General features: G+C 39.4%; 12 protein-coding genes across 19 annotated transcripts; 4 read left to right on the top strand and 8 right to left on the bottom strand.

Annotated features, from left to right (window-relative positions):
• Nucleotides 1-8942: 8942 nt before the first annotated feature.
• LOC124864284 (cytochrome c oxidase subunit 6A, mitochondrial-like) lies at nucleotides 8943-10218 on the top strand. Of its 2 annotated transcripts, XM_047359007.1 has the most exons (5): nucleotides 8943-9136; nucleotides 9229-9265; nucleotides 9466-9541; nucleotides 9771-9913; nucleotides 9990-10218. In XM_047359007.1, exons 2-5 carry the CDS (start codon nucleotides 9251-9253, stop codon nucleotides 10077-10079), a joined length of 324 nt encoding a protein of 107 aa, XP_047214963.1. In that variant the 5' UTR covers nucleotides 8943-9136; nucleotides 9229-9250; the 3' UTR covers nucleotides 10080-10218. The 2 variants fall into 2 exon arrangements, with proteins under 2 accessions (XP_047214963.1, XP_047214964.1); XM_047359008.1 differs by lacking the exon at nucleotides 9229-9265 and having other exon boundaries at nucleotides 8977-9136.
• A 1927-nt stretch (nucleotides 10219-12145) lies between these two features.
• LOC124864282 (armadillo repeat-containing protein 5-like) lies at nucleotides 12146-19321 on the bottom strand. The gene is made up of 7 exons (XM_047359004.1): nucleotides 18445-19321; nucleotides 18335-18365; nucleotides 18111-18221; nucleotides 16110-16998; nucleotides 15263-16017; nucleotides 14721-14853; nucleotides 12146-13811 (listed from the first exon to the last, which is right to left on the bottom strand). Exons 1-7 carry the CDS (start codon nucleotides 18823-18825, stop codon nucleotides 12428-12430), a joined length of 3684 nt encoding a protein of 1227 aa, XP_047214960.1. The 5' UTR covers nucleotides 18826-19321; the 3' UTR covers nucleotides 12146-12427.
• Nucleotides 19322-19572: 251 nt separating this feature from the next.
• Nucleotides 19573-22969, top strand: LOC124864283. The gene is made up of 2 exons (XM_047359006.1): nucleotides 19573-19826; nucleotides 21269-22969. Exons 1-2 carry the CDS (start codon nucleotides 19736-19738, stop codon nucleotides 21871-21873), a joined length of 696 nt encoding a protein of 231 aa, XP_047214962.1. The 5' UTR covers nucleotides 19573-19735; the 3' UTR covers nucleotides 21874-22969.
• Nucleotides 22970-24934: 1965 nt separating this feature from the next.
• LOC124865024 (protein ALP1-like) lies at nucleotides 24935-28090 on the bottom strand. The gene is made up of 3 exons (XM_047360008.1): nucleotides 27585-28090; nucleotides 25813-26044; nucleotides 24935-25712 (listed from the first exon to the last, which is right to left on the bottom strand). Exons 1-3 carry the CDS (start codon nucleotides 27888-27890, stop codon nucleotides 24985-24987), a joined length of 1266 nt encoding a protein of 421 aa, XP_047215964.1. The 5' UTR covers nucleotides 27891-28090; the 3' UTR covers nucleotides 24935-24984.
• A 1277-nt stretch (nucleotides 28091-29367) lies between these two features.
• LOC124865025 (elongin-B) lies at nucleotides 29368-33850 on the bottom strand. The gene is made up of 4 exons (XM_047360009.1): nucleotides 33715-33850; nucleotides 32028-32162; nucleotides 30625-30733; nucleotides 29368-30489 (listed from the first exon to the last, which is right to left on the bottom strand). Exons 1-4 carry the CDS (start codon nucleotides 33715-33717, stop codon nucleotides 30377-30379), a joined length of 360 nt encoding a protein of 119 aa, XP_047215965.1. The 5' UTR covers nucleotides 33718-33850; the 3' UTR covers nucleotides 29368-30376.
• A 1606-nt stretch (nucleotides 33851-35456) lies between these two features.
• On the bottom strand, nucleotides 35457-44216 carry LOC124865035. 4 transcript variants are annotated; one of them, XM_047360029.1, is made up of 13 exons: nucleotides 44058-44216; nucleotides 43379-43447; nucleotides 42578-42779; nucleotides 42419-42451; nucleotides 42155-42273; nucleotides 40089-40197; nucleotides 39885-39917; nucleotides 39774-39806; nucleotides 39444-39677; nucleotides 37980-38083; nucleotides 36215-36380; nucleotides 36073-36123; nucleotides 35457-35910 (listed from the first exon to the last, which is right to left on the bottom strand). In XM_047360029.1, the coding sequence occupies exons 1-13, from the start codon at nucleotides 44120-44122 to the stop codon at nucleotides 35902-35904; spliced, it is 1227 nt and encodes a 408-aa protein (XP_047215985.1). In that variant the 5' UTR covers nucleotides 44123-44216; the 3' UTR covers nucleotides 35457-35901. The 4 variants fall into 4 exon arrangements, with proteins under 4 accessions (XP_047215985.1, XP_047215987.1, XP_047215986.1 ...); XM_047360031.1 differs by having other exon boundaries at nucleotides 39444-39573; nucleotides 39774-39802; XM_047360030.1 differs by lacking the exon at nucleotides 43379-43447.
• A 1628-nt stretch (nucleotides 44217-45844) lies between these two features.
• Nucleotides 45845-51106, bottom strand: LOC124864438 (RUS family member 1-like). The gene is made up of 14 exons (XM_047359215.1): nucleotides 50785-51106; nucleotides 50625-50702; nucleotides 50442-50556; nucleotides 50307-50352; nucleotides 50198-50230; nucleotides 50006-50111; nucleotides 48371-48472; nucleotides 47079-47149; nucleotides 46812-46996; nucleotides 46670-46727; nucleotides 46529-46593; nucleotides 46311-46448; nucleotides 46165-46230; nucleotides 45845-46090 (listed from the first exon to the last, which is right to left on the bottom strand). The coding sequence occupies exons 1-14, from the start codon at nucleotides 50932-50934 to the stop codon at nucleotides 46005-46007; spliced, it is 1299 nt and encodes a 432-aa protein (XP_047215171.1). The 5' UTR covers nucleotides 50935-51106; the 3' UTR covers nucleotides 45845-46004.
• Nucleotides 51107-61335: 10229 nt separating this feature from the next.
• Nucleotides 61336-77689, bottom strand: LOC124864179. The gene is made up of 11 exons (XM_047358844.1): nucleotides 77589-77689; nucleotides 75437-75465; nucleotides 75164-75254; nucleotides 72008-72170; nucleotides 71867-71932; nucleotides 69563-69603; nucleotides 66435-68960; nucleotides 66203-66344; nucleotides 65095-65204; nucleotides 64069-64137; nucleotides 61336-62631 (listed from the first exon to the last, which is right to left on the bottom strand). Exons 3-11 carry the CDS (start codon nucleotides 75244-75246, stop codon nucleotides 62340-62342), a joined length of 3492 nt encoding a protein of 1163 aa, XP_047214800.1. The 5' UTR covers nucleotides 75247-75254; nucleotides 75437-75465; nucleotides 77589-77689; the 3' UTR covers nucleotides 61336-62339.
• Nucleotides 77690-78314: 625 nt separating this feature from the next.
• On the bottom strand, nucleotides 78315-86685 carry LOC124863746 (CD2 antigen cytoplasmic tail-binding protein 2-like). Its single transcript, XM_047358212.1, has 7 exons — nucleotides 86608-86685; nucleotides 86249-86327; nucleotides 81504-81633; nucleotides 80070-80227; nucleotides 79402-79984; nucleotides 79233-79318; nucleotides 78315-78899 (listed from the first exon to the last, which is right to left on the bottom strand). The coding sequence occupies exons 2-7, from the start codon at nucleotides 86321-86323 to the stop codon at nucleotides 78789-78791; spliced, it is 1143 nt and encodes a 380-aa protein (XP_047214168.1). The 5' UTR covers nucleotides 86324-86327; nucleotides 86608-86685; the 3' UTR covers nucleotides 78315-78788.
• On the top strand, nucleotides 86241-93591 carry LOC124863747 (sesquipedalian-1-like). Of its 4 annotated transcripts, none has more exons than XM_047358216.1 (4): nucleotides 86241-86377; nucleotides 91040-91128; nucleotides 91220-91517; nucleotides 92939-93591. In XM_047358216.1, exons 2-4 carry the CDS (start codon nucleotides 91048-91050, stop codon nucleotides 93340-93342), a joined length of 783 nt encoding a protein of 260 aa, XP_047214172.1. In that variant the 5' UTR covers nucleotides 86241-86377; nucleotides 91040-91047; the 3' UTR covers nucleotides 93343-93591. The 4 variants fall into 4 exon arrangements, with proteins under 4 accessions (XP_047214172.1, XP_047214170.1, XP_047214171.1 ...); XM_047358214.1 differs by having other exon boundaries at nucleotides 91217-91517; XM_047358215.1 differs by lacking the exon at nucleotides 86241-86377 and adding an exon at nucleotides 87994-88250.
• Nucleotides 93592-103629: 10038 nt separating this feature from the next.
• LOC124864707 (myosin regulatory light chain 2, skeletal muscle) lies at nucleotides 103630-108961 on the top strand. Its single transcript, XM_047359585.1, has 7 exons — nucleotides 103630-103777; nucleotides 104349-104447; nucleotides 106796-106871; nucleotides 106972-107076; nucleotides 107171-107249; nucleotides 107348-107396; nucleotides 108175-108961. Exons 1-7 carry the CDS (start codon nucleotides 103775-103777, stop codon nucleotides 108274-108276), a joined length of 513 nt encoding a protein of 170 aa, XP_047215541.1. The 5' UTR covers nucleotides 103630-103774; the 3' UTR covers nucleotides 108277-108961.
• Nucleotides 108962-115344: 6383 nt separating this feature from the next.
• On the bottom strand, nucleotides 115345-129529 carry LOC124864349 (TBC1 domain family member 10A-like). Its single transcript, XM_047359113.1, has 11 exons — nucleotides 129109-129529; nucleotides 124590-124825; nucleotides 123890-124523; nucleotides 121097-121196; nucleotides 120855-120962; nucleotides 119889-119995; nucleotides 119598-119712; nucleotides 118149-118214; nucleotides 117889-118078; nucleotides 116414-116568; nucleotides 115345-116279 (listed from the first exon to the last, which is right to left on the bottom strand). The coding sequence occupies exons 2-11, from the start codon at nucleotides 124807-124809 to the stop codon at nucleotides 115383-115385; spliced, it is 2592 nt and encodes an 863-aa protein (XP_047215069.1). The 5' UTR covers nucleotides 124810-124825; nucleotides 129109-129529; the 3' UTR covers nucleotides 115345-115382.
• Between the last annotated feature and the right edge of the window lie 3055 nt (nucleotides 129530-132584).

Genomic DNA, 132584 nt, shown 5'->3' with positions numbered 1-132584 from the left:
AGGACAAAAGAAGAAGAATGTTTTAAATGTATATAAGAAACAGAAAAAACAAGACCCGCCACAGGACCTACAAAATGCATCATGGTTCAGATGACCGTCTCTGTATGTCAAGTTGTCAGCTAACAGCCCTTTAGGAATGAACTAGTTGGAAATCCAAAAAAAATGTTTATATGTATTACCAAAAATGTGAACATACTGTTTTTTGTGGCAGACTGTTGTAAAAACAACTAAAAAGAGCCTAAAGATCCCATCTATTATTATTTGTTTTTAGTTATTGAATTGAACTGTTGTGTTAACACAACAGTTACACCCCAGACGTCTCTTTGCCCACCGACATCCTCCAGCTCATTCTGGATCATCCCAAGGTAGTCCCAGGCCAGACGGCGAGTACTGGGTCTTCCCCAGGGGCTCCTTCCAGTAGGACGTGTCCGGAAAACCTTCCAAGGGAAGTGCCCAGGAGGCATCCGGATCAGATGCCAGAACCAGCTCAACTGACTCCTTTCAATGTGGAGAAGCATTGGCTCTACTTCACCCTCTCCCTGGATGACTGAGCTTGTCACCCAATCTCTAAGGCTGAGACCAGCCACCCTACAGAGGAAGCTCATTTTGGCCACTTGGATCTGGTTCTTTTGGTCATGATCCATATCTTATGATCATAGATGAGGGTCGGAACGTAGACGGACTGGTGAAGTGAGAGCATTGCTTTTTAGTTCAGCTCTTTCTTCACCACAGCAGACTGGAGCAGTGCCCCTGTTTCTGCATACGAAGCCCCAGTCCATCTGTCTATCTCCTGTTCCAGCCTACCATGATTCGTGAACAAGACACCAAGATACTTAAACTCCTCCAACTGAGGCAGAAACTGATCAACCCAGAGGGAACGGTCCAAACAACAAACAAACAAAACAAAATTTATCTGAAAATAGGCAGGTGATGGACCGGAAAATAAATGAACAAGTCCCCAAAGTTCAACCCAAAACTTTCGCTCGTTGGAAGATACATAAGTCTGTTAGGACTGGTTTAAAACTTCTACTCCACGCTCATACCATGCTTGAATGAATTCCCTGTACATGCATGCATTTCTCTAACTGTGTAGATCCCAACAGAAATCAGAACTTTAAAGAAGCGTAAAGATGAGTTTGCTGTTAAGAATACGAAGGAGTATTAGCATCACTTAGAGGACCAAAAGGATTTGATGATGATTGATGATTGAAGATGATTTTTGGTGGATTTATCTTCTCTTCAGAACAAAGTCAAAATCTTGAGAATAAAGTGTAACTAATATCTTGAAGATAAGGCAGATGACTGCAACTGCTGTGTTCAAGGCCACAGGATGGTAAAATGGTTAAAGAAAAATAATTTTTTTATTATTTAATCTTATTCTGTAAAGTTCTTTGCTCATTTACACAAGGCATGGCTTTCACAAGTCTTTGCACCATTGTCATTTTGACTTTATTGTTGATATTTGTAACACTTTTTTTTTCATCGTTTTTACTTTCTTTTTAGTCATTTCATCTGCAGTCCTAAAATGGGTAAGCAACAACAGAAAAAACATCCTTCTTTTTTATTTCCGGTCCTGTTTTAAATTCTGTTACCGGTGTTAATGGTTCTAGTTGATCATCACGCATGTTAGAATGAAAAACTAAATAAATGGGACTCTCTTTAGGTTGTTTTTATTGTTAAATGAAAAAAATGGTACAATCAGAGAAAAAACAAGATGCAAAGAAAAAACATGGATACTATAGTTGTAGGAAAAAGCCAGTAGCCCACACATCATTAAAATGTAAATACAAGGCAATTTAATGCAGTTTCCTTAAAAAAAAACTCCAATCTGTGCAGTAAATGGGCTCTCTGAAGTACCAATCGACGTTTTTATAGATTGTAGGGAGGCATTAGACAAAGGTAGTATAGAGAGCCTTTATGGTCCTCTTTATGTTATACTGTGGTAGGTCCTAACAGCCTTTCCTTAATGTGAAGTTTGTGTCTTAAACGTGTGCACAGCAGCACTGAATGGAAAGTATAGAACCACATATTATGATTTACCTCTGAGAGAAGGCAGTTGTTGTCATGCAGCCCCAGGAAAACTTTAGTCACATGTGGACCACCACATCATCTTCCCTGGTGGTACCGAGCACAAGACAATAACACAACCCCTGTTTGAGTCATGACTCCTTCAACCATGATTCACCTCTAAACATTTGTCTGTCTGCGTCTGTCTAAGCTATAAGAGGTGGGTCAGCTTTTTAAACGATGGTGGTGCTGATTCTGCTGGCTCAGTTAAAGTGATATCAGAACTGGAGGCTTTTCCTGGCACAGACCTAGCTTTGAAGCATACCTCACCCATTTTCAATAGGGTTGAGGAAATGCTAAACCAGGACCCTAATGTTGAACTCATTTATCCATAAAAAAACAACCATTCGACCCAAGCTGTGAAACTCAGATGACCAAATGAGTTCAGGAGAAAAACCTTCATGGTCGGATAAGACAGAAATTGTGTATGATAAAAAATAAGTTTGTTGAGGAAAACTGAACCAGATGTGAAGCATGGTAGTGGCAGAATCATGCTGTTAGAGGTACACTGCACATGGATAGAATGATGCAGAAGAAAAACTACCTCCAAGTTCGGCAACTTCACTTTAAATCAGCTGGATGGTTGAAACACATGGACACATTAGAGTTTTCCAGCAGGAGCATTACCCCAAACCCACTTTAGAACTGGTTTGGATTGGATAAAGCCCGCTCTTATTGGACTTTCAGAATGGGCGTCCCAAAGTTATAACCTTAGCCCTACTGAAACATTCAAACAGAAATATACCAGGACCTTGCTAAAGGCAACAAAGGCCTCTTTTTAAGCAATGATGTCATAGTAATTGGCTGTGTTGATTGGAGAAAATACAGAATAAAAATTTTCCCTGGATTTTTACATTCATTTAAGTTGTATGTAGCAAATATATTTCCCTTTTAATACGGAACATCAATAAACTTCTGCTTATTGGGAGTGGATGTAATCCTCTGACTGGAATTGAGGAGGAACGCCACGCATGTAGACTAAAGTTGAAAAGATAGATTCCGCATTGTGTGTAGTGTATTATCTTATTTCTCTATTTCATCTACAGTTCTTGAGCCCTCTACTTCTGCTTCCATAGTCTAATCAACCCCCAACAGCCCAATTACAACTAATTACCCACTCAGAAATCTACGGCCATATTTGCTTTTGGTGTTTATACTGCACAACAAAAGAGTCGCCCAGTCCAAATTCACTTCACCTCCAAAAACACAACAGAATGTTGGTTCAGTCACAAATGACTGCTTTGCGCCGCCCCTAAGCCCGTGCCGTCCCGAGTAGAGAGCCATATTGCCTTTATCAAGGACTGTTTTGGACCTACCAGACTAAATAACCTACTGTTAAACCCATCTTCAATTGTGATTTTAAAATTCAGACAACATGTTTAGAAGTAATTTACAACTTTCAAACGGAAACCAGAACTGTTCTGTAGATTCGTTTCAGCTGAATTTTAAATCTTGAGCAGTTTTTCTCCATATAAACACCTTCACACAGGTTAAATCTTTAGTTTTAATCTCTGTAGATTAGGATAACACCTGTGAGTATTTTATTTCTATTTTTCCTTTCTTAGGCTGGAGCTTTATTACAGCTTTCTCCGTTGAAGATTATATATATAGATGTAACCTGTAGTGGATTTGGCCATCAGAGAATATGCATAAAATGAATTTAGAAGGTTTTCCAGGAACATAATAATAACAATTTTATTTTATTGTTGCTCTTGTTAACAAGAGTGTTAATGGTGCACTCAATTTGTACTTAGAATCTTGCCAAGTGGGAAAAATCAACTGGAACACACCGAGATGTCGGAAAGTTGGTGGTTTCCCATCAGCTCCAGCTTTAAAATCCAAGATGGCCACCTTCAGTATAAAACTAGTGATAACTGCAGTTAGAGTCTTTTGCAATGCACATAATTCAGTTGAACACATTGCTAACGTGTATTGCTAACAATATCCAGCCCAGTCATTAAACACATTGACCATATCCTGCTGGTTGTCCAACTTGCAGTCCAAACACAGTTGGTTAGATGTGAAGAAGCCAGATTTCCTGACTTCTAAGATGAATGGACAACAGCATAAGTCCTGGGGCTTAAATTCTGCTGGCAGCAGATTGATAGCCAGTGTGCAAAAGCATTGTAGAAAAACATTCTTTCACCACAAGTATCTATTTGCTGAATTTATGAATTTACGTTATCTAAACACAACAGGTCCCAGTTAAAATGAGGCTGTGGTAATTTTATTTATTTTAGCTTGAGCACTGAACTGCACTGTTTATCTAAGGTGTTATGCTTTTCTGTATGCAGCTTGGAAAGCTCTTTGGGCCACCTGCAGGGGGCTCCGTGTTTGTGTTCATCTCCATGTAGCATGCAAACTATAAGAAAGACCTAAAGACCTCCAGGGGGAACTGAGCTGGCCCTATAAATCTTAAGCATGGGTTTTGAGTGGAGGGTTACCTAACATTAGTACTACTCAGTCAGCAGCAGCTAGTTATACTGAAGATTTCCACTTGCACGGGTTGGAAACTAAAACTTACCTCGAACAAGTCACATACTGTAAAACGTTGGAGGTGTGCTTAAGTGAAACTTACCATGTCAGACAGTAAATAAACACAGAAGATGATCGGCACTCCATTTGCTCCGTCTGCACGGGACCTGCTCCTGTGATCGACAGTATGTGGAAGTTTCCACTGCAGGGGAACACTGTGCACCATACTCAGCATCACCTGCAGTCTTCATCAAGTCAAGAAATTATTGACCGTGAAATCCTTGTGGTTTGTTCAAGAGTCTGCATGCTAGAGTTACCTCATAAGCCTGTACAAGTCTCAATGACTCCTCTACACAGGTTCAGGCCAAACTGCTTTTACTCCCCTTAGCAGATATGGTACAGTATGTTGCATTGTTTTGTGCGTCTGGAAACAATTTTAGGAGGCAGTAGTCACAGTACCCTCCGATATATTAGCCCCAACAATCAATTTAGATTTTATACTAATACAGAAAGATTTTACATCTTGTCAACAGGACAGTAACTTATCTTGTGCTGTTTTATTTTACAAGGTTGGAGCATATGGATAGATTATTCCTCTCTGCACGATCTGTCTAGATCTCTTTTCAGCTCATCCAACAGGTTTTATACAGGACTTACTGTAGCTCTGAAGACTGGGATGGGGGTGGAAGAATATTGTGTCTGATCAACCCTTTCTGTGTTGATTTGGTAATTTGTTTTGGATAATTATCTTTATTACTTTATTTAAAAAGTTCTGATATTTCAAAGAGTTCATGTTGCCATGCACTCTGACAAAGTTCTGTGAAACAGGCCCACAGCATCACCAATCATTCAGTTTCTAAATTAAGAAAAAAAGAACAGCAAACATTTTTTTAAAGGGAATATTCTTTTTATTATTATTATTATTATAGACTCATTTTCAGCGGGGTTTTACCCGAGTCTGCCTGAAACATCTTGAGACTGTCTGCATAACAAACATCAAAGAAACTGTTGCCCTGGAGATTATAAACTCAATAAACAGCCCAGATCTAAGACACTCAAATATCAAAAGAGTCTCAGCTTTACGAGGGAGAGTCGGGCCAAAACTTCGGGAACTGACAGAGGAGCCCTTCACCTGAGTCCAACATCACACACACTTACTGCCTCGCATACTATCAACAGTTTTCTTTCTCCTGGCATGAAATGCACACAGCCTTAGGTAGGGGTTAAGAGCGAAACTAGTTTGAGTCAGGTTTTATTTGAAAAGCAGTTTGCCCCTATAGAAAGATGGTAACTGTTCACACTGCAGAAGTAAATCTATCTTCCCTTAAACTTGTAGATTCCTCTGTAAGTTTGTCCTATGCACATTGTTGTGTTGAGTCTGTAAGGCTTTCCTCAGCTGTTGCGTGGAAAAGCTGCTCTTTTAGTTTAAACAGAAAACCTGCTAAAGTGTTTTTTTTGTACATGGCTCTTGATCATAGCGCAGCAAAAATGCACAGAAACTTAAATCAGGGCTGATGACACTGCTGATATACCAAGAGGCAATGCTGTAATTTGATTTTGAATGCGATTCATCTTTTAAAAACAAAATAGTCCTCAGTTATCAAACCATCTAAGCCCACAAAGACAGGAGAAAAGGTATCAGTGGTGGCATCATATTGTTATCAGACAGTTGCTGAAATATCAGCCAGTCTAAGGAATGAGGGAAGGTCTGCAGACACAAAGGATGCCTCCTAAACCCATGATACGGCATCATCATCATCACATAGTGGTGTTTGTATTTTGGTTGAACATGTGGTCACATTGTTCTACTGGCTGGCATGTGGGCCAAACAGAAGTCAGAGAAGCATCACCTTGGAACCAGTGGGTACAAGAGGGCAGTTCTTGCACAGTCTTGCAAGGTAATTGCACGATACGACCATCTGGACTCATGCAAACCCCAAACGCAATCCCTAACACACCCCGTCACTTGTTAATGCTTGTGGTTCTTCACCTCCCTAATGGTACTGTGCCCTAAAAACAATGATGCAGCCGACCTAGGATTAGGTACAGGTTAGAGTCTGCAAGCACATTAGAGCATCCGTCTAGCTGCCTGGAACCACAGAAGAGACATTTTTTGCAGAAAGTAATCTTCAGAAACCGCCTAAAAGTAATTATTATTGAAAAGAAATACATTTATTTGAACATAACTGAAGTTTAGGTCTTTTTTTTACCAAAAGCAGCACATTCAAACCCGTGTGAGTCTAGTAGCCAGTTGTAAAACTGAGACGGAAATTCACTTCTGTTTGGGGAAAAAAAAGCCTTTCAGACAACCGGCTGCATGACTGTCTGACTTCACCGCTGGCTCCTGCTTCAGTTTATCCTTGTGCCAGGAGCTGTCCAGACAGAAATGACAAAACGTGGGGAGAACACTGCAAATATATACCCATGAGAAGGGTGGAGAGAACAGAAAAAAACTAAAAGATACCTGAAAAACATATTAGAACACTCAAACCACGAAAGCAAAAGGTTGTTTTGTTTTACTCTAGAAAGATGGGAAAGAAACTTCAATCCTGGATTTGTGCACACAGAGCTGCCAAAATCTAAGCATATACAGTCACTTCAGCGTTAAAAATAAACTCAGAGTTGCTCTGGATTGTTTAAAAACCGAGGCCAGCAGCACATCGGCACTATGAAATGTTTTTTCAGCCAGCAAATAGATCCAGCAGCAGACACCTAATTCAATCCTGTGGTTAAAATAAATAACAGGCTTATTTTGATGCTGAGGTCAAAATAAATGTACATTAATGAATACAGCAAATAATTCTGCAGATTATGAGGGAAAGGCTTTGCATTAATTAGCAAACGATCTTCAGTAGTTTATATTTCAATAATTGTGCTTTTATTAGTCCATTACATGCATTGCTTACATGCACTCAGGTTGCTCTAATGGACCGTTTCTGGCTCAATGTGACACCGCCTCCCACCAACAAACATTTTGCCCTTTATTTAAGGGCAAAACTCTTCCCTTGTTGCTCATGAGTTTGAACCAAGTCGTACACCGGCTGACTGTGAAGGAGTGGACCCATTGAGAGGACAGAGCCGCTCTAAAGAAACAATAAACTCTAAGGACAAGAAAAAAAAGAGCGGTGAACCTGAATAAAGACCTAAGAGGCTGACCTAAGAGACCGGGAGGGATTATTAAAATGGAGGTCAGAAAGATATGAAGGAGCGAGGTGATCGCCTTAAATGTATAGAGCAAAACTTTGAGTTCCAGGCAGTCTCTGATTGGGAGCCAGTGGAGCTGTTGAAGTACAGGTGAAATGTGACTGGTGGGTGATGTTCTGGAGATGACCCGGGCAGCAGCGTTCTGGACCAGCTGGAGTTTATGAGTGGATTTATGGGGGGAGACCAAAGTGGAGACAGTTACAGTAGTCCAGGCGAGATGTGACCAGAGTGTGGACCAGGATTGCAGCGGTGGCAGGAGTGAGAGAAGGGCGGAGGTGACTAATACTACGTAGGTGAAAGTAGGTGGAGCAGGTGATGTTGTTGATGTGGCTTTGAAAAGATAGAGTGCCGTCAAATATTCAAGAGGCATCCCCGGTCGAACGCCACATTTTCACAAACGTAAAAATGTGAAGTTCTGCAAAACTTCTTCAAAAACACTTGAATTGTAACAAGTCGTTATGAATGAACCTTCAGAGACACAAAGACACTAAACCCCAATGCAACATTTTACAATACAGCTTTGGTCAGATGAGAACAAGAGTGAACAAACACTCCAGATGGAAAAGCACCTCATGCCCATTGTTGAGTACAGTGGAGGATCTGTGATGCTGTGGGTCTGTTTATCTTCTAAAGCCCATAGGAACCTTGTTAGATTGCGTGGCAACATATACTCTTTGAAACATCTGGGTGTTTTAAGTAAATATCTGGCGTCCTCTGTCTCTATCCTACAGAAAGCCTGTGGGGTGAACTGAAGAGAGCACAAAAGAGGACAAAGGAGACTGGACATTTTAGAGATGTTGTGGAAAGCTGAATAAAATGTCAACAATTAAATGTTGTGTTTTTGTGACTCTACAGTATTAAGCTACTTTCTTAAGGGCATCGCTATTGTTCTCTTTCAAGCATGTAGGCAAATGCATTACTTAATACAAGTATTTAGGAGGAAAAAAAAAAAAAAAAACATTGACCAGTAAAAGAAGAAATACGCCTCATATTATATATAAACCTTTGACCTACAGACCTCCCTTTTCAGTAAACAACTCTGTGCAGTGACTACAATCCACAGCAGCGGTTCAGATCGAACCAAAATTGAAAGTTATCACACTGCCAGTGTCTCGATTAATGTGAACTCGTGGAGGGTCTCTAACCCAAACCCTTCCTGTTTTCGTCCTTATAAAGCAGCTCCTTCCTTCTTTGCTGTCACCTATCAGCAACGACGTTGCACTTTGCCAAATATAAACTGAGTTTCTTGGCCGGGTGACAGACTGAAATGGGGAGGAGTCCGACACAGTTGGTTCAGCTCAGGACGGACTGAAGGACAAACAAGCAGAAAGGAGCATTTGTAGGAACATTAAAGGAAAAGGAAAACTCTGAGTACAGACCACCTGAAACAGTGAGTAGATACAAGATGTTATCTTTATTATTATCTTTATTTGCTTTTTGTCCTAGTAGGCTCAACTATAGTCCAGTTTTTTTTTTTTGCAGGGGAACAGATATCAGATCTGAAATGTTTACTGACAAGGTTTGTTATGGTTGGTCTGCCATTCGAATTAACTGCTGATTTCTGTTTCTCTTTAGACCAGATCATAAATTTAGGCCATCTTAGGTTACAGTAGACATTTCATTTAGCTGTATAATAGCTGTGTTTAAGTTGTTAAGGTTTTATTTTACCCTACATTACCCAGTGTAAATGATTGAATTTCTCCCCCTCCTGCTCTGCAGATGTCGCTGTCTCCAGCTGCTGTTGCTGCTCACCGGCTGCTCGCTGCTGCGTCACACTCGAGCCACGAGGGAGGAGGTGAGCGTGTCTTTACTGACCTTTTAAACCAAACGCAACCACATGCTTCAACAACTTCCTGAGTAAAGTCTTTGTAAGAGCACCACAAACAGGCTTAGGGTTTGGTTGAAGATGAACTGAAATGGCTGCAGAACTGGCAGCCAGCCTGTAGCACTCTGAATAATCATCATCTCTGGGGAACAGAGAACTGGGTCGTATGACCATACTTGTTGGTTGTTTTCTTCCACAGCAAGAACCTGGAAGATCCTGACAATCGTTCTGGCCATCCCTGGCGTCGGTATCTGCATGGCCAACGCCTACATGAAGGCCCAGGCCCACTCCCATGGCCAGCCAGAATTTGTGCCATATTCACACCTGCGTATCCGCACCAAGGTGATTCTGTAAACGGTTTTTACATTTAGATTTGTTTTTAAAACAGTAAGTTTTATACTAACGTGTATGCTTTCAGAGATTCCCCTGGGGCGATGGAGACCACACTCTGTTCCACAACTCTCATACCAACGCTCTTCCCAAAGGCTACGAGAGCTCAGATCATTGAGATGATCACTATTTATCTCAGCTGCATGCTTTAAGCTGCAGTCTGTGCTGTATCTGCTTTAAATACACTGACCAAAGGGAGACCTGCGCCGCCATCAGCAAAAGCAACAGTAATAAAACAACTTCATGCTGGATTAAAACGACAGCTGCTGCTTTTTTTCTTAATTCATAAGAAAAAATGCGTTTACATATCTTTGTCTCAATCAATAAGAGTGAAGCGTGAAAGCAAAACCTTCTGCATTCCCTCAAGGTCATGTACCAAGTTTAACAAGTCTGCGTCACAGCAGTGGAAGATGCTTACTAAAACTTACAATGAAATCTGAACTAATACGAATTGTGAGAAATGTGGTGCAAATGGGATGATATCTGTTTGTGGATCATGCTGTGGGGTTGTTCTGCTGATATTGGTGCTTGTGCATTGCAAAAATTGTATTTATAATGGAGGACAGTCTTCAAAATCTTCAACTTCACCAGAAATCAACAGCTACATGGTTCTTCGAAGAGGACAGTGAACCCAAACATCCACCACAATGGGTTCTGCTCCATGTCTGGGATAGGTTAGCTTAATGTTAGCCTTCTTTACGGATAAAGAAAGCTATTATCTTCGTCTTCCCAAACCCATGACTTAATTTCTGCACTGCATTCAAAAACCAGACGGAGGTGGTGGGTCAGCGGGTGCTAAGGCGTAGAGTCCCCAGAGGTCACCAGCTTTCTGCAGAGTCAATAACTAAAGGCCTCATATGCCTTCAGATTAGTTTAAGAACAGTGTGCTGAGAACTTCATTGAAACGATGATAATGATGCACTGCTGCTGGACTACAACATATAAAATCTGCAAAAACCGAAGATGTAAGCTTTATTATCAGTTCACTCCAAATGAACTGTTCAAAAAGCACAAAATGCAAACAATGATAGTTGGGATGAATGAATGTATATTGTCGATTACTGATTAATGTGTTTTAACTAGACTCCATGAAGTGAAGATGGCTGGACAAAGCTCTCCTGAGTTCTTGAGCCGGCTTCCATTTTTGTAAACCGTCTTCAACAACCATGCCTCAATGTTTTCAATGGCATCTAAATCAGGGGAACAGGATGGTCCAAAAGAGGGGCATTTTTCTTCGAAAAGAAATCGTTTGTCAGACAGATGTCAACTACAGGGTTGTCCTGTTCAGAGACTGAATCTCCAGATCACAGAGGGACACAGCAACATCTCCACAAAGCCAGATCATAACTTCTCCAGTGAGCTTTCATCGTAATGCCAGTAACGCCAAGTACCATCAGGACCGTCCAAAATGATTTGTTCTGGTGAGAAAATAAAACTTAATTCCATCTTTTAATCTCCCATGTTTGGTGCTTTGCTGTGTGGGAGGAGACGTGGCCCATGAACAGGTTTTTTTGGTCTCTGATTCCTTCTCTTACAGATGCAATCTTATGTTTTTGTGTTGAACTCAGCATCAGTAGCAGTGTTGGATCCTTGGTCTCGGCATCTAAACAATCTGGCAACGTTCAAAGACAAAAAGCCTTTTTGCCTCTGCCATCAGAGGGATGGGGTAGCGTGAATGTTGGACAAAAGACATTAAAGCCAGATTTATGCACAGATGTTGACTTTTAAGGCTAATGGTCTCAAACATTTGATTAGCTGATACACAATCGATTTTTTGGTTAAATTAGGACACCCTCACATTTCCTCCCACTTAAAATGGCTGAAATTACACAAAGGCGTCAGTATTTTGAAGCAGGTTTGAACCGTTTCATTCAAAACATCTGGCCATAACCCGGAGAGCAGACCGCAAGATGCTGAAGGGCTTTGGACAGTTCAGTGTAAAATTCACTTATCACCACACACCAGAAGAGAGGACATGTTTGGCACATGACTGATTTCTTTCATAAAACCTTACTCTTTAGTTAACTTGTGCCACATCTGCATTCCAAATGTTCCCTGGGTGAAATGTAAAGATTTTCACTGCAATTTACCAAAGTTCTTGATATTTAAGGGAAACGGCATCCAATTCAAAGCACTGAATGGATCCTTTATGGGAGGAAAAAACACCAACGACTGACAGCAAAGTCATGTGACAGCATATTTATATAGGACAGCTCAAGGAGTGCAACAAATGTCTTCCATTCAATATCATCTTTATGTACAAAATTAACACCAACGTAATTAATTTTGACATTTTAACAGAATTTTGTCAAACGGACATTCTTCCTCAACTCAAAATTTTTTAAATAATGAGTGCTTCAAAATGATGGAAATAATGCAACACTTCTGTTGGCGGATGACTGGGTTTTGCTTTTTGTTTTAAACTAGTTGTAGTCCAAGTAAGATAATGGCAAGATCTGCCCTTGCTCAGCCTAAAGCCGCTGAGACCAGGCTCAGCAGGTCCTGCTTTAGAGTCTCTGTACAGTCTGCCTCTCTGACTAGTCTGCGAAGGCAATCCGCAGCAACGGAGGATGCAAACGGACGAGGACAGTCCTGGAAACCCAGCAGCAGAGCGAGGCAGGCCCGACCCAGAGCTGGATAGCCGTACCGCTGGGAAAACCAGTACAGCTGGGGAAGCAAAGCAGCCAGGGTGGTTTCTGAGGAAGAACAGGAGCCCCGCTCTGCATCCTTCAGCAGGTTCTTTGGTGCCAACGACTCCTCTTCTAATTGGTCCTCTGACGCGTTGACAGATTTGGAAACAGAAATGACTTTTTTGATTGTGTTCTCATCTAAACCTCTGTTGAGTCCCCTGATAACCTTCTGTATGGTTCCAGTGAAAGTTTCCCTACCTTCAACTTGTTGAAGGAAACTGTTCAGTTGTTCAGACTGTTCTAGTTCAGATGTTAGATTAGCCAGGTTGTCCTCTGCAGGGTCAGTACCTTTCTGGTCCCTATCTTTCTTTTTAGCATCGTCTTGTTTATCAGCTTGCCTGGGTTGACCGGCGTTGGCGCTGGACAGTAGAAATGACACAAAAATATCCTCCAACTCTCTCTGGAGGTCATTCACCAAAAACCTGCATGCCCCAATCATTGTTTCACATAAAGGTGTTTTCTGGAAGCTTTCTGTTGATACCTCCTCTGTCACCTTTTGGAAGACACCTAGTCCACCCAGAACCAGCGAGTCTAAAGTCTGACACTGCCCTCTGGTTCCTTGTTCGTTCCCCCTTTTAGTTTCTGTGTCCAAACTGAAGCGGCATCCATGCAGGTAATGCAGCAGCGGCAGCAACATACCTGTGCTGACATCTTTGATACGAATACCTTCTTCTGCATTACTCTGAGCCTCTCCGAACCCACCTCTCAACAGAGCCCTGAAGTATTCAGATCCAACTCCATCTGCGCCCTCCACCCCAGCCACAGCCTCCCTGTTGGCTGGAATCCGGGTCCCATCATCAAGCAGCAAGACCAGGTCGAAGTTTGAACTCCCATAAGGACATGAGTCAGCGAGGCGAGGCTTTTTCAATGGAGGAGGAGAATCTCTGTCAGCGCCGCTGACTGGAGTTGGGTTTGTGTTCTTTTCTACCAGTCCGGTTTTAACGGCACCCGTCATAGCAGATAAGCATTCAAGCAGGAGTGACAAATACAGAAGATATGGCTGAGAGGTCGCATCTGAACGGGGTGAATTAAACAAGTCAGAGAGAGGCCTTCCACGGTGGTCTTCATCCTCATCGTCATCATATCCGCAGTCAAGAGGTCGCAGCGCTGCGGGGAGACCACCACAATCCAAGAGAAGCTTCCTTAACAGGGATTTGTTGCTGTTGGACAAAGAGAAACTTAACATAACTCATATATAGTGAGATTTTCCTTTAAAAACTGTTTGTAACTTTCATTGGCTGCTTTTTAACATGTGTTTATTTCTGAACCTGAACAGATCCACATAAATTATTTTCTTTTCTTCGTAAAGCCACTTAACTCTAAATTAGAAGGCTCCTCGATTTACTGAAAGAACTGTTCAGTGTTGTTAAGGTCAACATTTTAATTGGATGTTGGACTATTGTTTAAGAAAAAACACCAAAGTCCAACACATTTAGACAGGAAAACAAGGATTTTAGCTCAAAGAGCAATTAGGTGAAAACCTGGCATAAATTAGACAACCAACCGGAGGATGATGATCCCTCAGGTGATCATACTGATTTCATTTCCCATCTATAGGCTTCCTACATGTTAAAAACTCTAAACTCCACACTTTTCTAGGCTTAAATCTCCAGAGTTTTTCATACTATTTTAATAGGCCAATTATGTATGGACGGATATATGGTTTATAAAATAGGATAAGCAATAACACCAGCAAATACTAATACTTTTGAGTATTATTTTTGTTTTTATTTCTTTAAAAAGTTTCATGAAATAAACACATACATCCTGGAAAACTGGAAAATAGCGCTCAGATCCTGTCTGACACTTTCGTAAGCAACTTATTCATTTTCATATTTTTCTAGGAACGTTCTGCAAAATATGCATTTGTGGTCAGAAAAGAACCGGACAGAAAATAGGTGAAAAAGCAGCCAAAATCCAAACAGAAACTGTTGAAGAGCTAAAAAAGGCTCAAGAGCTCCTGATGGAGAATACTATAATATTAGGAAGGACAATCATAACAAATTAAAGGTGGTTTAAAAATTCCAATGTAAAAACAAAACTAAAATGATTAATGTTGTGCTACTCACCTGCTGATGAATGGCAGGGACAGAGCACAGCTCATCTTGTCTGACTCAGAGCCTGACAACATCACATGAGTGAGAACACCAGAACCAAACCCAGACTCACACTGGACCCGCAGATTATTCAGAAGAGCATCACCTACAGAGTCAGCAAGCAGAACGCATAAAGGCCAGTCCATGGTACTTCACTTATTCATACTGGCATCTTTACGTGGTAACTTCCTTTTATATGAAGCAAATGTATTTAATGCATGAAATGTTACTTTCTGTTTAGTTCATTTATGTATAAAACACTGGGTGAGTAGAAAAGGTGCTGAAATATTGATTAGATTATTAAACTAACTCTTTTAGTGGTAACTTCCTAGTAGGAGACAACCAGCAATATATTTAAAACTAATGATTCATAATAATAATAAAAAACACTTATGCAGCAATGAATCGACCAAATTGATCGACTCAGTACTGAAGGTAATGGTCATTAACTGCATTAAGTGCATGGTTTTAACAAGACATGGTTAAAAAGGGCCTCCAGGCTGTGTTCCTCTTACCCAGCTGTTTTACTTTGGCCTTCACTCGATCCGTCTGCTTTTGCCGTCTCTCTGATCCGTCGTCACTCAAGCAGAGACGGTGGCGAATAAGCGCCACGGAACCGGTTCGGACCAGTGCCTGCAAACAGCTTGGGTTGCAGCTCAGTCGGCAAAGCATGCGGAAACACCTGCTGCTGGGGTCCTGGTGTTGGGTGAGGTAGCAGAGCAAGCCGGACACAACGCTGGAGCTCACCAGGGCGGCACTGGGGTCGCTGGCGTGCGAGAAACGGGACAGCAGCAGCAGGATGGGTGACTCTGGTGTCCAGGGTTCGGGGTGATAGGGATGATGGTAAGTGCTGGTTCGGGGTACACCAGGGGGGCTATCGAGTGTAACTTTAGTCAGGGAAGCTGCTGAAGGAGACCGTCTCCTTTTCTGTGAAGAAGAGACTGTTGATGGGGAGACGGGTGTATTATTGGAAGAGCAGACGACGGAGGAAGCAGTCAGGGTTTGGGGAGTGATCCGACTAGAGGAAGGTGGATCGGGGATGCTCCAGGAAGACGATGAGGAGGAGACAGGTGATAGAGGTGAAGCTGCCTTCCTCGAAACAGAGCTGGATGAACAGGAAGTTTTAGGCGAGTGGCTGGAGTCTGGGTTTGGGGAAGAGGTTTGAGGGGATGAAGATGAGGGATTAAGACTCGCCCATTCAGCATCAGCACAGGAGGAATCCAGCAGATCCCCTTCAGACGATATTAATCCCTCAGAAAGCAACCAGGACCTACAGAGAGAGATGACATTCAATCTAAATAACATGGAATACAGATAATATTCACTTTAAAAAAGGCTTTAATATTAGCTTTTTTTCCATACCTGAGACTTAAGAAGCTTGATGAACCTTGTTCCCTCCCAGCTTCCTCCCTCCTGGATCCCTCAGGAGGAGGAAAGTCAAATGACTCCAAACATGAAGAGGACAGAAGCTCATTGTGAGACATGTTAGAGGAGACGCTCACATCCATCTTCTCCATTGTATGTTCCTCTCCTCTGGTGAGCTTCACCAGAAGCGCAACCAGAACAGGGACCAGCCCCAACTCTTGCAGCTGTTCCAAGGCAGATTCATCAAAAACAAAGTCTACACAGGCAAGAATAGCGAACCTGGAAAGTGGATGATTCTGGTGAGAGGACAAAAATTTCATCAGGACCTCCAAACCGCCATTCTCTTTCACCTTGGCCCGATTCACCGCCTCTTTGCAACACAAACACAGAGCCTTGAAGAAGACTCCTGACTTGATTGGGTCCCTTTTAACTTCCTCTGTAAATTTCTGAATGACCCCCAGAGAGCCCACAAGAGGTCGCAGGCAGCCTTGAGAGCACATGTTAGCCAGCGTTTTCAGGGCAAGCTCTTCGAAATGTTCACCAGACTCCCCTGATGCTATGACAGCAAGCTGAGTCAAGACACCAGAACGAGAAATCTCTCTGGCACATTCGACTCCACAGCCCCTAGTCAGCTCATGGAGGGTCCTAAGGGCTGCACGCCTCAGTCCTTGAGGGTATTCTGGGGCAATAAGAGGGGCGAGGGCAGATAACGTCCCTTGGGTGAGCAAGGAGAGGCGGTTTGTTGGTGAGTCTGAGAGGTACAGGAGGGCCCGAGCAGCTGACTGAGCGCATTCAAGTTTGGGACAGGAGTCTGAGGGTGGAGTGACTGTGGGAGATGACGGAGCAGACGACAGGGACACACAAAGGAGGAGAAGAGGAATACCACCTGGAAAACCAAACAACTCATTAAAAGAAGAGTTGGAAACATTTTGAAATGTTATTCAGGTATCCTGGTGTAGATCAGGGATGGGCAAAGGTGCCAACTTTGTTTTATAATATTTTTATGAAGCCAACTCAAGTTATTATGTCTTTGGGTGCAGCTAGTAACTGATGAAAGTGCTCTAATAATGACCGACATAATTAGCAAAAGAAGCAGTGTGTTTTATTGGGCTCTTATTTGACAGATCAACACAAAGGAGGACATAAATGTGAAGGAAAAGGAAAATTATAAATGGGTTCAGATTTTGTTGACTGAACATTTCATACGTTTGGCTTGCAAATGTCTCTGACTGGGAGAGTCTAAAGTAAAAACACCAGACTCCAGCCGTTTTCTAAGATTACTTTTCTTTCAGGACTGCGATGCATTTAGCTCCATCAACTCTGACCAGCTTATTTGCAAAAAGTTCCCGTGTGTTTTCATCTGACCTACTAATTAGGTGACTTTGGTTGCTCTGGATTTTATTTAAGGATATCAAAGAATGTAAATGCACATCGCAATTTTCAGATTGCTATTGTTAAATGTGTATTACCTCATAGAAAAGCTGCACAGTATTAGAAAACCAGGCAACTGAAATAGTACTGGTAAATATCCTGTTATCAGTTGCTATAAATCCATATTGTTCTCACTCCTCTCTTTCACATCTTTGCTCCTAATAGTAAGTCATTTAGCATTTTGGCCACCGTTATCTTTGTTAGATGTGGGCATTTACTGCAGTGAGACGTCAGCCAACAGGCTGCATATTACTTTGGCTAGGAAAGTGTGGACATTTTGATTGTATTCCAACCAGTCCTCTCCAACGCTGACATTGCAATGTCCATATAATTTTGATATATTGTGCAACCTTACCATGTACGGTTTAGCTTATAATTCCCAGATAGAGATTACTTTGTTTTGTTCTATCACATAAACCAAAATAAAACACACTGAATAAAAAATGTTCATGAGGCATAAATACTTTTTCAATGCACTGTATGGTTATATGTGGAATTTCTGGTCCATGTATTATTATTATTACAAATTAAATGCTTTTTAGAGAGACAGAAACATTTCATAATTACCAGCAGAGTGGATGAGTGCAGAGCTCTCTGGATCCATGGCCAAGTTCCCTAAAGCTCTGGCAGCCCGGTTTTGGACCGTATCTAGCGCCACGTTTCTCTTCATTATGTCCACTATGAAAGTTAAGAATAATTTGTTTATATTTATTAAAAACTGATGACTTTAGTGGAATTTGCAGAAGATATAGCAGCAAATCAAATATGATATAGAAATGCTTTTTACTGACCAACAATGTTTATTCCTTCAAGCTTGCGCACCTTAAGTGGAAAAAATTAAAATTTCAATAAGTGCATAAAAAGATTAGATTAGTGGGCTGCTTTGTTAGTGAGATCTCACCTCTACGCGTGTCTCCAGCTCAGTGCAGCAGTTGGCCAGGATGCTGAGAGCCAGGTCCAGAGTTTTCCTGGAGCACTCCGGGTGTTGGAGCAGGTTCAGCAGGATCTTCAGACCACCTTTTGCTCTAAATCTGGCGATGCCAGCCTTGTCGCCCTTGATGTGCTGCGTCCTGATGGCAACTAGGGCTCGCCACTGACACATTTTAGAGCGCTTGTCAGTGTCTCTGCATGAACCTGTCTGATGCTCGGCCCCTCCAGGTGGTCCAGGTTTGCAGAGGTGGGTCAAGCACCAGGTAAGTGAGGACTCTGGTGAAGATGGTTGGCCTGCTTTGGGGCTTACTCTCGGCTGCTTCCCGTCAGCTTTCACGGTTGATGAAGCCATGACTGATGAAACTGGCAGGCCGCGCGTTCACTTATCTTAACTTTGCGATGCTTAGACTGATATCACCGACACCGTGAGGCATCACTGTGCATCGCCAGTGAAGTAATAGGACACAAAAGAGCATCTTTCTTCACTTAGAACGATTAGCGACTTGCCAATTAATCATCAACGCTTTAAAAAACTTTTTGTTTAAACGTCTTAACGTGCTGCACACAAACTACAAATACCAACAAGACAATGGAAAGTTGTATCACCTGACGCCGCACTCCCTGACGGGAAACGGAGTCTCCAATCACAGGTCCGCTCCCTTAAAAAAAGGCCTGCCGCTTGCCAAGGCTTAGAAAGCGCTACTCGACGTAACAAACGTGTATCTGCGCAAGTTATTTATTTTTTTTGCTAATTCAAATGGTGAAAAATGTTCTATTTTAGCATTGCTGTATTACCAGAGGCCGAATATATTTTGTGAAAAAAAGTGTAATCGTCTGCGTTAGCCGCTAACGCCATCTTTAGCCAAACAACAAAACGGGGGCGGTCTCTGAAGGAGAGCAGGGGCCGAAGAGGTGGATCGTTCACAAAATTCAGGGATTTGTAGTTTGAGCTCGGTTTCAAGTCGACCATTCTTACGCACGTTATGCCTCTAAAAACTACATTGTCCATAGCGACACTGAGCAGCAGTTCGAGCGACACAACCAAACACTTTTAGGCATTGTAGTTCGTGATGGGGTTATTAAAGGTTTAAAATAGCTATAAAAGACTACAAATACCAAACTTCCAATGATTGTGATAAAAGCAATCGTTTTCTCGACGCCAGAAAATCCATCGATGTATCTGTAAGGTTGTTAAATTCCGCGATAGATACACCGTTGATGAATACAAACTTTAATGTTATTGCGGTACGTTATATAAAAATATGGAAGTAATCGACGCGATAGTGATAGCTGATGCGGACGGAAAGGACCCGGCTGCGCCCAGCAGTGTGGACAGCGATAAGACAAAAGCAGGTTAGTAACAGAGAGTTTGGACCAGTCATCGCATGATGCGAGGAAGGACTGATGAGTGCGCAACGTACCCCCATTTTAAATGTCACATTAACCTTATATGTTTTTAATATGTGGGAACTTTCTACTTCCAAATGGTATCTTATCAGACTGTACAAAAAAAGGTACATGCAAGAGCTTTCTATTAAGTCAAGAAATTTCACTTTAGATATATTTTGTCACAAGTAGAACAACTCTGCTGGAGTGAGGTTTAAGCTTTTCCTCCCCTGCTCTGCTCAGATAAATCTCCCTCCAAGCATTTCCACACTGCTGTTTGTAACCGTCCATTCTTTTCTTCTAAACATGGAGAAAGACAAAACAGACAAAATTACCAGAATAAAAATAAATAATACAAGATTAAGCACATTTCTTCACACTCACACAGGCATAAGACATCAGGTGACAATAATAAATTGTGTTTCCAACGATAAAATGTTTCAAAACTGACAGTATGGTCGCGACTGTTGCTTTTACTATTTGCTCCACTGTGCAGCGACTGTGGCTCTATGGGAACAGTAGTTGTCTTGCAGACTGAAAGTATTGAGCTTGAGGCCAACGTCCTCCTGCAGCATGTCAGTGTGTCCCTGGGCAAGGCACTTTACCTCATGCTGCTTACTGATCTGTGTATTAGTAGCTTTGAGTGTTTGGTATGACTACAAAAGAGCATTTAAATTCAGTCTGTTTGCATTTGGTTCCATAAAAGCATCAATAAATATTATTAAATCAAAAAATAGGATTATATTCAGTTACCGTGTGCAGTTTAATGATAAAAATCACTATTCTTTATGTAACTGGTGTCCTGAAGAAGCCTGTTTCAAAATGGGTGTTTTTAAGAGCAGTATTTTCATTTGTATGGCTGTGACATGCAGTCACAGCCTGCAGTTGCCTAAAAAAAGAGAAATATCACCCATCCAGGTTTTACTGTGAAACAAAATAAATAAGCATATTTACTACACTACAACTGCATTAAAAAAAACAACTAAATATTGGATGCACATACTCATATATGTACATATTTTATGTTTATTTTATTTCCTCTAAAATGTATATATTTATGTTTAATGTCTGTGCACTGGGAGTGTGTCAAAGTCCTTGTTTATGCACCTAATCATGGCCAGTAAAGCTGATTCTGATTATTTACTAATGCAAGGTGATCAGCTTGATTCATCGACCCAAATACAAACAAACTGGAATCTGCAAGGCTTTTTTCTTTGGTGCATTTGTTGTTTAAACTTCAGTGTATTTTCTAAAATACTGCACTGTAAACTGATATTTACCAAACAGTCAGTGTACATTTCTTAATGAAAAAACCCACTGGATAGTATCTTTATGTAATCAAGCTCAGGGAAAAATGCTCTGCTTGTAATAAACAAAAATAATCTTTTTTTGTTTTTTTTTGTTTGTAGAATTCATCTGGACACTGCAAGCTACCTGGCACCTTGTTAATACCCGACTGGAAATGGATCAGGCGTTTGACCAGCCAGTGTGCAAGAAAAAGAAGCTCTGGGAAGTGGTTGCAGAGAAGGTAAATGCCAAACTGAGGGAGTCAGGGGTCACAGGCATCACTGTTAAGGCCTACGAATGTGATCTGAAGTGGAGAAACATGCTGGCCACGTACAGGAAGAACACCGACAGGGCCAGGCGATTGGGGGTGGCCAGTGTCCACTGGGAGTTCTTCAAAGCCATGCATGACGTGCTGGGCAAGAGCAGGGAGGAGATCGAGGCCCAGCGCCAGGCCAAGCTCAGTGGAACCAGAGTGGGCAAGGCCATAGCCAGCAAGAGGTTCACACCTATCCTTCCTACGCCCCCTGCAACAGCTGCTGCCTGCATCAGCAGGCCCCCGCAGGACATCCTGCAGCTGTACATGGAGCTGCAGGAGAGGAAGCTGAACATGTGGGCTCAACAGAAAGCACTGGAGGAGAGGAAAATAGAAGCCATTAATAACCTGGCCCAGGCCATCTCCAGTCTGGCTCAGACGAACAGCCCACAGACATCAAAGGATGGACTTTAGGCCATTTACCAGGAACTTTCATAATGCATGAATGTTTTCATCTGAAACGTCACTTTTATTGTTACAGTCTGTAGAGGTGCAGCGAACCAACAGAATTCCAACACAGACCTTTTGTTTTGATAATTTTTTAGTCTTTTGGTTCTTTTGTTATTAGACACACAACCCTTTTGTCTCTGAGGACATACCTGACATGTTTCAACGCAGACGTCCGTTTTCATCAGAGGTCAGAGGTGTCACTAGATGGTGTCAAAATCGGATGTCGTTCCAGGTGTAAGAACGCCTGAAGGCCTGTTCGTCCCAGTTCATAGCTGCATGGTCTCGCTTCCTCTCCACTGTCTCCATGATCCAACGCTGATCTCTGTTGTTTTCCAAGTGTATGATTTTGGCTCTTCCCAATCCATAATTTGGTTTTCCTGTTTGAAGTGAGACGCTATCGCTGATTTTAAGTAAACAGACACAAGCATTGCATCATGGAGACAGTGGAGATTAGAAAGCGAGCCCCCGCAGCTATTAACCAGGACGACGGGGTTTCCAGATTTCCTACACCTGGAACGACATCCGATTTTGACACCATCTAGTGACTCATCTGATGAAGCCTCCATCGAAACATGTCTGGTGTGTCCTCAAGAGAAAAAAGCTGTGTGTCAAATAACAAAAGAACCTCAAGCCTATATTGTATACAGACACAATTGACTTTATTGGAATATTTGATAACTTTTTGTCTTATTCATGCATCATCTGTGTCTGCTTACCTTCACTCTTTGTTTAGACAGACAGGAGGATGTTCCTGCAACTGCCTGATAACAGAGTTGTCTCCTTTATTTTTCTACTTGAATACAAAAGTAATGTGGAACTCTGAATACTATGGAACATAAATAACAAGCAAATAATGTGTCCAATCATTTCTGCACCAAAAAAAAAAAGGTGAACATGATTTCTATAAATAATCAGAATGATCCCTGACATATAAGGTCTGTAACACGTGTTTCTTACATTATTGTCTTACAATAACTTCATGTTTGTGGGTCTGCTGCTCCTTCAGATCATGCCAGCATATCCATCTCCACACAATTAAATACTAATGGCTTCAGTATTATTAATGGTATTACATTTTTATTTTAAAGTCATTTTTAATGTGGAGGACAATAATTAACCTTGCAGTAAATCTGCTTACTAACAAAAGAAAATTACCCCCAACAGAGTAGTAAGAATTAAATGTAACTGGACATCTTAAAAAGGCAACCTGACTTTATTTTGCTTGTTATAGGGGAAAATTAAAATAGATAAAGTCTGGTCTGTGAGATCCAACCGATCAGAACCAGGTTCGAGTTGATGTTTGGGTTCTAAAGAGTCTAACACCAGAGTCTGAATAGCAGGCACAGATAGCAAGGGGTTCTGTTCTGGTTTGATCTGTCTTGGGTAACCGGGAAACCGTCACTGTGGGTCAGGGTTCAGACACATTTTGCACATATTTCAACAAAAACAGGATGGAATAATTAGTGCATGAATAGAAAAAACAGATGGAAGGATGTATAGATACACATAAGGATACAACTTTTGAACACCGGGTCAGAGAAAGAAGTGTTATCTGTTGTGGAAAGTGTGATCTCTTCTACCATCATCTGCTGGGGAAGCAGCATCAGAACCAGGGACTTAAAAAAACTCAACAAGCTGATAAAAAAGTCTGGTTCTGTTCTGGGGACTCCTCTGGAACCTCTGGAGATCATTGTGGAAAGACGGATTCTTCATAAAATGAAGAACATTATGGAGAACCCTGAGCAGAGGATGCTCAGGGTTCTCCTCAGGGTTCTCCTCTCATGAGACTGTCCTACAACAACAGTGTCTTCAGTCAGAGGCTTCTTCAGATCTGCTGTAAGACGGAGCGCTACAGGAGATCCTTCCTGCCTACAGCAATCAGCATCTACAACGGTTCTTTGAAGAAACCTTCATAATGAGCTACAACAACATTTAATTTCCCTTTGGGATTAATAAAGTATTTTTGAATTTGAATCTGAGGCAATATAATATAATCAATTTTACTTTTTGTTTTAGAAACTCAATACAATTTTAGACGTTTTAATCAAGGCTGTGGTTTAAAAACATCTCATTATCCCAAATTATTGCCACAGTAAAAAGTGTTATATTTAAATTTAAGATGATTAAATGATTAAAGATTAGTAAAGATTATTAATAATCTTTGTAGATTGGTTAGAAACGGAGATAAAGCTGTTTTATGATGCAGTGCCTTGAACTTTTTACATTTTGTGACGATACAACAGCAAACTTCTACGCATTTTATTGGGATTTTGTAATATATTTTGAAGTGGAAGAAAATAGATACTTGATTTTGTAAAACAAATATACATATATAATGAGCCTCTTTTGCTGTAATACCCTAAAACAAACTCCAGTGGAACCAGTTTCCATGAGAAGTCACCTGATCTGTAAATGGAGTCCAGCTGTGTTTAATTTACCTCACTGTAAATCCAGCTGTTCTGTTTCAGGCCTCAGAGTTTCGTTGGGGAACATTAGAGAACGAACAGCTTCATGAAGACCAAGAACTGCAGCAGAGAGGTCAGGGAAAAAGATGTGGAGTTAAAGCAGGGATGGATTATAAACCAATGACTGTGGTTGTTGACAAAACGCCAAAGTTCAGGGGTTATAAATACTTTTTAAGGCATTCTCATAGATATTTTAGATGGATGGATGGATGGATGAAAGGACACGAGTAAGGAAAGGAGGGAAGGAAGCACAAAGCAAGAAGAAAAGAAGGACTCAAGGAAGGAAGGATATGAGATGAAAGAAACGGACACAAGGAAGGATGGTAGGACACCGAGAAGAAAAAAGGAAGGAATGAATGAAGAACCGGAAGGCAGTGAGGAAGGAAGGAAGAAAAGAGGGACAAAAAGAAGGTCAGAACATTTAGACGTGGGATAGGGAATACGTTCTTGTTCTACACTCATCCAGAGCTGAAAAATGCTGAAATCAAATGTCATATTTTTTCCAGACTTCGTAGGAACCCTGAAAATGTGCTAATTAACAGTGACTCAGACAGCTGGCATTCTGTCAGCATAAATCTTTATTACCTCATGTATTTTTGTCAACACGAAATCACGTTCTTCCAGAATTACCATTCGTCAACAGCAAATCTGCAACTACATCACGTCTCTGTACTCCCTCCTCATCTTCTTCCTGCTCCTCCTCCTCCAGGGTTACAGTACTCTCTGTCTCAGACCCCCCTTGAAGCTCTTGTCCCATCTGCACGAACACATTGTGTAACACACATGCAGTGTAAACGACAGTCCCGGCTCGGTCGTAGTTTCCGATGTCCAGATAGGTGAGCCGCTTAAATCTGACCTTCAGGCTGCTGACCGCCTGATCCAGGATCTGACAGTGTTCCTCCAAGGTTTGGTTAAAGAGTTCCTGGTCTGGTCCGTTGCTGTGTGTGTAAGGGGTTAGAATCTGTGCAGTTAGGGGGTAGCCGGCTCTGGCTACAAGGCAGGAGCCCGGCGGCATCAGTTCAGGGTTCTGTTTGAGTCGGTCTCTCAGTCTTCTGCCTCGATCCACATTAGAGCCTTTACTGACTCTGCAGTGCAGGAACTGACCTCTACAGCTGCACACAAGCTCCAGGTTTAACCAGCAGTCAGGATGGGCTTTCTTCTTCTTTCTCTTCTCCGCAGGTCCTACGCTCTCCAGGGCATGTTTTCCTACAGGTAGACGGATAGGAATCTGTGTGTGTCCCAATACTCCCAGAACCTGAGGAAAACAACGTCCATCATCCTGCTCTTTTTTTACAACCAGACTGGAAAATGGGAAAAGTGCCTCTGCAGCCTCCTCTCCTGGAAACACACAACCCTTAATTATTAAAAATAGTTTCGCTTTGACATCGTCCAAAACGTTTACAGTGAAAAGAAACACATAACAGCAGAAGGAACGCACCAACTGGCCATCTGATTTGCTCCTCCTTGAGGTTGCTGATCCGCTCGCAGAAAGAGAAGAAGATCCTGTGGATATTTCCTTTCTCCAGCTGGAAGCGGCGGGACACGGAGCGGTAGCTGACCCGTTCAGAGAGCAGGGACAGAGACAGGAGGACAGTGTGGGACAAAGACAAGCGAGCCCGTCCAGCCAATCGGGCCATGGATTTGGAGCTTTGAAGCAGCTCTGAGATGCACTGGGAACACAATAAATGTTCCTGTCTTAGTCATTCAGTGGACTCTATGATGCATCACATGAAATTTATCCACAATATATTAGATAAAATGTATATTTCAGTCACACTGGATTACGTCCAGGATCAAAATTATACATACAGGTTAAAATATATTCAAACACTAAGGAAGGGCAATATGGGCTTAAAGTTGTTCCTGAAACCATTAAGACCATTGCCCCCACTAACAGGGTTTCAATACAGATTTGGTGAAATCTGGGAGAGGGGGCCAAGTTCAATTGGCTGAGCCTAAAAGCAATCATGGATCATTAGTTATTATTTACTGGGATGGATTAGTGAACAAACTGAGCTCAGACATGAGAGACGATTAAACATGTAGCATCAGATTAAAACAGTTATAACACAATGAAGATTAATTGCACTTTTACCAAGTAAAAATGCCATTTCCTTTAAATCTTACAATTAAATTCTAAACAATTTAAAATCTTTTCATTTATCTATGCTAAAACCTTCAAATCAAATTTAATAGTATTCTCCGTCTCAATAAACAAATATAGATCCATGGTCTTTGTGGGTGCGGCCCGTGGCGTAGCAGTAGAGCATGCGCCCTTTATACAGAGACCTCAGTCCTAGACGAAGCTGTCTTGGGTTTAACTCCCATCCCAGAGACATATGCTGCATGTCTTCCCCGTCTCTCTACCTCACTCCCTGTCTGCCTTCTTTATTAAAAAAAAAAAAAAAACACAAAGTAAAGGCCACTAGTGCAGCAAAAAAAAAATAGATGAATAAGCTTTAATGGGGGCCTCTGATGGTTTGGGGGCCCTAAGCAGCGGCTTAGTTGGCTCTGCTTGAAACATCCTAACCAATCTCCTTTTGTCTGCGGGTCTTCTTCCAGCACTCAGCAAATTAGAGAATACATCTGAATAACTCTTACTTGCATCGTTGTTTCAAGGGATTATCATGGAATCTGCAGTTGTTTTGAAAAACTAAAACACAAATTTGTGTAAATTCCCCTTTTTCACTGAGTTTCTTGGACATTCCCGTTGCTCCAAGTATTGGTCAATCCAAAAAAGTACTGTCAAACAGATCCTTTTTTAAGATCATAATCACTAAAAAAGGTTAAAGGCTTTGGTCTTGTCAGGTTAAACAGCATTTTAGACCCTTTAATACCACGTATTAAAAGAGTTAAGTGAATTTCTGCATATATATTCAGCCTGTGTGTATACATGAGGCAGAGTAGATTAGACACTGTCAATAATAAATAAGAAAACTCGTGCATAAAATGTTTGTTTTAAAAAATAATTGAGGTGGTTTCCTGTATAATCTTTCTACCATGGAAAAATAGCTTTTTAATGTAAAAACAAATGTCCCAGTTATAATAAAATTAATGCTAATGAGTTGATGAAATCCATTGTTCTAATTTAAAGCTCAACCATTTTAGTAGAACCTGTTAGTGTTTTAGAAAATTACTGTAAAACTGTCCTATTTTTCTTTTTTTTTTTTTTATCTAAAATGCGAACCAGGAGTAACATGTCATAATCACCCTGACTGCTTCACTGTCCGCCTCGGACGCTGTCGCTCCTTCCTCGGTGGGACCAGTTAACGCAGCCGCTGTGGGAAAAGCCTGGGGACCGGGGCTCGGTTTACTCTGCAGTAACTGTACGTAAACATCTGAAGAAGGCTGCGTTTCGACTTTCCCAACCAGGTCAGACTCCAAGATACCCTCCACCACCTGGTCCAGCCGAAGCTCCAGCTCTCCGGCTGACAGAGGCTGCCACTCCCGCTCCATCATGTCCAGAACCGCCCTGCCCGCAGATAAAACATGCTGTCTGAGGTCCATCTGAGCCATTGATCAGTGAAACACATCCGTTTATCCGAACAGCGCAGACGCAACGAAGCGAACCCGAGCGGAACTATGCTAACCACTGAGCTAAAGTTTGATGCCTTCAAGGACTGTCGGACATTTCTTAAGAACCGTTGAGGCGTTAGTAAAACAGGAAGAATCAAAGTACAGCCAATTTAACCTATTAGGCTACTGTTAAGTGCTTCAGAAACACACAAAAAATAGAAATCAAATAAAAAAGTAATTTTAAAACCTATGGTATAACGAACAGATAATTGTGTATATTTTAAAATCGGTTTCAAGCATTACCATCATACCGTATCGGCTTTATTTAAAGAGCACTTTAAACACACACAGAAGCAAAGTGCTGTACACAGAATAACTGAAACAGGGTTCACATATTTAAAAATAACCAATAATAAAATCAAAAGGACCTTTAAATACAAAACAGCCCAGTTTTAAAATAATAAAACAATCATAAAATCAGACAGAATGACGCAAAATGGAAATAGAAAAAAAAAAAATGTAATCATTAAAAACAATTTAAAAACCAACATTTAAGATGGGGGCAAAGGTCAGGGAGAAAAGATGGGCTTTAAGAAGGGATTTTTCTCAGGAGCAGCTGATCAAGTGAGCTGAGGGATGGTGAGGGTGTAGGGATGAAGGTGCTTGGACAGGTAGGACAGGCAAGGCCATCATAAGCAAATAAAATAATTTTAAATGAGTCCTAAGATGTACTGGCAGCCAGTGCAGGATGGCTAAAATAGGGAAAATGTGGTACAACTTTTGTGTGCCAGTTAAGACTCGCAGCAGTATTTTTTACCTTCTGAAGCTGAAAGATACAGAAATCGCTGATTCCTTTATTAAGTGCATTACAGTAATCCAGCCTAGTAGTTAGAGGCATGGGTTACTGTTTCAAAATGCCGCTCAGTAAGAAATGTCTTTACTTTAGCCAGCTGCCTCAAATGGAAAAAAACTGGACTCAACTACTGCTCTGTTTTGATTTTCTAACTTTAGTTCAGCATCCACTTTGACCCCTAGGTTAGTTGGAGTTGACCTGATGTACTAGGCCAGGGAACCATTATCTACATGGGGGATCTCCGTGGAGCTTCCAAAGACCATCACCTCAGTCTTTTTCTCACCAACCACCCAAACTTTTATAACAGAGGGTTGAGAGTTGGGAGTCCTTCATCTTAAGTGGAACATTTTGTTGGATGAGCACTCCTAAATTATACATTTTGGTGCACCTATCCCCTATGTCTGCATTACCTTTATTGTCTATTATTGGCTGCAAGAAGGTTCTGGGTTCAAGTTCTACATGCATTAACTTGACAGTCTAGATAAAGATATGTTAATGTTTTGATCAACTCTGCACCGGTTTGGGGTGACGGGAGCTATGAAGGATTGATTACCCAGTCTGATCATTTTTCAGCTCCGTTTATCCAGTGCTCAATGCAAATCAAAATACCACAGTGCACAGAGGTGAAAAACAATTGTTTTAATGTTACATCAGTTACAAGTGTAACTCTAGTTATGTCCACCTGTTTAACACCCTGAATTTGCAAACATGCTTAAACAAAGCGTTAAACTTTCATTCCACATCTCAGAGGTCAGATTACTCTTTCCTTTAGGTAAAAAAAAACCACTATGATTTCAATTTTCTTTGACCAGGAGTTTCACGTCCATTTAAACAAACATGTTGGCTCTAAACTTAGGGGGAACTAACAGAAACTGCAGCAATGAGTGATTTAATGCATCATTAAAATGTTAAAAACCACAATCTCCAAAATTTCATGGACTACAGTCCGATGTGAGACAGAAATGTTCTTCAGTCCTCCATCAACACATGGGTTCAGTTTCAGTATCTGCTGATGAAAATATTAACTACTGATCGGTCAGAGTAATAAAAACCAGTGGATCTCTTTTTATTTTAGAGTATTGTTCAGAAGTTTTTGAAATACAAACGGTAACTTAGAAATTCATACACTCCCATTTATGAATGCAACACATATCCAGGCAAAAGACAAAAACAAAATATCGATCCTACTTATAGTAAATAAAGAAACACACAAACACAAAAAGCCAAAAAAAAAAAAAAAAAGCCAGCAAAACAAAGACCACAAGCAAGGCAGACCTAACCTTAGTCCAAATAAAGACTAGAATTCATTAAATAAGAGGTCCGTTTCTTGGTTTCAGCCGTCACTAATCCCATGGATGGCTGACAGTGTTGTGACATGTCCATCAGGTTTCTCTGCAGGGTATCTTGTGAAAAATATATGTTTTATTTAACATGCCCTCATTAACTTCAAGACAAATAAACTACTTTAAAGTCCCCTCAAATTTAAGGGAAATCTAATTATTTATGCCTCGCTTGAAAATTGTTGTCAGCATAGGAAAATGTCATTCACCGAGGCATCACTTCCCCACCCTGTCCCCCTACGCCCTCCCTTCGAACCCCTTTCTGTGGACTTCTTGTTTTATGGCTCCGTCCTTCACTGTACTGCCTGCTCGTTGGCTGTGCTTCCAGAATCCTGAGGCTTCATCACATCAGGAAGTTCTGGGGGAGTGGAGAAGGACTCGATCCTCAGCGGCTCAAATGAATCATCTGGCAGACGAACGAAGACGTAAGAAAATCATGAGGATTAATGTCATCAGATGAACCTATAGAGTCTGGGCTCTGAGTGAAAATGAACAAGTATTGTTTCAGATCTGAGAGAGAGAGAGAGAGAGAACATCTTACCGCTGAGACGAAAAGCTAATCCCACTGTGGCTGGAGCCTGAGGTCGGGCTGTTTGATTTGTGAAGCCACAATTTCCAAGAGTCTGACTGTCGTTAAGCAGCACATCGTCCTGGAAGGACATGAGAGCAGACAGAACCTGTAAATTTCCTGGTTGTTACTAACAAAACTATGAACTAATCCAGAGTTAATAAAAACTGCAAAAACTGTCAGGAGGGAAAGCTTTCTCAGAAAGGAAAATGGGTGGAGATTTAAAAAAAACAAACTATCAGCCTATTTATTGATAAATTATTGGCAAATTCAAATATAAATCAACGGCAGTGGTGCATTCTTCAAAGACTTTAAAAGAGAAACTTGACAGACGTTAAATGAAGCTGAAGTTGTGTTTCTTCAAGCTGAACACTTACGGTAAAAACAACCCAGATTGTTCCTTTTTTTTATTTTTAAAACATCTGCATGCTTCCCATTTCTCGTTATTGCTTTCTTGCGAGTTAATAAAACCGGACCTGTCTCTAGACATCTGCTTTTGTAACTGACATCATTGTTTTTTTTCATTTCCACAGCAATATTTGCACCATGGCCACGCACTTTCATCAGTTACTTTAGTAATTAGTAACTAATTAGTAATTAGTAACTATTTGGGAAAATAGCCTATATGCAAACTGAATCGCAACAAAGCATTTACTGAGTGTCAACATTGAAACCCAGGTCAATGCCATAAATATACATATAATTTGTTAGAATTTGAGTGTTTTGGTTCTCATCCTAGTCTTAAATGAGGGTGAAACAAAAAAACTGCATCATTATAAAGGAACAGAACAGCTGTAAAATATTCTGGTCTATCACACTTTTAGTCATACAAAAGTATCAAACTTTTAGCATGAGATTTAATCTGAAAGTTATATGTATGGCTTACTAAAACAGGGACCAGCTTGTTTATTTATATAAATATATCTTGTCAGTTTCAGGGTAATGTCATTGAAGGACACTTACAGTTGAGTCCAAAATGATTCACACCACTTGCAGATTTACATGTAACATTATCCTCATTCATCTGAGAAGTTTGTTTCTGATATGAAATAAGACATCTCTCAAAAGATAACAATAAAAAGGAGCATTAATTTGGGAAAAAATAACTGATTTTTATTTGTATGTTATAAAATTTAATTGGCGTTACAGCAATCAAACCCTTTTTTTAAATGCTGACTAAGTTATCAGATTCGAACCAGGGCTCTGGCTAGACTACTTACTTCTAGTCAGAACAAACATGTTGGTAAAACTAAAAGATTACTTTAAACCCTATTCTGCCAACCTGCTAAGAGTTGCCTATCCATACTGATGGTCAATTGTTTATTATTTCACATCAACAGATGTAAAAAAAAAGTATCTCAGGAAGAATATTTCACCTTGTAAAGCCTTTGATCCTCAGGTGGCCTCTTTAAAATGCCTTCGACAATGCGCTTTAGTTCATAGACTGTGGTGGACTCTTTGGCATCCGTAAAGATGGTTGTCTTGTGGCGTCGGATCATTAAAAACACATCCTAAAATGAAGCAAAGTAAAGCGGAAATGAGACACTTTATGTAAAATTACATGTCTGTTGATCCAGATCAGGAGTTGAGTTGATTTTGATTAAAGAACAGGAATTTCCTTATATGTCATTTATTTACTCTGGAAATTCTCTAAAAATGTTTCAGATTTCAAAAAATGATAAATGGGTAAGATTTAAATTCATTTAGTAAAATTCTCAAGGTTTTAGACTTCTTATTGCTACACCAAGCTGTGTATCCAATGGGAAGATTGAAGACAAATGTTGTTTTTGACAAACACTCAAGTTACTACTTAGAATATACTAAGAATGAAAAGAAACCTGGACAAGATTATTATATAATGAACAGCTACTCATAAAAATACAGGTTATAATCTGAAAAAGTTTTAATTTAGGTGTCAAAAGACAAAATCATTTTTTCAGGCATTTACACCACCTTTGATCAGGGTCAGCTTGGAAAAGAGGTTCTCAGAATCTTTGACCCACAACTGCTCCAATCTGGACCAGATTACTCTACATTGATTAGACATCCTTTAAAAGTCGATCTAAAAATCTGCAAAATATGTTTGTTTTTTGTTTTTTTATGTAATTCAATGCTTCTGTGAGAATGTAGACATCTTAAGTCATTGCTAACTTTAAAACCTCAAAGTCACCCCTTGACCAAATTGTTCTACACTGATCACAGATTGGTATGGTCTGCAAAAGGGTTATGCATTGAAATCTTATTTTGTGCTTCCAAAAAGACAGAAAAATATTTCACAAGTTCCAAACTGTGTTTCAGAGAATCTATAATCAATGGTGAATATTTCAGTCCGGGTTCACATGTCAAAAACTGTACTTTTTGGAATAATTGTTCAGTCTGAAATGATTCGGTTCAGGTATGACAGATTTAAGTAAGTTGAACTGAACCAGAGCAAATCAAAGATTGTCCATAGTTTATTAAATATCCCTATATAAAAGAGGATCGGCGCCTCGGCTAGTTTTACCATGACTAAAGAGTTTAGTTGTTAGCATAAGCAAGTCGTTTATCTAAATGGTAGTCTTATACCATCCTAAACTACCAGTTAATAAAACATATATATTGTTTGGACTCTTCTAGAGTTATATAATCACTCAGAAAAAGATTCTGAGAACCTCTTCAACATAAATAGCCGTTTGGGTTAGCCGAGCAGCTTAGCTTCCCCGTCCTAATTTAGCAGAAACGTTTAAGGTGTCCATCTTGTTTAACTAGACACTATATGTACAACGTGGTTAAACCATCTGTTCATGGGCAGAACAAACTGTCGTTGAGTTTACTTTAAATTAGAGAACTATAAACAGCTCCGTCCTGGTGGTGTGTTGACGTTATTTAGCGGAAGCTAGCCGCTGTTAGCACGGGTTAGCTTAACAAAGACAACAGCTTTTAGATGGAGGCTCAGAGCCAAAAGTGGTTAACGGCCACAGACAAAGCGGGCCGTTAACCACTCCGAGAATGGTTTGATGACAAAAACAAGTACGGTTTAGCGAATTTAACGGGCGTCACACGGAGTCTGTTATCCTCACTCACCATTTCTTGCGGTTGCCTGCACACTAAAAAAAAAAAAAAAAAAAAACTCCACTGCACGACAACCGTGACGTCACAGGCGGGCGCAGCTTCGGGTGTAGTACCACAGTCTACCAGCAGACGGCAGTGTTATTGAAGGTAAAAATATAGGCTCCTTGCTGACGTCATTCCTCCTTAACTAATTGACATCCATATTACTAACATTTTTTTCAAGAACGGGGAGTTGGTTAGAGAAAACCAAGATTTAATTAAAAATAGTTTAGGCAATATCCGATGTTCACACATTCATGTTACACATATCCACAGAATATGTTTTATGAATGAACATTTCTAGTATTCATATTCATTCAGTATTTCAGATACCTACATAGTAGCTGTTGAAAATGATGGTGTATATTAACATTGAATCCAGAAGCCTTAATATATTTTAAGGAAATATTAAGTGATATACCGGGGCAGCTCAATGTAAGGAAAACGTGACATTGCAGTGATATTGTTGAATATTGTAATGGCGAAATTGACTGAGATAAACTCACATCCTTCTGTAGTTTTCTCCTTAATATCATTCAGTGCTCACGACTCTCTGAACTCTGTGATCTTGGTCACTAAGGTCTAGGTGCAGGCAACCAGATTGCTGAGTATAATACTGGTAAGCAGAATTTGAATGCACACCAATACAAATATAACAGGCTACCAAATACTGTATCCACAGTTCTTTGCAACTGCAATATAGCACCATTGCAATGACCATGTATTGTGCAGCTATATGATAAACTTACGCTTAGTAGTACATAATTGTGAAATGGACGGAAATGATAGATGCGTTTCCCATTTTGTTTCATAAATAAAAGTTTAAAAAGTGTGGTGTGCCTCTGTATTCAGGCGCCCTCAGTCAATACTTTTTGAATCGCCTTTTTTTACTAATAGGTTTTGAGTTTTTTGATGTATGTCTCTACCAGCACAACTAGAGACTGAATTTTTTACCAATCTTTTTTGGAAAATGGCTTCAGCTCAGTTAGATTGGATAGGGAGGTTTCCCAAAGAAATATTTAAGCTTTGACAGATTCTCAATTGAATTTAGATCTGGACTTTGACTGGAGACATAATTATGCTTTTATCTAAACTATTACCATGTAATTCTGGCTGTATTTTGACTGGAAGAGGAACTTAAAATCCAGTCTCAAGTCTTTTGCAGCTTTTTTCAGCATTTCCCTGTATTTAACTTCATTCCTCTTCCTATCGAGTTTGACCTTCCTCCCTGTCCCTGCTGAAGAAAAGCATGCCCACAGGTTGACGCTACCACCACCATGCTTCATTACTAGCATGATGAGTTCAGGGTGATATTTAGTGTTAGACCTCCACTGCAGATTGAGTTTGCAGTCTAATTTTGGTTTTATCCAACCAGAGCACCTTTCTCCACATGTTTGGTGTGATTCCTGTGTGGCTTGTGGCAATCTGAAACTACTTTTCAGAAAAAAAAAAAACAACATTTTATCAGAAAACCAAGTGTCCTTTTCCTTCCACTTCACAATTATAAACTTCTATTTGTTGGTCTGTCACATAAAATACCAATAAAATAAACAGACGTTTGTAAATGTAACGCAACAGTATATATCTAGGCACTGTAATAAAGTCATACATCGAAAGGTTGATAACTGGATCTCCCTAATGATGTTTTTATAAGGTGTTACACTATTTCAGTTATTCATATTTAAAATAAAAATGAGAAAAACTTCTGTCAGCTCTTGAATTGGATTTTCCTAATTTTAATAACAGCAGAGCAGTTATCTAATTATATCTCATATGACCACATATTTAGTCCAGATAAGAAAAAAATATTTTGGGCTGTTAGATGAAAAAGTCACAGGATGCTGCATGGAGCTGTGGACTGAGGCACTCTGTGATTTGGGTTTGTGTTCCACAAATGCTACCAGTTTGGAGTCTAGGGAGATGACTTTAGACTCTGCGAAGTGACCTTTAAAACATTCAGTTTGCGGGCATTTTCCCGTACTAATGTCCAGAAATAACATCCAGACAGAAGGGAACGTCTTGGTAGATCCTCAAGTTTTTCATCCACATCTGCAGTTTCTGTCCAGCTAATAAAGTCTCATCCAGATCAATCCATCAGGAATGTGACGACGTTCCACAGGAACCCCATTCCTGTTCCTGGTTTGGAAAAGAGTCCGTGATTCAAATGACCTGAAAACAAAGGTTAGAAAAAGTTAAGTTTGACGCCACAGTTAGAAAACCTTAAATCATTCAATGAATCTTTCAGATTTGGATTTTAAACTTCATTTATGTAAATGAAGATGTGCAAAATAACAATTACATTAAATTAAGAAACTTTAACAAAAAACGTACCAACTTCGATCTAACCACAAAGGCACTGTCTTGGATCTTGGAGTTAACATACTAAGTAAACAGAAAGATAAAAATAAATTGAGATATTATCAAACATTAAATGAAATAAAGGTATAATCAAGCTGAAATGTTCATAACTTACATCCAGTCCTCTGGGGGATTGAATTGGCTCTAGTCCTTTAGAACACAGCAAAGAAAAGGGCCTCTCTTTAGTTGCTAAATGCGGTTTGAAGCAAAGACTAAAAACCTTTGCAGGCAAGTAAAGATCCCAATCAGCTGAATGCTCCTCCGTTAGATCACCGACCATCCTGTTAGGGGCGTAAAAAAGTTAAGATATTAAAAAGTTGGCACAGGTAACCAGAATAATGAACTGCTGAACTGTCTAAGTGTGGAAAAAAGGTTTCAATGGGAAAATCATCAGTGGAAACCAGGCATGAAATTCCAAAATTGAACTCAATGACAAAGGAGAACCCTATAACATCTGTACGGGTATTGGACTCTTTAGAACACCGTGTCATTCCAACACACGTCTAAACGACTGGCATCAACTGGACTGCAGGTTCATCTTTGCTTGCTGAGGCACCACTAATGCCAAGGCTGATATGAGGACGTTTGGAATCATGCTGAGAGGTTTTGGAGCTGCAGGGGTGCTCCTGAGGACCTCTATTGACTCTGTGGTGGTTTCAGCCCTCTTCTATGGTGTAGTATGTTGGAGCAGCACCTTTTCTACAGCTAAGAGGAAGCGGCTGGATAAGCTCACCAGGAAGGTCAGCGGTGTACTATGATGCCACCTCGATCCAGTGCAGGTGGTGGCAGACAGACAGAAGAACTCTGACAAAAATAACGATCTTGGAAAATGTTCCTCACTCCATGAATGAAGCTGTTGCAGAACTGGAGAGCTCCTTCTGTGGCAGACAGCTGCATCCTAGGTGCTCAAAGGAGCATTATCCCAGGTCCTTCCTGCTGTTAGACTTTAGAACCATCACTGCTCCCAACAAAGTCAAAAAGCTGTTTACATCCCTGCGGCTACTTGCAGTTTGTACGCAGTTTGTAAATGTTTTAAATGATCCTATTCAGACATTTCTTTGAATCTGAGTATGTCATTTTTAATAGCTGTATGTTTTTTTTGTTCTTATGCTGTAAATTTGCCCTTACTGTGCTGTCTTATTTCTTATTTGTTGTTTATAAATTTGTACCTTGAGTGAATCTGCATGCTTCTATTTGTCTGTAGCTTTGCTGCTCATTCCCCCAATGAGGGACAATAAATGTATTTTTCCTGTAAACAATGGGACAGGTAATAAAGTCTGGAAATGTATATATTGTATATTTTTCCATATTTATCCAGACTTGAAAATATAGGCAAATCAAAGGCTGTGTAGGAAGTCCAATAATTCCTACACATGCATGAATGTGGTGTGTGCATATGGAGGGGGCGAGAAGACCAACTCTGGCAATGTTGTGGAGATGCACATCAGTCTTGGGGCCTGACCTTTGATAGTGACTCAGTGACCTCCTGTGTTTCCATGTCTCACAGCACTCTGGTGCAGCCAACTGACCATGTGACTGATTAGCACAGATATTAACCCTTAACCCAGTGCCAATGTGCTGGATCTAGAGGCCCAGTTAGAGCAGCTTTGGGAATACTTGCGTCATTTAAGGATAATTCATATTAAGGATAATATGACTGTATGTATGGCTTCAATCTGCGCTAAAGGGGTTGGACACCCAACTGACTGATCTCATACTCTAATCATTGCAACACAGTGACCTAACCTCTGACTTCATGCTGTTTCATTTCATTTCCACCATTCCATCAGGGTGCTTAACGTCTTTTTAATGAACAGTAACCTATGAAGCAGATATCGGCAAACCTATTGTGCAAGTTTCAAAGCACATGTTAAACAGACCTGTCAATCAGCTGGGTTGTGGTCAAATCCACATTGCCGGTCTGCTGATGATAAACCACAAGAGCAATGATGTCCTTTAGGTGATCTTTCAGATCTCGATTAATCTGGTAAAGGTCAAACAAGACATAGATGTGAGAAAACACCTTAATAAACCAATATAATATCAGATTATAGTAAATACCTGCACCACAGATAAACTAGGCCACCTAAAGAATAAAATACAGGCACATATAAGCAATACTCTTATTGAAACGTAATTTAATTAATCTGACGTGAAAAGGGGATCACGAGAGAGAGAGATTAATTACACAGAGTAGCATATTTCAAATAATTTTGATGATGACCAATAAATAAAATCTTTTAACACAAAAATCTCTATTTTATGCCATATTATGGTCTGCACAATCATGGGGGAAGACCACTGACATGACAATGTAGGGTCACTGACTCCCTCCACAAGGAAGGTAAGCCACAAAAGGTCAAGGCTGAAGAATCTGGCTGTATGCAGACATACCAATGAAAAGTTGAGAGGAAGGAAAGAAATTGTAGAAAAAGGTGCAAAAGCAACTGGGATTACTGCCTTCAGGGAATTTTGAAGCAAAGCCTATTCCAAGAGTTTGGGGGAGATTCACAAGAAGTGAACTGCAGCTGGAGTTGGGCTACAGCTGTCACATTTCTTGTTTTTTAGTCACCCTTGAACCAGAGACAACTTCATAGGTGTGTAGGCCAGAAGGAGGAGGACTGGACTCTTTCTCAGTGGTTCAGTCTTCTTTTAAGATGAAAGTTAATTTTGCATTTCATGTTGAAATCAAAGTCCTAGGGTCTTAGGTGCTAGGTGAGCCTGGATGTCTTGTGGGAAAATTTACAGCACTTCATTTCACTTACAGATTTTATTTTCCAGTGGGACGTTGTACCTTTCCACACTCCCAAAAGTACCAACACCTGCTTTAATGACCATGGTATCACTGTGCTTGATTGCTCTGACCTAAACTTCTAGAGAATGTATGGAGTATTGTTAAAAGGAAGCTGAGGGACACCAGACCCAACAGTGCAGACAAGCTGAAATCCACTATTAAAGCAAACTGGGCTTTCTTGAACACCTCAGCAGAACCACAGGTTGCTATGCTGCATTGATTTGGTAATTCATGCAAAAAGAGCCCCGATCATGTGGTGAGTTTATAAATTGTATTCCATTGGTCTCATGTAATATTCAAATTTTCAGAGAAACTGAATTAAAAATAGGTTTTCAATAGCAGCACACCATACTCATTAAAATTAACCAAAAAAAACATGCTTGAAGTAAACTACTGAGTTTTACTTTATGAATTTAATCACCCGAAAGGTACTAACATTTCAAAGATAATCTAATTTATTGAGATGCACATGTACATCTTAAGTCTTTCTTTAATGACTCCTCCTGCTCCATACTGCAGTATCAGCAGTCTGATTACAACATGAACTCACTCTGTGGACTATGTCATGAGGCAACCTGGAGAGGATTCTCAGCGGATACCCGAAGTGTGCGATGATGTCAGCGATGTTCTTCGCCACATCGGAAGGGAGGCAGGACTTCATGGGAACAGCCTCCACCCACCTGGAGTAAAAGTCTGTCAATGTTAAAATGTACCTGTGTCCATTCATCGTCTGGGGCAGCGGCCCCCTGATGTCTAATCCCAGCCACTGCCACGGCTCTTTCACCTGGAACCATAACATGGCACCATGTAGTGTCAGGAGTTACTTTTGTTTGCTTGTATTTTCTGTCCAGCTTTTAAGTAATTATAAATCTGACCATACCTCAATAACATCGTCAGAGTGTTCACAGTCTGCCTGAAGAAATAATAGAGATTTTAAAAAATACTTATAGATAAAAACTTATTTTATTTTGAAATATTTCCAGCTACTTACACTGAAATCTCCATCTGGAGCCCACAGGATATTCTGTTGATCCGTGTGAAAGAAACATTTTCACATCGATAGAAACAAAAAATCACTTAGGTGATAATACAGGAATTATACCCATTATCGTTTCATCAATATTATTAAAGAAGATAAAAATGCATCCCTACACTTGTTAGATAACCAGGCTTTAATACTGCTAACCCTGCCTACCTGTGGTACGCAGTAATTTCCATGAAAGAAATGTGGAAATGAGTCGATCTTCCTCAGCCTCTCATCAACTATGATCCTCCATTTTTCAACATGTTTCTGGTCTTTATCTCTGATTATAAACACAGAAAAGGTCAAGCACATTAAACAGGTAAAAATCCAAATACTCACCAAAGTAAGAAACAGCAGGACAGAAAAACTAATGTAGGAAAAAACAGTGCCACTGATTCACTGAAATTACGCTACAAACAAATTAGAGAAAAAAGGCAAGAAATGAAGTGACCTCTCGGAAGAGACATCAGAAAAAAATCAATTAAAAACTCTTTATTGTCGCCAGAGGGGAATCTTGGCACTACAAGGTGGTCTAGAGCTAAGACAATGCAAGGAAAATATTAAAACACCCGGTATATTAAAGCAGGAAAAGTGTGAACATTCCCAGTGTGTGATTAGTGTCATGCCATGACCTTTGAGTCCAGGGTCAGTCTCTGGGTGAAAGCCCATTGGTGTCTTGTTTACAGCTGATATCAGACTGGTGCCTTCTCTGCCATAATGAGGGCACAGCTCCAGTGTTTTAGCGAGAAAAAGGACCTAAGATGAATGGCAATGCTGAGTCCCGTTTTGTTCCCGCCCTCACCGGTGGTTCAAGACCAAAAAAAAAAGAGCCTAGATGCTAAAATGAGCTTCCTGTTGATTGTCCAGACTTTCCTTACTTAAGGTGAGGAGCTCGAAGTGTAGCCGCTCCTCTTCTGTATCAAAATTGGTCTATCTGTGTGGTCTGCCAAGAAAATATCCCCTACACCTTGACACCACCACCAGCCTAAGTGTTGACACAAGGCAGGATGGATCTATGCTTTTATTGTTGTTTACTCCAAATTCTGACCCTACCATCTGAAATGGAAACTCCTTGGACCAGGCAACATTTTTCCAAGCTATGTTTGTCCACCTTGGTGAGTCTGTGTGAACTCTAGCCTTCATTTCCTGCTCTACGCAGACAGGTGTGACACCTGGTGTGCTTCTCTGCTGTTGCAGTCCATCACTTTTTGGTGCGCCTAACTGTTGCTCTCTTGATACTGTTTTCAGGTCATTTGATGTAAACCTGAGAGCATGAAAATCCCGATACATCAGTAGTTTCTGAAATACCGGTCCAGCAACGTTTTTATTCTTGGTTTGAATTGAGGGAATTTTGGGTTCCCTGTCCGGATTTTCTGAGAAAATAGATGGATGATAAATGTTTTAACACATTACATTTATGGGTTTTTTAAAAATAGTCTAAATGTCTACATTTAGCTAATAGAGCAACGTAAATGTCTACATGATGTTGTTACTTACTGCTTTTAGTTGCCGTCTAGCTGTATGGACACTGTAATAAACAATGACTGAGTCTCATATGTCTGAAGCTGCTGCTGCCACTAATAATATGTACTTTGTTTTTCACCCCATAGATTGTGTGACTGGCTCAGAGACTATCTATTTTGCTGTGTTTCTCTCCCAAAGTGAAGCCACGAACATAGATACTTTTTTTTTCTACATGGAAAGTACTCCTGGACCAGTTCTTCGGTGATTTTAAAGAGTCCGCGCTGTCTTCTTAAACTCCCAGTGAAACACGGTTGCTTACACTGAGCTCTTCAGAACATGCTGTTAAAAGACAGTTGTTCCTTTCCACAGTCGCCACATGCATGCTCAGTATGACAGATTGCTGCAAAATCAACGACTTGATGCAATCAGCTGGGTTTCCTTAAATAGAAAACTTTGTATTATTATATTCTTGTACTTCAACTACTGTATTGTATTATAGGGTATGTACGTAAACCTAACTGACTAAATGACTGCATTCAATTGACAATATATCTGTATATTAAATGGATCTGTTGGTAAGAAGAGATTTGTTGCGAATTGGAAATATATAAATAAACCGAACTGAAATATCTTCTTGTTCTGTCTATCGGAAATATGAGAGAATGACAGCTTATTCTCTCTGTCTTCTGTATGCAAATGAATTAATTCACCTGGAAAGTTGATCCACTATTGATTTATTATAACACTGTTAGAAACATTAAAAAGTGACATACCCTGTATGCTGTTCCTCTCTCTGGTTGAGCTCTTTGATTTTAACACTGCTGTTTGTGGGGACAGGAGGAGATGTTGCAGAAGGAGTGGGCTCTTTCTCTGGGGTTTTAGCAGCAAGAGGCTGAATTCACAAAGAGAATCAAACAAAGGTCAACCAGATGTTAGTTTTAGCTGTCAGTTATTATTATGCAGTTACAGATCACATTTTGAGCAAAACATTTAGTTAGATAGTTGGAGAATTGATTAACTATTTGTTAACATCTCACCCTATGTTTCCTACGTCCTGGGCCATCAGAAGCCTGCGTGTAAAGTTATATAATTAGATTTTTTCAAAACGTAACAGTCTAAAATATATTTATATGAGTCCCTGTTCAATGCAGTTCAACCAGAAGATCTGATCTGACAGACGTTCAGTGCACACAAACCTTGTTTTTCTGCGGTTTGTCATGAGGTGAAAATATCGTGGGAACCGCGTCTTCTCGAAGTGTCACACACTTCCCTGCTCTGTCGATGTACTGTTCCTCGAAGTGATTAATGCACAGCACGGAGAAGCGAGTCGGAGCCCAATCTTTCCACTTCATGTTGGAGAGCCATTTTCTAAGTTTTCTGGGATTGTACAGCGGAAACCTGGAGTAACATGTAGGCCATTAGAACAACCTTAACTGTATAATGGTCCACTATATAAAATGACAGCACATAGTTAGGGAAAATTTGAGTAGATGCTTCCATTTTGATGATGCATAAAAAGCATGAAAAGTCCCCTGAGATGCTGGCCTGGTTAGTTGGATGCAAGTCAGTCACATTACTGCTGATTGAATATATTGTCCTTTCATTCAACATTGCTTGATATTACCTGGTCCCATGTGACTATTGAATAATGTGTAAATGTATTTTTTCTTTAAAAAAAAAGGGGGTAAAACTGTTAATAAAATTTTGGATCACACTTCATTTCATGAGACTTTCCTGTAGGCTGTTAAATAGGTCTTGCTCAATAGTTTCCAGGCTTTCTGAAGGTCTTTCCTTGGATCTTTAGCTGATTTGTCACTTATTTCTGTCCAGCTCCTTCATCTGATCATATTACACAGTGTGAAAATTACAGTTACACAAAATAGAAGTAAACAGTAAAAGTACCAGATCTAAAAAACTGTTTATATGAGATAAACAGCCTGTAAGTCGTCATCTTCAAGAGAAAGGAGAGAGGATACAGCCAAGATTTGACACGGGACCTGATTGATTGATTGATTGTTAGAGATGGTTGGATGAGGGTCATCTTCTCCAATGCACGATGCTTCAAACTACAGACCAAGCAATGCATACCAGAATGAGATTTCAATGCAAAATTAACACTTTATGAGAACATAAATAATATGCAACACGTTTTACATAATAAAGAAATAAATATTTGACGTGGCACTATTATAATTGTGTGAAACATTGTAGGGACACGGTCCAGCAGTGCATTGTGCAGTTAGGTAGGGAAACACTGAGAATGTGAAGCAGTCTGGTTTCTTTCTGTTCTGCTTCAGATGCTTTGCTTTTCAGCTAAATGCCATCTGCTGTACTTAATGTATTCCTGACTCACTCGCTGGTGCTAAAATAAAATTTTTTAGTCTGATAAACTGATTCTGTCGTTTATTTCATGCCTGTTTGTCTGGTTTCGAACTAAAAAGGATTTTCTGGAGACATTAACTACATAACTCAACTAAACTCCTCGTAAACTACAAGAAAACATGCATGTTGTCTTAATTCTACAGATTAAGATAACGTTGGAAAGACTACATTTGGAGCAAATTAATTAATGTTACGAACGATTGTATGTTAATCTTAATGGATTAACTACCTTTAGCAGCTAGCTACATGCTATTTGTTTATTCGTAATAAAACTCTCTTAAACTGAGAACTCACTTAAAGAACTTAACATCCGGGTCAGTTGAGTGGTCGCAGTTGTAGGCACACTTATACCTTCCCATTTATTACAGCATAGAGTTAATATTCAGATAAAACTTATAGTTTTCCTAATGCTAACAAATGAGAAACGAAAAAGTGTAAATTGGCAAGAACGTACACTCGACATCCGGTTTACATTTTCAAAATAAAAGCGATAACCGTCAGCAGCAAAAAGACAAAAAAACAAAATATTTACATATTCCTGAAAAAAACTACGACAAAAATCATGAGGAATTTATACTTTGAATTAAGCAATATCGTAGTTATTGTGTTTCTTGAATTCAGCTGGTTGCCTTTATTGTTGTAGCATTTTGGATGTTGTTAGCTTAACATGAAAACTTTACAGAAGGATGCTGTTGTTTCTTCCTCGTGTTCTATGCCTTGTATAATACTTTAACACTGCCATCTAGAGACTAAAAGATTTATTTTTCGTCTGCGCAGCAAACAAATAATTACACGCACTCTCGTTAATGATTTTTTTAGACCGTTCTTGTGTCGAGGTGGAATTTGCAACTGTAACAACATAAAAAAACAAAAATGTGCCCATACGTTTTATTGCTAATCAAGTTGCATTTCAATTATACAATTTTTTTGAAGTGATAAAACAAGCTTATCATCTAAGCAGAATTGTTTGAACAGTTTTTGGGGTTTTTTGGCGCAGACCCATTTTTTAAGCTTAGTTCAAAAGGTTTCAAGCGTTGGAAATGTGCTTTTAGAAATCAAATGTTAGCCTGTTTTATTTATTCCAAGAACAGTTTTAATGTTTCTCTTTTTTTAAACTATTTAACTGCTGATTCGAGGTGGAATTACAGAATTTGAAGGTCGACCTGCTTCATTACACCATCCACTCTGTGCAGTGCACCAGTACAATTGGCAGTGAAAGAGCCCCACAGCCTGATACTCACACCACTATGCTTGACAGTTGGTACATGTTTTTAAATGTGTTCTTTAGAAAATGTTAGTAGAGGCTAATAAGTTTAAAAGCCTCCTTTTAACTCCTACAAACATGCTTCTTCTGAACAAATAGCTCAAATGCTGTTTGATCTGAGACCAAAACGTTTCTCCAGAAGTCATTTGTTGAGATTGGCAGCATCTAATTTCAGTCAAACTTGGAAGTGTCAGTTTTGGAGTCAAGGACTCCTTGGGACCTTTGGAGATAAGCACCAGTTCCACTGTGGATATACAGGGATAAAGTGGGTTGAGAAAGTAGATGGATGGCTCCTTTCTTGGTCAGCACCTTCTCAGTCTATGGTGATGTCAAACCAGCTTCACCACAATGTTCTTCGCTGGTGTTCCTGCAGCTCCCAGTACATGGTAGGTTTGAGCCATGATGGTTCTTCAGGTCATTCCAGAACATCATGAACAACTGCTTTCATCAGTTTGGATCTTTTTTCAGACTTTGCTAAAGTTGTGACACATCTGAATAATTTCAATCATTCTTACAATAAAGAAGTTAGCTGCCTCTGTCTTTTCAAGTTCAAAGACCTCCAAGAACATTCTAGTTAAAAATTCAGCTGAATGTGTGTAAATATTTGAGACTTTGTGGATTAGAGAAAACCCACCGTGAATTCAAACTTGCGCATCCAGTTTTTTTGTTGTTTTTTTTAAAAATCACAGCTGTTCAGAAAGGTTAAGAAAATTAATTAAAAACCCTACATAAATATGGTACTCATGCACATGATTAGCTGGTTGCCGGGAATTGTACATATGTGTGTGAAGCCATAAAATAAATCACAAATCAATTGTTCAATTTTTAGTTTTTAATAACAAATTACCATTATACAAAAATATTTACCTTCTCCCACACTAATGACTCAAAGCTGTTATATTTTCATTTGGAAAGAATGATAAAACATGTAGAAATACAGCTGTTTAATTAACAAAAAAATAAGCTACAAAAGCAGCTCAGCTGTTTTTTGTTTTCCACTCCACTCTCCACTCATCCCAGTCCAGCAAAGTCCTTTTTGTGTCCCATCCTGCCGCTTTAACACCTAAATATTATAGATCTATTAACAAATCATGCTCATAATAAACCACAAGTTCAAACTTTTCTGTGCAAGCTCACCTTTGAGAAATGGAGAGAAATGTGCATCCAACAGCTTGTGACTCTCATGCACCATTTCCCACAAACCTTAAATTACAGAAAGAAATGCAATGTGAAGTATTTAAACACATTCTAATGCAAATGCAACACAGTAAAAGCTAACTCACGTTGCTGCGTTGGTTTCTGAGATGTTGGTACTGTGGCCGTTGGACAACCCAGCATGTTGCTGATACACACTGCCTGACACACTGCTCTGATTTCATCATGGACTGATGCTTCTGTCCCCAAACAAACACAAATACAATCTGCAAGGAACAAAACAGGATAATAAATTACTGGAAATTTAGTTAAACAAGGATCCATTCTGAGGAAGAAGGTAAAATACCATTTCTGACTCCCAACAGGAAGGGCATGTTGTTTTCTTTTAAAGCCAAATTCAGCTCCTCTGGGCTGCAAAACACACAAAGTGACTAAAAACTAGTCTGAGTTTTTAATGTGTGTGGTCAAGGTTGATATCTGTAGTCACCTCTGTGCAACATCCTGTAACCGAACTCCAAGTTTAATTTGTGAGGTGTTTCCAAACTCTGAAAAACACGTGAAATATTTTTCACACTACAAGAATCAGCTCCAAAAGCAAAAATAAAAACTTTTTTTATTTTTAAACACACGTAGGAATACGGGTTCTCTCTGATTTGCCTCAAGTGGACTCAGGAGTCGTCCGTCCTTCAGGTATTGCTGCCACACGATGGAAAGCCGCGCCTCGTTGAAGGTTTCCATAATGACCGAACGCACAGCCTTGTAGTTGGCGAAGAGGTGAAGGATGGTAAAGAGGAAGAACAGGGTAAGAGTCAGGCTAAAAGGCAAAAAAAAGGTAGTTATTTAACCTTTAAAAAGACACATAACGTGCAAATGTTGGCAGTAACAGCAGCACTTACACTGGATTATCAGTGACAAGAGGAATGAGTAAAAGGCTAACCAGCAGTCCAGCAAGATTCACTAAAGTCTCCTGGAGAAAACACGAGAAAAACAAACAGACTTATTTATAATGTTACTCTATCTATCTATCTATCTATCTATCTATCTATCTATCTATCTATCTATCTATCTATCTATCTATCTATCTATCTATCTATCTATCTATCTATCTATCTATCTATCTATCTATCTATCTATCTATCTATCTATCTATCTATCTATCTATCTATCTATCTATCTATCTATCTATCTATCTATCTATCTATCTATCTATCTATCTATCTATCTATCTATCTATCTATCTATCTATCTATCTATCCTGGAGAAGACTTGAGACTAGGGCAGAATGTTGAAACCATTAATCATTTTTCTTCCACTTCACAATTATGCGCTACTTCGTGTTAAGTAGTACAATAAAGTCCCAATAAAACACTTTGAGGTTTGTGCTTACAACATGATAAAATGTGATTTTATAAATACTTTCACAAGGCACTGTGAAGAAAGTATTTGCAAAGTGATTGAATTTAATATGTTATGTTCATTAACTTTTATTATTACTGTGCATCCAGAAAGTATTCACAGCACTGCACTTTTTCCACGTTTAGTTAGGCACCTCAGCTTAATTTTGAGCCTCATGGCAAAGGCTGTGAATACTTAGGTAAAATCAATTTCTTAGTTTTCCATTTGGAATAAATTTGTAAAAATCTCAACATCTTTCACATTATCATAATGGGGTATTGTGTGTAGAGTTTTGAGGAAACAGAGTAATTTGATACCATTTAGAATAAGGCTGAAACATAACTAAATGTGGAAAAGTACAGCGCTGTGAATACTTTCCAGACGCACTGCAGTTTTTAATTTTGAAATCACATTTGTGAATTCATCATATCAGAACAAATGTAGTCAACAGGACCACTCTTTACACAATGACTGGGAGGAGTGTCACTCATAGTCCTATCTGTCAGTCTGCCCCAGGGCAGCTGTGTCTACAACGTAGCCTACCGCTGTCACGGGGTGGATGACTGATTGTAGTGTAAAGTACTTTGGAGTCCTCGGACTTGATAAAGCCCTATACAAGTGTAGACAATTTTATCTATCTTTATGAAAAAGAATCAAAAGCCCTTCCAGCAATGAGGTCTCCTACCTTCACCTGCATTTATCACCTTCCCCTAAGTAAAAAAAAACTGGTTTGTTGTATGTTTATTTTCATCATATCTGATCATGATTCAGATTTTTCCAAAGCAGAGGTTACCTGACTGCCATCTTTGGCAGAGATATCCGCCATGTTATCCCTGCGAGCCTGATGAACAGTAAGTGCAGCTCTAGTCGCTCCTCCGGCGACGCCAACAATAGACTTGAGAAGACAAGAACAAGCAAACTCAATTCAGGAAGAAAGTTCTGTTTATGACTAATAGATTACACTTTCTCTATCTGTAAGTTCTGCATGTTTATCAGTACCAGCTTTTCATTTTACTTTGATGAGAACAAGTTATTTCTTGTGTCCCATTCATGGCAAAGATTCCAGGATTTAGAAGATTCCCAGTTTTCCCTGCCTAATGTCTTACAAAGTACCCAATCACAATGCATGAACTGTACATTTATTTCCATGTTGTGCTCCAGAAGGAAGTCCCTTTTTAATTTTATTGGTCAAGAAACATAAACGTATCCATAACTGATTCGGTGGGGATTTTTAAATACCTGCTGGGCTCAGGCATCCTGATGCATCCGAAGTAGAGTTACTGGTCTGAGTTAAAGCAGCAAGCTAATGTGGTAAACTAATTTATTTATTTCCCTTTAAAACCCGAGCTAAACTCAAAACCAGATATTATGAATTACACAACATACATGAACTGGAAATGATGAAGGACCACTGAGGGTTCTCTGATGAACTATTTTGTGGAAAAAGCCTCATTAGCCAGCTCCCAATGTCTCCCAGCCTCAAACAGATATAACAAAATAGCTTTAGTAGTACAAACTTCCAATATGAAGCCTATTCCTAGGCTCATAGTATATATTTGTATTTGTACTCGTCGTCTTTCGCTTTATCCGGGACCGGGTCGCAGGGGCAGCAGACTCAGCAGAGACTCCCAGACGTCACCTCCTCCAGCTCCTCCGGGGGGAGCCCAAGGCGTTCCCAGGCCAGCCGAGAGACATAGTCCCTCCAGCGTGTCCTGGGCCGTCCCCTGGGCCTCCTCCCGGTGGGACGTGCCTGGAACACCTCCCGAGGAAGGCGTCCAGGAGGCATCCGGTATAGATGCCCGAGCCACCTCAACTGGCTCCTCTCGATGTGGAGGAGCAGCGGCTCTACTCCGAGCCCCTCCCGAATGGCCGAGCTCCTCACCCTATCTCTAAGGGAGTGCCCGCCCACCTTATGGAGGAAGCACATTTCAGCCGCTTGTATCCGTGATCTCGTTCTTTCAGTCATGACCCAAAGTTCATGGCCATAGGTGAGGGTAGGAATGTAGACCGACCGGTAAATTGAGAGCTTCGCTTTTCAGCTCAGCTCTCTTCACCACAACGGACCGGCACAGAGCCCCCATTACTGCGGCAGCTGCACTGATCCGTCTGTCGATCTCCCGCTCCATTTTTCCCTCACTCGTGAACAAGACCCCGAGATACTTAAACTCCTCCACATGAGGCAGGAACTCCCCTCCAACCTGAAGAGGACAAGCTACATACGCATAACGCATAGTATATATTTTTAAGCCAAAATAATCAGTAATATCTTTCTGGAGAATAAAGAATAATAATAATACATTTTAAAGTGTGGCACAGGCTGAGCAAATCTAACCTGAAGCTTTACTCACTTGGATACCCGCACATCACAGAACAGCAAATTAAATTGATGCTTCACTGGCTTGAAATTAATACTTTTTTTTTTTTTTACCTTGAATATTCCTGCAGTGCAAACTATCAAAGTGAAGCCGGCCGGAAAGTGAGGAGCCAAGATTTCCATGAACATTGCAATGTCGTTAAGAACATCAGCAAAAAGCCTGGAAAGGAATTACAACACGAAACCATCACTACAATGAAATCTGTTATCAAATGGGAGCTTAGGTGCTTTAAGTTGGGTCTATACCTCCACTTTTTAGCCTCAGAGTCCAGTTTACTCCTGGAATGTAGGGAAGAAATTAAGTTAAAGCTCCAAAAACATTTGTTGAGCTGCAAAAGCACAAATCTTAACCTACCCTTTTCTCCAGGCAAAGAGGATTCTTCCCAACATGCCAGTTCCATCTGCAGATAAATGGTTTAATAAGACAGAAAGATAACATGAATAATGAATAATTAATATGACTTCTTAGTAATCTATGTTAAAGTTGCACCTCTTAATAACCAGGTAACTGTGGCTGCAGCTACAGTCGCCTCCTGGTTTCCAACTCCAACGCCTTTAAGGGAAGCCTGAGTGGCCAGAGTCCCAGACAGGGAACTGGAGAAAGCCTGGAATTACAGAAAGCTTCAGTCTGATAGCTCTGGATAATCTATGTGGTTGGAAATATTTACTTTACCTGAAGAGTATCCCAGAACTGGTACTGAAGGTAATCACTACTGACACTTTCTGGGTAGCCTTGAGGCAGAAAGACGCTCTGAAATCAACCGGAAGTCATCAGGATTTCAGTTAAAGTAAACTAAACGTAACAACACAATACATATATATTAGATGTTTACTTTAAAGAGTCCAACAATGTAGTCGCCTCCTGATCCAGCTTCACTCCCATCCCTCCTCCTCTCCAACACTCCATCATTTACTAAATACTTCCAAGCCTGACCACGGCCGTATCTTTCTGTGGCTAAAACCAAACCTGCGTTTTTATCCATGGCAGGTTTATAGGAGAGACCAGTTGGGAGTAGATACTACAATCTGTTAATGACTGGAATATATAACATTTAATGTGATTTCGGGAGGACACAGAGTATTTTTGGTTCATTGTCGACGTGTCATCCTCTCCTGCTTTGAGATCTTTTATGCTATTTCCGTGTTTACATCCGCCGTCTTTTCTCATTGGTGGGTCGGAGCAGGAAGGCGGGGCTTGAAAAAGCAAACTTGGCTGTTTCCTGCAGGAAAAGGAAAATACGTTTTGTGAAATCAGGTTTTATTTCAAGTTTTGTTTCATATGTTCCTGCTCTAATTTTACCCCTTACAATGATGGATTTATCCTTTATTTTTTAAAATTGATTGTGAAAGTAAAACTAAATGAATCTTGAACTAAATAAGCTTTTTAAAAGAAAACAAATGCACAAAATAAAAAGAAATAATGCATTTCTGTATTTTTCACTTCATGTTTTTTTCTTCTTTCATTTAGTTGTAATTATCTTCTGAGCTGAAAAGTTGGCAAAGAGGTTCTTGAGACAAAAAAAAAAAAAAAAACAGTTTGCACTTCCCCAGAAATATTTGCTTCAATCTATTCAAACTATCGCCCCTTCCCCACACACACATCCAGTAGTATTTATTGCCAGAGTTGTACAATTAAAAAATCACTTAAACAGAACCAGTCTGACAACACGAAGTAGGGTAAAAAGATCTTATAAATCAATACAGCTGAAGGACCCAAAAACAACTCCAAAAAGAGATAAGGTGTTGAAGTGGCCTTGTCAAAGTCCAGATGCTGTGACATGACCTTAAATTAGCCAGTCATGCTTTGTTTGATGAGTCTTTTATTCAGTTTTATTTTTCTGTTGACAAAATTCCAAGTAAGTTTATCATTGCTTTGTCCTATGGCGCTTTAAATATGATTTTAATATTATTTATCTTTTATGTTGTTTGTAGCCCTGTTTTAATTTCATAATGAATAAAATATTACTGTATGTTTTATCTCTATCTGTCTGGAGGGTAAACATTTTAGGTGTTTTTAGAATTTAAGAGTTTTAATGTTTTTATTTATTGTCTCTGGTGTTTCCTCATTTATGATTCCATTTCCTCAGTGATGCATTTTCTATGGCATTTTATTATATCTATCTAATGATTATTATTTTATTTACTTACCATAGCATTTATTCCATTTTTGCTGGTTTTGTTCATGGTTGTTTGCATGTTTGTTTCTTCAATTCCAGAACTACATTTGGGAAAAATCAAATAAACGGCACTTAAAACCAGATGTTCTATTTTGGTCTAAGAAAAACCCATGTCTGAAAATATGTCTGTATATAAAACTTCATGAATGTTGCAGATATTAAGGTTTTAGATGTAATTCTGATTTCTTTATCCTATTAAATCAATTAAGTCACACACATAGCATTGCATAACGTCTGTATGTTATAATGTTCCTTTTGAGTTTAAATGAATAAAATATAAAGGAAAACTTTGTTAAGCAAATCCACATTAAGCAAATCCAACTGTTTGTTTGTTCTTTCCTGCAGTCGGCAACACAGTTTAGTCGGACATTACGTCATTCCAACTTCTGAGCCAAATTAAATGCAGCCTAAAGAAAGATCTATCGATGCTTGAATGTTAGGAAGACATGGACTACCAAAAAGATATCAACTCTTATCTGAGGAAAGCAATTGACTTGAAGACTAAAACTAGATTTTCTGAGGACAGCACTGCTGGACCAGGGACGTCTTTAGAGCTGGGTAGAGTAGCCAAAAATTGTACTCAAGTAAAAGTCGCATTACTACAACATATCTTTACTCAGGTAAAAGTAGCCATCCAAAAAGTTACTGAAGTTGGAGAAAAGATGTATTTGGCCAAAAGGCTTCTCAGGTCTTGAGTAACTGATCATAACATCTGATTAAATCTGTGAAAAAATTATGGAATCAGACAAACAAAAATCTAAAATTATGAGCACATTCTGACATTTTAAAGACCAAAATACAAAATAAATGTAACTGGTTACCGAGCACCTCTGAACATCTGTTTTCTGGATATTTCAAGCTGAATGTTCAGTCAATTTCGCCTAAAAACTGACGTCCAAAGCAGCTTTTCACTCACAGTTAGACATCATTGGACATCTTTGTATAATCAACTTGTCACCGTTTACATTTTAGTCACATTAACAGGTTGTTTAGAAGGAAGGCGGTGCCATTTTTCTGTGTTTTTTGACATGATTTTCTTGTGTGGTATGTTTTGCATTATTGGGGACTTCACACTTGTTTTTTTGAGTAGTACTAAAGTAATATTGATAGAACAAAAAAGTTGGAGATAAAATAATAATAACAGATTTTCAGACAGTTTGTCCTGGGAGCAATTCGCAGGAACATTACAGAGAAGGACAGAAGTGTATATTTAGCATTTTTTTACTGATCAAAGAAAGATTGTTACTATGTGACAATGAATGCACTCCACCCAATGCATGCACAGACATATGTAAACACAATGCAGCACTTGACAAAACAGCAGCCAATTTTGTGAACCTTTTCCTCTTCAAGAAAACTGTATTCGAATGTTTAAGTACTTGAAAGATATCAAGGCACAACATGTAGAAAGCTAAATGAAAAAGCGGGACGCTGATGATACTTTCTCTTTCTGTTTTCAGTATCTCCTTCCTGTTTAATATAAATTTCCAAGATGATGAAAGCATCGGAAAATCCCCAAGAATCGCAGCTCACTAAGATTTTACTTCTTTTGTCTCAAATAATCAGATGAAAACTAGCTCTGTTAAAGCTGGTCATGGGAGATTTTAAACAAATAACATAAAAAATGTCAATATAATAAATAAAAATCCATGTGTGAGTTCCAAAACCAGTGAGAGATATAAAATAGTGTGATACATAAAATGTGTACATATTACAACATAGTATATTATGTGGTACAGTTAAGCCTAACATTATTTATGCTCCTGGCAGATTTAGATCTACAGTAATCTTTTAACTTGATCAACATGTTTCTTCTTACTTTAATAGATATAGATGTGTTTAGAAATATGATACTACAATGTACAATAGATTTCAGCAAAAAAAATAAAATTACAATTTCTGCCTTTGCCTTACATTTTATGTAAAAGAATATGTCCAAAATTATTCATACCCATTGCTAAATATGAGAAAATTCATGGTTGTCCATCATTTCAAAAGTCCATGCTAATTTGAAAAATCCTTATTACCACATTTAGCTGGGAATAGCGACTTTCATTAACTCTGAAAATCAGCCAACCATCTTTCAGTGACATTTAGACACCAGTAAAAGTTATTTGGGTAACTTTTCACCTCTAACTGTTTCACATTTAGGAGGAACAAAATGTTTTATCATATTTCATTCTTCTTCTCTCTCTTCATACCTACATCTTTCCAGGCTCTCTTTCACCTGCTCCCTACTCACTAAAGATCACAGTATCATCTGGAAACATCACAAACAATTGGAATATCTTATCTGTGAACCTGTCCATCCGCCCTCCCTGCAGAAAAGATGGAGCTCAGGATTGATGTATTTTCACTCCTACCATGAACGTATATCACACCTACCACACGCCTTACCACTGTCTCACTGCACAACCCTCACATGACTACCTTGTACAGTACTACAGTTCCACTTTTGAAAGTTTATAATCTTCTTTGTCTATACCCACAATCACACAGCGTAGTTCCCACTGACCTTCTCCATCAACACTCTCAAAGCAAAATAGAACATCTGTTGTTCCTCTTTATATCATGAAACCAAATTGCTGCTCACTCATCATGATCTATCCCCTGAATCTCTTAAAATGTTAACCAATAAACATCTTTATTTATTAGCTAATATTTACTTAACTAACTAATAAATACTGTTATTTTAAAAGGACCTATGGTAATTTAAGACCTTTTTCAGAATGAATGTAGAAGGAGGAAGCAGGACCTTTTCTGGAAACAGAAAAACGTCCCATAACATACTATATTTATAAAAGCAACGACTCCAGTATTATACAACTTTTATCGTCATGGTTACCATGTTAGGCAGAGGTTTGAGCCCCTTTTTTGGTATCTAAACAAGAGCGAGTTATGCTGAAACAGTCTACTGTCAGTGTAATAAATGTGCTATTTTTTTAAAACACATTCTTTTATCTTTTACCAGTTCTTAGATTTTAACATTTCCCTCAACGTGTTCATACACACAGTGCTCTGCAAAAATGTTCACACCCCTGAATGTTTTCATATTTATTTCCATTCAGCCCCTTTTTCTCTGGAAATAGAATCCAGTGGAGCCAGCTGCCTTAAGATGTCGACTTATATGTAAGCAAATGTAAATGTCAACGCTGATGTGCAGTGAAGACCTTAGAGGTTTGTTAAAGAACATTAGTAAACAAGCAGAATCATGAAGGTCAAGGACCATGGCAGACAGGTCAGGGAGAGAGTTGTACCGAAGTTTCAAGTGTCACAGAGCTCTGTTCAAACAATCATCTGAAAATTAATTAAGAGTATGGCACAACTGTAAACCTACCATGACATGGCCGCCTGCCTAAACTGGCAGGCCAGGCAAGGTAAGCATTAATCAGAGAAGCAGCCAAGAGGCCCATGGGAACTCTGGAGAAGCTGCACAGATCTACAGCTCTATTGAACAGCCAATAGTGGCAAAAAGAAAATAGTTTTTGAAAGGATCAAGAAGCCCAGCTTAAAGATAGAGACAGAGGCCACACAGGGGATAGAGAAAACATGTGAGGAAGAAGGTGCTGTGGTCAGATGAGACCAAAAATTAACTTTTTGGTCCACATGCAAAATGTATCAGGAAGCTAATACTACACATCAGTCTAAACACACCACCATCACGGTGAAACACAGTGGTGGCGACGTCATGCTGTGGGGATGCTCTACTTTAGCAGGGGCACCAAACCTGTTCAGAGTTGATGAGAAAATGGATGGAGGTAAATACAAGGCAATACTGGTAGAAATTTTGTTAGAGCTGCAAAAGACTTAAGATGGCATTGGAGGTTTACCTTCCAGCAGGACAATGATCCAAAGCGGGCAGCCAGAACTACAATGGAATGGTTTAGGTCAAAGGTATGCATGCCTTAGGATGGCCCAATTGAGATTCTGTGGCCAGACTTGAAAATTGACGTTGACACACAGGAGCCTTTTAGAGAAAAGACTGGGCAAAGTTTCAGACTCAAGGAGTGCAAAGCTATTAGAGGTGTACCACAAAACACTGCAGTTGTAACTCCTTCTACAAAACATTTACTGGTTCTACAAAATCCTGAGTCTTTAGGGCTAAACACGAATGCACATAACCCTTTTCAGAACTTTATTTGTAAAAGTAACATTTCCTTTCCACTTTGCAGTTATGCACTACTTGGCTTAGGTCTTTCATATCATCTGATTCATATTCATCGTAGCAATATCAGTGAGTGCAGTATTGCATTTGTGGAGTACTGTTTCATGCAATGTAACCCAGTATAACCATTTAGCTGGTTATTGGATTTTATGTAGGAGAAGCAGAGTAAAGGGGTTGCATACAAATGCACACTATCTTTTTAAATTTCTATTTTTAGTAAACCATGTGACATTTTCCCTCCACGTCACAACTACGTGTTTGTTTGTGATGGTCTATCCCATAAAATCCCATCAAAATACATTGAAGTTTGTGGTTGTAACGTGACAAAATGAAAGGCAATACAAGTTTTGTTGGTAGGAACAATCAAACATCTTCGAAAGAACTTTTATTGTTTTGAAGAGCACAAGCTTGCGGTTTTCTTCAAAGCAGAGCTGACTCCACCTGACAGTAGAATCTGGTCCATCCGGCTGCAACTGATTAATAAGTGTCCCTCCCATGCTAATGTTTACCTGATAGAACAGCGGTCTATCAAAAGTCGGACTCTTTGTCATAACTGAGTCAACGGGGTGTGAAAGTATCTTATCTCTAGGTTAGAGAGCAGATAAATGACACGAAATCAGGAAAACGTTGCCACTGCACTTTGTAAAGTGAAAAAGGTTGGTGAGAAAGATGGGAAATATTTCATTTGAAACCTTACCGCGGTCGGCCAGGTACACTGTTTCATCTTAAGGTGTTACAAGTACTGACACACCTCTCCCATTGCCTCTGGAATGTGGAACAAGGAGAAAAAGGGCTGTACCTTCACAGCAACTGACATGATTTACAGGAAGTAAGGGAAGACCCAGGGGTGGTAATGCAACATTGTCAGAGGGGGAAATTGTGACAAGTGTACGTGTGGGTGGACGAGAGGCAAGCAAAAGTCTGGGCTGTGAAGAAGGTGTTGACGTGTCTTGCTGAGTTTCAGTCCAGGCTCCCCTTCCTGTCATTCCACTGCTCATACGGCACCGGTTCTCAGAGAGACGAGTCACCCTCCAAGGAGACGTCTGGTTTCACAACACTGATCACGTTCAGTTGTCTGTGAGAGGAAACGTTGCTGAGATTTTTCCCCATTAGAAGGAGGACACTTGAAGCAGCAGTGGTCACCTGTAGGAGGAAATCAGCAATCTTTCTTTATTGATCTGTTTACATTGGACTAACTTGGCTTAAGGAGTGCATTGAAGATACAACCCTTTAAATCTGACCAGGTTTGTGATTTAATTGAAGCTTTAAATGGAAAATCAGTGCTGAATAAAAACAATAGTCTCATTGGAGAATAGGCTTGTGTTCACTGTAGTAAAAGACTACTAGTACTTTTACAGAAGCCACAACATTACTATGTCTCATGACAAATGATTCACGACTGTTTAATATTATACAATTTCAGAGCAGAACTATGGATACATTTTCTTAAAACAAACAAACAAAAAGATCAAGAACACTGTTGCGTTCCTGTGTTCTCTGATCAAAGCACAGATTAGATACTAACTTGGAATTCATGTTTTCACTTTTGCCATGACGACATACCAGCCCAACAGGCTGTGTTGGACAGTAAGAAGGTGCTATCATTCAAGTTTGTCAGCTTGTTTTCTATCTTGTGTCAACCCCCAACTCCCTCAACCTCAAAAGCTCCCATGATCATTTTGAGGAACATGCTTTGGCTTGCAGAACACATTTATTTGCAACTCAAGCACATTGATCCAAGTGAACTGGATACAAAAATGCATCAAAACAGTTTACAAAGATTTTTAGGTGGTTTTTAGTGCATCCAATAGAAATTAGATACGCTAATGATACGTTAAATGATATGTTCTTCATCACCCCTGGTGCAAGTCAAAATACCTAAACTTGTCTTGTTTTGCAGGTATGTCGTTGTACAATGTGGAGAATGGGACAAGGGAAGTCATGCTGCAGCTGAATCCAATACCTGGGTCAGCTGAAGATTGGAATCAGAACTGTGACAATCACCCAAAAACAGAGTTTTACAGGAAACTGGCCGTCTGCAGCATCGTCTGTGGGTGCTCCTGCATCGGATACAAAGCGCTGGAAAATTCACTGAAGGTATTCCTATTTTCTCCTGACGTTCCTGCCAAATGTTTAACATCAGTTGTTGATCGGGTATCCAGATTCAGACTGCTTAGGTTCATTTCTACCTTTTACATCCAGTTTTTGTTGGTTTTATGTTTCACTATCCAGAAGCAAAACTGCATAGAAAGCTCTTCACAATTCTTGGATCCGTTATTAACAATATTATTGGTAATACAAATAAATTTCTAATTTATTTGTATAGCCGTGCATATTAATACATTTTTTAAACTCCATCTCATGTAAATGGTTAATTTTATCTTTATAAATAAAAATATGAAAAGTGTGGCATGAATTTATACTGAGCCTCCACTGCATTAAATCCTAACAGTCGTTTGGATTACGTTTGTTTCATTAGGATTTTATGTGATAAATTGATACAAAGTGGAAGGACAGGGATAGTTTCCAATTTTTTTACCAATAAATATCTATTTATATCAATATCAATTTAAATAGCATCTGCTTCGGGGTATGTTTCTACCAGCTTTACAAATCTAGGTACAAAATCTTTTGCTAATTCTTTTTCGCAAAATTGTTCAAGGTCAGTAAAACTAAGAGAGGAGCATCCGTAAACAGTTCTCAATTGGATCTAGGTTTGGACTAGGCCATTTTAACCTGCAAACATTTGTTGATCTGAACCACACCTCTAGCTGTATGTTTAGGGTGGTTGTCCAGCTGGAAGGTGAACCTCTATCCCAGTCTTTGGTCTTGTGGCCAGGTTTGTTCGTCAGGATTGCTGTGTACTTACATTGATGAGAAAAAGTGTTTGTCCCCTTCATGAATTTTGGAACATGTAAACATTTCAGATCATCAGACAAATTTAAATATTACACGAAGAAAACATAAGTAAACACAAAACGCAGTGATTCAATGAAGGTGTTTTTTGTGAAGGGGGAAAAACTCCAAACGTACAAAACGTTAACCCTCAAATGTGGCTGAATTCCAAAAATTCTGCAAAGCAGAGTGGGCCAACATTTATCCACAGGGGTGCAAAAGACTCATTAAGAGTTATCACAAATACTTCATTGCAGTTGTTGCTGCTAAGCGCGGCTCAGCCAGTTATTTTCACACAGGACCATATACAGGTTAGGATTTTTCTCCTTATAATAGACACCTTCATTGAAACACAGCATTTTCTGATTGTTTGTGTTATCCTTGTATATTTAAATTTGTTTGATCTGAAACATTTATGTGTGACAAACATAAAAAAAATCATGAAGGGGGCAAACAATTTTTCACACCTCTGTGGCTCCATCTCTCTTCCCATCAACCCTAAATAGCTTCCTTGTCCTCTGCTGAAGAAATACGCCCCACAACATGATTCTACCACCACCATGTCTTAACCTGAAGATGGTTTGCCACACATAAAGTTTTGCATGACGCAGGTCAGATGAGACTAAATTGTTCAGAGCACCTTGTTCCACATGTTTCCTACATGGCTTGTGACAAACTGCACGAGACGTCTTGTGGTTTCCTTCTTGCCACTCTTCCACAAAGGATAGATTTGTGATGAGCATAAATAATAGCTGTCCTGTCAACAGATTCTCCCATCCAAGGGATCTTTGCAGCTCCTCCAGAGTTACCCTGGGACTCTTGGCTGCATCCCTTTCAGTTTAGGCAGACATCCACTTGTAAGTAGGTTTTCAGCTGTGCCATATTCTTTCTCTTTCCAGATGGATTAAACAAAGCACAGCTTAAAATATTTATCTGACATGTCTGGTGTTTCATGCTCCTTAAAGATCTCTAGCAGAGGCCTTTGCAGAACGGCTTTATTTAATCCAAGGTAGATCTTAACAATCAGGTTACTTCTGGAGGCAGCTGGTTTTACTGGATTCAATTTAGGGGTATTCAGAGGGCTAAATACAAATCCACACCACATATTCAGAGTTTTCTAAAAATAAATTGAATGCAGTCATTTCACCTCCAGTTATGTACTGCTTTCAGTTGGTCTATTAAATAAAACCCAGGATTGACGGGGTGCCACCATTTTCATAAACCACAGCAGATGAAAGTGAAAATTCCCAGCAGCACTTCCAAATAGTCTTTCTTCAGCTTTTGATTACAAATCCTGTTTTTTTTTTTTCCCCAGGCCGAATACACAAACAGACCAAATGAAGCAAAAAGACACGCGCAGCAGGCGAAAAAGTACGGCATCATCTCCATCGCAACAGGGATTGGGATTCTACTTAGCATTCCTATAATAATATTACTCATCTCATATCTTCTCACACTAAAGGACTGAACTACCTGAGCAGAAAAACAAACAATCCTGTGATGAATGTCTGCTGATTTTGTATTTTATGGAGCAAGGTAACAAAACATAGCTGTGATCACTGATGAGCATCAGACGTTACATGAACCAAATAACTAGCTGTCATTTCCGCAGTATTTACTGGAAAGAACAGATGGCTTTCATGTTTTATACCCTGTAATATTTAACATATGGACAATTTACTTTAGTAAATAAACATAAAATCCAGCATTGCCTTTTAAAATGTGACGCCACAGAGTAAAATGTGGCGCGTATGAAAGGTTTTCAGCCTCTTAAGATTTCCACGTAGTTTGATTATGAACATAGTAAAGCTGAGTAAAGGCTCGCTTGTATATAGCATTACTTCACGTTTTCATATACCAATTATTAAATAATAACTCGGTACATTTAAGTAGTGGAAATCTTAAAGGGTGGAAAGCAAGCTTTCAAAAGCACTTTTATACATACTTGTGTAATAAAACATTCCTTGTTACAGTTTACTACTGAAGTAAATGTACTCATTGTTACTGTGTATATATACTGTCAGAAATACTACAGAATGTAAATCTACAACAGATCAACATTCATCAGGATTGGGCTTCCAGTAATAAAAAAAATGTCAAAGTGGTGATTATGGCAGTGCTTCAAAATGACAACACGAGGCTGTTTGTGTGCCAACATCTTGGCATTATTGCATTGTTACTTTACCTATATTTTTATTAAATGTATACATGTGTTGTACTTTTATACAAAAACATACAAAATATTTTATAATAAAACATGTTTTTAAGTTCGGAGTTGGTCAATGTATTCTGACAACAGCATTAGAAAGCACACATTCAAAGAAGTTTTACAGTTAAGGCAACCTCATTTACAACAACGAAACAGAGAAATGTCTACAGTTATAATGCATATATGTACAAAACAAAACGATCTGGGGGATCAATTACAAACAAGAACTTGGCTGTGGACATGCCCACTTCTCCATGTATTTAATTGGTCAAAAAAGCTAAAAGATGATGATCAAATATTTAATCAGTTTCTGCCCTGAGCCGAGTAAAATGCTTTTTTACAGCGCAGTCCAAGTTGTCGGAAACTCCTTTGATTATACATAAAAAAAGCTATTTACACACACAAATATAAATCTCTTGCTGGCATCTTTAAAAGTTATTTATAGCCTTTAATGGAAAAAAAAAAAAACATAGCTGCCATTATAACTCAGAATGATGCTGCAAGGAGATAAATACCAGCCGTTCGCTGCTTCATTTCAGAACAAGACAAAACAAATCGGACGCTATCTGAATTAGATTTTTTTTAAACAAATGTGTGATATTACCGTACAAATATCAATGAGAGAATTTGTTTTGGATTTTGAGAAATTTCTCCAGAGAAGTTTGACTGTTGAATAAATAAAAGTCTGTTTTATAAGTAATTATCTGTACAAATGCGTGTAAATAACGTCTCCAAGTCGATATTTTTGTACTATGATGTACAGTTCTTCAACTTGCGGACTACAGATGCTATAAATGATATATTTATCTGGAGCTTTCCATGACAAAATTTTAACACGGACTGACACGATATAAGAAAGAAGTGTCAGGATCGCACTCACTGAAAGAGATTTACCTGTTTTTTTAATTTGCGGCCAAACAACTGCTGCTACAGACTCTTTCTTCAGTCATCGTTCTGATCATGGATCAGCCACAAATTCAACTGATCCAGCTTGGAGCACAGAAGGGAGTCCACATCCTGAATGCTGAGGGACGGTTCATCTTTAGGAAAGCCCCCTCGTCTTGGCCTCGATGAGGAAGTAGCTGCTTTCCCAACTCCAACAAGAGGTTTCTTCGGCTTCCTGACCTCACCGACCTCCAGGAACTCCAAAAACCGTTTGACCCGCCTCTGGCCGAACCAGGACTCAGAGCCATTCTTGCGGTTGAGAGGCACCTCGAATATGGTTTCCAGGCGACTGAAAGAACCAAAAACAAACCAGCTGAAGGGATGTTTAAGACCCTAAAAAAGGTGAGTTTTCTTTCTGTAGAGAAGCAGCCGATTTTAAGAACCAGATTTACTCTGGCGCCACCTTCTGGTTGGACGTTTTACTTCTTTCATTAGCCAAAAATCAGCTGCTACTGTTGTGCCTCCAAAGTTTCCATTCTGGCATCATCTTTGCTTAATAAATCATGACAGTCTGGAATAAGTTGTAGGTTTATATAATTTTACAACCTTAAGGAGCTGATTATTATATTTATGTCCCGATACATGAAACTAGGGAACTGACAGAGGATAAAGTATTATCTATACATCAGTGTTAAGAGTAAACTCATCAGGAACTAGTTCAGGAGTTTAGTTCCCAGCATTCAAACTGAATTAATTTGTGGTTATAATCCGGCACCTAAACACTGTCAACTAAGTTTAAAGTACAAAAATGTACCAGTTCTTATTTATCAATCCGCTAAAACAAAATGTAAAAGTTTCAAAGAAGTTTTTCCAATTAAGCTAAATCCTGATTCTGTTTAACTGAATCTCCACTTGTATAAATGAAAGATCTATTTAATGGTCAGAAAGCTCAATTAGAAATAAACTTAAGCTGCAACCTCATTTGTTTCTACTGTTCCTAAAATCTCCACGCAGGCATCAGATTCAGGGACAGTAACAACAGAACCTAGATGTTAAAGACGAGCCTTCAGTTCATATTGTTGCATTTAAAACTAAGGCAGCAGCGTTCTAGCGATGTTTGAAGTCAGGGAGAGGCATGTCATCAACAACAGGGTTCATGTTTCAGGTCAAACAAAAATAAACTGACAGTGTCCAAAAAGACGTTTTCAAATGATGATTTCATTTATTGAGGAATAAGGTGATTAAACCAATCTAACCCTATGTCAAAAAGTAATTACCCCCTACACCTAACAACTGCATTAACTGCCACAAAGCATTTGCAATAACTGACAATATATATTTTTATATTTTGCTTAGAAGCAGGGGGGTAAACGTTCATGTCTATTGGAGGCAGATTAGACTGGCCCCCACCCTGATGGTGCTTTACGCAGATGTCAGCAGAGAGAAAATGTCAGAAAATGTGTGTTACAATTCTGCTTCTGAGCTACGTTTTGTTATTAGATAATACATAAACACACAGACACAAACCCATGACAACGAGCTGCCAGCAGCCCAGAATAGTACCTCAAAGAGCAGATCAAGAGTTATTTAAAACCGATACTCTGGTCTGGTTCTGACTCATCGGTGCAATAAATAAAGCAACTTCTTAGTTCCAAAGTCGACCTGGAAAGGTCTGTGAAGGCGTGATTCAAGTATTGACACTGAATGATTATTCATTTATGAATTAAACTCGCCAGGCTTCTTCAACATGTATACATAAATACAAACAAATATAATTTGGGCTTACCTTTCTGGGGCTTTGTTGAAATTCTTATTGGTGTAAATTTCTTCCAAACTAAACTCCTTCTTTTTCACCCTGATGGGACACGGAAAAAAACCAGAAAAGTTAAGCAATCTAAATACTGATTGAAGCTACAAAAACATTTTTTAAACCAAAGCTCGTCTCAGTGAGCTGTTCATCCAGACCTTTTTTAAAATACCTCGCTGTGGGCTTATATTTGACATGCATACTGACTCCCAAGAGGTCCTTTGTGATTAAAATGTTCGCTTTGTAATATTTTTATATAACACAATATAAGGCTTAATGTTAAGGTAAGGTAAGTTTATTTATATAGCGCTTTTCAGCAACGAGACACTCAAAGCGCTGTACATACAATTACAATACAATCACAAAGCAAATAAACACAGATACAGACACAGCTACAATGCTTCTCATCATTCCACTGAATTCTAACTAGTGAAGCTGAGTCACTGGTACAAAACAGCTTTAATCCACATGTTCAGGTGCTAATGATATATTGCTTTTACTGGTACTGAAGTTGAACTAAGTAATAACAGTCCATTGTAGTCTAACTAAGAAAGCTGGGTCATTGGTGTAAGAGCAGCTAAAGTCCAAATTACTAATAATAATTTGCTTTTGCTGGTAATCCTTCTGAGAAATCTGAAAATCTATGAAAAGTAATGAAATCACACATTTAGGTAAAGTAAGATAGGAGGGAAAAAAAAAAATCATATTTCCATTGCCTATTATTATTTTAGGCAAGAAACACCTAACCCCTGCTGAGGTTTTTTGTACTATTTCAGACTCTATTCTGCTAAGAATAGAGTCTGAAATAGTACAAAAAACCTCAGCAGGGGTTAGGTGTTTCTTGCCTAATATTAAGCACTCGATCTGATGTGAAAACTTCCTGCCATGGTTAAAGCTTTAGGAAAAATAGAGCTGTTTGGTACAAGTTTGCACCACATTAATACCAGAAACAGCCGCGCTGTTTTTCTGTTCAAGTACCACTTAGTGTTGAGAGTTTTCCCCTACCTGATGGGTTTGGGCAGACCCATGGGCGTCAGGTTGGTCTGAGGTTTTGGTAAAGTTTTCCGAATCCTGATGGATGACACCTTTTTTTGTTCTTCGTGTTTCTTGGCAACCTTTGAAGAAAACATCCCATTTATAAGACCCTCATTTCTTCCTTCCATGGGTTAACACGTCTTAATATTCAGGGGAAACTTTTGCTCAACATTTTACGCTGCTGTCGGTGCTCTGGCTGATTTCTTCCAAGCTTGAAATGAATTTCTTGCTCAAGTCCACCTGTAATGGCTCTCAGAAGTTTACACACCCCTGTTAAAATGCCAGGATTTTGTGAGAGAGCATGATAAATTGTTGCAAAACCCAACATTTGACATTAATCCTACACAATTTAACAAAAAAAAAAAAAATGTAAAAGAAAAAAGGAATATTGTCACCCTAAACTAATACTTTACTAAAGCAATTAAAGACAGCCTTCTGGAATTCACACCTAACATATAGTGAATGTTATGAACCTGAAATTAAGTTCAGTTGTTAAAGTAGGATCCTGCTGACATTTATGTCCTTCAGTTAAAGCCAGTTTGCAGAGAGGTTGCAAACAATCAAATGATCTCCTTGTGTTTCTTTCCAACATGTTATCGTATAATGGAACCAAAAACGTTTGGCCACATTAAATGTATAAAAAATAAATAAGTAAAACACTGCACCATAACTGAAAGACCACCAAACCCACCATTAAATGAGCATCATGTTCTGAAGTTGCTTTTCTCAGATGGAAACACTTCTTGACAGGGAGATAAAATCATGAATCAGTCTGACTAGAAGTCACTTTTGACCCAAAAACCTTTCAGCTGTCTGCTGAAAGGTTGAAGATGAAGAGGGATGAAGTATTGGTTGAATGGTCGGCACATTTATTCAACCACGTTTGGAAAGGTTTGCTTAATTACTTTATTTGTTTATGTCACAAGAACCTGACGATTTTAAACGGGTGTGTAAACGTTTGGGAGCCACTGTTCTGACTGGAAATCATTTCACAGTAGCTCCACCTTTAAAAAGGAACCTGGTAAATTCAAGTTTAATAGAAACAACCGTTTTACATTTAGTTAAGAATCATACATACTCTAATTTCAAAGACGGACAGAGCTTTTTCTTCTCTCATCCCAGCATCTTCAGACTCCTGACTGGAGGAGCTGGTGTCTTCGCCATCATCATCCTCTTCGCTCCGTTGCCTCCTCTCTGTCTCGTATGGCGTCGAATTCTCACTTTAAAGAATTCGGAGTTGATATCAGAACAGCGCATCAGAGAATTGTCGTAATAAAATGGGTCACTAGAAACCATAAGAACTTCTTTACCTGCTGCTGGAATCCAAAACAGCAGAATTAGACCCTAAAGCAAAACCTGGAGAATGCCATGTGGTGGAGCATGAAAAAGAGGAAGGGGTTGGCGAGGGAACATGACTGGAAGTACTGGTGTGGGCAGTGGTTCCCCTGCAGTCAGATTTCTTGGAAAGGAAAGCCAGGGGGCTTGAAAGGAAGCAGGAGGCAAGAGCAGTGAGGGAGCTGCAGGGGGAATGAGCGTGGGCAGGTGACAGGTGATGGGTAACGGAGTCGTAGGAGGCAGATCTCCTGGATGGGTACACCTCCTTCCTGAGACAGAGAGGGGCGATCTCCCTCTCCACCTCCACACTGCAAACAGTGTGTCGACGTGCCCGCCTCGGGGACCTCTGAGCGTGGGAACTGAAATGACCATGCTGGCGATGGTAGTGGTGCGATGTGTGTGTCTTGTGGTTTGGTGAATGGGGAGAAGAAATCCAGGGCGAGTCATCAAGATGGAGGATGAGAACGTCAGGGCATGAGTAGCTGCGTAAGAGCCGCCTTGAAAAGTTGTTTTCTGATGAGCGTAAGCGCGTTGCAGTCAGATCTGCATCCTCCACCGTGATAGATCTAGACCCCTCTTCGGTTTTACAAATCCTACTGTGCAAAACCTTGCATCTCCTTTGGTTATCGGATCTTCTTTGCCTAGTGTTAACATGTCTTATGCTCGGTCTAGGACTACAGTTACTGATTTCAGAGACCGCCGTGGAGGCAGAACTCATCCGTTTCTTTTCTGTAACAAGTTTATCTTCTTTGTTCAACTCTCCAGAACAGAGTAAAGGAAGTTGTGTCTTTGATTGAAGAAGTTCGGGATGAGCTTCAAAAGGTGTCATTTCAAAGAATACGCTGCCCACAGAGATTTGACCTCTTCCTCTTTTTGACTGGCTCTCTTTGGTTTTCTCTTCGGTTTTGGCTAAGACTGTGAACTTGACAGCACTCCTCAGGCCTTTCTTCAGTCTCTTGGACGGTTGGCTCGCTCCTCTGGTTGATGCATCTTCTCTATGGTCACTCAGAGTGGAGTTAATGTCTGTGCTCATGGGTTCCAGTCGATCATGTGGTGATGTGGACACCAAAGTGCTCTGCATTCCAGCATTTAAAGTTGTGTGCTTCGGCGATTTACGTTTTAATTGTGTCTTATTTGTATTCCCACACTTGGTTGCGAGCTGCAGTTCCTTCATTTCAGGACGGACAAGGACCACACATAGGCGCTTTTTTACAAGTTGTTCAGCAGCAGGGACAGGCACATCAACATCTAGAACATTATCACTGCTTGCATCAAATTTAGTAAGAACTGTTTTTGTCTGCAGTCTTTTGCATGAAATGCTGGGCTTCACTTTTTTGCACTTTGAGTTATTGTGTGACTCACTGCTGTTTTTATCCAACGAGCAAACCATCTGGTTCTGTTCACTTTTTGCCTTTGGGTTTGCTCTTGTCGACACAACCCGTCTTTTGCTGTCAGGTTTGATGGTTTCGTCCTCATCTTTGATACAATGCATGACTGCAACCCTCTTTCTGGCTGTTCTTGGCCTCTTTATTACATCACCATCTAACTCCATGTTCAGTTTTTTCCTCTTTACAGTGTCTTGGGAGTTCGGCTTCAGCCCCCTCTTTGCTTGTACAAGCTTTGACACTGAACACATCTCAGAGATTTGTTGGCACTCCATCTGCTCTGCATCCAAAGAAGGCTTCAGTGGGCTTTTATTTGCGCTGAGGCTTTGTCGAACTAAGCTGCAACTTTCTGCATTAGCTGCTTCTTCACTGTCATGCTGAAGTTTAATCAGTCGATTTCTGTCTTCAGATTCAGTTTTCACTGGTTCATATCCATTTCCTGTATCTTGTCTGATGAGTGGTTTTACACAGGACAGATCACCTTCACGGTCCTCCACAGCAGTGTAAACATTTGAGTTTGACTCATTTGAGTCACAGACTTTGGCTGAAGGCTGAAACGGGACAGAGGAGCCAGAACGTTTGCCAACTTGTTCAAAAGCAACGCAGGCTAAGGAATCAAATGAACCATGTACCAAATGAACTGCATCAGGTACGTTTTTATCTTTCTCGCTTATTGCACATTCAAAATCCCGTTCAGTCCTGCATACTGAACCATCAAATAGTCTTTTAGCACTTTTTGTTTCTGCAGAGTCAATGAGGCTTTGGTGGCTGGTTTGAATTTGTGCTTCTGAATGATATTTATTGCTTTGCTCTGAATCACCAACATCACCTGCTCCACTGGCCTCAAGCTCCTTATCCATGATCAGTGAAGGACTGTTAGCTCTGAAGAGTTTAACAGGAGTCATGACTATCTCAGTGAAGCTGGCCATCTTTGATTTTAGTGACTGAAAGAATGGGCCGATTACCCATCCCTTTGAGACGGATGTGTCTTCACTACCAGGTAAATCTCCACATGCGTCAATGTCGGGTTTAGTAGCATCAGGGTTTTCCAGCGTAGGTTCATCCTCCAGAGGAAAGACATCAGTCTCATTGTCTGGGCTTTTTGAGTTCTTCAGCCTATGAAATGAAAGAGGAAAAGAAGTGAGCATTTTACAAAAAGCTAAAAATAAGACTGAATTACAGCAGATGTTCATTCAGTAAACTTGTAAAAGCTGAACAAGCTGGTTAGGAGGGCCAGCTATGTCCTGGGCTGCCCACTTGACTCTGTGGAGGTAGTGGGTGAAAGGAGGATCTTAGCCAAGCCCACTGCACCAGACTGTAGAGAAGCTGAGCAGCTCCTTCAGTGGCCGACGGAGACACCCTCGGTGCAGGAAGGAGTGCTACCGCAGGTCCTTCATGCCCACCGCTGTCAGACTGTTCAATTTAACCCGTGTCATAACCTCTGTATTTGCAAATACTTGCAATTATTGTCACTTTGGCACAATCACCTCCACTCCTTATGGTCCATAACTTATTTCCATTATTACTACTTGTTTTTGCACATTTGCCCAGTTCTTTTGTTGCATATTTTCCTAACCATCTGCACCCTAAAAATATTTAGACAATACAGTCCATCTTATCTTAAAAACTAATTTCTTGGTATGACAAAACATTTGACAAAAGAATAAGTAAAGGCATGCAAGCTGGAAAAAAAAAAAAAGGTTGTCCATTAAACTTACTCATGTTGGTGCTCTGCAGTAAAACTGATAGAGAATCCAACCTGCAAATTAAATACACATTTTTAACATTTTGTTTGGTTAGTTGCAACAACAAAAATAACTACACTGGCAGAGATTTGTTACATTATTATATTATGGGCGAGGATATTCCAAGGGTGAATTTATTACACATTATAGTAATTTGTTTTTAATGAGAATGGGCGCACAAGTTTGAATTTATTGAGGATTTATTTATTGACTTTCCTCCACATACAGACTCAAATATATACTTAGACCCCCAGATATATCTTAATTCATGTCCCACACCCAAACACACGTTAAAACCTATTTTATATGGAAAAAGTTGGAGTTTTTCTTCTAGACCAGCAGTTTCCAGTTTATTATGGGCTTGAGCGATGTTTGCTCCTGATCTTCCTAATCAACTTCATTCCTCTGAGGGGGATTGCATGCGTCAGACGGTGAGAAACTGGTTTTGGAATGGATGAACAAAGACAAAATGAAGCTTTTGGGATGGTGCCAGCCTCAACCCAAACGAATATTTATGCACAATGCTTAAAAGCCAGAACTTTGGCACGAACAGTTTAAATAAACTACTAAGAGTTGTCAAATATACAGACAGAAACCCTTTGGAAGCATTTTAATAGCTGCAAACCCATGTAGTTTATGTGTTACTTGCAAAGGGACATTTAACCAAAGATAAGAGGGTGTGTATCTATATATTTGAGCCTATATGTATAACTTTAACTGCATGTGGATTAGAAACTAAATGATAAAATGGGTGAGATTATCCAGTACTTTGCTGACCTGATTCAGATCTTATTTAGCAGACAGGAACAACAGATCCATTCAACAAATTTAATTACTGAATAGTTTGTTTATTTCAGTAACTAAATTCACTAAGTCAAACACATTATATGGATGAATTACCCAAAGACTGAAGTTTTAAATCCTTTATCTGTTAATTATGATGATTCTCCTCTCACAGCTAATGAAAACACAATGTTTAGGATTAGAATATTACACCAGATAAACGAGAAAAAAAAATATATATATTTTTGTTACAGAAAAATTGGCTTAAAGAAAAGTATGTTTAGTACCTGCTTAAAGGTCATAATTTTCAAATGGAATCTGACAAATGAGCTTTCTTTGAACACATATACTAATTCACTGTACATAAACCAAAATTAAGTCCGGGGGTTCCTTAAGGATCTATTCTTGGGCCACTTTTATTTATCTTCTATTTGATCCCCCTAGCTGGCAGCTCACTTTGGTCCTAAAAACAAAGCAAAAATAAAGATTCCTGTCAACACAGGAACCAAAGAATGGTACATGCTTTTAATTTCTCTAGGCTAGAATATTGCAAATCTGTAAAAGAAATAGATAAATCAGCAGTTCATTTAAAATGCTGTTGCTAGAGTCCTGATCAACACTGGGAAAATGGATCACATCACATAATGTCCGCACTGCACTTGCTCCCTGATTGTAAAAGGATTGATTTTGAAACATTGCTACTAGCCTGTAAAAAACTGAGTGGTCTTAGGAACAAATACACTTCCGAGCTGCGTGTCAAATATGAACCATGTTGACCTCTCAGGTGATGAGAGACCTGGTTACTGGGTGTTTACAGGATCAGAACCAAACAAACAGAGGCAGCATTTACTTTACTTTCTATGCTCCAGCTCTGGAACAAACTTCCTGAAAACCAGGGAAGTGTAGAAACTGTTGGCTCCTTTAGGGATGGAAAACGTTATTATTTACTACAGCTTTCGATTAAAGACTGTAACAAAATGTTTGCATGATCCCTTAGTGATTGAAGCATGAAGCTGAATATTTAATTTGAATTGAACGTGTGTTTCTTGTAATACAAATCTGTTAAAAGCTTAAAGGTTTTTAATATCATCTTTTGATTTTGTGTAAAGACCTCTGGATTCGCTTCCTTATGGTTGATACTATATAAACAAACTTAGCCTTGCTTGAAGACGTTGTACTATAAATTAAAATGTATGCACCAAATTCTTATCTTTGCTCCACATAGAAAATGAGGTCAATACATGTGCAGTTCGCTCTATATCAGTAGTCTGTGTTAGTAGGTCAGTTAAGACACTCGATTGCTTGTTTGTGTCAGATGCAGCAGACCGTGAAGGAGGATTAAATCACTCCATTAACCTTCACACCTCTTTATCTGCACACTACCATAACACAGCTTTTATTATGACCAATTAGGCAGTGAACATTGGGACACATTAACACTCCAAATCGCCTGCTCCCTGTTAAAATGATATAAATCATGGGAAGAAAACTAACCTTGCTTGGTTTCTTGTGTATACGTGTTCTTCCAGCTCTCTGTAGCTTTGACCGTGATGCTTGCACCTACAGAACATCAGACCCAACGTGCTTTAGTAGAGGATTTCTTTTTAATAAGGAAAGTTAAGGTAATTGACATACCATATCTGAGATCTCCCTTTGCCTCTTTGTTGGGGACGGATTCGGTTCAGACCGTTTCTGAGCAGCTTGGATGTCTGTGTAATCCTGCTTTCTCGGAGTTCTGGCTCTGATCTCTTGAATGCGACCACTCCTTCTGTGTCTAGATTGTCCATCACTTACACAGCTACAAGTAAAATTAACAAGACAATCTTCTTTACTGCAAAAATGGTGAGGAAAAAAACAACTAAAAAACAGGATAGGTTTGTGGTGAACAATGCATCTACAGTGCAATAAAAAAAGTATTTACCCTCCTACAGATTTCTTCTGATCATTTCTGTAACCCTTGCATGTTTCAGATCAAACTAATTTTAATATGAGAAAAAGATAACCTGGGTAAATGCATTTATTAAGAGGGAAAAATCTATCCGAACCAACACGGGTCTACAGGTCCTTCTCAAAATATTAGCATATTGTGATAAAGTTAATTATTTTCCATAATGTCATGATGAAAATTTAACATTCATATATTTTAGATTCATTGCACACTAACTGAAATATTTCAGGTCTTTTATTGTCTTAATACGGATGATTGTGGCATACAGCTCATGAAAACCCAACATTCCTATCTCACAAAATTAGCATATTTCAACCGACCAATAAAAGAAAAGTGTTTTTAATACAAAAAACGTCAACCTTCAAATAATCATGTACAGTTATGCACTCAATACTTGGTCGGGAATCCTTTGGCAGAAATGACTGCTTCAATGCGGCGTGGCATGGATGCAATCAGCCTGTGGCACTGCTGAGGTCTTATGGAGGCCCAGGATGCTTCGATAGCGGCCTTTAGCTCATCCAGAGTGTTGGGTCTTGAGTCTCTCAACGTTCTCTTCACAATATCCCACAGATTCTCTATGGGGTTCAGGTCAGGAGAGTTGGCAGGCCAATTGAGCACAGTGATACCATGGTCAGTAAACCATTTATCAGTGGTTTTGGCACTGTGAGCAGGTGCCAGGTCGTGCTGAAAAATGAAATCTTCATCTCCATAAAGCTTTTCAGCAGATGGAAGCATGAAGTGCTCCAAAATCTCCTGATAGCTAGCTGCATTGACCCTGCCCTTGATAAAACACAGTGGACCAACACCAGCAGCTGACACGGCACCCCAGACCATCACTGACTGTGGGTACTTGACACTGGACTTCTGGCATTTTGGCATTTCCTTCTCCCCAGTCTTCCTCCAGACTCTGGCACCTTGATTTCCGAATGACATGCAGAATTTGCTTTCATCCGAAAAAAGTACTTTGGACCACTGAGCAACAGTCCAGTGCTGCTTCTCTGTAGCCCAGGTCTGGGGAATGCGGCACCTGTAGCCCATTTCCTGCACACGCCTGTGCACGGTGGCTCTGGATGTTTCTACTCCAGACTCAGTCCACTGCTTCCGCAGGTCCCCCAAGTTCTGGAATCGGCCCTTCTCCACAATCTTCCTCAGGGTCCGGTCACCTCTTCTCGTTGTGCAGCGTTTTCTGCCACACTTTTTCCTTCCCACAGACTTCCCACTGAGGTGCCTTGATACAGCACTCTGGGAACAGCCTATTCGTTCAGAAATTTCTTTCTGTGTCTTACCCTCTTGCTTGAGGGTGTCAATAGTGGCCTTCTGGACAGCAGTCAGGTCGGCAGTCTTACCCATGATTGGGGTTTTGAGTGATGAACCAGGCTGGGAGTTTTAAAGGCCTCAGGAATCTTTTGCAGGTGTTTAGAGTTAACTCGTTGATTCAGATGATTAGGTTCATAGCTCGTTTAGAGACCCTTTTAATGATATGCTAATTTTGTGAGATAGGAATTTTGGGTTTTCATGAGCTGTATGCCAAAATCATCCGTATTAAGACAATAAAAGACCTGAAATATTTCAGTTAGTGTGCAATGAATCTAAAATATATGAATGTTAAATTTTCATCATGACATTATGGAAAATAATGAACTTTATCACAATATGCTAATATTTTGAGAAGGACCAGTATGTGAAAATGTGATGTTTCCCTTGTTAAATCATGAATTTAACTGTGATTGATTACATTTAGGAAAAAAAATCAGTATCCACATCCAAGGACTGATTAGAGCCAGTCCTGTAAAATCGATACATCACTTAAATAGAAACTACCCGACAACATGAAGCGTGCTAAGAGATCTTGAAAGCAACACATCCAGACAAAGGGTTTCAAAAACAGTTGATAAAGTCACTGACATTCATCAATCAGCAAAGAGTTACAAAGCTATTTCATAGGCTATGGATATCCAGCAGACCACAGAGAGAATCATCATTCGGAAATGGAGAAAACAGGCAGGTTAATGGGAAACTCTCCTATGTGTGAATAACGACAATTCTGCAAAGAAGAGTGGGACAAGATTCCTCCACGGCGCAGTAAAAAAGACTTGTTGCCAGTTATCTCAAACACCTGATGCTGCCGAGGGCGGAACAATCAGTTACTAGGTTTAGATTTCACATAACGCCAGGTTCTTTTAGATAGCACTTTTTCTTAGTAAATAAAAATCATCATTATACCACAGCATTTTACATTTACTCAGGCTATCTTTGTCTGATATTAATTAATTAATTAATTAATTACTACTAATTAATTTCCCTTTGGGATTAATAAAGTATTTTTGAATTGAATTGAATATTAAAATCTGTTTGATGTTGAACAAACACAGAATTTCCTTCCCTGTAATGGGCTTTTCAAAGCACCAGACACCAGTATCCATGAATTTTACAAATAGGTCTGAGTTAAAGAAAATAGATTATTAGAAACAAATAAAAAAAATGTTAATCATCTAAATCTACACACAGCCAGCTGTAAAAATTGAACATAGTTGTTTAACTATTCAAAGAAAACAAGCATCAATAAAGCTGGAAGCATCAATATCTACCTGGAAGCAAAAGTTGTTTGCCAGGCAGCTTAACATTTAAATGGCTTTTTTGTTTCAGGTTAAGCAAATTAGGCAAAGTGAATAAATGCTCCTCTGTAGTTGAATCTCTGACCCAGAGCTATACTATACCAGCTTTTTAAGATAAATATAATAAATTACTACAACATTATAATAATCCAACAGCATAAGACATAAATATCAAGAGAAAAACACACCAACAGGAAAAGAAATCAAAAGGTGCAACAGCAACTATACCTGGGGGTGATGGAGGAAAGGGGGAGGAGAGGTGGGGGTGGTGCACTACAGACAGGAATTGGGGGAATAGCATCTTCATCCATTGGAAAAACTATTTGGGAGAGCGAGTCAGAGGGAAAAGTCAACATCCCATTAGCTCTTTCACACAGCGTCTTTTCTCCTTTTCCTGCTGGTCTCTGTAAATCACGAAGGAGGGAAAAATAAAAGAGGAAAAAAAAAACAAAGCAAAAAACATGCAGGGTATCACATTTAAACAACTGAGGTGTTGCTTACTTTTCTTCAGGCTGGGATGGGGGTTTATTCTGAAATCAACAGAACAAAACACACTTTTTATTTTATAGGACAGAAAAGAATCTATTAAGAAAATGATCAGAGAGATACGGAACAATAAAAATAACATATCGGCTAGTGAATATTCATCACTTTTCAAATATTGTTAAAGCTTTAGGATAACCAGACAAAAACAAAGATGGCGCCTTCCTGAGCAGCACTCGGCTGCTGTGGCTGTGAAGACACCATTGTTGCATTTTGATTCGTCTCAGAGGTCGAAGCTTGGATCTGGGAACGCTGTCACCATTATGTATCGTACTAGATGCAAGCAGAAAACTCCGCACCGTTCAGATGCACCAGAGAGAGTAGTAGACACCCACTTAAATTACGTGGCTGATATAAACATAACTGTCCGAGAACAGACATAAAATTATTGTCTTTAATAATAAATAGTCAAATCTGCAGAACAGGAAAGAATAAACTCCATCTCTCTGTCTCCAAATAAGAGAAAATCTCTTTCCACTTAAGGAATGTGGCCAGTGGGATTATTTAATTGTTGTGATGTCAACTACAATAAGCAATAAGACAACAATGCATTTCTCTCCATTTCATGCTTTTAAAGACAAAAGCAGAAGTCTCCAACTCCAGTCCTTGAGTGCCACTGTCCTGCAGCTTTTTTGATGCATCGCTACTCCAACACATCTAAATCACAAGACGGCATTACCTCCTTAGCATGTAAGCAAGCTTTGTGAAGGCCGGGTCATTAAGCATTCGTTTAATTCAGGTGTGTTGGAGCAGGAATGCGTCCAAAAGTTACTGGAGTCAAGGACAGGAGATGCAGATCCCTAAACTAAAGACTCATGCTCACAAATAGATTGTACAATATCTGTGACCTCTAGCTTAATGAGATACAAACCATCAGAAATGCTAATAATTTATACACAACTTTAACTTCATATTATATGCAGGGCAGACATATCGGATTATGAACTCCAGACTCTCTGGTGCATTCTTCTCGTATTTCCAGCTAGAAACTATGAAGAGCAGAGTCTCAACACAGCCATCAAAGTGTGACACTTCTGCCTTGGGTCCATCAGACAACCCTTCAATCTACTGTAGCTTAGCTCTGAATGGCAGCAATCCCCAGAGGAACATCTCTGAGTTTTGAAGTATTCCTTCAGGGGCTGTTTGCAAGATGGAGTAGAACCAAATATGAGGCATGTGAGTACAGATAAAATATCTCCAACAAAAAAAAAAAAAAAAAGCACAAAGTGGAAAAACAAAAACAAAAAAAAACTGCTCAGCTAATTCATTTCAGTCAATCTGTCACCAAACATACGATCCCAGTTTGAAATAAAATAAAAAATGAACTTTGGCAAACAGCTGCCCTGATTTTTACAAAGAGGATTTTACCAACGTTTCTTAAGCAGATCTTTTATTTGTTTTTAGTATGAAAGCAGTTCATCACAAATGTTTTTTTTGGGGGGGGTGGGTGGGGGCTAAACGCTTTTAACCACATCTATCCATCCGTCTGTCTCTGCCCGTCTGTACAAGCTTTGTGCAACAAAGACCAGCACAAGGAGTGCATGTGAGGAAAAGCAACAATTTGGCTCTTTGCATTTGAATCATTTTAAGTGATTGATGACCTACGCTGCACCGGGTTAGGAAAAAAAAGTTATCAAGCATCCAGCAACCGCGTACCTACTGCAAACCCCTGAATAAGACTTCATTAAACTGCGTGAATTGTATAAACAGTTTAGTACAGCAACATTCAGTGAAGGTTTCCAATCAAACCGAATCGGCGGTCTGATTAAAATTGAGCGTGGTCTACTTGCTGGAAGGAATGTTGTTAATTTCAAACTTTTATTAGTAGACCAAAACAACCATAGCCTAGCACGAACACGTTTGGTACGATTAAATTATAAAGTCTAAATAACTTTAACTTGATAAAGGCAGAGCTTTATTGTAATTCCATCAGCACTCCATAGTTCTGCCACCCCTATGTGTAGCAGTTGTTGCACCAGGTGATAGTCGTAGCCGGGAACTGTCATATCTCAAAGCTTTCTTTGACGTCTGTATAATAAGCGGGCATATTTCTACATTTTGATTTTCTTGGTAACAATAAATGTAACTAAATAACGTTGAGGGAACTCACCTAAAGCCTTCAACTTGGACCGTGACTCTGTATTCCCTACCCGCCGTAAACAAGGCATGCCGGACGGACGGCGCCCTGCAGCGAGTTGCTAATGTATCCGTTTTTTTTTTTACAAATCTAACTACCAGACAAGCCAAACCGACCAATCAGAGTGCGAGTTCAATTCCGCCCGAAACGCCTTATTGAAATCTGACCAATCAGAGCTTGAGTTTCAGGGTCTGATTGAGGGCAACCAATAAGAAGCACGACGGGAAACATGAAAGCTGCTTTCTACAATGTCGTAGTGAAAAATTCTAAAATACGACAATCTTAACAATTTATCAGGAAATGTAGAGAGAAAACCACTACTAATTACCGTACTTAATCACAAAATTAATTAAAGCAAATCAGTACTTTCAAAATAACTGTAACCATTTTCATTTAATATAGCTGTCAATTTTTATATATTAAATATATATAATTTGACAGAAATAGTTCAAAGCCATCAACTGTTGAATCTAGCATCACACAGGACCAAGACTACATGTGAATATTCCAACAATTGATTTTTTCTGACCATTTTTGCCTCAGAAATAATCATTTGACATAATTAGATACTGTGAATATAACAAAAAAAAATGCACAATGACAATATGTTTTATTGCTGTGAAATCTCAGCAATTTGTGGGTCTCAAATGAACTCTGATCAGTTGCCTTGTGTGATGTAACAAGATAAACGTGAGCTTGTTTTTGAGAGGGTAGATTGTTCTTTAATATTTTACAACAGAAAAGCAAAGTAGAAAGACTATGACATGTTCTGTTTTATAGGTCACGATATCTACAGTGAGTGATTTAACAGAAAAATCTAGGATGTAGCATTAATTTATCAGGGCTGATCTTGATCTAAATGTTGTGAAGCATTTTCTTCGCTAAAATTACAGGAATCGTCAGATTTAAAAAGCTGACAAAGATTTTCTGTCATTGGGATTCTTATTTTGTTTTAGAAAATATACATATTTTTTACCCAAAATGTGACCTCTATCCAGACCAAAAGCTCATAACACCACGTTGACTTATTTTTATTTAAAAACTTGCTGAAAACAAAAATCAGGGTTTAAAAATTCAATTTTTACACCCAGATGTAAAGATTGAGGAAAGCCCGTAAAACAGGAAACGCTGACACAGAATATCGGTTGCGATTCATCTGATGGTCCACATGATTCATGTGTAGAGGTCAAAATCAATCCTTTTCGAGTTGTAGAATTGAGATCCTCCCTGATCCACCCTCCTGCAGTAGACACCGGTGCTGAAGTAGCCTTCATCCACCCAGCCCTGGAAAAACAGACAGTAAGAAAATTAAAGCCCACCAGGTCAGATTGGGGTTAAATGGAGGATGAGCCAACAACTCCATAATCTAGTACACGTAATGGGATTTAGTGATAACACAGAAACAAAACAGAGAAACAAAAACATCTTCTAATTCTTAGTAACGTTGCACTTCTATTTATCATCACTGGGAAGAAGAATGTTTCTAAACTTCATTGTTTATACTTTAAGGTGGAATCTGAATTGAATGCCAGAATTTCATGCATTTACATCTGAAACAATCCAAATTTTCATCATTCTGGAACGTTTTACTTTTAGAGGTTACATTAAATTTATCACCTGCATCTGTTCGCTGGTGAAGGGGCCGTAGATTTCAGAATTTTCCTTATTCTCCCATTTGTATTCCCACATGACTTCATCACTCACTGAGAAATGGAAACAATCGGATTAAACCAAACAGATATTGATTAGAAATAAAGGTAGACATAAAAGGGTGAGAAATAATAACCTCTTTTGTCTTCCTCGTCTTTGTTCTCGGGTTTTCCACCCACTTTCTCGTCAAATTTATCACCAAACATGTCGAGATCATCTTCTTCCTCATTGCCATCATCACCGCTTCGTTTCTGCTCCACCGCTGGCCGCTTGCTGGTCATGCTCTTCATCATGTAGACCAGTTTTTCGTAGGTTTGTTGATATATTTCAAACATCCCGGATCCAACCAGTCTGTCCGCTAAGGCTGTGAGCCTGTCAAGCTTTTCTGTGTCCCTTTTAGACTCCTCTGTGGGCTCTTTATCCTCCCTCAGCTTCGCCTTCTTCCGTCCACTCAGGCCTCCTAACCTCCGGAGAGCAGTGGCGACCGTTTCTCCGGGTTGCATCAACTCGACCACTGCTTCAGTGAGCTGCTGCTGCGTGTAGGAAGCCAGCGGATCCTCTGCGGGCTCGGTCTCCTCTTCATCCTCATCTTCTTGGTCAGCCTGCTGCTCTTCTCTCTGTTTTTCTTCCTCAGCCTCATCCTCATCACCAGCTCTGCGTTTTCGTTTGGCTCCAAGGCCTTTCTTCTTCTTCTTGAAAGGCTGCTCTTTTATTCTCACCTACAAGAAATGCCTTTTATTAGTGGTTGCAAATTGCTTGTAAAGCTTAAATAAACTAAGCATAAGGATTTTTCTATGCAGATACCCAGTCTATGTTGTCAAGCCAGTTGTCTCTAATTTGTGTTTCCTTCTTGACGAAATAGTTTCCCTCGGAGTCAAAGTGTCCTTCTTGCATCTCCTCCTCCAAGTTAAAAGGTGTAATGGACACTCCTTCATCATAGTCAATTGTTGCTCCTTCTTGGCCTAAAAAACAAAGTTGGCATTGCCAAATCAAACAAATTCAAACTATTAATTGTCTAAGTTAAGGAATAAAATTGTTATTAATATACTAATATAATTGAATGAAGCACACAGTGTCTTGCAAAACGTTTTTATACCACATGCCACAACCAAAAACCTCATTGGGATTTTATGTGAGCAACACAAAGCAGTGAATAATTGTGACGTGTCTGAAGCATCTGGGACTGTCCGCTGGATTTAGCTCTGGACTTTGACTGGGCCATTCCAACACAAATATTTGGTCTAAACCATTCCATTGCAGCTCTGGTGGTATGTTTAAGGTTCCTCCTAGAAGCTGAGTCTCTGCCCCGGTTTCAAGTCTTTTCTGACCCTCTAAAAGATTATTTTCTGTTTAATTCATTCCATCTTCCCGTAAACTAGGTTCCCCGTCCTTAATGAAGACAGGCTTCCTCACAGCATGATGCTGCCACTACCGTGTGTCATTGTGGAAATGGATACTGTGCTGTATTTTCCGTCACACATAGCATTCTGCGCTTAGGCTGAAAAGTTTGATTTGCTCTCCTCAAACCAGCTTGTTTTCTGTGTCCTTTACACAGCTTGTGGCCAACCTAAAAACAGGACTTGTAAAGACTTCCTTTTAACATTCGATTTCTTCTTCTACCTCCTTCATAAATGTGAGGTTTAATAGATTCTCCTACCTGAACTGTGGATCTCTGCATTACCCCCAGAGTTTCCATGGGCATCTTTGCTGCTTTCTGATATATGGACATATTTTGGTAGGTTTGAGTTGGTCCGTCCTCTTTCCATTTTCAATTAATTAATCAGAGCTCTGTCTCATTTTCAAAGCTTGGGATATTGTTTTAGAACCTAACCATGTTTTAAACTTCTCCAGAACTTCCTCCCTGACCTGTCTGCAGTGTTCCTTTGTCTTCATCATGCTGTTTCTCCACTAATGTTCTCTGAAGAACCTCCGAGCCTTTCACAGAACAGCTGTTTATAATGAGATTAAATAACACACAGCTGGACTCCATTCAATAATTAGGCGACTTCTTAAAGCAATATGTTGCACTGGATTTTATAATAAAACATTAAAATAGCTTTATTTTTAAAATATTGGGAATACCACTTATCATTTTCCTTCCACTTAATTATTCACTACTGTTTGCTCTATCACATAAAATCCAAAAAACAATAGAGATTTGTGACAGTAACGTGACAACAAATAACATTTTTGCATCACCTCCTCAAAGTCTCTTTTTAAATTATGAAGAAGACCTACCCTCTACATCATCAGTGTCGAGAATATTGTATTTGCTACTCTCTGCAGCGTCCCCGTCATCCTCCTCATCGCTGTCGAGGGAGTGTTTACCCTTGAACCTGGAGCCTGGTCCACTGACAACCTCGAAGTTCTATTTCAACAGTGATAGAAACCCACAAAGACAAAATTCATTACCAACACTAACCCTACATGTTGTGTGGGGACATCTTCATCAGCAGAGGCCAGTTTCTGTAGTTCTACCATTTAATATGGTCCTTTCTACACTGCTAAAAAGAATAAAGGGAACACTCAAATAACACATCCTAGATCTGAATGAATGAAATATTCTCATTGAATATTTTGTTCTGTACAAAGTTGAATGTGCTGACAACAAAATCACAAAAATCATCAATGGAAATCACATTTATTAACCAATGGAGGCCTGGATTTGGAGTCACACACAAAATTAAAGTGGAAAAACACACTACAAGCTGATCCAACTTTGATGTAATGTCCTTAAAACAAGTCAAAATGAGGCTCAGTATTGTGTGTGGCCTCCACGTGTCTGTATGACCTCCCTACAACGCCTGGAGATGCTCCTGATGAGACGGTGGATGGTCTCCTGAGGGATCTCCTCCCAGACCTGAACTAAAGCATCCACCAACTCCTGGACAGTCTGTGGTGCAACGTGACGTTGGTGGATGGAGCGAGACATGATGTCCCAGATGTGCTCAATCAGATTCAAGTCTGGGGAACTGGCGGGCCAGTCCATAGCTTCAATGTCTTCATCTTGCAGGAACTGCTGACACACTCCAGCCACATGAGGTCTAGCATTGTCCTGCATTAGGAGGAACCCAGGGCCAACCGCACCAGCATATGGTCTCACAAGGGGTCTGAGAATCTCATCTTGGTACCTAATAGCAGTCAGGCTACCTCTGGCGAACACATGGAGGGCCACACGGCCCTCCAAAGAAATGCCACCCCACACCATTACTGACCCACTGCCAAACCGGTCATGCTGAAGGATGTTTCAGGCAGCAGATCGCTCTCCATGGTGTCTCCAGACTCTGTCACATCTGTCACATGTGCTCAGTGTGAACCTGTTTTCATCTGTGAAGAGCACAGGGCACCAGTGGTGAATTTGCCAATCCTGGTGTTCTCTGGCAAATGCCAAGCATCCTGCACGGTGTTGGGCTGTGAGCACAACCCCCATTTGTGGACGTCGGGCATACCATGCTCATGGAGTCGGTTTCTAACCGTTTGTGCAGACACATGCACATTAGTGGCCTGCTGGAGGTCATTTTGCAGGGCTCTGGCAGTGCTCCTCCTGTTCCTCCTTGCACAAAGGTGGAGGTAGCGGTCCTGCTGCTGGGTTGTTGCCCTCCTAAGGCCTCCTCCACGTCTCCTGATGTACTGGCCTGTCTCCTGGTAGCTCCTCCAGGCTCTGGACACTACGCTGACAGACACAGCAAACCTTCTTCCCACAGCTCACATTGATGTGCCATCCTGGATGAGCTGCACTACCTGAGCCACTTGTGTGGGTTGTAGAGTCCGTCTCATGCTACCATGAGTGTGAAAGCACCACGAATATTCAAAAGTGACCAAAACATCAGCCAGAAAGCATCGGTACTGAGAAGTGGTCTGTGGTCCTTACCTGCAGAACCACTCCTTTATTGAGTGTCTTGCTAATCACCAAAGATTTCCCCCTGTTGTCTATTTCATTTGAACAACAAGATGTGAAATTGATTGTCAATCAGTGTTGCTTCCTAAGTGGACAGTTTGATTTCACAGAAGTTTGATTTACTTGGAGTTATATTGTTTAAGTGTTCCCTTTATTTTTTTGAGCAGTGTATAAAAAGCCCCACCACAAACTATTGATTCATGGGCTGATTCCATGTCACACCTGGCTTTTAGAAGCATTGGAGATGTTCAACCAACAGGGTACTTTATGGAAGCCGAAAGTCCAGGTTGGCTTATTTATAAAGCAAAATTAAAGCCAGGCAAACTGGACCACAGTGCTGCTCAGCAGTGATCAGAGCAGAGCGGTTTTAACTCCTTCTGTTATCTTACAGTCTTCAAGTGTGTTCCAAGGTTGCAGTCTTTTCCACTGCCGTAAACAAGCAGGAGTATCACATTTCTTGTGTTCAGTCAAGTCATGTAATATGTAACACTAACTGATTCATTAGGCTGTAAAAAATTTGGCATCGATTCAGTCAGACATTCAAGTTCTGCTTACTTAAAGCTGAGTTTAGACATGCTGTAAATAGACACAACCACACATATGGTTCACTATTCAAGCAAAACTGGATATTAAACTGTGTGTGGTATAGTGCAGTGCAAACGTTTTAAACCTTCCCAATTGATATATTTTTTTACTTTGATTTTAAGCAGACAACAGCTCTTCAGGTCTTTGACAGTTTTCCTTTGAACTTTGCAGCTGTTTCACTTATTTTCTGTTCAGTCCTTGTACCTGACAATAACAGCATGTTGTGCGTGAGTACTCTAAAATCTAGGGAGATTAGATTATTGCCGGTGAAAAGAAAATGTGTCGGGCTGAGGAAACTAAAAGGTAACTTTTTATAGCTCCGCTGTTGGCGGTCTAGGTGCCTCAGGCAGGTCTCAGTAGAGACCTTGGTGTCAACTACAATACTTGGAAGTTAAGTAACAAAGAGTTGTTTTAAGATTAACTGTGACATCAAGCTAAACTGTGGAGACAGTCCAAAAGACAAGTACTTCCAGAACATTATTGTCTCAGCATAAAAAAAAAAAAAAAACAAGTAGCGCAGCAGAACCCCAACTGGACATAAACTGGATAACAGTGAGCCAGGTTGGGATTACTGGCCGTTAAGCAGCACCACTGAATATAGAACCTAAAGGCAACAGATATGCCACACAATGAGAAAATGCAACATTTTCTCAAATTTGCAGCCAATTACTGTGGGGTGTAACTTATTTATGCTATTTCTATGAAGAAGGTATGATCAGAAAGGTCTTTTTCTGTACACTCCAGTGATACAAGTCACTTACTGTAGATGTTCCACTATATTATTGATATTCTATTTAACTTATTTTTTCAACACTGGTTCAGGGCCATTTTAACACCTGAATGACCCAAAACCCGATTCGGGTTTATTTATACAGCACCAGTTTGCAACAAATGCCATCTCAGAGTTACTTTACAAGAAAAAAAGGAGATTCTCACTGAAGGCATCAAAACTCTGAATGAATACGTATGGAATTATGTACCAAACAAGAAATTGTAAAAGACCTTTAAATATGTTTTATATTTTAGGTTCCTTAAAGTAGTCGCTCTTTGCTGTGATGACTGAAATATTAACCTTTGGCCGTCTCTCAACGATCCTCTTTCAAGGCTCTTTGTAAAACCATTTCAGGCGACCACCTCATGAAACTCATGGAAAGATCGCCAAGAGAGAATCATTAAAGCAAAGGGTCGCTATTTGGAAGAATCTAAAATGTAAAAATGTTTAAAGTTATTTCACACTTTTGATTTACAACATAATTCCATGCGTGTTCATTCACAGTTTTGTTGCCTTTAGTGAGAATCTAAAATTTGAAATAATCATGAAAATAAAGAGACCCATTAAGTGAGAAAGTGTATCTAAACGTTTGACCGGTAGTGTATATACAAACACACACACGCACACACCTTTGTACCTGCAGTCTGGAAATGAAGTGCTATGTTGGGAACATATGGAACAACCAAATATCTGATATATGATAGAGCATGATAATTAAGGCTTTTATATGTAGCAAGAATAATTTTAAGTTACATTTTGAAATTATCCAGAAGCCTATAACGAGAAGTTAAAATGAGAAAACTATGACCTCACTTTTTGATGGTTATTAAAGTCACTGTAGACGTCTGGATAAGCTGAAGGCTTTTTACAGAATTTTTGGGGCCTCCTTATAGGACAAAAATACAACAGTCCAGACTGTTGACTAGTTTTTATGTGTAACTCTGGGACAGGATATTTCTTTATTTCTTTCAAAATATAGAGAAGGTAAAAGATGTCAAAGATAACAACGTTTTTACATTATTACTGATAGCCATGTTATTGCCATGCAGAGAAAGTCACTAATGACTTCAGATGTTTCGGTTCCTCTGACTTTTCTGAGTTTCAATACAGAAAATAAAATATACTTATTATTAAATAATACTTCAAGACATGCCAGTAATCTAATGAATTAAACTTTATTCTTCAGGCATGAGGAAGATTTATTAACATGATCGAGTATTTTGACTGCATCAAATTTAGCACTGAGATCTAACAAGTATAGAAACAAGTCTATTATACGAGGCTATGAGATTATCATTAATGGCTTTCAGTAATGTGAGCTCTAAAACCTGACTGAAACTCTTTAAACAGTCATTACAGAGTAAATGCTGTCTGCAGGTTTTTAAGGCATCTTTGTTAAGAGCATTTCTCAGAAAGTAGTCAGGAACTTTTCACATTATGTCACATCACCAAAGTAATTCTCATTGTCATATATAGCCCACAGTTTTAGTGCAAGACATGCTGGGATTTGACTTATCAGGACAACAAATAAATAAGTACATTCTTAACAAATTTCTGTTTAGTTATTTAATCAGAAAACTAGTTTTAAATGTAGCTTTTAGAAGTCTGAACGTGTCTGCTTCAAATAAAAACATCTTATCCAGCTTCATAAAGCAATATTTTTTAGCAACTGGTTCGCTGAAGACTAACACAACAACTCTGATCTTAATATTGATATAAAAGTAGCACCTTTTTATTCGGGCCGTCATCTTCCAGGTCAAACTCCCCGTTTCCGTCCTCAAATGTCACTTTTCTTTTCGACATGGCGCTACAGAAAGAGATAAGGGGATTCCTTTATTACCGCAGCGCAACGTAACGGTAAGTTAAAACATCCGCGTTTCAGTTGGTTTTTAAAACAGACTGATGCTAAAATGTTAGCTAAAAACAAAAACAACCCAGCGCATGGAGAGCATGTGAAGCATTAATCAAACACTTTTAGAGATTAATGACCGTTAACAGCTTAAATATTAGTTATACACTACATATGATATATATGTTTAGCAATTATGATTGATAGATGTAAAAAATATATATAGATTGGCAAGAACCTGTTGAAAATAATTCAAGCTACGTTCGTTTTTGTCTCCTCTTCGTTGCATTCTAATATTCCTCAGCAATGGAGACTTGACTCACTATCGCCGCCACATGGAGAGGAGTGGAAAGAAAATAAATGTTTCCCTTCTGTTTGGCTGCAAACTTCATTTAACTGTACTTTACGAAACGTATAAAATACATTTCTAAAGCTCACGGCTTTTCTTGGATAAAGGGCAGAATCAAAACACCATTAAATCAACTTAAATGTAACATTTAAAATACTAATAATTCATAAAATGTGGACTGGGCTATTAGCATACTGGAGGCTTATTTAATAAAATCCAGTGTGCAGTTTGTGAAAACATAAAAAAAAGTGTCTGTTGAGTTTTGGTACCATGTTTGGGTTTTAACAATATACCTAAATCCTGGTCCAACTTGGACTGAATTATTGTGTACCTAGTATAGATTTTTTTTTAAACCTAGTTTTTGTTTTATGAATTTTATTCTAACTGAAGCAGGTGAGAAAATGGTGATTTATTATTTATTCATCTTGACATCCCTTTAGATCAGGTCGATCTAAAGAAAAACTCAACACTTAGACTGATCATATTCTGGACTGGATTATTCTACACTGATCTTTTGTTTTTTCCCATTTCCCAAAATAAAATTTTGCTGTGTAATATTTGCTGAAATCTATTTTCATAATTTCTTTGATATTACATATCTTTAAAAAATGTTTAAGTTTTTCTATCTTGTCACTGACATTTCTTTAATTATTCAGTTCTTGGAATAGAATTACTTATATGACGCTAAATCATAGAAATGGTTATTAGCGTGTTTTAACTGCTGTGTTTGAAAAATCATTTGTCTTTTTTGCAATGAAAAATACTTTTTTTTTTCCACTCTAGTTTTGTTTATCTTTCATAAATATGTAGAAATGTGTAGATAGATGCTAGAAAGCATGTGGAGAGAGAAACTTGTGGAGAGTTTTTAATAAAAAGTAATGACAGTAAAGGTGACTGGTGTCTTAAAAAGATTCCTTAAGATCCAAAAGGATATAAAGGATAAGATAATGTCAAAAAAAGACACGTGACGCTAAGAAATGAAAGCTACATTTTTCAGAGGTCAGGGTATGTCTGTCTGCTTGCTTTCAGCATAAATAAATATGAACACATCCGTCAAGAGCTGTGCATGCCTCCCTAAAGAATCAACCTCCTACATGGATCATAAATAAACTTATATGAGGAAGTGAGAGAGAGCTGAGGGGATACATCACACACCATCTTCACTTCAGTATTTAACATCTCACTTCCAGGTAGCACTTCTCATCATAGGTATCTTTTTTCGGTTGCTTGGTTCAACCCCATCATCTCAAAGCAGACTCAACAGAGAATATAATGTGTCAGGGTATTGTTACCAGGAAGTGGGTCGGGTTATTTATATTTCAACGCCCGTCCCCTTGTCCCCGTGAGAGAAACAGTGTTAGCAACCCGAAACTAAATATTCAAGCGTTGTCTGGTTCTGGTTGACTGAGCCAGGTGAAAAACAATTGGGTTCAACTTTATTTGCAAGAGGATGCAATAGAAAAAAATTAAATGTATGTAGAGAGTTTGAGAGAGCTTGAGTTGACCCTAGGGGAGATCCAGTGTCGGCAGAGGTAAGTCTGACTCACTGTTTTTCATTTTCTCTCTGCAGTCGAAGTCAGCATACAAAAGGAATCTGGATTAAGGCTAAGAATATTTCTGTTTGTCCTAACCTGTGTGAGGACAGTTATTTATTTCTGCTCAGTAAACGCTTGAACATTATGTGTCTATCAATATAAAACAGTGGTGGGAGGGTTTGTGTTTCAAAGTGCTGGTTAAAAGTGTCTTGCTGCTAAATGTATTAATAGTGATGCACAAATCTGTCAGCGCCTGAGTGAAATCAACTAGCTTTACCTAGAACATCCAGGTAATTAAATGCATCACAATTGGAAATTTACTTTTTTTAATGTAAACAGATAAACATTGCTGTTCTTAATTTATTTTTAGTTTAGTCAAAACAGATAATCGATAGGGACATGTGCCTTGATGCATAAATAAGTATAATCTTCTAATCCCTTTATTTTCTGTTGGGTTTACAACTAATATTTCTATCAGACAACCTAACCTGCAGCACATTTTTTTCTTTCACGCTCAGGGTTTGAAGCTGAATCATTGCATTGAACCATTTAGTAAGATGTGCTTAAATACTTGGAAAGTAAATTGTAATTGGATAAAATTGGAATCAGCAGGTCAAATCTTAAAGATAAACAAAAATTTGTATTAGTAAATAAAATATATATTGTTTTAAAAGCAAAATTAAAAGTAACGTATATTTCAACTACAAAAATCTAGATTTAAAGTGGTCTCCATCAAACTTTCTTCTAGATTTCTATGTGTTTTTAAAGTTTTGCTCAGTATGTTGGGTGCTTTTACTCTCAGTTTCAGACTGACCATTTTCAGAGGAAAGTTTAGTTTTGTTCAAGTAATTAAACTTTCTTTCAGACATAAATTTAAGCTCCAGAACTCAAGACATGAACCATTCTTAAACTGGATTCTTAGATACTTTAGGTTGGTTTTCACTTGTTCAGTAGGCAGGTTACTAGCAGCCTGTCATAAAATATTCACATTTCTTCTCCTGAATCAATGAAAAATACCAACAATAATAGAGGGCAAAACAGCAGCCACCTGCATTGTGTGTGACAAAAGTTCTGATCCAGTTTGAGAGGAGCTTGTGTGACGTAGCAACTGGGCCTCACAGAAGTTATTGACATAGAAAGACTATACGGACAGCAGAACAAAACGAACTGATCATCTGGGATCGAGATTGACCCGATGTTAGGTATTATTTAGTCAACTCAGAGGTAAGAACGATACAGTCATAGTTACTTTCAGGTACCTTGTAATTTTTCTAAGTTAACTTGGTGTTATTTTATGAGCTCAATTTACTCCGTTCTTTTTACTTTTATAGTGCTTATTCTATTCCCTCGCAGGGGAATGACCCTTAGTCGTTTTATTTGGCCCCCTTCTTGGCGGGGCCCTACCTTAATTTATCACTATTCCTTTCACGGTGGAATAAAACCATCCCAATGCAGCGTCCTTACCGGCGACGCACTACCAACAACTGTTAAGTATTTTTCCTATGAACTGTATTTTAAAACTGTCTCACCTCGGAGTTGACTTCTTGGTGACTCTCTGGACCCTGTGAGAGTCACCCCGCGCCGAGGAAGGCGATAACCCACTGGCCAGGTGTGAATTCACACACCGGGACTTTCAGCCACTCCGGCTAATGGAGGCTGTGCAGCGGTGCTTCGCTCGACGTCAGGCTTCCCCCACGGATCCCAGAGTCACTGTTAAAGCAAAGAGAAATAAGGTTATTGAATGAATCCGGCTACGAAGGACCAATAAATGTTAGGTATTATTTAGTCAACTCAGAGGTAAGAACGATACAGTCAGAGTTACTTGCAGCAAGGGTAGCCCACTTTGCAGTGCAACTACAAAGTTTTTGACACCCTATCTCTTTATTTATATACACAATTCAACAGACAGTTCAGACAGGGTGTGTGTGTGTGAGACAGAAAGGAGGCTGGTTCACACAGAGATAACAATAATTCACACACACAGGGAGGAAGGCATAGTGCAGGTGCCTTGCAACACAAAGTTTTTACATGAGTGATAACAAGTTTTTGCACCCATCCAACACCCGAGCACAGGTGAAGTACTGTTCTATCTCCACAAAGGTGTGGTCTGAAGTTTCACCCACGGATTTCAACCCTCACCTACAACTGAACCCTTAGCCTCCAATAAATCCTCAACACACATAAGTAGTCTATGGTCTGTCTCACCTAAAATAATGTTATTTAGGTCTGACACTTCTTCTTCTGCCATCCCCATGCTGGACTTTCCAGTTCATTTAACCGGACACTTTTTACATTATCCTTTCAACTCACGGTCAAGTGCGGGGAAATGAGTAAAACAGCAGGAAAATCCAAAATAACTTTGAAAGACCTCCAGAAAGCCCAATGAAGTACTGATTAAGAACACCTAAAAGATTAGAAGAAACGGTGGTTCCTTAGGAGGCAAAAGAAAGAAAATGAGACTTATTAAAAACTTTTGGATAGTGTTGTAGTAACTGAAAATGCTTCACATCAAAACATGATGAGGATTGTGATGTAAAATAAAAAAAGGAGAATACAAAGTTTAAAGAAAGCAAACCAGTTACATTTTTTATTTGTTGCAAACTAAAAGAGTATGCCTTTTAAACTCCATATCATATTTGCAGCAACATTAAAACTTCAGAGAAACCAGATTAACTGGTTGCTTTTAGCAAGTTACAGAGCCCTTGTACCTGGAATTTAAAATCCATCACTGTTTGTACTGCACTATTTAAAATACACTAACTGTAACAACACTTTCTCTCTTTCAGGAGCCAGTATGAAGCTCCATGAGAAGATTCTGACCCATTTCCTATCATGTACCTCTCCAGTGGATAAGGAGGGATATCTCTACAAAAAGGTTTAGGAAAACAATCAAATACAAATCTCTGATCACCTTTTGATCAACTGAAAAAGATATATTTTTTAATTTTTTACTCATTTCACAGAAGGAGAGAAATGCGACTTATTATCGCCGGTGGTTTGTCCTGAAAGCTAACCTGCTCTTCTACCAGGACCGTCCAGCTGATCGACACCTTCTTGGTGTCATCGTGTTGGAGGGGTGCACGGTTCAGATGTTAGATTCTGATGGCCATTTTCCCTTCTCCCTGGAGTTTGGATCTGGACTCAAAACTTACAGGCTTGCCGCAGGAGATGCTCAGACTCAGGGACGCTGGGTGAAAGCGCTGTTCCTGGCCAGCCACTGTTACCTCTCCTGCCTGGTGAGAGACCTTGGGAAGCACTATGAAGGTGTGTGAGGCATTTCTAAGGGTAGTTTTCCCCATATTCGTTATGGCATTTTGGATTTCCAACTTCTTCAAGAGTTGTTCCAGTTGATCTTCCAGATACGGAAATCAATTGTGCGATTTATTTAGTTTAAGAAGTTGGATTATTCTTGTTTCAGTTTGGTAATATGAGCTGGATCAACCCCTGAAGTTAGAATTACAGCTAGGAAAGACCAAGGCAAGGTTTCCTGCCAGCCATGACCTCCAAATTTAACATGGCTGCCTTGCCCAAAACACATTAAAAGATGCAGAAATACACCTACATTATTGTGAAAAGGTTCTTCTTTTCTTGTCACACTTAAATGCTATAAAAATGTATACAAACCAAAAAGAGAATTATCTCCCCTGTTAAATCATGAATTAACTGCGAGTAATGACATATTTTGGTTTATTTTACTAACCACATGCAGACTAAATTACTGTAGAACCAAAAAATAACCTAAACAGAACCTGTCTTATAACACGAAGTAGGTTAAAAGTCTCAAAAGTCAGCACATTATTCCCTGATCAGAAAAAATAATAAGATAATAATAAGAAACAATGTCATTCACATCTATGAGTCTGAGAATGGTTAAAAAACCAATTCTAATGCTCTGGGGAACCAGTGAACCACAATGAGAACAATTATCCACAAATGGAGAACACACGGAACAGTGGTGAACCTTCTCAGGAGTGGCCGGCCTACCACAATAACTCCAAAACCACATCCATGACCCATCTAGGAGGTCATTGAAGGAAAACAAGCGGTCTAGTCAATGTCTGAACTCAGATACGACTGAAATGCTGTGGCATGACCGTAAACAGACTGCTCATGCCTGAAATCCCTCCACTGTGGCTGAACTAAAACAATTTATCAAAAAGCATTTTGCCAAAATTCCTCCACAGCTGTGTAAAAGACTCACTGCTAGTTATTACAAACAACCAATGGCAGTTGAAGCCAGCATGCGTAAAACAAGAGTAGCCTGGAAGTTGCTAGAGAAGCTGAACCACAGAAATGTGCTTAATTATAACTAATTGGTGATTTAATTAGTTTGGCAATTTACCTTTCCCTTAGTTCAAGGTACGTTTGGATGACCTTGTTCCCCTAACAAATGAAATCTTAAAACTGCAGTTTGTATTTAAATAGATCATATTTGTCTGATCTTAGGATTTGTTTCATGATCTGAAACATTCGACTGTGAGAAAATAATTTGTGAGGGGGGCAATCACTTTTTCACAGCACTGCACCAGTGATGTCTGCGGACTTCTACTCGTTTCCAGTGTTGTGCTGCTGTGTTTAAGCATGACAAATATCGGGGGCTCTAATAAAACTCGCACAACAAGCTGAAATATTTGTTTAACACACTTAAAGCAGCACCTTTTACCTGTTTTTTCTTGTTTTTGCAGAAGTTAAACAGCAACAAGAATGTAGCGACTCCCTCTCGTCTTTCAGATCCTTTAGTCCACCCACAAACAGCCTCATGCTACCTACACTGGGACCATCAACAGTGGTCAGGGAGGGCAGAAGCTTCAGTGCCAGTGCTGCTTTACCCCCACCCTCAATACCAACTAAACTGGCAGCTAAAAAGTCCCCCAAAAAGTGGCCGAGGAGAAATGCTCATGTGACGCCACTCAACGGACCTGCACCTCCATTTGGCGAATGGTCTTTGGTGGGGTCCGATCCACTCATAGAGTTCAGGAAGCTTCATGACTTTTACGGCCAGGAGGTTCGAAAGGCCAGAGAGGAGTGGCTGAAAAGTCAACAAACAGAGGAGGACCACCGTGAAAAAGATCTCATTGATCTGGGCTGAAGAAAAAAAACAAAAAGGCCTGAAGGCTTTTTAAAGGGAACTGAGATAAAGTTGTTCATGTGCGTCAAACAGGAACTGAACCTTAACTGAAACATTGTGAGTTATACTGTATTAAATGTCAAAGTATTTGAGGCTCAGACACCTGTTTGTGTTAAATGTTTAACAGTTTGAAACATTCTATCTGTTTATAACAAGGTGGGATTTTTCTAATTTGACTGAGAGAAAATAAACACACAAATGTTAAAAATGGCTTATCCTTATAGTGTCTCCATGGCTATCTGTTAGATATTTAGTAGAGAGTATAAAGTGTTTTTAAGGTCAGCTTAAACATGTCTGCTTTGTTCTTTTGAACATCTACTAATACCAAGCTGGAAATTTGTTTTTGCAGTATTTACAGACAGGTATTAAATATGCTTTGAGGTTCAAAGAAATAAAAAAAATTACATTAGTTTGTTTAATCCATATTTTTATTATCAATTAGTTGACAAATCACAAAATGGGTTGTTTCAAAAAACAGATGAACATCTCTGAAGTGCCCTGTTGTGTAAATGGTGACCTTAACTTATTGTATTGACTGTCAGGTGCTCCAGTAAGTGCCTGTAATGGTACCACCTTATATGCCCCACTGGTGTTCACTGTCAACTCCTAGCTATCCCAATAACATGTCCGTCATATGTCTATATGTGAACTCGGGTTCAATGCAAATAATTCCCTGAGGTTCCTAATTGTTTTTGTCAGTGAGAGTAATTATTTAAAGTATAACACCTTACGTATATTGAATAAATAAACATTGCATGTCCTACAATCTAAGCTTTGATGTAAAACTTGCTTTTGTAAAACATACAGAGGGTGAAAGACAAATCATTGTTATTTATGGCAGAAAATTATAGATCTTGGAAATTGTGCAGGAAAATGCTGCAAACATTTTGGAACAAATTAAGAGAAACTTGCTGACTTTCAATAGCAGGTGGAAACCAGCAGAGGGAGCTGCAGGGACAGAATTAAGAAAATATGTGGAACCCCTGAACGCAGCTTCTGAATTAAAATATTTCTCTCTTTCATTCTCTATTCGCACAGTTACACCCTAACTGGTAGTTAAGGTGCTCGTTGTTGTCAAAGTGAGGACAAGACAAATGCACGTCTAGAATGAGGTGGAACAAGAAACACAAATGTTATTTAAATTAAAGCAGACAGAGTTGCAGCAAAGGTCAGACATCAAATCACTTCAGCAAACCCAGAATAATTTTAAAATGAGTCAAGAACTGAGCCGCTAGAGGTTCTGAAATAAATCCAACGTAAGCATTTTTTCTTAAATGTATTTCTACTTTAAGTTTTTTAATTAGTAAACCATGACTTCCTGTTTTCCTGGAGTAAAAATATAATGTGTCACAGACGCCAATTTTATTCAGTAACTATGTTGGAGGAGGACCACAATTTATCTTCATAACAATCCGCAGCGAGGAGGATGTAAGGGAGGTGCAGATGTGGACAGATTCATTACCACCCCGGGTAAAGATGAGTAAAAAGACTTAAAATAAATTTATATTTTATTTAAATATGCTCACATTAGAAAATGTGGAAAAAAAACAACATAATTTAGCATTTACTCTTGTTTAATGTGAAAAATTAAAAACTTTAAAAAAGATTTGTTTTGAATTATAGGTACTTCTAACAATCCCATTAACATGAATGTGAAGAAAGTATTTTTTTAAATCCCACCATTTGATATACGTTGATCAGAGTTTCATGGAGCTCATAATTAGTAACCAATGACTTCCTGTTTTTCAGGGTATGACACAGAGCTCCTTTTTTAGCCACTTGTCACAAGTCTGGACAAGGACCTATGTTTATCCTGCCAACACCACACAGAAATCAGGATGGTAAGAGAGGTCAAACAAATCTCCAAAGCTCACTGTTAGAAAAGTGCAGCAAAGATTCTTCCTAATAACCATTAGACACTATCTACATGTCCCCAGGTTGTTTGCGAAAGTTGTGAGAAAATAGCCTTTCTGTCCTACCATCACAAACGAAAACTTGGAGTTTACTGAACTCTATTAGGACTTTAACTGGAAGTGTTTTCTTCAATCAGATGATACTGAGATTGAGGTTGTGGTAACAAAAAGTTGTCATGTTAATTACAATTTAATCAAAAGGTGGTTCAACAGAGTATTAAAACTCCAATCCCCAAAGTCTGGTGTGTGAAAACTTAGAGGTGTCCTTGGATCAACACACATGAATCAAATGACTGAATTACCTCCTCAGTATGCATTCAGATCTTCCAGAGTCCTGCTAATGATTTTTTTCAGGTGTGTTGAAGCAGAAACACATCAAAAGGTTGCAGGACACCGGCCCAACTCAACAGTTATATTTTTTAACTGTAGAGTACCCGGTGTAAATCCACGCATGCACAGGGAGAACATGCACAAACCAAATGTAGAAAGACCCCAGGCTGGGATTCTAACCCAAGACCTTCTAGCTGCATGGCAGCTGTGTCACTGTGACGCCTTCATTTAAATTGCAGAGCTTAAATGTCACATTATAAATAAAAAACAGTGTTGGGTAAAGTTTTGAGAGCCACTGTGATCCTGCTGAGTCATCAAACCAACACCCAAACATCATGTTATAATTTGAATGTGTTCCTGAGTCCTATTTCGTCCTTAAGTCGGAGTTCAACATAGGTCAACCAGGGAGCTTCTTTACATTCCAGACCCTACAGACAGGCATACCAATCATCTAGAAAGTTATTGATGGTTTCAGAGGACTGCGGAGGGACGGATCACCTTACACCAGCGGCCACTGCAGAAAGCACACATCTGTTTGGAAATGGACATTAAAGTCGTATGTAAACATGTTAAAACATGGAAGACTTCCAGCTGACTCATCTATGGGAAGTCTGATGTTTTGCTGCCCCATCTCTGTTTTTGAGTAGTTTTTTTCATGTTACGTGCAAAGAAGACATCGAAAACACATCAGAAAAATCTATTTTAACAAAAACATTCAATAAACTGATATTAATTATAAAACACAATTTTTTGAAACATGCTGAGTGAGATTTATTGCTATTATTAACGTTTATTAAAGTATCTTGCAAACTAAATTGCCATAGTAAGAGGAAAATTTCAAGTTTTGTTGTCAGTGGTGACAAAGGGAAACAAAGACTTAAATAAAGTCCATAAAACACGTCTAACAGATTAAAAGATCAAACATGGATTGCATGGTGGCACAGTTTTAGCACTGGGTTCAAATCCCAGCCTGGGTGATGAGTTCTGAGGTTTAGAGTGACCAAAGCACAGACAAGAGCTCAGCAGCTGCATGTTTAAAGGAGTCTTCTTTTATTCAAAGATAAGTTCAAAAGGTTTTCCAAACGTAGCAAGAACTTAGCAAAATCACTGCAGATACAAGAAATCCAGAAACGTACAAAGTTGATACTGCAGGAACATAGTGGGCAAAGTACATAGACGAAGGTAGGTGAACGGAGATATGAACGGGGATTCGAACGGAAGGAACCAGCGAGGAACAAACAAGAACAGAGAGCTTATGAACAGAGGGAAGTGGAGTATGGACCAATGAGAATGAGAGATAGGAAATCAGGGGAGATGAAATTCAGGTGTGGAGAATTGAGGGAAAGTGAATAGTTGCTAAGGTGACAAGGCTAGAAACAAAACGAAACACGAGAGCTAAACAATAACATAAATCCAGAGGGGAAAACATGAGGGAAGCTAGACAATAACATAACCAAAGGAACCTGACTACAAAAACAAAACTATAAATAACAAAACTCAGGGAAAACAGATCAAAGCAAAACTATGGACGAAGATAATAAACCAAAAGAAACATAAGAACCTAGAATAATCATTAACTAAAGCAAACTGAGAAACTAAAGGGAATAGAAGAAACACCAAAATCTAATAATTAACAAAGAACCCATAAAGGAACCCTGACTGTAAATAAACAAAACCTAAACCACAGAAAGGGAACCAGGATGAGGAGGAACAGAGAAAATAAACTAGTAAACAAAGAGCGCAGGTGAACAAATACCAAAACATAAATAAACACAGATATACTAAATGGGAAACTAAACTAGAAACTACAAGGAAGACAAGGGAACTAGAAAAACAACAAACATAATAATAATCATAATCATAAGAAAACCATAACAAGTAATAGAAAAAAAACCACTAAAGGAACTAGGAGCAAAGGAAGAGAAAACAACAAACACTAGGAGGCAGGAAATAAACAAACAACCATGACTACAAAACCAAACTAAAGTCAAAACATAAAACCACAACAAAGTCCAAAGATGTCGCCTCACGACACTGGGGACATTTTGCATGGAGTTTGTATGTTCTCCCTGTGCTTCCTGCAGCAGTACACAAATGTATGGGTGTAAATTGTATTTGTAACTCTAAATTGCTCTCAGGTATATGCTTGGACATGTACGGTCGTGTGTCTCTGTGTTGCCCTATAAAGGTCTTGGTGTTTTCACGATGAGGTTTTTTGGGTGGACCAAAGCGCAGACAAGAGCTTGGCAGCAGCATTTTGAATAGGTCTTCAGCTTTATTCAGAGATTACCTACGTAGCAAAAACGTAGCAAAATTCACTGTAGGTACAAGCATGAGACAGTCCAAAAACCTACTCAAGTACTCACTGCAGGAACGTAGCAAAAACACTGAACTTAATCAGGGGTTGTGATCGGAGGAACCAGCGACACACAATGAAACAACACCAACTAATTTCCGACTTTGGATGGAGCAGCTCTTCATTCTAGGAATCTGGCCGAATTTATTAGTTCTCCAAACCTCTGACAACCCTATTAACCCTATTAAGACTGTGTTTCGCCCACAGCCAAAATTGAATAGATTAAAAAATAATGTAAAAGGAGGAAATCATGAAATTCTCATAAAAATAAACACAATTCAGACTAAAAAGAAAAATAAAACAATTAAATGTGGCCTACTGAATATAAGATCTCTCTCTCCAAAGACTTTGCTAGTTAGTGACCTGATTTGTGACAATCAGATTGATTTATTTTGCCTCACAGAAACCTGGCTGCAGAAAGAGGATTATGTTACTATAAATGAGTCAACTCCTACTAATTATTTAAATTTTCACTTTCCTCGAAATACTGGACGAGGAGGAGGAGGAGTAGCAACCATTTTTCTGTCCGATTTATTTATTAGTTCCAGACCAATCAATAGCTACAATTCTTTTGAATATTTAATCCTTAGTTTTCCTCATCCAAATTGCAAAGCACTAAAACCACTTCTGTTTGTTGTTTTGTACCGTGCACGAGGCCCTTACTCTCAATTTTTAGATCAGTTTTCAGACATTTTATCTGATTTAGTGTTAAATACAGATAAAGTTATTATAGTGGAGGATTTTAACATTCATGTTGACACTGAAAGTGATAGCCTAAATATAGCCTTTAATGCTATCTTAGACTGAATTGGCTTTGCACAAAACATTAACAAACCTACCCACCTTTGTCTTCATTCTCTGGACCTTGTGCTGACATATGACATTGAGTGTAAAGACATAACAATATTTTCTCATAACCCTGTCCTGTCTGACCATTTCTTAATAACCTTTGAGTTTAATTTAACCGAGTACTCCACACCTGAAAGAAAATTTTATTATAGAACATCATTATCAGACAATGCTGTAACAACCTTTAAAGAATCTGTTCCACTTTTAATTTCCTCACAGAAACACAATGGAGGGCAATAATTTAGTTTCTTCCCCTTCACAAATTGATTCTCTTGTTCATAGTGTTTCTTCATCATTGCGTGATGCATTAGACAATGCAGGCCCTTGAAAAAGAAGGTAATTATTCATAGGAGGCTAGCTCCTTGGTTTAATTCAGAGCTGCGTACTTTAAAGCACAATGTTAGAAAATTGGAGAGAAAATGGCGTTCTACACACCAAGAGGATTCCTACTTAATCTGGAAAAATAGCCTACTGTTGTATAAAAAGACACTTTGCCAAGCTAGAACAGCTTATTTCTCATCATTAATAGAAGAGAACAAGAATAATCCTAGGTTTCTCTTTAGTACAGTTGATAAACTTACACAGGGTCATAGCTCTGTTGGGCAATCCATTCCCTTAGCTCTTAGCAGCCATGACTTTATGGGATTCTTCTTAAATAAAATTGATTCTATTAAAAATTAAATCTTTGACATACTCCTGAAGATGATTACTTCATCCTCAGCAAGTGAGACAACATTGGAAATAACTGTAGAACCTGATCTGTGTTTGGACTGTTTTGATCCTGTGAAGCTTCCTGAGTTATCAGAAATATTAGCTTCATCTAAACCTTCAACTTGTATGTTAGACCCAATCCCAACCAAATTATTTAAGGAAGTGTTCCCTATGATTACCAGCCCCATTTTAGATATGATTAATCTATCTTTAGTAAATGGATATGTACCACAGGCTTTTAAGGTAGCTGTAATTAAACCTTTACTTAAGAAACCTTCGCTTGATCGAGATGACTTGAAAAAATTACAGACCTATATCCAATCTTCCATTCTTATCTAAAATTCTTGAGAAAATTGTTGCTAATCAAATGTGTGAGCATTTATACAACAATGACCTGTTTGAAGAGTTTCAGTCAGGTTTCAGAGCTCATCATAGCACTGAAACAGCTCTGCTGAAAGTCACTAATGATATTCTTATGGCCTCAGATAATGGACTTGTGTCTGTTCTGGTTCTGTTAGATCTCAGTGCTGCATTTGATCCAGTCGATCATAATATTCTTTTAAAAAGGCTGGAATATGCTGTAGGGATCAGGGGAACAGCGGTAGGCTGGTTTAAATCTTATTTGTCTGACAGATTCCAGTTTGTTCATGTAAATGATAAATCATCTTTAAACTCCAGGGTTAATTGTGGAGTACCACAGGGTTCAGTACTTGGGCCAATTCTCTTTACTATAAATATGCTTCCAATAGGTAAAATTATCAGGCGGCATAGAATAAATTTTCACTGTCATGCTGATGATACTCAGCTTTACTTATCCATAAATCCTGATGAGTCCAACCAGTTAGATAGACTACAAGCATGTCTTGAAGACATAAAAACTTGGATGACTTTAAATGTTTTGCTTCTAAATTCAGACAAGACAGAAGTTGTCGTCTTTGGAATGGAGTCTTTAAAAAAGAAACTGCTTAGTCAATCACTTAACCTGGATGGCATTAAATTGACCTCTGATAATAAAGTAAAAAACCTTGGTGTTACTTTTGACCAGGACATGTCATTTAAATCCCATATTAAACAGGTTTCTAGGATTTCCTTCTTTCATCTCCGGAACATTGCCAAAATGAGAAATATCCTATCCAGGAGTGACGCTGAAAAACTACCAAGCAAACCTATAGACAAAGATAAATAATCAAATGGAGCATACGAAAACTAGAATAACCATGAACTAAAGGAAACAGAAGAATAACAACAACCTAAGACCTGGCAACCTAAGTATAAACAAAGGACCCATAAAGAGACCCAGATAACAAAAGTAAACAAACCTAAAACCACACTGACAAAAATAACCGGAAACAAGCAGAGAACATGAGGACTAGAATAAATACAAACAAAATGTAAACAATAACTAAAACTGACCTAACAGGAGGGAGAACTAGAACTATAGAAACTAAACATAAAAAACTATGCGAAAAGGAACTACAACTATAAAGGAAACTAACACAGAGAAAGAAGACAAACTGATAAACTAGAAAAGTGCAAAAGAGAACAAATACCTAACCATTAATACACACGGGAAACTGAACTAGGAAATCCAAGGAAACCAGAGCACTACAATAATGAATAATAATAATAATAATAAGGATAACAACACAGAGAAAACCATACTAAGTCATAACTAAGAAAGCAACAATAACCAAAGGAGCAAAGAACGAGGAGAGTGACAATACTAGGAGCAAATAAACAATCAGGAATAAGAGGAAGTAACCAAAACAACCACGACTACCAAAATACTAAATATAAACATAAAAAGTGACTAAACACAAACAAAGTCCAAACCCTGACAGGCATCCTGTCCAGGGAGTGAGGATGTAGACAATAGATGAATGTTTTTGATTTAAATGATTGCTTTAATGAATTATAGATATAAAATACATATTTTTTTTCCAAAAACCAATTTAGTATTTAGTACCTTGCTTGAATAATATCCATTATTCAAGCAAGCACTTATAGTCCAAAAGGTCCAGCCAGAATTTTTTGAATAGACTTGGACAAAAAGCATTAAAAAAGGTAAAATGCCTGGAGTGATTCTCCTCTGTCACTCCACCCGTCTCCATATTATCCTTCTCTGCATCATGAACCTTCTTTGTAGTCTTTCCTGTTTCCATCTTTCTTCTTTAACCTTTTTTGTCCAATATGTCCACAATCCACACCTCAGATTCTTAAGCTAATGCACTTTCAGAACAGTGAAGTCCTGACCTGAAGCTTTACTGTTCCACCTCTTATTTACACAGATGTGTTGTGTTTTGCTTCTGTTTTCATTAGCTTTTATTCAGTTCATGCCCATTTTGTTTTATGTTATGTTTTATTCTGATAACCAACCTGATTTAACTTCTTCTCTGTTAGATCAGTGTGCTATGAATGACTATTCCTGGATTTTTTTAGACTGTTTTGGGTAAAAAACTATTTATTCCCTTTTATATCTTATTAATAGCAAATTGTTTTGCCTGCTGTGGTGTTCCTACTTTTGTGACATCTTCATGTCAGCAGGAGCAGCGGGAGGACTGACAGGTTCTGGACTTCCAACAGAAACTGGCTAATCCAAATTACAGCAGTAAAGTACAGAGACGTGACTTGTGTAATAAATAAATCTATGCAATAAAGGAGATTAAAACAAATTGGTAATGAAATTAAAACAGATTTTCTCTGAGATAATTCTGGATGTAAAAACAGAGGAAGAGAGGCATATTGTTCTTAGGGGCAAAAACATTGGCAAACAATAAAGTTTACTTTGCTATTCTGGTTGCTCTCAGCTGTCCCTTTTATATTCCACATGGAGGGAGGGTCTGCTGCCCCTGCGCTCCCAAGTAATCCCCTTATATTTAAGTGGAGGGTGGGGGGACATGAAGGCCAGACGGAGTAAAAGAGGAGAGCAACAGGTGGGAAAGTCATATCCAGACACACCTTCGTAGAGAGGAACAAGCCAAACGTTTACAGGGGTTTCACTTGTCAGGCATGCTGTAGTTAATTTAAAGCTGAGAACATGATATCAGCATGTTTTGTTTTAGAAATAAAAATATATTGAACAAAATCATGTTCAGCAAAATCATTCATGCATCATTCATGCATGTCAAGATTATTTCTTTTAACATTACATTTTCACACTATAAAGCCTTTTACATTACTTTTATGGAGTTTTATACTATATGGTAAGAATATTAACCACAGGACTTCCTTCTCTATACTTCCATTTTAGGATTTTTATTTTGATTTAGTTATAAAATAATGTGTCTCTTCCCTTCCCACACTCTTCTTGTTTTGATTTATTTGTAACCAAACATTAACATGATATTAAAAATGAACATTTTTGAGGTGAACATAATTGTTGAAGCTGAATTCATCACAGTAAATCTTAAAAAAGCTTCTATTTTTAATCTTACCTGCTAAATTGTTATTTTAGATTTATTGAATAGCTTTATAACATCTATGAAAATGGTTAATACATTAACAAAACATGAGAAATGCTTACATATTTATATTAAAAGATATGTTCTTATTGTGCTTTCCTTTTTCAGGCTTTACAGAAGACATTTTGTGATGACAATTTTTCTCTGTCTGTGTCATTTTAATTAGTTTTAATGAAGAGCTGAACCTGAACCTGTATAAGAAGACCATGTTGTCATCACTTCTGTGGGAAAATCTCTGCTTCATAAAGATAGCCAAGCTGTGCACATGCGGGCCAAAAGCAGCATGTATAAAATATAGAAACGCAATGTGCATCGCAAACCAAAAATAAAGCTAGAGAGTGGTCATGGCATCTTTCGTTAAGCAGACGGAGCTGCAAAGAAGTAGGGAGGAGGGACAGTGTCTAGTAGTCCAACTAAGCATCTATGTTCTGAATATCCTTATTAGTCCACGTGAGACTGCATAGTCCCGCAGCTATCAGGTTTACTTAATTCCAAGACTCGTGGGTCTATTTTTGATCTCCTGTAAGGTGATAGCTGTCCCGCCATTCAGTCTCCTTAACTTCTGCCATCCCTTCAACGCCGACCATCCTCTCTCATATCCCTCTCTTTCTCTCGTTCTCTCGCTCCTATATTTCCATCCAAACTTGAAGCTGAGGCTAAAGATAGACACGCCTGAGGAGGGGTATATAAGCCCCCGGGAATATACGTGCAACGCGGCTTCACACTATCTGTTCTTACTTGATCATCCAAACCTCCACCCTTAGTGTCTCAAGATGGTGAGTACCAGGGTTCCTGCATCCTGTGCTCTGCTGAAGGAAATATTTGCATAGGAATTCAACCAAAACTTTGGATTCACACTGATTTTTCTCTGTTTTATATTGATGTGGGAATTTATTTTATCAGTCGAGAAGAATTTGGATTTTTTTTTATTATTTTAGGGATAACTTCAGCTTGTTGAAACTCTTATCTGATGATAATCTCTTTTTTTTGTTTTGTAAAGTATTGTTTTACCTGCATATTGCATGTCCAAGCTATAGTTATGCAAGGTTAAAGATGCTAATAGACAAATATGCAGTTAATGTTTGCAGCTGAAACATACATTTCTCAAAGGAATTTAGACTAGGAGAGGAACTGAAATCTTCAAGGGTAGTTTTTCGTGTAATCATTGGGTGCTGTAGCTCTGTATCGGTCTTAAATAAAACAAAAACTATGTTGTTTTCATTTTTAAAATCTTTTAAGGGACTGAAATAAAGTTTTGCTGGTGTATGTTGGTTCAAAATCAGATGATGGAGTAGTGGAACCGTTTTCATGAGCATTCAAAACCTCTGCTCTTCGTTTTGCATCCAGGCACCGAAGAAGGCTAAGAGGAGGGCAGCAGCAGGAGAGGGTGGCTCCTCCAACGTGTTCTCCATGTTTGAGCAGAGCCAGATTCAGGAGTACAAAGAGGTAAGGTTGTAACCGAACAAAATGTTTGAAAATCAAACAAAACTCCCTATCCATTATCGCATGGTTTAAATCAAATGATTCTAAATAATTCACAAGTGTAATTAGATTTAGCTGATCTTGGATCAGCTTTCACAGCAGTTGCTTACTTGCATGCCTGCTCTGTTCCCCTGACAGTTTAATAAGCAGGTGAATGTCATTAGAAGGAGCGCTGAAATCCTGACGGCATTTGAAGCTCTCCATATTTTGCTCAACCTCTGACCTCCTGCTCAGATGTTTTTCAAACATCTCGCAACTCTTTGTTGCAGCAGGCCAAGAAAAACAAAATGACTGTATTCATACATTCCAGAACAGAAACAGACAAGAACATTTTAGGCATCTGATTTTTTTATTTTTATTTTCTTTAGAAAACTTTAACATCCAGACACATTAAATGGACTCAATGTGTTTAGAAAATTGCAGCTCATTAATGTCAAAAAGATTAAATTTTAGGAAGATTTCCTGCAAGCTGATTGGATTACAATTTCACCTCAGTCCCAAATGGAAAACATGCCTTCTATGACAAACGATACCGGCTTGGGTGGTGATTACGATGATCTTAGCACGCTCCGCAGATGGAAAGATAGCCACCAGAGGAAAGCATTTGCTGATATTAGCACATAAACGCCTGGTTGAGCGTATCTGTGTGTAAAAGAGGAAGGGTAAGAAATAGCAAGGCAAGCCTGGAGGGTTGAGAAAAAGGTTGGTGACTAAGTTCAGGTCCGAGAGGTTATCTTAAGTTACACTGGCACATCGCAGAAGGGATCGGACAGCTGTTCCCTAATGATACTTTCCCAAATTAACTTGTAAGAAAAGACTGGAGAAGGGTGCAATAAGCACCCTGGTCAGTCCTTCCTAGAATCCTCAAATCTGACATTTTGGGTGCAGCCTCTGTTAAAGTTACTTCCCAGCTGCAACTTCAAGAAAATAAAAAGCTGCAGGGCATTTCAAACATATTCAGACATGTTAAATAATTTTTACATTTGTCACATCGAAACACAAAGTAGCACACAGCTGTGAAGCGAAAGGATGACATATTTTATTTTCTTCAAATAAAAAACTGAAAAGTGTGGTGTATTCAGCCCCATCTCAGTCAACATCACCTTTTGCTCCAATAACAACTTCTAGTCTTTTAGGATATCTTTTAGGATTTAAGTCTTGAGGCAGATTTTAAATTGGATTCAGATCTGGTCTTTGACTAGGCCAATCTAACACATGAATATGCCTTGATCTAAACCATTCCATCAAAGCTCTGGCGGTTTATTTAGGGTCGTTGTCGTGCTAGAGCGTGAGTCTTTTGCAGCAATAGATCTTCTTCCAGGTAAATGGACTGATCTTATATAGCGCCTTTCCAGTCATATTGACCACTCAAAGCACTTTACACTAGAGCCACATTCACCCAACTGCACTAACACTCAGACATTCATACACCGATCGGTAGGCAACTTGAGGTTAAGTACCTTGCCCAGGGGCATATTGACATAAGGCAGGAGGAAGCTGGAAATGAACCCACAACCTTCTGATTGCAAGACAACTACTCTTCCTACTGAACCACGGTCACCCCACAGGTTTGTCCTGTATTTAGCTCCATCCTTCCTTCCATCATCTCCAACCATCCCTGTCCCTTCTGAGGAAAAGCATCACCACAGCTTGATGTTGGCACAACCACGTTACACAAAGGGGAGGTATGGGTGTTTTCCATATAGGCCAAAACATTTTTGATCCCATCTGAGTAGATGAGAACATTTTCCACGTGTTTGCTGTGTCCGCTACTGTAGCAAACTGCAAACAGAATTATTGTATCTTTCTTCTTGCCACTTTTCCATAAAGGCCAGATTTGTGGAGTAGATGACGAATAGTAGCCCTGTCGACACATCTTTCTATCTGAGCTGTGGATCTCTTCCAATGTTAGCCTCTTGGCTGCTTCTCTGATTAATTCTCTTCTTGCCTGGACCGTTACTGTAAGTGGACGACCATACTTTGGTAGATTTGAACTTGTGCCACACTCTGGACCCTATTTTCTAATTAGCTGGTTTCTAAAGGCATTTGGTTGCAGTGGATTTTATCGTGGGGCATCCAGGGTAAAGGGGGCTGAATACAAAAGGAAAACTACAAAAACATTTATTTTGTTTTCTCCTCACAGTTATCTGAATACGTGTATCATACAAAATCCCATTAAAACACATTTAAATTTGTGATTGTCCAGGTGATCCAAAATGTGGAGAAAGTCATGGAGTATGAATACATTTGCATGACACTGAGTCAAGAGCTGTTTTTGTGTCCCAGTAATAAACTCAATCTCCACTTGGCAGGCCTTCACAATCATTGACCAGAACAGAGACGGCATCATCAGCAAAGATGACCTGAGAGACGTGCTGGCCTCAATGGGTGAGCTCTTGTTAAAATAAAACACGACCGCTCCGGGAAGATGCCTGTGTCGCTTTGTTTGATGGCCTCTTGTGTTCATTTTTCTTTCTGCTATATGAAGGTCAACTGAACGTGAAGAATGAGGAGCTGGAGGCCATGATCAAGGAGGCCAGTGGCCCTATCAACTTCACCGTCTTCCTTACCATGTTTGGAGAGAAGCTGAAGGGTGGGTACTGATTTTTTGCCCCAACAAACAGTGGGTTGGGTTTGGTTATGCTGCTTCAGACTGCAGAAGACATGAAACCGTCTTTTGTTATCAGGTGCTGATCCTGAGGATGTTATTCTCACTGCCTTCAAAGTCCTGGACCCTGAGGCTACAGGAACCATCAAGAAGGAATTGTAAGAACTCTGATTTTCTTGTTTTCTATTCACCGTGCATTTCTAAACAAGGTGAATTGATTTTTAACCCTTTGAATCTTTTGCTTTGCCTCTCCCAGCCTCCAGGAGCTCCTGACCACTCAGTGTGACAGGTTCACCCCAGAAGATGTAAGATTACTGTTTGTCTTCATTAATTTTGGTTGCTAGAAAGCAAAGACATGGCCTGAGGTTTACATGAACCCTAATCATTGGCACAAATAGCACATGCATTTGGGGCTTTTTAAAATGCAGTGGGGAAGATATTTTTAGAGTGGAATAATGAGATGAAAAACACATCAGTTAATATTAAAAACAAAATACTTGACCACATGCTTTCTATTAAGAAGCTTGTGGCATAATCCTGACTGGATATTTGACCTCTCATCTAGGCAGAATTTATAGAGCTCATATAGCTTTAGTTTTACATCTTCATCACTTTAGCCATTTCTTGCAATGCACCAGTAACACTGACGTTGTGTTCCAGGCAACGGAACATGTTAATGTTAAACTGGGTTCAATGTGTGCTTTGACACTGGTTTTCCAACTATTTCCAGGACATGGCAGGTTTGAGCCTCGCTGGTTAATGAGTTGTTTTTGAAAGTCATAACCATTTTTCTTTCATTTGAGGGGGACTGCTTGGTTCAGAAGGTTAAAATGTGGATACAGTTGGATAGTCAGAACAAAAACACCTATGAATAGCTAAAGTCGGTAAACATTAAGTCTCAGTCTCAGCCCTATTGATAGTTTACAGGCATTGCTGGTAGAAGCTTGTTGATGGCTCAAAACGTCCTGGGTTTTTCTGCAACAAGTGAATTGAAAATGTTTTCAAACAGTAGGTGGTGTGTATGTGTAAATCTGAGCCTGTATGTATAATTTACAGCCTTAATCTGTGAATTTTCCTCCACAGGTTAAGAACATGTGGGCCGCCTTCCCCCCAGATGTTGCTGGCAACGTAGACTACAAGAACATCTGCTACGTCATCACACACGGAGAGGAGAAGGAGGAGTAAAGAGAACGCCAGAAGACGAGAAAGACAGTTATCCCTCTGCTTTCTGCCTTCCCTTTTTCTTTCCTCTTCTTCCTTCCTCCTCACCTTCTGTGTAAACCCACAAGCTCAACCGTTCATGTTCCCACCAAAGACTCGGCATGGTTGAGGCCCATGGGATGTCTATGTTTGCTTATGGGGAATAGGGATGATTTCTTTTCCAATAAAATTATCCTGTGACATCATTTCCAACATCAAGATTTACTCAAACCACCTCTCTTTTGTTTCTTTTCACCCTTGTCTGCCTCATCACCTCAGCCTTTCCCTCAGTATCTGAGTGGAGAACAGGTTAATTAAGAGGGGCTCGCCTACCAAGAGGACCTCATTCTAAGGTATGAGAATGTCCTTTTGGTTGCGAGCAGCGAGAGGAGGGAGAGTATTATCTGATAAAATAAGAAAACAGGTTGCATCCTTAAAGCGATGCCAGTTTTCTTTCCTTGAAACGTGAAAATAATCAGCTGATGGAATGGGGAGAAGGAGACGAAAGAAAACATTCACGTCTTCGATTTCTTTCCCTCCACTCCTTCCTGCTTTCATTAAATCATCTTCTTTTCCATAAGCTGTCTAAGATCCAGTGACTAACCTTCAATGCCTTTCCTCTGTAATGAATAAAGGGACAAAATGTGAATAAAATCACTTTGCTTTTTTACAATGTGTGCTTGTTCAGTGGCTCTGTAGGGCACAATATTAGGAATGCAGCTGTGAAATTGCCCTATTTTATTAAACTAATTCTGTATTTTTGTCTAAAACAGGAAATACACTGCTCGAAAAAAATAAAGGGAACACTTAAACAACACAAAATAACTCCAAGTAAATCAAACTTTGGTGAAATCAAACTGTCCACTTAGGAAGCAACACTGATTGACAATCAATTTCACAGCTGTTGTCCAAATGTAATAGAGAACAGGGGGAAATCTTTGGTGATTAGCAAGACACTCAATAAAGGAGTGGTTCTGCAGGTGAGGACCACAGACCACTTCTCGGTACCTATGCTTTCTGGCTGATGTTTTGGTCACTTTTGAATGTTGGTGGTGCTTTCACACTCGTGGTAGCATGAGACGGACTCTACAACCCACACAAGTGGCTCAGGTAGTGCAGCTCATCCAGGATGGCACATCAATGCGAGCTGTGGCAAGGTTTGCTGTATCTGTCAGCGTAGTGTCCAGAGCCTGGAGGCGCTACCAGGAGACAGGCCAGTACACCAGGAGACGTGAAGGAGGCCGTAGGAGGGCAACAACCCAGCAGCAGGACCACTACCTCCACCTTTGTGCAAGGAGAACAGGAGGAGCACTGCCAGAGCCCTGCAAAATGACCTCCAGCAGGCCACAAATGTGCATGTGTCTGCACAAACGGTTAGAAACCGACTCCATGAGGATGGTATGAGGGCCCGACGTCCACAAATGGGGGTGGTGCTCACAGCCCAACACCGTGCAGGACGCTTGGCATTTGCCAGAGAACACCAGGATTGGCAAATTCACCACTGGCGCCCTGTGCTCTTCACAGATGAAAGCAGGTTCACACTGAGCACATGTGACAGACATGACAGAGTCTGGAGACACCGTGGAGAGCGATCTGCTGCCTGCAACATCCTTCATGACCGGTTTAGCAGTGGGTCAGTAATGGTGTGGGGTGGCATTTCTTCTGAGGGCCGCATGGTCCTCCATGTGTTCGCCAGTGGTAGCCTGACTGCCATTAGGTACTGAGATGAGATTCTCAGACCCCTTGTGAGACCATATGCTGGTGCGGTTGGCCCTGGGTTCCTCCTAATGCAGGACAATACTAGACCTCATGTGGCTGGAGTGTGTCAGCAGTTCCTGCAAGATGAAGACATTGAAGCTATGGACTGGCCCGCCCGTTCCCCAGACCTGAATCCGATTGAGCACATCTGGGACATCATGTCTCGCTCCATCCACCAACGTAACGTTGCACCACAGACTGTCCAGGAGTTGGTGGATGCTTTAGTCCAGGTCTGGGAGGAGATCCCTCAGGAGACCATCCACCATCTCATCAGGAGCCTCTCCAGGCGTTGTATGGAGGTCATTCAGGTAAGTGGAGGCCACACACAATACTGAGCCTCATTTTAACTTGTTTTAAGGACATTACATCAAAGTTGGATCAGCCTGTAGTGTTTTTCCACTTTAATTTTGTGTGTGACTCCAAATCCAGGCCTCCATTGGTTCATAAATTTGATTTCCATTGATGATTTTTTGTGTGATTTTATTGTCAGCACATTCAACTTTGTACAGAACAAAGTATTCAATGAGAATATTTCATTCATTCAGATCTAGGATGTGTTATTTGAGTGTTCCCTTTACTTTTTTGAGCAGTATATGTTCTCTGTGTTTCACCGGAAAGCTACAAGTAATATCTTCCAGGTAAGGAGTTATTTATATAAAACAAATAAAACAAACTTGACAAAAAAAAAAATTATAGCTCTATTAAAAAAACATCTTACACAATAAATTAGAGCTGTGTTCAGTAGAAAAAAAGCTTTCATTTAGGCTAAGTGATAGATTTGCTAATTACTTCTGTAATTAAGTCATTTAGCTATCAGTCAAAAAACCTTTAAAATAGTAACTGTGATACAGCCTTGGTGTAAAAGAGAATACATTTTTTAAATAAAAACACAAAGAAAATATTAGGAAGCTGCCATTTATCTAAATTGTTCAAATATTTTGCTAGCATTTAGCCTAATCAGCATGGTTAGCATTGCTAACTGCAACAGCACTGTCTTTGTTTTGCTGAAATGGTAAATTTGATGTTATAGGTTGATGCTAGACAATATATTGCCCATATACCATCATCACGATATCAGTTTTATGCAATAATCAAATCACAAAAGGACTATTTGGAGCGCAGTAGCTAATAGTTAGCTAATATAGTCCAGCTGTATGTTAATGAAACATTTAGCCAGTTGGACACTCTCTTGCAGCACGTGATCCCACTGGACACTAATGATATTGTTCAAAAGGTTAAAGGTCACAGAGTGATTGAAGTACAGATGAGAAGGAGAGGAAACAAGATAATATGTAAAAATCAGACCTGATATAAAATATTTACCAGTATTATTGACATTGCAAGATTTTCTAAAATCATGCTTGGAAATTGTGACTAAATATGAAAAAAATCCACCCCACGTGTTTAGTCTGTGGGTTCAACTAAGTAAAACTGAGGGCAGAAATCATTTAGTTTTGTAAAGCAAATATTGAGTCACTTTCTGCAGTGTTTGTGCGTACAGGTCAGCAGCTTCCATAGTGAAACTTAATACACCAGATCAACAAAAAACCAAGCAGGTACACTGATCATAAGTGGGATGTAAATACTGTCAAGAGAAACCCTCCAATCCTGGTTACCATCCCATCATCAACTGATGCATCCTCAGTTAAAAATGAGAGAAATTAAAGCTGCATTTCTCAATGGCTTCCTCAAAGTCATATGATTCCTCATCACAACCACAGGAAAACAGATCATTGTCCACAATGAGGAAGAAAACCAACACACGCCCTGATGATTTAATATATTACGGTTTATTACTCATCACAACTGTCATTAATTATAAATACATAAGCTGTCAATCTGACGGAATGAATTTATTTAGCTATGATTTTATTTCACTCACCAGAAAGAGATCGAGAGACATGTAAACTTAAAGACACAAAAAGACATAACGGCATGGCGAGAAACACTAAGTACTTAGTTATTCCCAATGAAGCGTAATAAGCTGCTTCATTAATAATGCAGAAATGCACAAAGGACAGCAGAGAATACACTTTACGGTTTTAACTTATCCCCAATATTGCAGAGCTAAGTGTTGAATCTACAAATAGTGTCAGATTCATTTTCATCATCATATCCTCAGCTCTCTGAACAAAGAATGAGATGTCTATCAAGACTCATGAAACGTCTGAAAATGTGCAGGAAAAAAAAAAAAACGCCTACTGAAGCACAAAGCCTTTTTTTGCAGATTAAATCGGTGCTGCTGCCACTGCACACATCAACAGTCATAATGGAAGGTTTGCATAGATGTGGTTGGGTTACACAAATGTTAAACTAACCTGTGTCTATGAGGAAAGTAGGAGTGTGGTAGATTTCTGGGGAAATCACCATGTCAAGACCAGAAAAAAGTGGGAAAACAATGCATTTGTTGGGAATGTTAAGTACCATTACATGACAGTCCCACTAAATAGCTATAAAACAGTACAGTTAGAGAGGTTTTTTTGCCAACAAATGTTTTACACCAACTATCTGACACTACTTTCTGTATACTGACAGGGTTCAGTGCCATTTAATGTATGCATACATGTTACAGTACAAAACACTGAGTGTAAATAGATTAGAGCATTAGATTCATTATGAACGTTAAAACAGACGCTGAAGATCTCAAAGAGCCGTTTCAAACCCATAAATCGCATGTGTTTGGCTGAATCAATCCACTCCCAGTTTGTTCTGTTCCAGGCCAGTTTGTTTCCTGTTACTCTGCTTAATACTGTACGTCAATGAACTGGAGACTTGTGAACACAATTTGACCAAACCGACAATGAGTAAACTTAAATAGAAGCAAAGAAATGCATCAAGTTTGACGTGTAAAAGCAGAGGATATGATGTGCAAAAAAGATCCTCCTGCAGCTACACTTTGCAGCAAACCACTGTTCCAGTCCACCAGGCGTCTCTTACTCTTAGAAAAATAGTCAGATGAACATAATTCATAATATACTATTTTTGATTAAACCCCTTTGTACATAAATATACCCATACAGGTTAAGATTAGATGTTAATGCTACATTGGCAGACCTGACACCTTCCTGTAGGTCCTCAAGGCAGATCTGAAACTGAAGTATGAATAACTTCAACGGCGCAAGTGCAAAACCACATCCTTCATTGTTTACTTTAAAAATCACAGTCTCATTGGTTAATGAGCTTAAGTTGTAAAATATTGAAATTGATTGGATAAAATGAGTATGCTTTGTTCAATTCGATTGAAATGAATACTAGCCTAAGATCGGCTTTGACCGTACAAAAACACTACTTTAAAAAAAAAAAAAAAACAAGCCTGAAATAAAGCCACAAATCCTCCGCCTTAATCATTTTCTGACAGACAAGAAACACCATTAAAAATGTCCATCACTGCATGGTGTCTTATCTGCTTGTCTGTTCACTTCTTTCCTTTAGTCTCCCTTGTTTTACAGTGCTGCTCAGACATTTTAAGTTTGGGCTTAAAAAGTCGCATTACGTTTGGGCTTTTATGGATCCATTCTTTCTTCAGGGTGGACTGGCAATACACCAAACAACTTAATGAAAAAAACAAATGAGAATTAGGTGCTTAAATTTCAATTTATTCTGGATTTTTTTCCAACCCACACAGGGTGACGTCTAATATTAGGATAAATGCTCCACTGCCGGTTGCAGAGAAACCACAAGGTCTTGTAGTCATGACAAGGTCCTGCTGTAACTCTGGTAGGATATTTGACCCGTCTTCTTGGCAGAAACGGTAGAACCCATTTAAATGAGTTGGTTTCATGTCTCAAACTCAGCTTCAAAGCATAGCCAACACATTCCTAATTTCAGAAGCATACTGTTTGCTTGTTTTGTCCAATCTGAAACCAGTTTTAAAGTGCTTTTTCTTTGGATGATCGAATGGTTGGAGGACCCAACTGCGCCTAAGTTTCACTCAAACTGTCCGGTTACCCCTGGAAATTGGTCATGATGTTTAAGTGCTACTTAGGGAGCAGCAAGACGCCCATCGTAACCCTGAAGATGCTGGAACACACGTGTCACCATCTACAGCGCCGTGAACTTGAAAAGAAGCTACTGCTCTAAAATCCATGCCTTCAAAAACTGGAATCAAACACGTAGCTACCGACACGAAAAGGTCAAAAGTCTTCTGGAGAAAATAAATCCTGTTTAGGTGAGATAAACATTGAGCCATCATGTCACAGTGACAAGAATTATGCTTGGAAGAGTCAAGGTAAGGGTTTTGAACCATGTGTCAAGCATTGTGGGGCTGTTTCGCCACCAGTGGTATTGGTGCAATGGACAGAGTGGATGGAGAAGTGGTTTCAATTTCCTTAATTCCACCTTAAATCAACAGCTGGAACGCACATTCAAACTGGTTTCGGAACAGATAAACCAGGCTAACATTTGGCTTCTAAAGAACCGTAGAACTAAACCCAATTTAAAATGTATGGACTAAGCTTAAAAGAAGGGTTTGTGCAAATTTGTGCACCCAATTCTTATTTTTAAATTCTCCTGCGGTTGTTTGTTGTTTAATCATCCGCCTGGTTCTGAGCAGCCTGTTATTTGTGTTGGGCGACAGATCTGTGCTAACGGCAGAAAAAAGTCATGTTTGAACCACTGCCATGATTCAACGTTAGTTTGAAATTACAGAATAAAGAAAGCAGGCTGCAGGAGACCACAAACTAAACATGAAGACATTTCACTACTCTACTAAGACACACACACACATTTACCAAGACAATAAATACATCCTAAACATCATAAAAGACTTTTTGTCCTCAGTGCCTACGTTTGAGATGGTCGTTTTATTTCCCCCCACATATCCAGTTTAACCTGTTCGCAGATAAGACTTGACAGAACAAATGGAGCGTTAATCATCTGAGCTGCAGCTAGATTTTAATTTAAATTAATTTAACACACTATGGCACAGTTTCTAACAAATCCCTCCGGTTTCTTTAAGAACTGCCATCAGTCTTAATGGGAAAAAAACAAAAAGGAGTAATGACTGAGTTTCAACATCTGATTCGCAGCCGGTGCTCCAGTTGTAAAAAGCATCCAATGTCAATAAAACTCAGAGTGGGGCGGGGGGGGGGGGGGGGGGGGGGGGGGGGGAAGTATTGAGAAAGGGGTAAAATGCCCCTCGTGGTGCTATTAAAACCTTAATCCAGTCTCTTCATCAGTCTTTGAAATATATAAAGTCTCAGAAATGATGCAACATACATGAAGCCATCCCATTTTTTAAATTAATCACCATTTCAGGAGGTCTGTTGTTTTCTTGACCTCTTTTTTTCCCGGCCTCCCTTTTTTCAGTATCCTGGAATGATGGGGTGAAAAAACTAGGTTGAATCTTTCGCTGCAGCAGCTCCGTTCTTCTCTTCTGCCTCTCCACCCCCTTTGTCCTTTTTCTTCCCCCCTTTCTTTTTCTCCTTTTCAAGCCTCTCCTTTTCCTTCTTGGCCCTCTCCTTTTCAGCCTTCTCTTTCTCCTTCTTCTCTTTCATCTTTTTCTTCTCATCTTCCTTTTCCTTTTTCTTGTCTTCTTTGCTTTTCTTGCTTTTCGTCTTTCCTTCTTCCTCTCCGGACGCCGATAGAGTTCCTTCCTTTGGTGGCTCCGGTTGCAGAGGGACATTGTTTGCCGTAGGAGAGGGGATGGTAGGAGTGATCTGCTCTGAGACGATCTTAGGGGAGGGAGACAGAGTGTTAGGCGGAGGTGTGCTTTGTGTGGGCGCTGGAGGAGCCGGTTGGCTTTGTACTGAGGTGCCCTCTGCAGTTTGAGCTGACCTGTGCGATGATTCAATTGAACCTCCAACCAAAGGGCTCTGGACATGTAGCGCCGATGCCTTCTGACTCGCTCCTGGGGGAATAGGTGGTTTGTGACTTGACACAGCAGGAGGAGGGGAGCGGGGAGGAAAACCTTCCATCCCTGAAGGCCCAGAGAAGGAGCCTTTTTTAGGCTGGGATTGGAAAGGAGCCCTAGATCTCCGGAAGCCAGGGAGTGAGAGGAGGCTGGAAGACGCCCGCAGTGGTCCTGGGGGTGGAACTGAGCTTCCGAGGAAAGAGAAGCTGCCACCTGAGCTGATGGCAGAAGCCCGTCGCTTGTACTCATAGATGGCTCTTGTACCGTGGAGCCGCCGGCCCGCCTGGTGGGTCAGCTCCCCTCTGGACTCTCTCCATTTCCTCACCTGGATGCTGCACTCCTTCTCAATGAGCGCCTCGGTCACTGGGAGCATTATGACCTGATCATCACAAAAGCAAGACAGACAGAGGAAGTAAGGAGTTGAGGTTCGGTATTGCATGAAAAAGTGACTCATAACATGAGAGTGCGTGAAAACAGAAGCAAGATTTGTAAAGTTCAAACAGAGACATTGACCTCCTGCACCAGTATGTCCTCTCGGATAGTGTCAGGTGAGATGTTTCTGAGGCGCTCCATGGTCTCGTACATGCCCTGCAGTTCCCGAAGCTTATCTACAGAGCCGAGCATCTGCTTCAGCAGCACCAAGCCCACACGAAATACTATCTTCACTCCTACAACCAGACATTTAAAAAATGCATTACTCTGAAAGCATTGATGAGAAATAAGAGCTAACTTAAATCTAGAGAACTTCCAGCTGTTATAAACATGTTTATCAGACAAAGATAACCAGAGTAAACACAAAATGCAGTTTTCAAATTATTTTATTTTTTAAGGTTAGACGTAATCCAAACTACCCTTGTCCTACGTGGAAAAAACAGTTGCCCCCTAAACCGCTTAACTGGTCGTACCACAGTTGGTGGCAACAGCAGCTTTCAAGCTTTTGTGATAACAGGCAGCGAGTCTTTCACGTCTCTGTGGAGGAATTTTGCCCTCCTCCTTCTTGGAGAATTGCATTAATTCGGCCACATTAAAGGATTTTCAAACAAACAACCTGTTTAAGCTCCTGCCACAGCATCTTAATTTTATACAAAATCCAGACTTTGACTAGGTCACCCCAGAACCTTCATTTGTTATTTTTCAATTGAAAAGTTGACATGTTGGTGTGCTTTGGGTTGTTATCCTGCAGCTAAACCTAAATTCCCTTTACCCTAAAGGCTGGATTTTACCACTACGGACCTCTTTTAAGTATTTTGTGGCCATTGAATATAATTTTAACACCTGCTGAACAATTAGAGAACTTGTGTTGAAAAAACCCACAAAATAACTAAAACGAACAGATTTGGTAATTGCTGAACACCCGCCTAAGGTCGGGTGTTCAGAGAGAGTTAAACATGGCAGCATAATGGATTTCTGTGATCAAGGTACAGCAGGAGTAATTCAAAATATCACCACCTGGAGAACCCAGAATGGTATGTTGGGTCATTTTTTGTATTTTGGCAAGTATGTAAGACGTTTGTGGATTAAGGCACACTGGAGTCCCAAAGCCTCAGAAATGGTTTTGTAACCATTTCCGGACCTATATCTGTCAATGGGTTTGTTTCTCATCTGTTCTTGAACTACTTTAGATCAAGGCTTGATGCTGCTTGAGATCTTTTAGCCGGTTTCATGTTATCAGACGCGTTGTGTTTAGCGGATTTCTCGATTCTACAGGTCTGATAGCGATCAGGCTTGTGTGTGGCTGGGGAAACAAGACCAGAAATGCAATTAATCAAGATTTAACAAGGTCTAAATTACACTTCAACCTAGAACCAGGTTGGTCTGAATAGCCTTTTTCCTTTAATAAATGGAATTATTAAAAAACTGCTTTTTCTATTTGCTTTGATTATCTTTGTGTGACAAAAAAAATAGAAAACCAAAATAAATCTCTAAGGTGAATAATGCTGTTTCATGGACTGTAATTTACATAGATTAGAGGTAAAAATGAATTATACCTTCACAGAAAAACATGTCCCAGACACGCAGAACAGAGGACCATGGTAAGGTGCGTGAGAATATGCACATGAACCACTCGGTCATGTAGAGGATTGGATCAATCTTGAATTTCTTAAGATGGCGGTAGGCCATTGGACACGTACGGCGCAGGAGAGAGAAAAATATCTCACCATCCAGCTGAATCGCTTCCTAACAGAAAGAATTATCCTATTATCCTGAGAAACTCCGAGAATAAAAACAGATCGTCTCACTCACTCACCAGCCCGGCGCTGTAATACCCAGGAAGATACTTGTCGCAAATCTGGACGAGGCACCAAAAAGCTTGCTGTGAAACACAAAATTAAATGACAATGCTTCAGGATTACAAAAAGGCGCACATGATCTTAAAAGGTAACTACAAGGTAGCGTGCATATGCTGCATTCATACTTTTATTTTAGGTTTAATTAAATCCTTCTACATTTCATATTTATTCATTCATATTTAGTCTTTTTGGTGCAAATAAATTTTTCATGGTGAAAGATTAACTGATTAGAGAGGATGCATGGCTCAGCAGTAGAGCGGTGTCCCATATACAGAAGCTAATAGTCATCGGGGTGTGGCTCCCGACGTTGGGACATTTGCTGTATTTCTTCCTCTTCTCTCTGTCTGCCCATTTCCTGTCTGATCACTGTCAATAACAGCCACTGTGCCACAAAAAAGGGTTACGGGTTATTATGTATATATAAGAATAAAAAGTGGATGCAAAAGATGGACTACATTTTGAGGAGTTATAACATAAAGTGTAAACACCTCCTCCTTGTTCTTGTATTATTTTGACATCTGTATCTGCAGCTACTTTGATCTGTAACAGTTACTTCTGTTTGTGCCTGTTTTTTTTTTCCAGTATGCCCACGCTCTTCTGTTGCGTGTAAGCTGAGTGGGCACAAGCAGACACCAAAACCGATAAATGATTTCTAACCAAACAAGGAGTGTGCACAAAAAAAAAAAAAAAAAAAGCGTTATGGGTGTGACACAATAGCGTTAACTAATATTCCTGTCCCTTGTCGTTGCATCATGTTGGAATGCAGTTACCTTCACAGATTAAGCCACAGACACAAACGTCACTTTGTATGTGACGGTGCAATATAAAAGGAAGTGCATAACTGTGGAGTGTAGGTCAAAAGATAAATCTGCTCCCACATTCATAACACTGACACCACTAAAAGTCCAGCAGAACCAACTGAGATGTCACCTCATTAGTAAATAGAGCCTACATATGTGTGATTTAATCTCAGTATAAATAAAAGGGATTAAAGTAGATTCAGGACAGGTTCCCTGGAAGAAAACATTGAGGTATCGAAAGAATTAAGACTCGGGCAATGGTTCCCCTTTAAGCAATATAAAAACAACAAAATATACAGCCAGAGCTAAAACCCAGTGGTTTAGATCAAAACATGTGTGTTCAAATGGCAAAAAGTCCAGAAATAAATCCTAATGGGTGTCTGTGGAAAGACTTTCAATCAGATTAAGTTTGAGCTTTTTTGCCAGATGTCGGCACTTTTTAGTGTTCAAGGGGTAGGAATACTTTTGCCAGGCTAAATCTAATTATTCTGACGCACATGTAACTTAACGTTAAGAGTCAAAAAACATCCATATTGACTTTCAAAAGGCATCATTAACTTTGTTGAAGTAGTTGCAGAACCCTGTTTTTCATGGGGAAACTCTAACCTCAGCAGGCATGTGCATGAGTAGCACTGCAGCCACCGGAGCCTGGGCCTGGCAGTAACCCTCGTCAGGCCGGTAGACAGTGTAGGCCTTCAGGATACGGTATAAATCCTGCTGTCTGTAAAATAAAATCACATTTATGATGAATGTTTGTCAAAAGATAAGTGCCGATAAGTAAAAAGATGAGTAAAATTTTCATGTATTCTGGAAGGCAAAAACTTACGATCCAATTTTACTATAATCGGGTTACATTTGATGTTACTCAACATACATATTTAGAGTGTGAAAATTTACCCATGCCCGCCACGTGCAGCAAACATCTCGTGAAAAGGGAACTGTCGGTGAAGATCTTTCTCTATGATGTCCAGCCATTTAGGCTCACCTGGTTCTCTCTCCAGCTCCTACAGTGAAAAAATAATTATGAAAACAAGATGTTATATACAGCTTACATTCCTTATTAGCCATCTATGGACTCAACCTTTATTTTCTTCAATCCTGGAAATGTATTATTAAATATGACACAAGGTGTTAGCAGGAAAGCTGAAAGTACGGTAGTTAAAAAAAGGAATGGCTCGTTGGACCAATGAGGAGTAAACCTTCTGATTGGGACTGAAAACAGAACCCATACAGAGAGGATTACAAGCCCTGATAAGAAGCTTAAACCTTCTTTGGTTTGTGTCTGCAGCCATTTAATACCTCAAGATTTAAGTGCTCTACTCAGCCAAAAGCTATGATATTTATTATTACAACTAGAGCTGGAGGTTATCGGAAAAACATGCGATAATACTTGTAAATGTCACAATGAGAACAGGAAATGGAATAAACACAAACAAATAATGAACAAAAATGATTTGCATCCCTGCAACGTGGATTTATTGAAAAGCTTGCATATGACTGCAGCTGCTGCTTTTGCAATGAAACAATATGTTTGTAGTAAGTAGACTTTACACCGAAACATCTTAATGCTCTCCTAAACATTTTCTCCAAATACATCACTGGCATAGAGAGCCTGAATACTTCTAGAATTTGCTACTATTTGTTGCAGTCCAAGCAGTTCTTTCCAATATTGTGGACAGTGATACTGCAAGGAAGATACATTTGTGATATATTGTGCAACCCTAATAATAATAATAATAATAATAACAAGAATAATAAGCTCATGTCATTATTTCTCCAGGACTTTAGAATTTAAAACACTAAAAGAAATCTAAAATATTTACATTACAAGATTTTTCCAATGAAAGAAATGATTCCTTTTACCTCAAATTTTCCTGGGTTTGCCTCTAGCAGCTCTCGGCTGTCAGATAGTAACTGCCAGGCTTTAGACCTGAGGGAAGACGGGATTCCCTTCCTGCAGCGCAGCTTCACCTGTAATTCACAGACAAGACACTGTGTGAAGCACAACCAATCCAAGTCGATATGAAACACCTTGCTACATATCATGAAAGGCCTGCTTTTTTTAAATCGCACATAAATCCTACACAACAGTGGCCAATGCATACCTTCTGGAAGCGATGTTTGACCCACTTGTCCCAGTGGCAGAACATATCCAGCCATTTCATCTCCCTTTGCCTTGCAACTTCAACTTGAACATCCTTTTCTCTGAAACAGTTTGACTTCACATTATTAACAGAACTGGTACATATCTCTCCACCTCATACCGCTAAATATTGCACTCCTACATCTCTAATTCCAATTACACAAAAGTATTACATTTTATTAGCTTTTTTACCATAATTTGCACATATAGGTATTTGTCACTCATTTCAGAAAGTAAAACTCATGGTATAGATTCATCACACAGAGCGAAATATTTAAAACCTTTATTTCTTGTAATTTTGATGATTATGCCTTACAATGAAAACCCAAAATTCAGTGTCTCAGAAAATTTTAATTACACAAGATTAATAAAAAAGGATATTTTAAACAGAAATGCCAGGCATCTGAAAAGCAGACAGAGCATTTCTATGCACTAAATACTTGGTTTTGGCTCCTTTTGCATGAATTACTGCATTCATGCGGCGTGGCATGGAGGTGATCACCCTGTGGTTCTGCTGAGGTGTAATGGAAGCCCAGGTTGCTTTGATAGCTGCCTTTAGGTCATCTGTAATATTGGGTCTGGTGTCTCTCATCTTCCTCTTGACAATACTGCATAGATTCTCTACGATGTTTAGGTCAGTACCTTTGGCAGTGTAGGTCAGTACAAAGTCCTGCTGCAAAATGAAATCTGCATCTCCATAAATCGTCAGCATGCAGTGCTTCCTGGTAGATACATTTAGTATGGACTTCAGAAAACACAGTGGACCAACACCATCAGATGACACGGCAGCCCAAATTATCACTGACTGTGGGATCTTCACCATGGACTTCAAGCAACGTGGATTCTGTACCTCTCCACTCTTCCTCTGGAGTCTGGGACATTGATAAACAAATGAAATTCAAACTTTACTTGCATCTGACAAGGGCACTTTAGACCGCTGGGCAACAGTCCGGTTCTTTTTCTCCTCAGCTCAGGTATGACACATCGGACGTCTCTGGTTCAGCAGTGACTTGATACAAAGAATGATATTTGTAGCCCATATGAAGGATCCAACTGTACATATTGTCTCTTGATGCACTAACTCCAGTCCTCTCCTCCCTTAAACTCTTGAATGGATTTTGCTTGACAATCCTCTCAAGGCTCCTGTTGCATGTTTTCCTACCACACTTTTTCCTTCCACTCAATTTTCTATAAATATGCTTGGATACAACACAACCAGCTTCTTTAGCAATCTGGAAGCCATGATCATTAAAATTACAAGAAATAAAGGCTTGAAATACTCTTTGTGTAATTAATCTATACGATATGAGTGTCATTTTCTGAAATGAGCGACAAAAATAGAAACAGAAGCCAATCTGACCACAACTAATAACAGAGCTGATGGGTGTGAGAGAGCGATACCACAGACACACAGAGTCAGTACATCCTGAGTCACAAAAGCGCTCTCAGCCCTAGTTGAGTCAAACGAAGGAGAGATAAAGGACAAAGATATGTTTGGTGCAGCAGAATAGAAAAGGAGTATAGGAAACTCAAGACGAGATGCAAACAAGAATGATCTCTATGGGCTAAAATGAAAGAAAACTAGCTTAGTTGAATGTATGATTAAATGGGTGATGGCCAACATTGTGGTTCTAATTGTAGTGCTGTGAAAATGCTTTTGCCCCATTACAAGTTCTTCTTTTTTGTTTTTGGTCACACTTAAATGTTTCAGATCATCAACCAAGTTTTAAAATCAGACAAAGATGACCTGAATAAATTCATTCATTAAGGGAGAAAGATCTCCAAGCCAACCTGGCCCTATGTGATAACTTAATTGCCCCTTGAACCTAATAACTACTTGTCCAAGACTTGGCAGCGACAACTGCCATCAAGGGCCGATGATAACTGGCCATGAGGGTTTACTTCGCTCTAGAGGCTTTAATTCAGCCACAATGAGGGGTTTTTGAGCACGAATGGCCTGTTTATGTTCCTGCCCCAACATTTCATTCAAGTGATGCGAGGTAAAGTCTGAGGTCAGGCAGGTAGTCGGCGTCAAGCCACTGAGTATTTACATGAGAACACCAAAAACAGAGACTTTTATGGGGTAAGAACGCTGTCAAAAACAATGTGTATGTAAAAACGGAAATGTTTTTCATCCAAACCAACCTGCAGAAATACGCCACTGAGCGTTGTGTTAAACACTCCAGACGCATAGGGGGCAGTGTACTGCAAAAATGAAACCTTTGTCAGCCAATCAGAATCCTTCAAAACAATCACGACTTCCTGTTACGTATAAAACATGGCGCCAGAAGGTTCGTTTGTGCAGACAGAAAAAGAAGTTGAACTTCTTTTAAATACAGTTTTAGAATATAAAGCGGATAAAACACAAGATAGTGTAGATTGGGAATCATTCTTACTTCATTTTTACTCCACAGTACGGCCGAGTCTATAAATAATGGTCGCACATTTGACGTCAGCGCTGCAATATTTGTCGCAGACAGTGATGCACCGAATTGTAAAAGTCCAATTGATCATGTACACACGCAGGCTCAAAAACAGAGTTTTTATAAGTCTCCACTTTGGCCAAAGTTTTCAGAAATATTTGTTTTTAGTGAAGCCCAAACGCATAAAAGGTTTTTTTTTCCCCCAGATATCCGCCCACGTGTGGCAAGGCCATAGTTAATGAGTGCTTCAGAATATGTAAAACATATGAGTGAATATGAACAGTATTTTTTTCCTGACAGCTGGGAGTGTTAGTGATTAGCTTGTGACTTACCCTCCTTCACTGTACTGAGTCCCACCCAGGAATCCATATTTATCAGTGCGTCTTATAGTTAGGCCATTGATCTCTGAGTCTGAGCCCAGAGAGCTCCCGTCCTCTCCCAATCCGGACAGGGACTCCAGTGTTCCTGACATCAGGCTGGCTGAGTCCAGATAGCTTAGGGTGTCAGGGGCCGGTTTTCGATTAGGTAGTGGGGCAGCTGGCTCGTGGATCACAGGCACAGTTGGACTAGGCGGTGCTGCACTGGTAGGTGTAGTAGGTAGATCTTCCTTCATTGCTTCGTTGATAGGATCAGGCTTTGGGGGTTGAGGAGGAGGATAATTCTGGGGTTTTTGTGCTTGTTCTGGTGGCTGAGGTTTCTCCTCATCAGTTGATGATGTTGCTTCTGGAGGAGCAGGTGTAGGGTTGAAATCCGAACTCGTTTGTGGCCGAGCAACGTCCACAACAGGGTTTGAGTTAGAGGGAACATGGACGTTTGGGTACAGATTAGGACCAGGATTTAAATCAGGAGATAATGATTCATCTGGGACTTTTGTCTGAGCTGCCACTTCTGAAGAACCAGTCTCAGTATTAGAGAGGTCAACAACATTTTGGTCACAGGTCTCTTGTTGATTCCCTACTGGCTCCTCTGTCTTAGGAGCAGCTTCTGGTGTCAATGATAGTAGAGCGGGGTCTGCAGTGAGTTTTGTGCTACTTTTAGGAGGGTGAGCAGTCAAGGATGAACCTCCTGAAAGTGCTGAAGAAGTGCTTGCAGTCAAAGCTTTGTCAGTGTAAAGGGAAGACTTGGGTACCGGCCTCTCCTTAACAGACTCGGGGCAGCTGGAAGCAGGTAACACGGACGGAGCAACAGATGGAGCTGCACTGGGGTCACCCAGTGGAGGTGGTGAAGGAGATAAGGTGAACAGCTGAGCCATGGTTCCAATCTAATTACTTATGGACAAATTGAGAGGAAAAAAAAAGATGGGGTATTACAAAAACATGTAAACTTATAAAACAGTTACATTGATTTGAATAAGCATTTACACAATTAAAGAAGACATAAACAAACAAATAAAATTAATAACATAAAACAAATCTGGAACTTTTCTTCTTAATTTTAAGATTTTAAAATGTCAACTGTTAAAACAGCAATTTCAACATGAACATAAATATTTTTACCTAACCTGTAGGCACAGCCTTGAAAAGCAGAGGAATGTCATAAAGCTGTGCAGGCCTCACCACTTTAGTGGCTCTCTGTAGCTTTTTAGCAACAATAACTAGAAACTAAATGTTTATGATGGCAATAAGCAAGTAGAAATTAATAATTGGGTTATTTCCCCATCTGGGAATAAAGGCCTTCGCCTAACAAAGCATTGTATGTTTATTTAAAGCACATTTATTCTGCTGAGGGGACAAACAACACACACTCATAGCTAAGTGCAATTTAAAATGACTGTAATGTGTTCAGGGTGTGGGAGGAAGCCAGAGAACCTGGAGGGAACCCATGCATGAACAGGAAGAACCTGCAAACTCTTTGCAAAAAATCACCCTGGCCAGGATTTTAACTCACAACCTTCTAGCTGCAAGGCAACGGTTCTACCCACTGCCACAATAGTCAGCAATAGTATAGCATTTACATGTTTTTCTGATATCGTGCAAGCCTAATCTCTGCTGTACTTTTTAAGCAGAACAGAGTTTTGAGGAACCTCCAATCAGTAAGCCTTGACTTTCTGTTTTCCTGTGATATAAATATGACATTTAAGCTGGACAGGTACACATATTTATCTCGCCACCATGCTCCATGAGATGATGCAGGGTAAGGGAGGCAAAAACAACTCCAAATCTCACTGCTGGAGAACTGCATAAAAGAGTAGCATCTTGGGGCCACGAAGTTACCATAACAACCTTTATGCACCCTCTAGATGCCAACCGGCCGTTTGGTAGTGATGCCAGAAGAAAGGTCTTTTCAATGCTACAGCAACAAACAAAAACATGTAGAGCTAAACCTCAACTGGATTCTTGTGCATGGTCAGATGAGTCTGAAGTGAAACAAAGGACAATGAGTGGAAAAACACCGGCAACCTGGCCAGACTGCATGGACGGCATCTTGGATTCTTTGAATTATCAGACTTTAAATACAAATCTGTTGGTCTTTGTTAGGAAAGTGAAAACAGATGGTTGCATGGTAGTAAAACAGGATTATGATTCAAAACGAATTGACAAATCAACACAGACGTCTTAAAAACCCTGAAATCAAACTTGTTCCACGGCCGTCTCAGGCCTAAATCCTACAGGAGTGAGCTGAAGAGAAGATAATAAAACTCAGGACTCAGGACACTGTGCGAAAATTAAGGGTTTAAAAGATTGCTTTCTCTCTTTGCTAAGACCTGGTGAAATATTAGAGGAAAATACTACTGACAAAAGGAGGATTAACAGCAGAAGTACTAATAACTGCGATAGATGTGACGGGAAAAAACCATTTATTCTTTCTTGTTTTTTTTTTATTTTAGAGTGAGATTATGCCGATACAATCAAACTTTAGTTAATTTTAAGACTTTTTATACTTCTTTACCTGCCAATAAAAGCCTCCAACACTGTAATTTACTATCAGTAGGAAATGCTTCAAGCTATATTTCCTCTTTTGCTACATTATATACCTTACTGCTAAATGGAAATGGCACATTTACATGTTTAAGTAACTTCTAATGGAAGTACCACAGAAGACTGCAACATGCACAACGTAAATTAAAAAACAATCTCAAAACCAATATACAATATACAATATACTCTAATTTACCAGCACTTTAAAAAGTCAAATCAACAAGTACTGTACCTAAAAATTATCATCTAAAAATGAACTAATGGAAAAGGTTGCATCATAAATAGTATAGAAATAAAAAAAGTTAGTACTGTATGACGAAGCAAATGATAAAACCAGGGAGAGACACATAACTGCATCAACTACAGTGCCACCAGAAAGTCTTCATTACATTATAGACTTCCTATTAATGTAATTTGATTGTAATTTTCTTTTTTAAAACTTCTTTACAAAAAAAGCTCCTTAGGAAAATGTGAAAAAATGTTTTCAGACATTTTTGTAAATTCATTTAAAAAAAATCTATACCTTTAAACATAGTAGTAAACATAGTAGGTATACAAGCATTCATGCCCCTGGCTTAATATTTTGTGAAGCATCTTTAGCAACCATGAAAGCCACAACTTCTTGGGTAATTTTTTACAGACTTGACACACTGGTTTTGGGGTATTTTCTGCCATTCTCCTCTGCAGACACATTCAAGGTCAGTCTGGTTGGATGGCGTTGTTGTCAGGCTTTCTTAGGTCGTTGCAGAGATGCTCCATTAGATTTAAGTCCGATCCCTGGGCTGAGCCACTCAAGGACATTCAGAGACTGCTCCTGAAGCCAATCCTTTGTTATCTTAGTTGGAACCTTGCTGTACTGGAAGATGAACTTTGGTATCATTCTGAGTTCCTGAGAACTCTGTAGCAGAATATTTGGTTGCCCTCTATCCAGATTACTTGCCCAGTTCATGCAGCACAAAAACAACTCCACAGCATGATGCTGCCACCACCATACTTCACAGTAGGAATAGTGTTAGGCAGATTATGAGCAGTGCATGCTTTCTTCCAGACGTGACGCTCAGAGTTAAAGCTAAAAAGTATTATTTTAGTTTCTATAGACCAAAGTATTTTCTTTCTCCTGGTGTGATTCTGACAAAATTGTAGCGGGCTGCCATGTGTCTTTTTGGTATGGGGTGACTTCCATCTGGCAACACTAACATGACGGGATGATTAGGAGAGTGCATTAGCAATGGCTTAACTTCTTGAAGGTTCTCTCATCTCCACAAGGGAATACTGGAGCACCTTAGTGAGCACATGATTCTGGATCCTTTCTCTCACCAGGGCCCTTCTTAGCTGGTTATTCATTTTGGTTAGGCGGCCAGATCCGGGGAGGGTCCTGCATTTCAAACGTTCTCTTTCTAAATAATGGAGATGGCAGCTTTCAGGGACATACAATGCTGTGGAAATTCTTTGCATCAATCCCCAGATTTGACATACTTCAGTCTTGGAGATCTATAGGAATTGTTTATAGATCTAGAGGTCTATAGACAGTTCCTTTGACTCCACTGTCTGGTTTCTACCCTGATATTTATTGTCAAATGCAGGAACTTATATAGACAGCTGTGCTACATCCCAAATCATGTTTAATCAACTGCATTTAGCATTTGACCATTTACATGGACTCCAGTTAAGGTGCAGAAATATTCCTAGGACAATCGGTGGTAATCAGGTGCACCCCAGATCAATTCTGAGTCTCACAGCAAAGAGTATGAAAACTTATTTACCTATCTACCTATTATGTTTAAATGTTTATTAGCAAAAATGTCTTTAGACCTGTTTTCAATCTCATTGTAGCCTATTTAGGGTACATGTTTTAAAGAAAACAAATTGAATCTAAGGGTGTGAACTTTTTCTAGTGGCATTGCATATACAACTCAATACATAAGGAGAGGGAAGTGATTTAGGAATCTAAGGTAGTTTGAAGCCTGAGTTTTAACAAACTGAATGCATTCTGGGAATATTGAACAAATTCGTTTAATGAAGTTGAACAGCTAAACATCAAATGGGTTGTTATTATTTTACTTGGATTTAAAACATTTCATATTTATAAAACAACAAGACAAAATGAGGATTAAAATAGATCCATGGGGGGAAAAAAAACCCCACTAATGTTATTGCAAAACCACGCAGTTCTAAACCAGTAACAAACAATTTTATGGTATTTTTTCGAACTACCAATAACAGAAGCTTATGTTCCACAGACTTTAGAAAATCTATAAATGAAGCTGCAGAATGGCTATTATAAGCTACAAGCGTCGATTCTGCAGCCGCAAATGAGCCAGTGTTGCAGCATATAACCGCTACAAAGCGTCTGGACAACCATGGTTATTCAGAATTTTGCTGATAAAGCAGCTCCATGTATGTTGTGGTTGCCCCACGCAGCTAGCGGTAAGGTGCCTCAGCAGCAAATAGCATCGCCGCCTTTGTTGTCATATCCTCTCCGAAGGCCGAAGCGACTCGACTTCCCGATTCAGGGCTAATGGTTTACTAATAGCTGACAGTTAACACCCTCATTGGCTGACAAGGCCCTGAGCGAACAGCGTCCACGGCCTCGCCCTGCCCAGAGCCCCGGTCAGCTACAACTTTCAACTCACCAACAACCGGCGTGTCACTGCGGTCCGTCCGCCTGGATAGCCAGGAGGTTCCTGTAGTCACCTTTCCCCGCCACAGCTCCGGTTCTGCAAAACTACTCCGTTTAAACAAAATGCGAAAACGCTAGACCAGGATAGGAACCGCTAAACGGACTGAGCAGTAAGAAGAGCAAATGTCCTGCTAACTTAGCTTATTTTAGCCTGATCTAGCTAGTAGCATTGAGGCTGTTAGTGTCCCGTTTCAGCTAGCTAAAAGTCTCAAATAGATATGCCGAAATACTGCGGTCACCCCAATCAAATAAAAGCGACCGATTAAGTAAGAATTTTACATTCTGAATTGAAAATTAATTTATGTCATAAATTTATCCAGGTACAGCCGCAGGGGTGCATCCATCCAACACGAAGAGCATTTCCTACTGACAGCTACGTGCGGGTTCTCGTCAATGTTGACGGGCACGCGCACGTACAGTAGCCTCCCTTCCGTACACAACCACTTCATTTCCAGCTGATTATAGAAATATAGTCAAATTCTTTTCTGTGTAGTGGATTAGTATGGTTTACAAAAAAATAAAAATAAAATAAACGGCCGTTGAGTGATAATCTAGTCCAAAATGTCAGTCAAATAACTTATTGTTATATTAATGTTGACCACTAGATGGAGGAATGCTCCTTACATAAAGAATCCCTACACCATGGAGTCACTGTTGTGATAAATAGTAACATAAGTTCATGCTAAAAAACAAAACACTATAAAACCGGTTTCTATAAAGGATACAAATATCCCAATAACTGTCAATGGCCTTGTGTCTTTCTTAGACAGAGCCACTGCTGGAACATTTATGTGTAATCTCTGTTTTTCTACTGGCTCAGTAATTCTCTGTTTAAGCATTTTTATTTCCTAGACAGGGCCAATGACTAAGCTACCACTGCTCTTAGCTCTATATAGTGAGTGTGGACCAGTGCTTTTAGTTATGCGTGTGTGTGTTTGCTTTGCCTCCTCAAACCCTTTGCTAATCTATCCCCTCACAGTGACCCTGTTTCTGCTTGAGGTTCCTCTCAGCTGTCACCACATACTGAGCAATATGTGATGACAGTGAACAGAGTATGAGGAGTTTAAAAGTGAACGACTCATTTTAATTGACTTTGCTTCCTTGCACAGATAACTTTTGACCAAATGGCAATATTAACTGAATTAAACTCTCTTAGGGATCAGACTGGACTGTGTTTCATTGAAAATAATCTGTCTATACCAGAATCAGAATCAGCTTTATTGCCAAGTTTGTACAGAACCAAGGAATTTGGCTCCAGTACATTTTACTCTCAATAATAAAGAATATATATTTTTAATGTACATATGTACACAATTGACTTTACATTGGAATATAACGTGAGATCAGTTCAAGTATGAATGAGGTTGTTCTGGAACTGACTGTCAAGTGTTCATCAGAGAAACAGCCTGGGGGAAGAAACTGTCTGTGTGGCAGCTGGTTTTAGCAGACAGCTCTGTAGCGCCACCTGGAGGTAAAAGCCTAAACAGTTTGTGTGCAGGGTGTGAGGGGTCTGCAGAGATTTTAGCTGCCCTTTTCCTGACCGTAGACCTGTATAAGTCCTGGATAGAGGGAAGGTCAGCCCTGATGATTCTCTCTGATTGTTCATTGCAGTTTGGACCTGTCCTGTTTTGTGGATGAGCCAAACCACACTGAAATGGAGGAAGACAAGACAGACTGAATTATGGTATGGTAGAAGATGACCAGCAGCTCCTGTGGAAGGTTGTACTTCTTGAGTTTCCTCAGGAAGTACAGTTTCTGTTTTCCTTGTTTTCAGGCATTTTCAGATGCTGAAAGAACCTATTTACATCTTCCTCTGAGATCCTTAGAGCAGGCAAGGGGGGTGGTTGGTGTATGCCAAGGATTTGTGTCTGAATGGGATGTGGAGGAGTTGGGTTGAGGAATGAACTGCTGCTTCTCATACCAACAGTAGAAGGCATTCAACTGGTTTGCCAGGTGAGGATTCTGCTCAGGGTTGGGGGAAGGTCTCCTGTAGGCTGTCAGGTTTTTCAAACCTTTCCAAACAGTAGAAGCATCTCCATGTAAGAAGCTTTTCTTTTCTTTCTCTGTACTTCCTGAAGTTCACTGTAGCTTCTCTTCACTGTTTTGATCTCCTTTGTCAGTTTTTTTCCTGCCCTGTTATACAAGGCCCGGTCCCCACTGCTGTGAGTCTCTAATAACCTGCGCAGCTGCCTCAGATGAGAAATAAACAAAGGTTTTTTTTTTAATATTATGCACACATGTCCTTACAGAAACTGTTGTATGAGCACCACAAAAACATGCAGAAAACGAGAGAGCAAAGCTCCAAGGCTGCTATAATTTGCAGCCTTACCTGTTTCACTTGTAAAGTTCTTTGTGATGACATTTGTTGTGATATAATTAAACTGCAATGGCTTCAGAGGACTTTACAATGACTTTCATTATCTTCCGATTTTACTTTCTAAATGACCAAAACGGAGTTAGTATTCTAGCCTTCAAAGGCACTCAGTTACTTAAATGTCTTTATTTTAAAATTACATAAATTATTCCAAACCACTAATGTGGATTGTTTTAGCTTCATACTCAAAAAAGGCAGTGGCAAATGTCGTTGGTTAAAGTATATAAACATTTCCAATAAGCCAGTTTAACAGGGGAATATTTTGTCCCTTCAACCATGTATTTATTATCTATATGTGAAATCATGCATCTTGCATGACTGATGCATCATCCACAATGTCCTATCCATTTTCTATGCCCTCTTAAACCTTGCAGGGTTACACCCAGGAATATATTAGAAATCATATTCAACCTAATTTTTGTAGAGGTCTAAAGAATAACTACTCAGTGTTCAATCCTAACTTTGGGATCCAATGATTTGTTCCTTTTTGTGTTTATAAAAGGCAAACACATTCTTCAAATCATACTTTAAATAAGATTCGTATCCCTGTTGCCCTACTCGTATTTAAACAAAAGTCAAATTGCATTTTAATTCTCTCTCTCAGTTCAGATTAGATTATTTAGTTAAACGGCGCTTATTTACAACAATGTCGTCTCAAGGAACCCCACAAAGGGTCCCACTGATGGTCATTGTTATACTAAAAACCACAATGACTGAGATACCTCCGTCTGTCAGACTGATTATAACCATTGGAAAAGAGAGAGGGTCATACAGGTAGCAGAAATGGAGGTTGTGTTTGCACCTCAACCATAACTGAGCCGGTTTAGGCTAAACCTGACTCCCCCTTACTCCATCCAACAGGGAGGGAAGAAGACAGAGGTAAAAAATAAGCAAGATACCTCAGGATAACCTAAGCCACTCTAACTATAACCTTTATCAAAAAGGAAAGTTTTAAGCCTAGCCTTAAAAGTAGACAGGGTGTCTGCCTCACGGACTAAAACTGGGAGCTGGTTCCACAGGAGAGGAGCCTGATAACTAAAGGATCTGCCTCCCAT

The sequence above is a fragment of the Girardinichthys multiradiatus genome, chromosome Y, assembly GCF_021462225.1.
Source record: "Girardinichthys multiradiatus isolate DD_20200921_A chromosome Y, DD_fGirMul_XY1, whole genome shotgun sequence".
In the NCBI taxonomy this organism is placed as follows: Eukaryota; Metazoa; Chordata; class Actinopteri; order Cyprinodontiformes; family Goodeidae; genus Girardinichthys; species Girardinichthys multiradiatus.
This window is presented reverse-complemented; position numbering and strand designations above follow the sequence as displayed.

Excerpts from the sequence above, each read along its gene's own strand:
- LOC124864284 (XM_047359007.1), top strand. Across the intron at positions 9,542-9,770 it reads CTCGAGCCACGAGGGAGGAG|CAAGAACCTGGAAGATCCTG; the intron begins GTGAGCGTGTCT and ends TTTCTTCCACAG. Across the intron at positions 9,914-9,989 it reads ACCTGCGTATCCGCACCAAG|AGATTCCCCTGGGGCGATGG; the intron begins GTGATTCTGTAA and ends GTATGCTTTCAG.
- LOC124864282 (XM_047359004.1), bottom strand. The coding sequence starts at position 18,825 with ATGGCTTCATCAACCGTGAAAGCTGACGGGAAGCAGCCGAGAGTAAGC. Across the intron at positions 18,366-18,444 it reads AGCTGGAGACACGCGTAGAG|GTGCGCAAGCTTGAAGGAAT; the intron begins GTGAGATCTCAC and ends TTTCCACTTAAG. Across the intron at positions 18,222-18,334 it reads TGAAGGAATAAACATTGTTG|TGGACATAATGAAGAGAAAC; the intron begins GTCAGTAAAAAG and ends TAACTTTCATAG.
- LOC124864283 (XM_047359006.1), top strand. The coding sequence starts at position 19,736 with ATGGAAGTAATCGACGCGATAGTGATAGCTGATGCGGACGGAAAGGAC. Across the intron at positions 19,827-21,268 it reads CAGCGATAAGACAAAAGCAG|AATTCATCTGGACACTGCAA; the intron begins GTTAGTAACAGA and ends TTTTGTTTGTAG.
- LOC124865024 (XM_047360008.1), bottom strand. The coding sequence starts at position 27,890 with ATGGCTCAGATGGACCTCAGACAGCATGTTTTATCTGCGGGCAGGGCG. Across the intron at positions 26,045-27,584 it reads CGGACAGTGAAGCAGTCAGG|TGCATCTCAGAGCTGCTTCA; the intron begins GTGATTATGACA and ends TTGTGTTCCCAG. Across the intron at positions 25,713-25,812 it reads GCAAATCAGATGGCCAGTTG|GAGAGGAGGCTGCAGAGGCA; the intron begins GTGCGTTCCTTC and ends GTGTGTTTCCAG.
- LOC124865025 (XM_047360009.1), bottom strand. Across the intron at positions 30,734-32,027 it reads AGGATCAAAGGCTTTACAAG|GACGATGTGCTGCTTAACGA; the intron begins GTGAAATATTCT and ends ATGTCCTTCCAG. Across the intron at positions 30,490-30,624 it reads ATTAGCTTTTCGTCTCAGCG|ATGATTCATTTGAGCCGCTG; the intron begins GTAAGATGTTCT and ends TTCGTCTGCCAG.
- LOC124865035 (XM_047360029.1), bottom strand. The coding sequence starts at position 44,122 with ATGGGAAGGTATAAGTGTGCCTACAACTGCGACCACTCAACTGACCCG. Across the intron at positions 42,452-42,577 it reads ACAAACCGCAGAAAAACAAG|GCTTCTGATGGCCCAGGACG; the intron begins GTTTGTGTGCAC and ends CTTTACACGCAG. Across the intron at positions 39,807-39,884 it reads CTCCAGATGGAGATTTCAGT|GCAGACTGTGAACACTCTGA; the intron begins GTAAGTAGCTGG and ends TTATTTCTTCAG.
- LOC124864438 (XM_047359215.1), bottom strand. The coding sequence starts at position 50,934 with ATGGATAAAAACGCAGGTTTGGTTTTAGCCACAGAAAGATACGGCCGT. Across the intron at positions 50,703-50,784 it reads ACATTGTTGGACTCTTTAAA|AGCGTCTTTCTGCCTCAAGG; the intron begins GTAAACATCTAA and ends GGTTGATTTCAG. Across the intron at positions 48,473-50,005 it reads GCACTGCAGGAATATTCAAG|TCTATTGTTGGCGTCGCCGG; the intron begins GTAAAAAAAAAA and ends TGTCTTCTCAAG.
- LOC124864179 (XM_047358844.1), bottom strand. The coding sequence starts at position 75,246 with ATGGATGAAGATGCTATTCCCCCAATTCCTGTCTGTAGTGCACCACCC. Across the intron at positions 71,933-72,007 it reads AAAGGGAGATCTCAGATATG|GTGCAAGCATCACGGTCAAA; the intron begins GTATGTCAATTA and ends GATGTTCTGTAG. Across the intron at positions 69,604-71,866 it reads TACACAAGAAACCAAGCAAG|GTTGGATTCTCTATCAGTTT; the intron begins GTTAGTTTTCTT and ends TTTAATTTGCAG.
- LOC124863746 (XM_047358212.1), bottom strand. The coding sequence starts at position 86,323 with ATGTCGAAAAGAAAAGTGACATTTGAGGACGGAAACGGGGAGTTTGAC. Across the intron at positions 81,634-86,248 it reads ATGACGGCCCGAATAAAAAG|AACTTCGAGGTTGTCAGTGG; the intron begins GTGCTACTTTTA and ends CTGTTGAAATAG. Across the intron at positions 79,319-79,401 it reads AGACGAGGAAGACAAAAGAG|TGAGTGATGAAGTCATGTGG; the intron begins GTTATTATTTCT and ends TCCATTTCTCAG.
- LOC124863747 (XM_047358214.1), top strand. The coding sequence starts at position 91,048 with ATGAAGCTCCATGAGAAGATTCTGACCCATTTCCTATCATGTACCTCT. Across the intron at positions 91,129-91,216 it reads AGGGATATCTCTACAAAAAG|AAGGAGAGAAATGCGACTTA; the intron begins GTTTAGGAAAAC and ends CTCATTTCACAG. Across the intron at positions 91,518-92,938 it reads CCTTGGGAAGCACTATGAAG|AAGTTAAACAGCAACAAGAA; the intron begins GTGTGTGAGGCA and ends TTGTTTTTGCAG.
- LOC124864707 (XM_047359585.1), top strand. Across the intron at positions 107,077-107,170 it reads GTTTGGAGAGAAGCTGAAGG|GTGCTGATCCTGAGGATGTT; the intron begins GTGGGTACTGAT and ends TTTTGTTATCAG. Across the intron at positions 107,250-107,347 it reads GGAACCATCAAGAAGGAATT|CCTCCAGGAGCTCCTGACCA; the intron begins GTAAGAACTCTG and ends TGCCTCTCCCAG.
- LOC124864349 (XM_047359113.1), bottom strand. The coding sequence starts at position 124,809 with ATGGCTCAGCTGTTCACCTTATCTCCTTCACCACCTCCACTGGGTGAC. Across the intron at positions 120,963-121,096 it reads TCAAACATCGCTTCCAGAAG|GTGAAGCTGCGCTGCAGGAA; the intron begins GTATGCATTGGC and ends TGTGAATTACAG. Across the intron at positions 116,569-117,888 it reads GGACATGTTTTTCTGTGAAG|GAGTGAAGATAGTATTTCGT; the intron begins GTATAATTCATT and ends GTCTGGTTGTAG.